The sequence below is a fragment of the Pituophis catenifer genome, unplaced genomic scaffold (genome assembly GCF_029215685.1).
Source record: "Pituophis catenifer annectens isolate HBS135680 unplaced genomic scaffold, rPitCat1.0.hap2 SCAF_1, whole genome shotgun sequence".
NCBI lineage: Eukaryota > Metazoa > Chordata > Lepidosauria > Squamata > Colubridae > Pituophis > Pituophis catenifer.
The window spans coordinates 271,197,913-271,342,091 of NW_027256881.1; the positions used below are offsets into that span (position 1 = coordinate 271,197,913).

Consider the following 144,179-nt stretch of genomic DNA (forward strand, 5'->3'; position numbering starts at 1 on the left):
AAAAGGAAAAAAGTCTATTATTGGTAATAATAGAAGTTAAATTATTTAACAGTGGATTGAACCAACAGCCACAGAAATCAAAAAGTTGTTTGTCTAATCTGAAGCCTTTTGAAAATATACTCCTAATGTAGTCTATATTCCATATAGCAGCATTTACTTTTCAATGAAAAGACACATTTTTGGTACATTTTTTTTTGGGTGTGCGTGTGGGGCATGCAAGATTTGTAATGAGCTTATTAAAAATACAACACTGTTAAATGTCTATTGCACATTGATTTAAAAAAAATATATCAAAACTTAGGCATTTATTTTACGCTGATCTATTTGTTGAGAATAGCTGTGCCTAGCATCTTAGAACTGCTGGTAGGATATCAGTAGCTATGGAAACACTGCTAGGTGATTTATATATTTCCAAATGTCTAAATTTCTGGCATAGTAGAAGAATGTGTATGTTTATGTGTCTCTCTCTCTGTGTGTGTATTCTTTGATGTGCATATTTATCAGTATTAAAATGCAACTGCTTGTGGTGACTGAAGGCAAAAGAACCTGCATTAAATATTAATGAGGTTTATATTTATATATTTTAAAAATCCAGCAATCTTTCATATCAACACTTAAAATGCAAAAAAAAAAAAAAAAGTTTTCCCATGTCCTACCATCTGCCATTCTCACCCCCCCCCACCTTGCCCAGAAAATATTTGCTATTTGTAGCAGTCACTGTTTTGGAAAACAAATCTGCCAAGCAATTGGAACCATGGGAAAGGGTGGGGGGAATAGAAATGAGTGAAGGCCCTGCTGTTGGTTTGCCTTCCAAAAGGCTATTGAGGATCACAAACGTTAATAGGCTTGTTGGGAGCCTAATTTGTTAATGACTACAATAACTCAGTAGGAGATAGATCAAATGAACATAGGAACCAATCCAGAACTGAAGCTTTGCGGAATGTTTTTTTTTTTTTTAATTGTTATTCTTATTTCCAACCCAATGGAATGTTGGAAATAATTTATAGAAAGCAGGGTTGTACTCTCTCTCTCTTCAGCATAATGCTTCTCCCTCCCCCCCCAAAAAAAAATGAATAGAATGGGATCAAATTTTCAATGGGGAAAGAAGCCAGCAAAAGAGAACTCAAGTCTGAAAATGGACTGGTCCAAGCCAAGAGCTATAGAAGAAAAAAAAAAAAATCTGGAAGGAAATTGCCTAATGCAACCTTACAGAAAAGGCAGTTAGGCAGTCGCTCATAATGTTGCTGCCGACTCGGTTTTAAGCCTACACTATACACTGTCCAGAATCATATTTTGTGATATAGGCAGATATGTAAATACAATGAATTCTCTTTTCTCCTTTGTCATATGATATGGAACAAATCAATGGCCATCTGTCTTGTGTTCCCAATGCACAAATAGATACGAATAACATAGATTCGATGTTGGTAATAGGAATTGAGGAGAAAAAACCCAGAGGTGCAAAATATTACTTAATTTTGGAGGAAAAAATGCAGATTTCTATAATCCTGTTGGTAAAGGGGTTTTAAAAAGTTGCAGAACCATGCTCTATGTGCTTTTAAATCTTTTTTTTTAATGAATATTGTCCTTTAATAGGATATTGTTCTTTACAACCTACTCAACACTTGTGCTATGTAGATAAGTTCTCATGCATTTCTATTGTGGTTCTTATTCTTTCTGATGAAGGAGAGCTTGCTTCAGAATGATGCTCTTACAACAGCTAGTAAGGAAAGTGGCGAAAGCGGGGGTGAAATCTAAAATTTGTTACTACCGGTTCTGTGGGCATGGCTTGGTGGGTGCGGGGTAATGTGACTGGTGGGCGTGGCCAACTTTTTTTTTTTTTAACTTTTAAAAACATTTTTTCTACAACCTTAAGAGTTGCAGAAAAAAAATGCTTTTAGAAGCCTCTGATGATCAGGCAAGTCAGCTGGAATCGCCAGAGGCTTTTAAAGGCATTTTTTTTTCCTACAACCTCTTCAGCTGAAGAGGTTGCAGAAAAAAAATGCTTTTAGAAGCTTCTGATGATCCCAGCTGAGCCGCACGATCATGAGAGGCTTTTTTTTAAAACTTTTAAAAGCATTCTCCGAACCACCTGCTACCATTGCCATTGCTACTGGATTGGGTAATCCGGTCCGAACCGGGAGCATTTCACCCCTGGGCGAAAGGATGTCTTACTGGATCTTTCTGAAGACACCTTGGTTTCCAAATTTCAAAATTATTCTAAAGGCAAGGCATAAAGATTGAACTTTTCACCTCCGGTGAGGAAAAGTGAACAGCCAGGTGAAGAAATGAAGAAAGTAGTGAAGAAAATAGACATAAGAAAAAGAAGCAACAATACTAGTAGTTTGAAAGTAAGATAGGAAACAAAAAGGAAGAAAACTTCAAAGAAGTTGTAAAATGATTCCTCAACATACGTGACAGCTTCAAAGTGGATATGGAAACAAGCTCTGAACTCTAGTAGCTCACCAGACATTTTGTAATTCTATTCCATCTTTTATGCAACTGCATAAGTAAATGCATTTTCTGAACTTTGCTGCCCAGCAGATAAGATCTGATTTTATCCATTTTAGGCATACATTTATTTATCTACTTTCTACTGTCATGAGTTCCAAGAGAAACCATTAGCACATCATGAGATATGCATGAATATACAACCCAATTATATAGTAAAATTATATGGTAAAATTTGTATCTTTTTTCTGAATTATAAAATATAGTTTGCAACTAAAACATCATTGAAGTATATTAGGAAAATATGCATACAAAATGCTTGAATTATTGAAATGTGCATATAAAAACGTATTAGAGGAGAACCAATAAAATTCCCATATTGGAATAATGCACATAAAATGCATGTCTACTGTTAAGAATCCCTAAAAAGAAAACAGAGTACTCTTTGCAAGTCGTAATGAAGTTTTTTTCCACTTCTTTTCACTTTACCCAACTAAACATTCCTCATAGTTTAATGGAACTTCTTAATGGAAAAATGGATGAATGAACTTGTAAGATTAAAAAAAAAAAAAGGCTGGATGCCTATGATCAACATGATCCCACCTAAAATAAAAATAAGGCCTTGTATTTCAAGATGGTACCATTGTATGATACAACTATGTTCTAGAGTTTTCTTCAAAAGAAGTATAGGAAGTCAAAGATGAAGAAATCTTTACTTTCACCATCAATACAGTTTGAAACTTGGGAAAAACATGCTGTAATATGGATAAGAAACAAGTAAGAGATTCACAATAGTAATACTGAAAATAGTGATTGCTTAATAGATTGATGTGGTTATAATTGAGATAATTTTTTTTAAAATGAAATATGTAAAATTAAAATGAAGTCCAGCCTACCTTGAATTCCTTCTATTCTTAACTCCCACTAGTTTCTTGATCATTAGTAGTTCAGATTCTTGTAGAGAGCTTAAGTTTATAACACATCTTTATACACATTTGAACTCCCTGGATCTCCTTATTTCTCTGGTGCTTGGCATTAATTATATTAATAGGTTTAAACATGCTTAATTGCACTAGGTTATGATACATCAGTATTAAAGCAACATCCTTCCACAATTGTTTTGTTTTAATTTTACCAGTGTGCAAGTCATGTTCTCCTGGTTTTATGTTATTTTACTCATGATCTTTAGTTTTACCAATTTTTCATTTCTTTTACCACTTAAAAAGAAATGTCAATGAAATTCCTGGAATTTTCCTGTGCTTATGTATGTGGGGGTACATAAATTAAAACCTCACCCTGAGTCTCCAGAAAAAGTCAGAAGGGAAGGAAAAAGTGCCTAAAAGGCAAACATAAATAACCTGTTCCTCAAAATGTTTCAAAAAGAAAAAAAAAGGACAATTCCCAGCCAAATAATATTACATAAATAACAGTGGTTAAGTAAAATGTCTGCATTTTAAATTTAGAAAAACAATATGTAATTTGTTTAAAAAAAAGATTTTGCCGAAGTCAGAATATCTAGATATAAATTAAGCATGCTGAGAAAGATAAAACAAAAAGCAGAAACCCAGAAATGAATGCATAAGATATTTCAAAGCCCTGTCACATCAAACACTTATTACTGTTTGGAGTTCTTTTTTAACAATATTTTTGCCTATTATGCTATTATGCCGCCCCACCCAAAAAGGAAAGAAAGAAATGTAAACCAAAATGCTAATAAGTATGAAGGGCTAATGGCAGATTTATTAACTTGTTTTTGTTTTTAGATTTCTCCCTACATTTAGAAATCTGCTGGGAAACACAATCAGATGGCTGACAGCAATCCTTCTGCAACTGTCACCTTCAGCTATTTTCTCTGTTATTCTTCAGCCAAAGTGCAACATGTTTTCAGCCTTCTTTTATAAACAATTTAATGTGGAGCTCGTGCATTTTCTCCTTGGAGACATAGGTGTCCCTGATGCAGCTATAGCTTGTAGATCTCTTTTGCGCATCTTTTGAGAAGTGTTTATTGGAATTAAAATGAAAACAAAACCAGGTCATAATGAAGTATCATGGAAGGAGTCATATAGCTGACCTTAGCTGATCTTGAAAAAGCTAAGCAGGCTCAGAAGGAGTTAGTAATTACGTGGAAGACAACCAGCAAATTCTAGGATGCTAGTATCCACTGGGACTGGGATTTTTCAAACAACAATAAATTAAAACCAAACCCAGATCCCAGATCCCAGAGGATACAATAAAAAGTCATCTCTATTTTGTTGCCTAAAGTATTACATATATATTTTCATGTTTTGCTTTTTCTTTCTTTTAATCCTTAATTAATATCTCACTTTGGGAACTTCTGGTCTTCCCTTCTACATATAACTAAAGAGAAATAGAAAATTCTTTAATAAAACTCACTCCAGATATTGATCAACTATGTAATTATATACAAAGCTTATATATCATATAAAGCTTATAATCAATACATTAAATGAAAGAGAAATAAGGAGCATTACTTTTTACTGCATTACTTTTTGTTTTTTTCTATTTCATTTTTTAAAAAGGTATCATAGATGTTCCTTATTAGAAAAGAAAAAAAAATATTATTGGGCCTTCTGTGATCTTGAAATATTTAAATAATAATGCATTATACAGAATTTTTGTAACAAGAATAAAAGTGAAGATTGTATAAACCTTTCAGAATTCACATCACTTCCTGTTGAAGGAATTTATATTTTTAATCATGTCAAAGAATTCCTGCTTTAAAAAAAAAGCAGAGATATAATTCAAATAATGCTTTTTTCTTTTCTATTTTTTTTCATTATAATGTTATGTGGATCAATTTTATTGAAGGATACAATCTGGGTCGGTCACGGGGACCAATCATTATGTCTTCCGAGCTTTCAGGCTCATGCTGCAGCCCATTCTCAAGGAACTTCTGTCTGGCAGAGAAAAAAAGTTAAGAAAAAAAGAGGAAAGAAGGGATCCTTGAGAATTTCCACATTGCTTCCCAATAGGTAAAGAAATAATTCCATTTATAATAAATGTTAGGATTACACTATCAAATTTTAAAGGGAAAATTAAAGGGAATTTGGGAAATCAATTTAATTTCCCAAAGTTAAAGGGAAAATCTAATTCATCCTGATCATCTTGCAAAAATTTAATCTACAACATGTCGAAGTCTTTGTCAGTATCCAATGAAACAACCATGTTTACTAAAACAAATTTAAAAATGTATTAAAGCACATTTAATACATTTTTACAAACACTAACAAATTTGGATTATTGAATGAATGACCTAGAATCCTGTTTTGATAAATCAATGGGCTAAGATCCTAAAGAATGTTAAATTAGTATTATATCATCTTAAGATACAATTCAAGAAAAGAATGTTGAATTTACTGGACATCTTAAAAGATGTAATACAAGACTATTATGCTTGAAGTGTTGAAAGTGACTCCAGCTCATATATTTTGGCTTACTCTATATTTATAGATTGCTTTAATATTAATAAAATTGAAAACAAACTCTTAGGAAAATAAAGATTAAATATGTAAATGCAATGTAAATTACATTGTGCATGGTTTGAATCCATCACATTTTGGCAGGGTTGAGAGGTCTTGTTACTGTTTGGCAGAGAAATTTGCTAGTGTCTGCTACTTCTAGGGTATAGCCGATATGTCACTTATTTAATTTCTGTTGTTTTGAGAACTTCTGTGGCAAACGTTTAACATTCTTCTCGTTCAACCTATTTGCAAAGAATATTAGTAGTCCATGTCAGCTTTATCAGATGCAACAGAAGGAAGACTTAGAGTAATGTTTTTGCTTTGATTAATAGATTTTCTATGACAAAAAATTAGCAAATCAGTTGAGCTTATTACTTCAGCTCCTCCTCCTTTTTTCTCTCCCCCTCCACATTCTTCTTCAATTACATCACAGTTTTCTTCCAAATAACTCAAAACTATCATTTTTCTTCACCACCTAAAACCAACCACAGTCATTATACTTGTGGACCCCTCTACTAACATTGATGAAAATAAGAGGTACGGTTCTAAACACATTGCTGAAGAACTGCTGTAGTTCTTAGCAGGGGTGGTATTCACTTACTTTTCCTACTGATTCACAAATTAACCCCATCCACGCATGCACCCGGCCTTCCCCACATGTACTTTGCTGGCACACGCGCCTTCCACACTTGTGCACAGCCTCAAAAATGTGCCTAAATAGGATGGCATAGAGCTGGGGTGGGTGAGCGGTTTCCGCTACCGGTTCAGCTGAACCGGTCTGAACCGGCTGAATACCACCTGTGGTTCTTAGCATAAAATTAACATTAAGATATTTAAGGTTTCTTAAGTATAGGTGTTAACAAAAGAGATAAAAACATTATTCTAAAATTCTTTCCTGAACAAAATAGAGAAGAAACAGTACATGTATAGATTAACCATTACCTATCAAAGTCTTACATACCCATTAAACTAACTGCCTCCTATGTTAAGATATGTCAATAGCTTGATAATGAACCTCACATATTGTGGAAGATTCCAGCTGCAATCCTCAAAACCTCATATTTCCTGTTAAATGATCAAGAAATTAGCAATCTGAGAACAAGTGAATTGAATATACAATACAGTGCAAATATATATATAGTCTGACTTTCTGTATTCAAATGTCTAAGTATGCAAAATGAAAAGGAATTAAAAAAATACATATATCTTGAAATTTCCTGCATGGCAGGGCCCCTTCTTTGATGAGTCAGAAAGAAAATTACAAATATTGCACTGCATGTTATCAAGACAGAACAGCTATTTTAATCAGAATAGTAAGACCTTGGTGGAAATTTGTAACTGAGCAAACCAGGAAATTACTATTACCTCAAAGAAGGCTTTATCTGAAATATTTCAAAAAAGTTGCCCTCAACTGTTTAGTGAAGTGTAGAATAAAAACCACTCACCTCTACATTCAACAGTAATGTAACATCATAACAATATTCCTTGAAAATAGAAGCAAAATTTCAAGTAAATTAATGGGTCCCTTTATCACAGTTGCTTGTAAAATGCCGATAAACACATTTTTGCAGGCCTGCACCTACTTGTTACATACTGTAACAAGTATGTAACAGTATGTAACATACTGTATATCTAACAAAAATAAATCCAGAAAGAATATTAAATCCTCCTTTGGGCCCTTCTGAAGAAAAGCTTGACAGCATGCCACTTCTTATAACTACAGTTCCTATGGACCTGTGCAAAAAGGATAATCTGCTTCAATGAGTTACTTCACACAAGAACCTATTTCCCCTCAACAATCTAGTTGTCTCTGATTCTGCCTCAGTTTACTTTTCCAATAAGCAAGCAAGTTGGAAGAGCATTTAAAAGCAATTTATTAGAGTATTCTAATAAAGTGGAGTCTCCCTACAAAAAGGGGGAACCTGGAGAAATGGATTACATTTATTTTGATAGTTAGCACAACAAAGAACTTCAAAGCTAAAGTTGATTACTTTAGAAATGGTCATCTGCTCAATGACATCACTAAAGCATCCAATAATATGTGATGATAGCCATAGAAAAGAGCCTTGTATTCTGAATAAAAATAAAAGAAACATTTGCAAAGGAAAAACATCAATATAGGTATGGGTAAGATACCTTCTCAGCACTTCTCAAGGTTGAGCTGGACCATGTCCTTTGTTCATGGAGACTTAGAACAGCTAAAAATAAAACTTATTTACAATGATTTCCTGCCAGTCCTGGTTTCCAAAAGAGAGGCTTTTCTTGAATGTTAAGGCTTATGGGAAATTAGTAGCAATACAATTGAAAAGGCAAATTTAAAATACAAGAAAATCCATGTTAGTTAGCTAGTGCAACAGTTCTACAAAAACCATGTTTCAAATATTACAAAGTCCATCCTGTGTGGCCCTCAATATTGAAACAGAGCTCCTGGGCTGCCTTACTTTATGCTGTTTTATTTTTCTGGTTAAAAGCATATGTTCCAACTCTATATGGAACAGTGTCAGAAGACTCTTTGGTCTAAGCTCCGACTGAAGCTTCAACTGAAGACAAACAATGGAGAGAGAGAGAGAGGGAGGGAGAAAGGGGGAGAGAGAATGGGGGAAAGAGAGAGAGGGAGGAGGGAAGGAAGGAGGCGGGGAGAGAGAAGGAGGGAGAGAGAGAGAGAAAGTTTTGTCTCCTCTAAAATATATTAATATCCCTGGCCAATGAACTTCTACTCACTGGATTTCATCAGATAAATTCTTAAGCAGCCTACCCAACTTGCAAGTAAATATTCCACAAAGAGGAGATGACATCACTGTTTCCAGCAAACAGAAAAAAGAGGGGCTTGACCTGAACGTGTGCCTACTTCACATATAGAATAATGCAATGGAAATAACTGAACTCTTGAACTCTTTTCTGGAAAGATCCACAAATCAACCTTCACGTGAACATGAATATTTATTTGCAAGCTACAGAACAAACTAATCATTACAAATCAGCAGAGCACAATATATATATATATATATATATATATATATATATATATATATATATATATATATATATATATATATATATATATATATATAAATTGGTACTACCTCACCTATGCTATAGTCACTTAAAATTTATCCTGCATCTCTATTGTTTTGCTATGAATAAACTCCCGGTGTTTTAAAATTCTAATATTTTGGTTAGACATAATAAAGTTCTTAAAACTTTAGAAAAGTAAAAAGAAATTTCTGCAAACTAACATCCTAATATAATAGGTATATGTGTGTATACACACACCACACATGCACACACACTCAGAAAGATTAATATTAAAGCAAAGCTTAGGTTTACTTTTTTTTCTAGAAGTTGCAGACGTTCCACTTCTATCTCATTCTCATGTTTTTGCTTTTCTTTAAAAAAAATATTCCTTTTGAGTTGAACTCATAACTCTTGTTGCTGCTGTATGATATTACAAATTATTTTCCAGAGCTTGGCACTCTCCAAACTGTCTATGTTGCTTTATGCAAGAAAAAATTCCCCATGAAACTCCCCTTTCAAGATAGCTGCTGCACTGTAACAGTTTCTTTTTTCTTTTACCGACAATCTGCTGATTTCACTGCTAAAGCTGTTTCTTTGGCAGTTCTGCTTCCTGATTTTGAATTGGAACCCAAGATAACTTTTGGACGATCATGCACCCAGTGGAGAAAGGGGGTCTTGAAGGTTCCAATTCTTTCTTGAAGTGATTGAAAAGTCACTAGGCATGTCCAAAAGTTTTATTTTCTAAGTGTGTCAGAATTTTAGCACGGCAACATTCAGGGTGGTGGTGAAAAGACATTAGACTCTCACCACTGGATTCTGTATTTTTTGAATTTGCAAAGTATCTGGAGTTTATTTCTATTCTATTCTCCTTATAATTTTGGATTGCAATAAAGAGGAATTGTGTGTGCACGCGTGCATGTATGTGTGTGTTTTGTTCCCTGATTAAGGTCCACCAATTAAAATGGCTGAACAGTGGCTGAAAGAAGAGTGGGAAAATATGCAGCTTTTAGCTGAATTTCTCTTACAAAAACTTGATCAAACTTTAGTATTTATTGAAAGAATCATAGAATCTGAAGCATTACCTTTGGATAAAGATACACAAAAGGACTTTGATTCAGTTTCAGATCAAAGAGAAGAATCAGTGAATTGGATTTCATTTGTTATTCTGAAATTTAATTTTGTATACTTCTCCAATGTTATAACCTAAGCTTCCTTTCCCCTATGAAGAAATTCCTTTCCCCTATGAAGAAATTCCTTTCCTCTAGGAACATGGAGGGAGACTGGATAAATGTATTACAATTAACTAGTAACTACTTCTGCTTCCACTCTGACTTGAAGATAGACCTTTTCTGGAGACAGAATTTACTACATTTAATTAAACAACAATTGACAAGAGAAGATATTAAGAAATAAACATGGATTTTTGATCCAGGACAATCTATTTATAACTTTTGGAATGATCCAAAAGTTAAGATGCCATTGTGCATTTTCTATGAGTGAATTACAATAACAGTTTGTTAACAGAGAGTTTTGTTCTGTTTTACTATTATTGTTTTTCCTGTTAACTACTTTGTGACTAATATAACATATAGAAGAGAGATCAACAAATTGTTAATATATTAATCAGTATTCAACTAGAGGGATAATATGTGTATAATGTGTTTTTTGATGCATCTTTTTTAATGTTCTGTGTTTTGTGTTTTTTTCTTTTATGTCTTCTTGGATTTTCATTTAGTTTTCTATTTTGAATTTTAACTTTATTCTGAATAAAATAAAAAATATACAAAAAAAATCCCCATGAAGACTTTAATTTTTGATTTTTGATTTATAGAATTACTTCTTTATTTATGGGATTTTTATACATTCTCAGTCACATGACTCTGGACAGGGTACGACAGTATGAACATAAAAATTAAAAACAATAATCCAAAATACCTTTTCCATCGATCAAAAACCCAAATTCACTATCTATTATGGAAGTTATTATATTACAATATAATGATAATTGTTAAATAATTAAAATACAATTTTATTTTAACCCATTAAAGTACATGTGCCCCTTGAAGCAGTCACATTTTTCTTCAATTCACAGAGACTGCTGAAAAAGATAGCTTGGGTTAATGAATAACAGAGAGGTGCTATGAAACATTAAGTCACATTTAATATGTGTGTGAAGCAGAACTGATTACACCTTCCCACAATGGAGAAAATTGCTACTTGTTATAGTAGACATGCCCCTAAAATACTTAGGTTTCCAAAAGGCAAGCATAAATCTATCTATTAGAAGCAAAATAACATATAATTATTCCTACCTAAAATATGTGTTTGGAATAAAAAATTGTTTTTTTATTGCCAAAGTTTTTTTTTAGTGGTATGATTTTCCTGGTGTATTATTATGTTTTCTTCAAATGAAAGAAACCCAGACTGAAGCATATTGATTGCAGTGTAATATCTATTACCCAGCTAAATGGTTGCATTGCATAGAAGTTAGAAACTCAGTAAACAAAGCTTTTGTCCATGTCTCCATATCATATCATTGTACATATCTTTGCTGCATTTTATTTGTTTATTTGAAATGGCGAATAGTTCACAATGCTCAAGGGTAGTGTTTGCTGTCTTTTAATTAGAAGTGGCCTGTAAGACAAAATGCATAAACATACAGAGTGCTTAGTGCCACACAACTTTCAAGAGGCACAAAAATTAAATATAACATGTTTAATGGTTTACGTCTCTTCCCATCATACACATAATAAAACATAACATGTTTTATGGGTCTTAGCTTTTCCCATCATCAAGATAGTAAAACGAAGTGACTGTATAAATAGCAGATTAGATGAAAGTCTAATCACAACAAATGCACTTTATTTAGGAACTTTGCTGTTTAAAATAAGGAGCTTCAAAGGTACAACCACCCTGAGATGAGCTGCGCTTTGTTACATGTTAAATATGTCAATTCTGGCTACCTAAGCAAACATTAGGCAAGACTTTATCAAGGCAATACAACTAATGGAAAAATTGGAGATAGTGACTATATAATATAATACTTCTTAATTTTAAGTAAGTCTAAACTAGAGCTTAGTTGAATGCATATTTTGGATTTCAAGTTTAATCAACTCAAAACAATAAGATTCCATAGTAAGAGTAGTTCTCTTGACATTATTTTTAAAGTGTATTTTCCTACACACTTTTATTTGTGTATTAGATGCACCTTCATGCAATATAATGAATACAGATTTATAAAATTCATACTCTAGTCATGTATCAAAATTAACTTTCTCCACAAGTTACAGACCCACTTTTAAGGAGTCTTTGGTGGATATTTTTTTTTTCTTCTGTCAGCTAGTGATGCTATCACATTTACCATTGTACATAAATGGTGAGGAGGTAGAGAGGTGGTAGTTTTAAATTTCTGGGCATTTATATCTCGAAGGACCTCTCATGGACTATGAACGTTAACATGCTTGTGAAGAAGGCGCAGAAGAGGCTGTACTTCCTGAGAATGCTCAGGAAGATAAATCTATCTCAGCATCTACTTCTGTCCTACTATCGCAGCACCATTGAGAGCGTCCTGACATACGGCATTCTTGCATGGTATGGAACAGCTTGGTAACGGACAAAAAAGCTCTACAGAGAATCATTAAAACTGCCCAGAATATCATCGGGCTCCAGCTACCAGCCCTGGATGACATATTCGAATCTCACTGTTTGAGGAAGTTGCATAACGTTCTCAGACTCTTCCCATCCTGCTTACAATCTTTTTGGACTGTTGCCTTCTGGCAGAAGATACAGAACAATTAAAACTCGGACCACACATTTTCTAAATAGTTTTTATCCCAGAGCTATAATTGCACTCAACAATGAACATAAAGAGCCACCATCAGTGAGCTGTCGGACAGCATTACTTGGTCTGTTGTATGTATGTTTGGGTGGTTTAGGGGTGGGGATCTTTTTTTTTTTTAATTTATATGCCGCTTTTCTCCGGAGACTCAGGGCGGCTTACAATGTGTTAAGCAATAGCCTTCATACTTTTGTATATTTTATACAAAATCAGCTTATTGCCCCCACAAACTGGGTCCTCATTTTACCTACCTTAGAAAGGATGGAAGACTGAGTCAACTTTGAGCCTGGTGAGAATTGAACTCACAGTAATTGCAGGCAACTGGAAGCTAAATACTACCTTTAACAGTAGCATTAGTCTGCTGCGCCACTCAGGCTCCTGTGGTGGCGTAGGGGGGTGTTTGGGGATTGTCATGTATGTTGGATCTGGTCTTTGGGTGTTAAGTGAATTTCATTGTATGGGTATACTGTGTATACACGTACAATGACAATAAAGTTGTTTGTTGTTGTTGTTGTTGTATTATCATCATCATCATCATCATCATCATCATCATCATCATCATACCCACAACCTTTGTGGCTTAGCAGCCAGGCTGGGAGGGAGAGGGGAACCAGGCTGTGTGAGAGATGGGTTGGCATTCATGCATAGCTTCGCTCACACAAGAGAGAAGAGAAGCCTTTGGGGTTCAGTTTCACACTCCTTCAGGGTTCTCTGCACCAAAAGCTTTTGCAAAGGGATGGAAAGCCTGAACCAGTCTGAGATCGCTCCCCTGAAGTCTTTTGTCTGTTTGCAAAAGCTTTTGGTGTGGAGAAGGTAAGCCTTTGGGGGCAGGGTCTTGTGCTCCTTCAGACTCAATGACGCTGCCCAATGCTCTAAAAGCAGATTGGGTATCTTCCTCAGGCAGCCTCGGTGAGTCAGTGAAGTTGAGCAGGGTGTGTGTGCATCCTATTCAGCCTCTGCTCTCACCCCTCTGCTTTTAGAACATCGGGAGCAGGCAGCTTGGCAGCCTGGCTGGGGGGGTGGAGGGGAAATGGACCACATGAGTGATGGGCATGCTCAGAGTTCCACTCACACAAGAGAGAAGAGAAATCTTGGATTGCCGCTCATGCAAGTGGGGCTATGCACAAGCACCGGCCCACTTCTCATGTGGCCCGGTTCTGAATAGACCATGGCCAGGTAGTGGGCTGTAGGGATTGGGGACCCCTGCTTTAGGAGGGGGGGAAAGCAAACATAGAGGAGTCCACTAATTTCAATCCTTAAAACACTCTGTACACCCTAAATAATAACAGCACCATTTGCAAGCATAATGCTCTGATGGGATAGAGTTCACAATTGGGTCAACAAATTCTTTGTCTTTCTCTTTCATCAGATTTATCTCTCATAAATCACATTTGAGAGATCCACCCATCTCTCAAATGTGTTTCTGAATGGTGTACAACCACAAACAAAAAATGTAAAATCAATTGAATACAAATATAAATAAAATCATAGGACAATGGACCAGCATCATATACACTGTATAGCTAGGTCCCATCGGATGCTACAACATTAGCGGACAGGACTTAAGTAGGCCCCCTTGATGGGCCTCATGGAACAGGAAGATGTCATTAAAGGGAGGGTGTTAATGTTTAGTTTTGCCAGTACAGTGGAGAGGCTTTTTAACTTTGATTGTATAAAATATATTCTCAGCACAATTAAGGACACATTTTTATACTATACAAAACCTTGTCAATCTGGTGTTATGAAAACTGACTGAAACAAACCAGATCTAATCTTATACTTATGCACATCTGTTCTTTGAATACTTACAAGAGTGAATAATCTTTATGGAATAATAATCTTTATGGAAATCATATAATAAATGGGATGGCATTAAAATTTATGCTATAATAAATCTGGTAGTTTTTCAACAACTACAAGCCCCACCTCTCCTCTTTATTTATTTATTAGATTTCTTTGCCATCTATCTTGCCTAGAGGCCACTCTGGGCAGATTACAAACATTGCATCCTCTTGCAGTGTATCCCATGTGAAAACTTCAGGTCAACATTACCCTGAATGATATAGATATATAATAAGTTCTTTTCCTGAACTACTTTTTCTACCATTTTCTACCAAATCTGTCTAATATAATCAAGAACTTTGTTGCTGAACTGGTTCACTAATTGGTTGATGACAATTGTAATCCAAAATAGCAGATAGGGTCCAAGTTATAAAAGGTTGTCCTAGATACTTTCCAACTCATATCTACAACAGGTCCTGCTATCTACTATTTCTATTGTAGACATCTTTTTTTCTCCTTTTTTCCTTAAAAATTAAAGCATTATCTGTCTTTATTTAAAGAATTGAATGCTTTTGTTCCTACCACAATATCCTGCTTTAGAAATTCTTTTGTTTTATATCTTTCTATTGTGATGCAACTAAAATAGATAATACTTGCATTCTTTACAACTAAATATATAAACTGTCGTCCTCATTAAGTTTTCCTAAAGCTAAAATTTTGAGCTTCCCCGAAAGTCATTATCCTACTAAATCCTTGTCTTCTCATTCCCTTTATGCCAAGAACATAAACTGGAAGGAGGTACCTTATGCTAACATGTTTTGGAGATAATTGATTGATAATGATAACCATATACAATCATTTTAAACACAAGTAAAATAATACCCAAGAAAATGTGTGTGCATATGTTTTATTAGCCTGCAATTGTACCAATATATTTAATTCTTTAAGGAGTTTTTTTGATAGAAAGACAAACATTCTTTCTTTGGATTTGTCAGAAATTAATTTCTTTTCTCCAAAGACAGATATTTTAATTATGAACTACTGGTAAAAGAAATTTCTTGTTAAACATTCTCACAAGGTATCATAGTGACATAGCTTTTTCCCAAATCATTTTGAAGCATATAAGTTTGAGGAGTGTCTTGTTCCTTTTAGAACTTCCTTCAGATAAATGCTGTATAGTGGGATTGCAGAGAAATGAATACTGATTTACATGTTCTGTTCTGATATTATTTTAGGATCTGAAGTCATCTGGGGAGTTTATGCATCAGAAAACCTTCTGATAAAAACCATTCATAAACATCATCCATATATATGGAAATAACCACTACGAGGCAAATAAATTATATACTGTACTTACACAATGCTCAGTATACCCAGTCAAATGACATCTTCTTTGGTTTTCATATCTTTAAGTCAGCATGATCATTTGTAGGAGATAATTTCTGAAAAGAATGAAGCAATAAATGCTCTGAATGCAAATTTAGATAATCCTAGATTGGCTTTAAATTGCACAATAGAATCATTTTTACCTGAAAATAAAATCCACCAAGCAAGAATCCTGTTTATCCCTCATTAATTTTGGTGATGGTTGAATATTTATTAGAATGCAGTTTGGGATTTAAAGAAAATTACATGATAATCTTCACTGCTAAAATACGTGGTGCATTATTTTACAAAGCTCCAGGTTTTTCCTCCCCACCCCCAAGTGTTGCTGTGTTGAGTATCAGACTACAATTGACTGCTTTCGATAAATGAAACCAATGAAATAGTCCAGTGTTATTAATGAGAAACCCATTTAAGGCATTCTTATTAGTTTTTAGCTCAATGCTACTATAGCTATAACTATATGTATGGTCTCTCTCTCTCTTTCTCTCTCTCTCTCTCTCTCTCTCTCTCTCTCTCTCTCTCACACACACACACACACACACATCTATCTATCTATCTATCTATCTATCTATCTATCTATCTATCTATCTATCTATAAATGCGATACATTCCAGGCATTTAATTACTTCAATTGTTACTCAAGGTATTGCTTGGAATGACCATTAAAGTTAATCAGTAGATAATCAAATATCTCTTTTTCTATTAATGAAAAAAAAAAAAAACAAATACTTCAACTTACCAGTTCTGAGTTATGTTGTTTAAGAAGTGAAAGGAGATGATGTGATGCTTTTCTCTGCTTTTCATGGGAAAATGAATCTAGCATTCTATCTCTATCTCATAAAGTCTATTTTTAGCATGTAAAAAACCATTAGGCTGCTTCTAGATATGGTCATTTGAGAGCATACATTCTGAAATCTATTGAATTGTTATTTATGAATAAATAGGAGTCCTTAAGTATGTCAAACGAATTCAACATATTATCTACAGAGGATGATATAAAAATTATTTCTTCTGATTCCCTCATGATCAAGTAAACAAAACAAACCTCTTTCCAGAATATGGATTTATTGACAACAAATTATCATAGTAGTCATTATTTCCTAACAATAGCACTATTGTTACTGGACGGTGATTGAATAGTTGTCCTCAGAAGAACCCTTTGAGTTCTATTACAGCTGAGTGCAAGATTCTAGTTGTATAGGATAGGAAGTTATGAAAGTAGTAGAATTGTCGGAGATTAGTTTCCTAGTGCCTTGGAAGAGGGTAGATTTCTCCCACCACCATCAATTTTAATAATGAATTTGTTCTCAATTGCTAATTTAAAACTTCAAGGAAAGAGAAAATGAAGTAGGCAAAATGAGTAAAAAAACAAAGATAGATAGATAGATAGATAGATAGATAGATAGATAGATAGATAGATAGAAAGAAAGAATGTGGCCAGAGAAAAGTGAAACATGTGAAATGATTCCAATTTTAACAAATACTGAAAAAATTCGTAAGGGAGAATATTGATTTTCACTTCTTTATATTTATGATTCATTTCCCTAATTTTAAAAAAATTGTATAATAAAATATTTTAAAAGTAGCCATATATTGGAGGAAATTGTTTAAAAATAGTGATAATCACATATGCAGAAGCAAACTGATGTAAAAAAAAAACATAAATATGATACAGAAAGAAGAGATGAAATGTCAACTTGAAACACTTTACAGAAAGTAGACAGAAAGCCTTAATTAAAGTCAATTAAAATCTTTAGTGGGATCTGCTTTGTATAAATTAAAAATATTCTCCCTTCCTAAAGTAAAGAATTTTTATACAGACATTTTACTTTATATATCAGTTCACTTTCATATTAAAGTGAAGATTTTTGTATCAGATTAGATTTTAAACAGTTATTTATGGTGTCTGAATATAAGTTTCCATGCTGACATCTAATGAGAACACAATAGATAAAACTTCTATTGTTAAATAAAGAACCAGTTTTTTTAAAAAAAATCAAAATAATATTAAAGATCACAAAATATTGGTTTTCTATCCATATCAATATTGAAGGGAATAATTCTAGCCCCTGCATGTTCAGAAAGTATTTTTTTTTAATTTATCACCATGTAAAACAAAGCAAGAGATTCTAAATGATGTCTAAGCAATGATTATCCAGAACAATTTCAAATTTCATCTCTACCCCTCTTACAAGCAACTGAACAATCAATATTATGCTCTATTGTGCAAGTATAAAGCACATGCACTTCCTTTATTTTTTATATATCTATTGAGTAAAATAATATAAAAACCAAAGCCTATAATATGCCATTGGTATTCAAAATAAATTGTATCATTGCAGAAAAACAAAAGTAGATTTAAAAAAAAAAATAGATTGTCAGAGGCCATTAGGAAGGGATAGCCATTGATACAACACACAGGGATGTTAAAAAAGATAAATTGTTGACTTATAACCTGAAGCTATGTGATGATTTTACCTGATGGTGACATATTGGAATTATACTTGATAAATATTTTCTTCTAATGAATGAGATCAAATATATGGGCCAACAATTAGTGGAAATTAAGTCAACTTTATTAAAATAGTTTTTCCAACCTTTATGTAAAGCTGAAGAATAAATACTTGAATAGTAGAATATTCTTTCTTGATGCTATCAACAATTGGAAGTGCTTCTAAATTTATCTTCATAATGCCAACACTCTTTCTTCAAATTCTTCCTCAAACTCTTCTGTTATGAAGCCTTCGCCATAATATTTCACTTAACTGCAACTAAGCTTAAATATATAGAATGAAGTAATTGCTTGAATGTCACATAGTATCTATGGTGGAGAGGTTCCTTGGGGGCATAAATGAAGAATCCTAGCATATAATTCCAAAAGGGCTTCTCAAGACATAGAGATCATGCCAGCTACCTCCTAAAACCTCCTAAAACAGGCATATCTAGTATTGATGCTGCCATGCAAGAAAAGAAAATCTGAAGTTAGCGAAAGACAAGTACATGTGGGAATATGGAATGTATAAAGCATAAACATGGAAAGGTTATATACATTGATAGATTAAGTGAATTGGCTACAAATTCACATTTTAAAAATTAGCAAATTGAAATTGACAGGTTTACTACTTAGTAAAGACAAACTGTTTAATAAAAATTATTTTATATAAAAAAAGAAGAAATTGACAGGTTTACTATTTAGGACACAAATAACAAAGAAGGAACAAAGTATATGAAGATTCTCAGTCATCTAAGTAATGGTTGTCTCAAAGATGCTTTTTTAAGAGGCAACTTGACTTTCTGGTTTTTCTTTGAAGATGTTTCACTTCTCATTCAAAAAGCTTCTTCAGCTCTGAAGTTGCCTCTTGAAAAAGCACCTTTAGGACAATGTTGTTGTCGTTTTCATAGTGAGAAGACTATAGCAAATACAGTCTTGGGTACAATGATCAATGATCAAATAATATTAATTAGAATTCATTGATAGCCCTTTAATATGAACATTATCCAAATTTATGCTCCTACCACTGATGCAGAAAAGAAAGTTGATTAGCTTTATAGAGTAGTCAAGTTTAATCTGAAATTGACAAAAATGCAAGCAAGAGGTGTTGCTTGTTGGTAGAGATTGGAATGCTGAAGCTGGAAATGTCAAGGAGGAAAGTGCAATTGGTCTGTAGGGCCTAGGAAGCATGAAGCAAGAAAAAAATCTTATCAATTTCTGCCAATCCAATTATTTCTTCATTGCTAACACAGAATTCCAATAACAAAAACCATTTCTACAGACAGGGAACACAGCCATCAGATCGATCTTGTTCTAGAAGTTGTGGATACTCCAACACTAGAAGTCAGTGGACATTCTCAGTCATCCAGGTCATGGTTGTCCCAAATATGCTTTTTCAAAGAATGCAAATGACCAGCTGTCTGTAAGGAGTATAAATCCTTCCATTCTCCACCATCCAGCCAGAGCTGAAGAAACTTCTTGGATGAGAAGTGAAACATCTTCAAAGAAAAACCAGAAACTCCAGTTGCCTCTTGAAAAAACACCTTTGGTCCATGACTAAAAGTTTCTAAGAAAAGATTGGACAACCATTTGTCTGAAATGGCATAGGGTTTCCTGCCTGACTGGGGGTTGGACTAGAAGACCTCCAAAGTCTCTTCCAACTTTGTTATTCTATTATTCTGTTTTTATTGGTACAAGGAAGTAAAAGAACTGAATTACAGATAGTCCACAACGTACAACCATTCATTTAACAAGTTTAAAGGTACGATAGCCTTAGTAAAAGTGAATTACAACTATAGCACAACTCCTATGGTGCGGCATGATCTCAGTTTAGATGCTTGGCAACTGGCTTGCGTTTATGACTAGTTATGTGGTATACTGCTTCTGAAGAAGTGAAAGTTGAACTCTGAAGAATTAGGATAGAAAAACGTTGAAACTTTTGAACTTTGATATTTTAGAAAATACTTGAGAATACTATGGATAGCCAGGGAAATGAACTCCTCAAAGCAGAATTCTAACCTGAGGCTAAGAATGATTTTGGATACAATATTCAAAGACTTGGGTCTCTGGAGACATCTATAATTCTGCAAAAATTGAAAACAGGGGAAAAAAGGATGACCAGCATCAAAATAGATGAACTCAAATACACCAATGAGGATTGCACTATTGGAAGATATGAAACTTGGGGATACATCATCCTGGAGAGTATCTATCTATGTGGTCACTAATAATCAACACTGGCATGATGTCATATAGTCAATTAATGCAATTAACACAATTCCATTTCTTCAAGCTTTGAATCTTTTACTGAAACAGATTGTACAGTTTTATTCTCCATAGATAGAGTAGAAAGCAAAAGCCATGGGGATGCAAAACCAGAACTAGGTTTTTTTTCTCCCAAACAATTATAATGATTGATCTCTTAGTAACAAATACATTTTTTCATATAATTTCTTTTACTCTGGCTTTATCTATGTCACAGATATGTCACTTTTATCCACACTTAGCTTCTATTCTTCTAACTTTTTAAAACAAAGCTTTTTGTATAGGGCACATTCTAAATCATATGCCTATGCCTATACATACACAGACACACAGATATAGAAACACACACACGTTTGTGTGTGTGTATGTGTGTGTATACATATACATACATATACACACACACACACACACACACACACACACACACACACACATATATATATATATATATATATATATATATATATATATATATATATATATTTTCTGAGGTTTTCGTGGATGTTTGTATGTAGGTCTTTGGTTATTCGGGTTTTCTCCCGTGTAAAATTGGAGGTGTCTTGGCAACGTTTTGACGAAGTCTCATTCGTCATCTTCAGGCTGGTGTTTTCGGCTTCGTGCTCCTAGGAGCAATGTGTGTGATCGCAGCTGTTGTGTGTGAAACAGCTGCATGTGAAATGTGTGTGAAACAGCTGCAATGTGTGTGAAACAGCTGTGATCACACACTTACTCCTAGAAGCACGAAGCTGAAAACACCAGCCTGAAGATGACGAATGAGACTTTGTCGAAACGTTGCCAAGACACCTCTAATTTTACGCGGGAGAAAACCCGAATAACCAAAGACACACACACACACACACACACACACACACACACATACACACATAATCCATAAGTGGAAGTTGGGTTTTTTGTATGTGTGTATCTATATAATATATACATACACACATACTGTATGTATGTATTTGTGTACATATTATAAAGAATAATATGGATAATTCTTTGGCCTAGATCCTAAATAATAGCAAGAATAGATCAAAGGAAGTATTTCATAGAGCTCTTAAATCATATGGCAAGTTACCCAATTTATCAAGAAGATAAATGACAATTCTCCTGAGATAAGTGACTGAAATATATCAGAAGAGTGAATTGAGATGCATCTTGGGATATATACTTTGTGGGTTCATTTGAACTGCCAATAAAAACATGTCACTGTTTTTGGCAAAGGCAGACTTGTAAAAAGTTTGCCTTAACCCAACAGGCCACATTTCTTTAGCTGCTGTTGTCACAGAGAAGCTTAAGATGATCAATCAAGTAAAAGAACTGGAAATTAAATAATCAAAAAAGGAACTGGAAAGAAATGCTGAATGCTATACTTGTCTTTACTTTGAATAAAACATTTTAATAAAGGTATGAAAGGTTTACAGTGCTTTTATCTCATATGTGTTACAAGACACAAGTCCCATCAATTAAGCATGAGTCATCAAGCATTTCCCTTGGGAAATCAAGACCCAATAACATCTAGGCTTGGTGCAAGAAGACCAAGCTTTACAGGTGATAATAAGTAAAAACATTCAGTTAAGACAGCCTAACTTTTGGAAGTTATGATGAGTTGGAAGAAAAAGAAGAAAGGAAGATGTAGGAATTCAAAAAATGTGTGACAACATTCTGTTTCAGAAAAACTGTTATAATGTCAAGGTTAACCAGGTCAGGAAATTGATACTACAGGAAAAATTAGAATTATTGATATAGTCACAAAAGCTTGGCAATGTTTCTCTTTCTCTCTCTATTATACTGAACTAAGAAAAGAGAGTCAAATCTTGAATTTCTTTCCTATCTCTTCCTACTTCCCTGGGCTAGGTTCATCATCCTAACAGCTGCATAACATCTTCAAGGTGATCTCTACAATGCTTTATACAGAAAAAGCTTCTATTTCTGGGAATTTTCATATGAGAAAGGAATCTGCTCATATGAAAAAATGAAATTCTCATAAACAACCCATTTAATTTAACTAGGTTGTTTGTATGAGTTAAGTTTCATGAAAGTCTTGGATTTCATAAAATGTGTGTTCAAGTTTTAATACACACACTTTAAGCACATTTATGAGAAAAGGATTCCAGAATAGAGATGACTTCAGAATTTTGAACACGTTGGACTTTCTTAACAGTGGCTTTTGTTCTTATTGACTGAGGTGTATCGTGCAAGGGGATCATATACAATTAAGTAGGATACTTTCCTATTTATTATCTCTAATGATATACATGCTCTCCATTTAAATCAGATAATTAAGAGAGTAAAGCAAATTACTGTTTTAAAATTAAGTCCCCCAAAATGTTTTGTGAGCGCAAGTTCTCTTTCAACACTTCTGGGATGGCAGTAGGACTGGTCTCTGATGTGCAAAAAGAGAGATTGGGGGCAGGGATTCAATATCCTCTCTATTGTTTTGAAGGGTGCAACATATCAAAGATAAAAAATGTTGTAGGGGGAAGCAACAAAGCATGGTGTTTTACAACATCACTTCCATTGGAGTTACAATAAAACCCAAAGTCAGACCTTGGGAAGTACGCCATACATTGATTTGTTTTTGAAGTTTTGATGGTCAATGGGATGCTGTGTAATCTTTCTTAAACCCTGCAATAAAAAGTATAGATGGTTTGCAGAAGATCGAGCCATTTGCTCTGACATAGAAGTGATGGATTGCTTGCACAGATCATGCCTCCATTATTGGTGATACCCACTTTTTTAGTTTCGAATAAACATGTAAGGAATTCAACAGTATACTACTAGAAAGAAGAACAGAGTAAAAGAAAGAAGAACAAACAAATGGACTAAATGTTCTTGAATTTTTATTCCAGAAAATATTTAAACAGAAGTTCAGTAGTTGAGGTTGTTTGTTTGAATAATTTTTATGTCATATGTCATCCATGTAATACTAATGATTCAGGTATTAATTCCAGCAGTACAATTTTAGACTGCTGGAGACAAGAAATGGGGAAAGGGAAACTACATGCAGTCATGGATTGCTGATCCATCTTAGTGGCTACAAAAGTCAATACTCAACAAATGCGTTATCAAAAAGTTCACTTTTGAAATTTACTCAAAATATTTACTGTAGTAAATTTACTACAGAATAAATCAGGGACACAGTGGTTCAGTGGCTAAGACACTGAGCTTGTCAATCGAAAGATCAGCAGTTCAGCGGTTTGAATCCCTAGTACTGCGTAATGGGGTGACCTCCCATTACTTGTCCCAGCTTCTGCCAACCTAGTAGTCCGAAAGCATGTAAAAAATGCAAGTAGAAAAATAGGGACCACTTTTGGTGGGAAGGTAACAGTGTTCTGTGCACCTTTGCCATTTAGTCATGCCAGCCACATGACCATGGAGATGTTTCCAGACAGCACTGGCTCTCAGCTTTGAAACGGAGATGAGCACCGCCCCCTAGAGTTGGGAACAACTAGCACGTATGTGCGAGGGGAACCTTTACCTTTACCTTTACAGAATATTATTTTAAGAATTATATAAAATATTCTAGCTTGTTGGATAAATGTACTCTTGATCTGACACTACCACTATAGTTGTTATGGTTAGTCATACCATCAGCTAGATGTTTAGGCTGTATCTGGCAATTTTGTCCACCTATCAAGTCCTTCCCGAGGAACTGTGATGGGCAGATATTTTTATTTAATAATATTAAAGGTATTGGTTGCAGGTTGTAAACTACTCCAAGTAAAGCTGCTTTTTACAATCGACTGATGATGATTTTGTCAATGTATTCAAATGGTGATCTAGATGTTTGAAACTTCATTTAAGGTCCCTATTACTGTTCATACTATCTTTTCTTTCTTTTTCCATAATCATTCTACTTTTATTTGCTGTTCTTCAAACTTGGGATTTTCAAAATAATTATATATAACTGTTTTACAAATAGTTGTTATATAATCAATATTTTAAGATGTATGTAATATAATAAATATTTTATAAATAGCATCTATTTTAAAGGTTAGTATCATTAGGCACAACAACAATAAAAACCACGAGAGCTACATTTTTGGCAATAATATAATATATTAGAATATAATAAAATAGAATGGAGTGGAATGGAATGGAGTGCAGTGCAGTGCAGTGCAGTGAAGTGTAATAGAGCAGAGTAGAGTCAAATAATATATTGATAACTAGCTATTGGAGACATATACTATTTCTATTTGCTATAAAAATAAATGAAAAAAAGAAGATGAGAAGCCTACTCTACTGAATATAGACCAATAAAGGAGAATATTTGTAACTCACAGTTGAAATGAAGGGTCCTTAGTATTCTCTGATCTTGGTTGTTTTCTTGCAGATGTTTTATTACCCAAAGTAGGTAACATCATCAGTGCCAGTCAACTAGCATTGATGATTTTATCTAGTTTGTAATGAAATATCTGCAAGAAAACAACCAAGCTCAAAGAGGACCCCTCACTGAATATATAATCTGAGGTCTCAATTGAGTTAACATTTTGTATTATTTATCTCAAAGCAAGAGGAGGCAGGATACATTCAGTGATTTCTGATGTCAGGAATATCTAACATGGAATGCAATTTTTTAAAAAAATAATGACACAAAATGTTCCTGAAGCTATATGAAACCAGAACTGGAAAAGAAATACTGCACCATAATAAATAATAAATAGGCTAATAATCAGTCATCCATTGGCTCTAGAAAGACATTACAGGGAAAACAATAGAACCAGCCCAAGTTCCAAAAACAATCTTTATAAAGAAAGAGCCAAAACAGAACAAAAGAACATCACTATTTGTCATCTACAGCTGATAACTCAAACTAGTCAAACATATTATTAATAAGGTACACTCATATAGGAGAATGACATTGTATTTTCTCAGGCTCAGGGTGGCAGGCCCACACTCACATATACACAAGCTCCCAATTTGAAGCAGATTCTCAAAAGCAACAAGAAATAACAGGGTAACGATGCTAACATGAGGAACAAACCCTGCAACAAATCCAAATATTGCCGTTGCCTCCATATTTATACGTATAATACCCCACAACTTCAGACATAAAATTGGAAACATCTTTACATGTGAAATAAGTTATCATCTGCCAGCAGACAAAACCATACACAAAGGAAGAGCAAAGTAATATCTGATATTACTGGGAGTGTTTAAATTCCCAGATTACTCCATCATAAGTAGTCCTTGATTTAAAACCATGGTTGAGACTGGAATTTCCATTGCTAAGCAAGGCAGTTAAGTGAGTTTGTGCCAGTGGTGGGTTGCCCCCGGTTTGCACCAGTTCTATAAAACCAGTAGTAAAACCGGCAGGAGGCTCTGTCCACTGACCCCCATGTCATCAAAACGCTTCTGCACATGCGCAGAAGAGCGTGCAAGCGAGCAAAGCAAGTGAGCGCGTGTGGCCCTGCTGTGAACCAGAGTAAAGGTAAGTAGAACCCACCCCTGGTTTGTGCTCAATTTTGTGATCTTTTTTTGTGTTATGATTGTGAATCACTGCAGTTGTTAAGTGAATCATGTGGTCATTAAGTAAATCCAGCTTCCCACATTGACTTTGTTTGTCAGCAGCTAGCTGGGAAGGTTGCAAATGGTGATCATATGACCGTGGGATGCTACAACCATTGTAAATCAATACCAATTGCCAAGCATCCAATTGGGTGGGGATGCTGCAGAGGTCGTAAGAGGACTAATTGTAAGTCACTTTTTCAGTGTTTTTGTAACTTCAATGGTTACTAAATGACTGGTTGTAAGTCAAGGACTAAATGTCCAGTTCTCAACATGTGGGGCAGTAGTGGGATTCCAATTTTTTTACTACTGGATCTGTGGGCATGGCTTGGTGGGCATGGCATGGTTTGGTGGCCATGGCTTGGTGGCCGTGGCAGGGGAAGGATACTGTAAAATCTCCATTCCATCCCCACTCCAGGGGAAGATTACTGCAAAATCCCCATTTCCTCCTGATCAGCTGGGACTCGGGAGACAGAGAATAGATGGGGACGGGGCCAGTCAGAGATGGTATTTATCGGTTCTCTGAACTACTCAAAATTTCCACTACCAGTTCTCCAGAACTGGTCAGAACCTGTTAAATACCACCACTGATATGGGGGGAAGGGGGAATATTACCATCACAACTAAGTGAGAGATTGCTGACCTCACATACATCAAAAGTTTTTTGAGACTTTTTGTAGTCTCAACAAACACAATTGTTAATTAATAAACTCAATGTATTCCTCAGACATAAATAATCTGCATTTACATAAATGCATGCCTTGTGCTTCCCTCCATTTCATCCTAATCTAAATCTTATTTCAGTTTACCCATTTCATTTGAAGTGAGCTGTACCGCAAAAAAATAAATCCCTTAGACTGAAAGTTGCTGCAAAACTCCTGATTTTTAAAAAAACAATATTCTCCCTCCCTTCCTCCCTCCCTTCCTTTCTTTCCTCCTTCTTTCCTCTTTCAGTGTAAAATATTAACAGATGCATTAAGGTTTTTTGCAACTTAGAAAGATTCCAATCAATCAGACAGATAAATGCATATACAGGGAACTAAACCACTGAAAAAAAATGAAAACATTAATAATAGTTAGATTATGAATGAATAAAATCCTAATCGATAATAAGAGTGTGATTAAGGATTAGTAGACATTCTTGATCTCACAGGCATTAATCATTCTAAATAATATAACTCATATATTACTTGAGCATCAATTGTGTAGCATACAAAGATATTGTTATAGCCAGCTGGGATCCACATCTCAGAACAAAATGTTTTATGTGCAGTTAGAACTCAAATATCTCATATAAAATGGCCTTTTGGTCAATTGAGAACTGTCTAACTAGTTCTGATTGAGGTAAATTGTGTGGGTGATGAAGATATATGATCTGAAATTTTGTTTTTAGCCATACTGTTATGTATGATTTTATTTAACTTTTCTATTTTGCTATGGCCTTATGGTTAATCAATAAAGTGCTACTGCTACCAGTATCTCAAAATGAGTTTTGGGTTTCAATGGAACAGCAATTTGAAATTTGTAGCAGTAGATCTGAACATACTTAATGGTTTGAAGTGTTTAATCATCTCAAATGTTATCTTCCTTGCACTTAAATCCATAATACTTGGATGTGCAAACTAAAATGAAAGATGAACTGATGGTCAAGAAATGAAACCAGGAGACTGATTTTAATCTTAAATTTAGCATGTACAAGAGATTTTAAAAAAAAAAAGCTGAATAACACCTGAATACAACTGAGAAAGGACAAAGCTGGAAAAATTTGAAAAGCATATCTCAGTACTAAGCAAATATCTTCTTCAATTCAGATTAAAGTGTAAATCAAAGTGCACTTTAAGCAAGCAACTTTAGTTGTTGTTTTTTTCCAAGAGAATAGCTTATTTAATTAGACATGAAAGATGTAACAGGGTTACTAGCAGGGGTGGGTTCTACTTACCTTTACTAGCAGTTTGCATTGTGCCCACGCACGCTCTTCTGTGCATGCGCAGAAGCTTCTGCGCATGTGCAGATCGCCTATGATGACATCCAGGTCAGTGGGCAGAGCCTCCCACCAGTTTTACTACTGGTTCTTGCGAACCAGTCTGAACCGGAGACAACCCACCACTGGTTACTAGCAACAGAGCATTGCTCATGTAATCTCAGTAATCTCTTCATTTTCCTCTCATAATCTGGCTATAAATTAGTCTTCTGGAATAATAATTAAATGAGTCAGGAATAGTTTTAATGTTATAAAAAGTAACATACCATGTTCATCACATAAAGGAACAGAGATCACTTTTGTTGTTTTACGTAGTATTTACAGCATCGGTTCCTACCATTGCTAAATCATCAATAGTTATCACATTATTTGCAGGACAACCTTTTCTCAGGTGTTCTCCCTGTCCTTTTAATCCAGAAAGGGAAGCATGCTGCAGATCCTGTTAGTCAAAGAATGTCATTTCATGGAACAAAGAAGAGGGCCTTTTCAATTGTTGCCTCTACCTTATGGAATATGGGTCACCTTGAGATTAGATTGGTATTAACCATGCCAATTTTTAGAAGTGACCATTAAGACCTGATTAGGTTTTCAGGCTTGGGGGCTAGAGGGTTACTGGAAGACACTGATGTATTATGTGGTTTAATCAGCCTTAGTCTCTTGGTTGATTAATGTGTTGCTACGTTTTACACAAGGTTTTGTGTTGTTTTTACCCACTGTAAATTGTCCAGAGTCACTATGTGAGATGGGTGGCTTCATAAATTGAATAAATAAACTTACATTTGTGGGCCTATGTCAAGATATAAGAAATCCAATCTCCCACTACATATGATGTTCAATGCAATGAGGTTTACGTCAGCCTTCATACTTTGTATATTTATACAAAGTCAGCTTATTGCCCCCACAGTCTGGGTCCTCATTTTACCTACCTTAGAAAGGATGGAAGGCTGAGTCAACCTTGAGCCTGGTGAGATTTGAACTTTATACGTTTACATGTTTTCATTATAATCTACATAAAAATATAAACAAGAGCAACTCATAATAAAAATTAAAAGCCAGGGCACAGGATGGTGTTCTCAATTATGCCTTTTTCCTTGCTTGTTGTTACAATGTTAAGTACCATGTAGAGTATGCCTAGAAGGGCGAATGTCATTCCTGTTCCAGGATCAGCTGGAAATATGGAAGAACTGTTGATGATGTCCCATCTAATTGATACTAAATCTTAGCAACAACATAAATGGACCTTCTTCGGCATGCTTTGTTCCCAATCTGTCTCTTCAGCTTATGGAAAGAGAAAAAAACAACCTATCAACCAATCCAAGATAGATAGGTAGATGTTAGATAGAAGTGAGACACATAGACAGATATTCCCTTAGTTTAGCTATGAACAAATCTACAAGTTCAGAGAAATGTTAAAAAGAACAGAATTCCTATATTACATTAGGCCATTTGGGATTCATTCTCTTTTATCTAATGAGCATGCCAAATGTAGACAACAAGCATGGCCAATGGCAAGGAACTGAAGTTGTCATCCAAAATATCTGGAAGACATGAAGTTATTTATGCCTGTTCTACACAACTTTGCTTCCCATTTCACATCCTTTTTACATATGGATATTGGCCTAATATTAGTTAGCCAAATGTTTATTGAAAGAGGTAGTGAAAAGCAATAACCTGGCAAGACATGAAGTAGCTATTTGAATCAGTCCTTTAATGACAAATTGATGAGCAATAGACTGACACAGTGAGAAATAGCTTGATCCTGCACAATAACAATCTAATTCTAGGCTTTGAATGAGGAGTTGATGACAATAGCTGAGACAATACAACAAAGCTAGCTAAATGTGTTATAAATGGGCAATTGCTGAGTAATAATCTCAGCATGCAGCAGAACAGACAGGCGGTATATTGAATCACGAACAATTAGCAATAGCAAAATCAGAATCTATGAAAATTGCTGATGGAATGCTACAAATTACTGCAAAATTTAGCTCCTAAATGTCTGGATGGTTTACCAAGTTGGAGCCACACATCTTGGTTAGAATGCAATATTCTAACTGTATTCTGCTGATTGCCAGAAATTCAATTCTCACTGGCTCAAGGTTCACTCAGCCTTCCATCCTTTCAAGGTCGGTAAACTGAGGACCCAGATTGTTGGGGGCAATATGCTGATTCTTTAAACTGCTTAGAGAGAGCCGTGAAGCACTATGAAGTGGTATATAAGTCTAAGTGGTATTGCTGTTGCTATTTTGGAGAATCATAAAATAAAATAAAATAAAAAATCAGATCTTCCCACAAGAAAATAAACAGCATAATTTATCTGTTTATAGGTATATATAAAGTGTAGTTACATGTGTGAATTTTAATAGATTTTAAAAGTGTTTGGTCTCCGTTGATTAAAATAATAAATATATTATATTAATACTATTCCTCATTGTTAGAGATTTTATGTGTAAATGAACTGATTTTTTTTCAAAATCATTGTGTTAAATAAGTGGTATCAGGACGTCCAAAAATATCAAACTAAAGTGCTGGGGATATTGATCAAGTGTACTTAAAAGTACGATACTGGCTAGATGATGCAAATAAAGGTCCAGATATTTCTAAATATATCAGGTTATATCTATATATCTATTCATTTATATTTTTATCTATATAATTTATATCTACATCTACAGTTATCTAACATCAGCAGAGTTTATGTATTTATAAGAAAATAACTTTTTGAAGTGAAACAAATATACAAATAAATCAATTTTTCGATGTATTTTTCATGACAGAGAACATGTCACAACATTTGCTAAAATATCATTTAATCTATTCTGAAAAATACCAAGCCACAGAAATGAAAATCTGAACCCTCCTAAAGTCAAATCAGCCATGAGGCACCACAAATTTAGCATTGCTAACACTGAAGTAAACATTTCACATTCATAATAGATGTTGAAATGTTCAGTATTAAACATATCCACACTTGAGTGACAGATCACTGAATTCAAAATGGGACTGTTAATTTTTAGCTCTACCTCATGCCAACTGATCTTTCTGTTGACAGGACCAATTTTCTTGTGCTGACTTTAATACCTATAGGGAATGTCTCTTTCCCATTCTGAAGTTTTGAAACTAGAAACTCAGATTTTCTGAGGAGCTTTTTTGGCCTCAATCAGGAACTAAGAGTGTATTCATCTTTTAATAGTAATGCTGGAGGCTACATTTCAAGAAGAAAACAAGATCCGATGAAATCAGGGTAGAGTCTAGGACAAAAGCAAACAAAGCAAATGCTGTGAGATGGTTATTTGATTGTATTTAATTCAAATTGAATCAGAATTAAAATCTCATTAAATTAAATGTAAATTAATTAATTAAAATTACTTCCCATCTACTGCATTCATTAATGTAATAGCTTTCTCTCATATTTTAGTGGATGGATGGATGGATGGCACTGGCACTGGCACATTTTGGAGGTGCTCCAAGAGCTTTCAAGGGATTTGAGATTTTAAAATAAAGTACTGGAGTCTAAGTTGTGAAACTCTGCTTTTGCCCTGGTGAACATTGTGGTGTATCTGTTTTATAACACTCTGGGACAATGTATGGTTCAAATGAGTACCTGATTTCTTTTGAAACTGCATGGGAAGGGAAGGAAGACAAGGAGAAAAAATATATGGAGGGAAAAAAATAAGCATCTGCATCAAGAAGACATCAGAAATCTGCTTCCAGCTAGTAGAATATTCTTGGTCAAGGACAATGTAACACTGGTCAAAAGAGAAAATGACAGGAACAGCTGACAACACACTGTGCCTGTGATGTGCATTGGCACAATCACTCTTGAACAAACAGTAAGAGATTTTATTAAAGCACGGAATCACAGCTGGGTCACTGAGTAGCTTTCCCTCTCTCTGATTATGAAAGAGCTTCCTTGCTTGCTGCTTGGCTGCCTATTAATTACTTGAAGTACTATTATGAGTGGAAAGTGATAGTAGGTTTTTTTTAATGTTGCTGTTGCTCTATTTGATAATCTCCTGATTCTACTTCAGCATTCCATATTTAGAAATGTACCTCACCACTATCACCTACCACCCACCAATAATATTTATTGGATTTATTTTATTTACATCTCTTGATGTTCTTTACAACTTACACCGTATTATTTTACTTTAAGTGACTTCTACATTTACTTCTACACTATTCTTAGGAATAATGTACAAATGTTGCAGTCCGCCTGTGAATTTTATGGATGTTATGGATGTCTATTCTTCTCCAATTTAAAAAAAAAAGTGTTTTGTCTTCTCCTCTTCTTCTTAGCTGCTCTCTGCAAGTTTCTGCAGTACTTGGGAAATCAACTGGATCAGCAATTTGTTCGAACCAGGAATAACAATGCCTTGGTAAAACCTCGCTTGGAATATTGCATCAAGTTTTGGTCGCCACCATCTAAAAAAGAGGTTGAGACTCTAGAAACAGTGCAGAGAAAAGTAACAAGAATATTAGGAGAATAGAAGCTAAAACATGAAGAACATTTGCAGGAACTGGATATGTCTGGTTTAATGAAAAGAAGAACTAGGGATAACATGATAGCAATATCTAAGGGGCTGCCACAAAAGGGTCATCCTATTCTCTAAAGCACCTGGGAGTGGGGCAAGAAGAAATGGATGGGAACCAATTAAGTTTAGGATTGTAAACTTGGGAATATTTGTGGATTTCCTATGACCTATGGAAGGTACAATTTGGTTTCATTAAATTTCAAATGTGTTCCATTTATCACTGAAGGAATTGGGTCTGTACATTTCCAGACCTTTGTGGATTAATACTGTGAATTGGGTGAGAACTGCATCAGAAAATGCAGATGCTGACCCTTAAATCTAACACTACCTGTGACTCTCAACATGTTAGTGAGCTACGCTGGCTTCATCTGCTGGGTATTATATTGTGGAAAAGACAGTTTTGAAATCATGTGGCTCTATGGAATCTTTGGGCTCATTATTTTTTTTAAAGAAATGTGCTTTATTCTTGATAAATAAAAAAAAAAGGAACCTGTGGAAATTGTGCATTGAAATATATTTTATTCATTCCCATTTAACAAATAGTCAAATAGTTAATAGCTTGGTGGTATATATAAGAAGCAGTTTTGGTGATTGCAAAGTGGATAACTATTTGAATAATAAAAGCATTTCTTATAACAAGAAAATATTCCCCATTCTAGACTTCCTTTTCAGGAAGAATATTTTTACAATAACACTAAGAAACATCATCTGATTTTGATGTGTCTGACATTGCTAATTTTTCTGTTTGATGTGTTTATGCTAATTTTCTGTTTATAAAACAAACAAACAAATTAATGGCTGCTTGTAGCATCCATATTCGGAGAACAGTAGTGGGGTGACAAAATAGAGAATGTGTATCTGTTCTCTACATATTGTTTCTTGGCAAATTTATCCTCAAGTGGTATAAGATATGAAGAAAAGATAGAAGATAAATTGAGAAGTCATTATGCAAATGTTTCTATTTATTAACAAGTATCAACATAGACTTCATGACAAAATTAAAATTAATAGACATTCTTGCTGTATTGACCTAATATCCTATGTAACCCCTTGGAAAAAAAATTGAACTTTGATGTTATATATGTTGACGACAGCAAGACTACTCTATGCACAGAAATGGAAGGACATTTAGATTTGTTGTTAAAGAAATGGCTACTTTAAACTATTATGTAAAAGTAAAAAAATGAGGTTTGATGTTAATGCCTTATTCTATTGCAGCAAAGGGAGTCGGAAGTCAATCCTTTTTCTTTCTATTCCTGGAATTTTGATATAGAAAGAAGTATCAACTTTCTAGATCTTTTTGAGGTCAAAACTTTAAGTACATCTATTAAATTTATTTAGAGGTATTGTATTTATGCTAAATGAAAATACTTCAATGTATACACTTACTTCATTATACACTTACTAATGTCTAGAAGCTCAATTTGCCTAATATTATAGCTGGAAGAATTTATTTATTTAAAACATTTATACAGCCAGGATCTTATAACCAACTTTGCACGGCTCCCAATCACATGTTAAAACAACATGCAAACCAGTGGTGAAATCCAATTTTTTTTAACTACCAGTTCTTTTTTTTTTTTTTTGACAAAAATTTTATTTTTTTATAAAAAACAAATAAAAAACCATCTTCAATGTAAATACAAACAGTGTGTCGGTTGGTTACAAGTCCTTTGTGCATCTTCACTCTATTCATATATATCCACGTATTATTATCCTCATTAATCATATGTTTAACTATGATTGTTTCTTCCCTCTTTTCATACAGAATAATCTAAGATTTAAATTAATTTGTATTATGCCCTTCATTCTCCTAAATCATTCCAATAACAGTACTCTTTATATTGTATTTTATATAATTCTACATTTCTTGCATTGGAAAAAATCTCTACCATATTTCATTTCCATGTCTTTTTATCTAACCATTGGTAAAATAAATCCCATATCTTATAATAATCAATACCAATTGCCAAGCATCCAATTGGGTGGGGATGCTGCAGAGGTCATAAGAGGACTAATTGTAACTCACTTTTTCAGTGTTTTTGTAACTTCAATGGTTACTAAATGACTGGATGTAAGTCAAGGACTAAATGTCCAGTTCTCAACATGTGGGGCAGTGGTGGGATTCCAATTTTTTTACTATCAATTCTGTGGGCATGGCTTGGTAGGCGTGGTGTGGCTTGGTGGGCGTGGTGTGGCTTGGTGGGCATGGCTTGATGGGTGTGCCAGGGGAAGGATACTGCAAAATCCCCATTCCCTCCCCACTCCTGGGGGAAGAATATTGCAAAATCTCCATTCCTACCCCACTCTGGGGCCAGCCAGAGGTGGTATTGCCAGTTCTCCAAACTACTCAAAATTTCCGCTGCCGGTTCTCCGAACTGCTCAAAATTTCCACTACCGGTTCTCCAGAACCTATCAGAACCTGCTGGATTTCACCCCGATGCAAACCCATATTAAATCTATAAAACTATACACATTAAAAACAAATATCTGGCACCAAATTAAACTTCTGATGTGCAGTCAGTGCAGTCATGTGCAGAATTTATACAATTTAAGGAAATAGCTGAATGTTCAAAGCAAATACCTTTCTTCTATTTCCTAAATGCTTTCTTAATTTTCTTGTGGCTATGCATGTTCAGATGACCTTTTTTTTTTAAAAAAAAAAAAAATCAATTTCTCTGCATTGAGTCTTCCCAGCAATTTGATCAGCACAACCTTGGTCCAATATGTATTTAGAAGATGAAATCTCTTGCACCACATTTTTTCACAGGATACTGCCAGCTTCAATCAGTGCAATATCTCAGATGCATTGCAAACAAATTCTTAATGGACTTAGAAAGTCCTTTAAACTTGATGGGGTTAATTAATTATAGATAGAATGGGGGGAGAGAGCTGTAAATTGTGTTCCTGTATTAGAATAGAGCATAACATATATTGACGTTCAGTGTCTCATAATCAGAACTCTCCCTTGTGGTTTTTTCTTGGCCCAGAATTTGACTTAGTAGCGTTCTCTTCCTCCCACCTCCCCAAATGCTTTGTGTGGAAATGAAGTCTGCAGTCACATGGGAATGATGTGGTGTTTATTGCAAGTCTTCATTATAAGAGCCAATTTTGCATCTCCTATTAAAATTTTTAAATGAAAAGTAAGATTCAAAATTACACATCATAAAAAAAAAAGTGTATGCAAAAGCAGTCTTCTTTTGCCAAGGCATGAAAATGCTGCAAATTGATTTGAGTCTAGTTTTTTTTTATCAATAATATTTCTGAATGAAAGTCATAGGAAAGACAACAATTAGTCTTAACACATTCTCCCTCTTTGCCCTCTTTAATATCACCAAAACTGCTTCTCATGCAATCCATCTAGCTGTCAAAGAACAATTTGTCAAATGAGAAGGAATAAAACATTTGTTGGTACATGATTTCCACATGTTTTTTTTTAATTATTTTACAAAAACAAAGCAAATGTCTTTTTTTAAAAAAATAAAATAATTATAGCTCAATTACATGCTGAGGATCACAAGCTGCTTTATATTTATGGGCCACCTGCATTTTGTGATGTAGCGATAATGAAGGATTGATCCAAAAAGGTCTGGAAGACAACAGATTCCCATTCTTGTTTCCCATATTGAATGCATCTTATTTGAAATTTAATGAAATCAAATTGTATCCACCATAGAAAATCCAAAGCATTCCTAAGTTTACAACCCTAAACCAACCTTTCTCCTTTCCTGATGGAATTCTGACATACTGTTCACTCCATTTTTCTTTCTTTTCTTTCCAATCCAATTAATCTTCCCTTTTGCTGCAAGAGATTTGCAGGGAGGTATACAAGGAGAAACAAGGAAGAAGAGAGGACAGAACATTCTGTAATTGAAGAAGAATGAAATTATACTGTATATGAAATGCATTTTATATGAAACAGCTAAGAAATGATATTCTTAAGCAATTATAATATTTAAGTTTTAATTCTGATTCTCAATTATGGACAAAAACAATTGTCAAAAACTTTTGGGGCTTAAATTTCAGAATCTGTCTCTAGTTCTCAAGTACATGACATCTGGCCTTAAAATGCTTTCAAGCAGAAAAACTGTATAGACTTCAGTTCGTCTTATTAATTTGCCCAGTGCATTAGGAAACATCTAGATTTACCTGTCTGGGGACAAGTATGAGAAGTATGTTTTTTTTTCTGGTTAAAAGAACAATATATTTAATTTACTGCCTGATTTGAGTTTCTTAGTTAAAGCCAAAAAACTGTGACTAGAAACTCCATTGCCCAAACTCAGTCTGGAATTCCCATGTAGCATCCCTTGATAAATGTCAAGGCCTAACATGATTTGTTGCCTCAGATATTTGCATGAAAACAGAACTGGATTTTCCTGTTGCTGTTATTGTTGTTTGAAATCTCTTGTACTTTGAGAAATGAAGTATTGAGACCTTCATTCACTGCAATAAGCCTGCATTTTTCAGATTTATTATCACTGCTGCCCATCTTGTTCCAAATATGTCAACAACAATAACCACTTCAATAGGCAATAGTTGTTGGCAATAGTTATTGGCGATAGACTCCCCACAAATATGGAAATAGTGCTGCTCTAATGCCAGCCTGATCCTAATAACTATTCAGATTTTACCACCTCATGAACAATGTTCTTTCTGTAAAACATTAGCTAATTGACCACAATCAGTTGTTTGTTTTAGCCACAAAAAAGTACTATAATCCATGGGCCATTAATCAGCTTGCTTTGTGATCACATATTCTACTTTTCTATTTAGGAAATGAATGTCACTAAACAGAAAGTACAAAATGTAATTATGGCTGGGAAAACAGGATCTATTGAAAATGAATGCTATTTTAATATTGACTGATTAGTGGTAAGAAAATATTTCCCATATCTTTTTCTGAGTCATAACTTCTTATATCACTTTTATATATCTGTCACTACAGAATTATCATAAGCAAAGGAAGGCAAGATTGGGTTCCATATGGTGAGCTTAATTATTATTTGACTTCTTAATTGTTCTGTGGTGACTGGTAATATTTTGTACAATGGAAGAGGCTCAGCGGTAACTGCAGGTGTTGATTTTATCAGTTTCAGATAATATATTGCATATTTACCACAATTTCTGCACTGAATTTGTGCATCATATTATAAAAACAACACAAGCAAGAATGATTTTTTTAAAAAAAATGAAGCTAAAATGCTTCTTCCATGCATAGAAATCACCATACTCTGTTAAATAACCGTATGATGGGGTTTAGAGCTGTGGTTGGAATGCAGTGGAACCACTGTGCAGTGGTTGGAATGCAGTACTGCAGTCTACTTTTGCTGACTGTTAGCTGCCTGCAATTTGGCAGATTGAATCTCACCAGACTCAGCCTTCCATCCTTCCGAGGTCGGTAAAATGAGGACCCGGATTATTGGGAGCAATATGCTGATTCTGTAAACCACTTAGAGAGGGCTGTAAAGCAGCGTGAAGCAGTATATAAGTCTAAATGCTATTGCTATTTCTTAGGATGTGGCCACAGTTGTTTCCTTGCTGGAAAAATAAACTTGTGAAGTGACTTATAAAATCTAGATAAAAAGAAATGACAATATTCATACCATGGCAGTGATGTACCTTTGGAAGGGACAAGCTATTAAAGCACAATTTTGATTCTGTCATAGAAAGATGCCTTATACCAAATGATATCACTTGTACAACTCCGTTATTACAGACTAGAGGAACATATTGTCATGTGTTGAAGTGTTTCTTTAACTCCCCAAAAACATATTTGGAGAATTATGAGATACTCCTGATTCTGCAGAAGAACAGAATGGTTGATATTTTGATGTGAAGAAGAGAAGTATTAGGATGGGTAGGCATCTTGAACCACAGCATTTATAATGGGAGGACTCATTTCAACTCCAAAATCTAGAAGGCTCTATAAGGGAAGGTAGCTACAGTAGACAGTTATTCCTATCAGTTTCCTCATGCATAAATATCAAAGTATTTTGGAATACCTGACAGACTTAGATATCATACTCTTAGATATTCTTCATAGATTTTTTTAATATGAGTATGAGTGAAGAGAACAAAAGGGGCAATGGTAGAATCTTCTGTGATAAAAAGAGGAATAACTTGGTCTGCTGCTAATCTTCCTTACAGTCTGACAGTGGTTAGATAACAGTAACAGAGTTGGAAGGGACCTTGGAAGTCATCTGGTCCAACTGCCTGCTCATGCAAGAGACCTATACTAAGGATTCGAAGTGCCAAACTGCCTACCTTTCTGATCGACAATTATCCAATTCCCATTTCTCTAACTAAAGCATAAGGCAATATACATTAGGACATAGAATATACAAAAAATGTTTACTATGATTTTTATGGGCAAACAAAATAGCACAATTAGATACATGAGAGTAAAAATATCTTATTTGTCTATTCTTTGTTTCCAAAGTTTCAGACAGGGATTTTTTCCAGTTCTGTACAGATATGTCAAGAATTAAATCTGAAATATTTTGATTGAAAAAAACAACAACCCTCTATGTTTTATTTTCCCACTGAACTTCAGCTGCAGCTTCTTCTCTTCCACAGATTCTCTCGTGCACAAACAGGACATCACCACTAAATAAAAACCAGACTATTCATTCAAAATAGAGCACTTAGCAATTAGGTACATGCTTCCTACAAAAATCTAATTGAGTATTGTAAGTATGTATATGAACTAATGGTGAATGATAAAACTATTGCTAATGGTAAGTGTATAAAAGTATCGTACCACAAACTGCTTTGAAATTGAATCTGGGCATTTTCATTTCAAAAGTCAGTGGCTAGAATGGAATAATAGGTATTGGTATTTTTCCTTTAAATAGCTTTCAATAAGAGAAAAGATGTTCCTGAGTAATTGCACCATTGAAAGTTACATAGACACAATGGTAAGAACTGTGAAGGCATCTGCATTTGAAAACGAAGAAACAAATAAGAACAGGATGGTTTGCATTGACAATTAAATATATGGACAACATAGATTAATTAGAAATTAGAAAAAATATGCAAAAAAGTATCAATATACTATATTATGAGACTTTGCAATAGGGCATTATTTTTCTTTTTTCTAATTTAAAAAGAAGTTTCTAGACAAAAGCATATAACATGAATATTATCTTATGAATATAGTAGCGGAATTTACAGAATTCAGTAAGAAATTCAGAGTGCCATTCTGAATCATCTATTGCATGCCCTGTTAGCAATGGCCTCTTAAGTGAAAATAATTACCGTATAAGACGCACCTTAGTTTTTGGGCTGAAAAATAAGAAAAAAGCTGATTGGCAGGTGGATTGGCCTCTCGGAATACCCCCAATCAGCTGTTCCCAGAGGTGAATTTTAGCAACAGGTTCTTTTATTTATTTTTATTTTTTATTTTATTAGTCCAATTTATATGCCGCCCTTCTCCATAGACTCAGGGCGACTTACAATGCATTATAGCAATAGCCTGCATACTTTTTTGTATATACCTGCTTATTAGGGCTTTCGGCCCCCCCCTAAGCAGTGTTGTTCTATACAAAGTTGGCTTATTGCCCCCACAATCCAGGTCCTCAATTTACCTATCTTGAAAGGATGGAAGGCTGAGTCAACCTTGAGCCTGGTGAGATTCGAACTTGCACTAATTGCAGGCAGCTGACAGCTAAGTGCTAGCACTTAACAGCACTTTAGTCCGCTGCACCACCGAGGCTCTTTGCACCACCGAGGCTCTCCTTGGTTGTGAGCTCTGTGCCTTGCTTTTATTTATTTTATTTTGTTTTGCTTTTTTTTCTGCCTCAAACTTCTGAAACTCTGTTTCAGAAAAAGCTTTCTTTCCTGCCTCTGAAAACCTCCAAAACAGAGCTTGAGAAAAAAAGCCTCTGAAGTTCTGTTTGGGGGCTTCTTTTCTGAAGCTTCATTTCTGATACTTTTTTCAGCCTCTGAAACCTCTGTTTGAGAAGCTGGGCAGGGCTACATTCAGAGTATAAAACGCACCCAGATTTTACCCTCTTTTTTGGGGGGGGGGGAAAGGTGCATCTTATACTCCAAAAAATACGGTAAAATTCTAAAATAAAACAAAACTTTAAAGATTTAAAAAAAATATCCAAAGAAGGACAAATGATAAATGGATATAATGTACTGTTTCTTGGTTACTGGAAACTTATTTTTATGCAAGCTATATAATAGTTATTAGAGCAATAGATAATGTGTTTCTCTCCATATAAACATCAGATTATGTATACTGAATAGGCAGCCTATGCATCATGTTTATTGCAGAGTAGTTAAATGCCCATATAAATATATCATCTTTTTTCCAACATTTGAGAGATAATGCTATGCAGTGAAGAAGCACATCTTTGTATTTTCTGTTCTGATAATCCCAAATTTGATACCTTGATGCACTATGTTAAAGGCTTATTTGCGCTCTATTGTGCAAATATATAAGTGGTTAAAATGTTGGACTGGGAGACCAAATTCAAGTTTACCTTACGGAAACTCAATGGGTGATTTTAGAGCAGTCCCTCTATGTCACTTCACCTATCTTATCTCATAGGGTCACTGTAAGGTAAAAGGAAGTGAGATCTATATGTAAACCTCCCAGAGCTTCAAGATGAAAAGTGGGATATAAATCTGATAAATAAATAGAAAGACGTGCTATGGTGGAGAAGTTGGTATAGGATGGTCTCACAAACAATCCACTGGAATCCTTTTCTGTCAAGGTAATGATGATTTAAAGCTGATCACCCCTTTAAGACTGAGGATGAGTCAGCAGGGTTATTGGCCTTTAAGAAGCTGCCTATATAAGGGAGGCCATTAGAGGGCGTCTCTCTCTCTCTCTCTCCTCATGTATCATTCTCCTCACCATGTGTGTATCACCATTGTAGTTCTCTGTGTAGAGTTGAAGAAGAATGATTGCTTGCTGGCTTTGCTTAGCACGTGTGGATAATCTCAAAATAATAGTCATGCTTTAAACACTCTGACATTTTCCACATTGTTTATTTTACCCTATGGAGAAGTCACATCCACCTCAGCCTTATAGAAGATGGTAACATTGCTTTAGATATTTACTGTGCTAAGTTGTTGGTGCATTTTTACAGCAGTCTGGTACAGCCACGTTGTTTCCTCAGCAGCCGAAACAAGTGATGTTGTGAAAAGTCAGACCAAGCCATATCCTTCTGTATTGAAAGGCAAGAGGCTTAATAAAAAAGGAATAAAGAGGAGCATCAAGTCACCATGACAACTGATGTTTCTTGGCAGGCAAGGCACCAAGCCAGTGATTGGAAACTGACACTCATTAACACTGTTCTAGCTGTGCAGGGTTCATTTGTTTGTGAAATTTTCTGGGTGTCTGTCACAGACAAGACAGAATTAAGAAATAAATAAGTCAACATATTTAAGATTTTTAATATTTATGATGTTTTGCTATAGCAAATATCCAAGTCAAAGCAAGGCACATTTTTTTTTACCACTGATCTTTCCTTCTCTTTTCTGTAATAATAGCATTAGTTCCAACTTTTTTCAAAAGTATCCCCTCCCTCTATACACCTAACAAGAAAGTGGTGAGAAAGGGAGAAAAAGGGGACTTGGGAGAAGAAAAATAGAAGGGATCTCTTGTTGCTATGGTAATAAAGGCAGCTTATATTTTGATTTTTTTTTTTTATTGCTGTATGCAGATACTCCTCATTGAATGCTATTGGATGCAGAAATCCTATAGTAGAAGACCTCCATGCAATTTGTACTTAAGAAAAACATTCTAAAATTATCTCCTTGAATGAAGTACATAATTTTCAAGGAATGAGATCTAAGTGATCAAATGGAAGAGTTATAATCAACTCAAACAGAAGTTCCCTAGTTCCATTTCTAGTGTTACAAAAGGCTCAGGCAATTAAAACAAAATCTCTTTCAAGGTTCCTAGAAAGCTGCTGATAGCACAACAGGCTATACTAGATAAATATTCAAATTGCATATTATTGTGTTATATAAAGATTTCTAAATTAGTAAAGACAATAACCTAAATAACACTTCAGATGTGTTTTATTATAAAACAATCTCCCCTGAAAGGAGATGAGCTGCCAAGATGGGTGCTGATTTAAGCTACTTTTTCACTCTTAACAAAATTTGGTAAGTTTGGTATTTTATCTGAACTGCAAAACTCAGAATGACTCTTCGAGATACTGAAAAAATGTTGTCATTTACTTGGCCAAATACAATGCTCCTAAATAAGTCCCATCATAAATTTATTCTGAGGCAAAGGAAACTGAGAGTGCAATGAGTGAAGGAAAGTAGATCATTTTATCATTATAATTGTGAAAATAATTTGCCTTTTTTTTTTCTTTGCCAGAATATTTTCCAACTGAAATTTAATCTAATTTTCTGTACATTTTAAACTGGAGTTATTTTTTTTGGTATCTAGCAGTGATTTGTAATTCAACCTTCCCCAAACTCCAGACAATTAATGTTTACATTGAATAGACTGAACGATACTGTGCAATTATTATTCTCAGAAAGAGGGCTGAGAAGATATTTGCAGACACTCACATCCTGGACATAAACTGTGTCGACTCCTCTGCTTGGGCATTGGTGATAGGGCAATTTAACAATGCAGATAAGTCCTTGGTCATGGAAAGGAAATAAAAGTTATAGCCCTTCTGCTAACTATATCTATTGTCCCTGGGAATCAGTAAGCCAAATGGGTCAGGGGTGGGATCCTACCCACAGTTTGCAGAAAATTGAATTTCCGTGTTGCTGAGAGCAAGGAAAGCAGCTGAGGAGCGGCAATCCAGCTGCCTGCAATCACTGCAGGTTCGAATCTCGCCAGGCTCAAGGTTGACTCAGCCTTCCATCCTTTCTAAGGTAGGTAAATTGAGGACCCAGTTGTGGGGGCAATAAGCTGACTTTGTATAAATATACAAAAAGGATGAAGGCTATTGCTTAGCACATTGTAAGCTGCCCTGAGTCTCTGGAGAAGGGCGGCATATAAATCATTTTTTTTAAAAAAAACCACTCTGCTGCCCTGATCAGCTGGGCTTCGGAAGCAGAAATAAAGGTGAGTATAACACAGGGGCAGATGGGCGGGCCCACTTCAAAGAAAGAGAGAACCGGTTTGCTCACGGCTGAAAGTTAGAGCTACCGGTTCGCCCGAATTGGTCCGAACCAGTAGAATCCCACCACTGAAGTGGGTACTAAAAGCTAGTGTATGCAGTGTTGATTTGTATCAATAACTCCCTTCATCTGGAACCAAAGCTTTAGAAACTTTTATTTGTTGCAGGATCAGCGCTTTAGGGCCTGCCATTAAACAATGAAAGATCAGAAATGAAAAGGAAGTCCAGTGCATAGGGGAGCTTGCCGGTTGGGAAGTGGAAGAGAATGGAGTATTATTATGTGTTGCACCTGTCACAAACACACAACAAAAGGAAAGAACTTTGATCATGCCATATAGAGAGTAGTAAGATGCCCTTGAAGAAACTATGCCAACGACTGTGACAAAACATTCTTTAAACCCAGAAAACAAAAGAAGCATCAAAAAGAAAGTCAAGCTGGCTTCGCCTCAACTCTTTGGTGTCCAGAAGGGAGGAAAACAAAGCTTGGGTTTTTACACTGGTCTATGACCATAAATAAAGATTTTATTTGATTTGACAGTCAGACTTTGAACATTAAGCTGATGTCAAAAGAGTTCCAGTATTTCTTGTAGAGTCTGTTTTTTGACCTGGACTACTTTGAAGAGCTGGCATGGAGTCACGGCTGCCAATTTGACTTGTTTGTCTCTTCTGTGAATGACCCTGCCAGCAGGCATGGTGCCATCTCATTATATCTCCAAAAAAAAAAAAAATCCTTTTCCACTGCAGTAGTACAAATAGGGCTGTGATTGTGATCATTTTCTCTTCTATGGTAATAATACACTCAAGAGTCCAGTGTTTTCAACACTTAGCTAGACAACTGAACTTGCTTCTTTCTGGGAGCTTCCATGCCATCTGCCTTTTGGCTTATAGATTTAACTTTATAGTTGTAAATAAATTGTTAAGTTATGTTATAAAAGCATTTGAGAGATTTCAGGTACTGTTATGCTCACTGGGCTTATCTCTTTTTTTACATGCCTGGCTTGTTTCATTATGAATGCTTGAAGATATATCAACATTGCTAAGTGAGTTAAGAGTCACCTAAAGGTATAGATGTCCTTCCTGGTTTCTAAAATGATGAAAAAGAAAAGTGGCTCTGGTGATAAAACTTCAGATTTTATCAGATATGGCCAGAGGCCACAAGTATGCCTTTTCCTCCTTCTGCAAGAGTTAGATATGTCCATTGGCCACTCACTGAGGTGAACAGAAAATCAGTAGTGCTTCCTTTCTTGATTTCTTCACCCACACTGCAATGCCATTGATAGGGTGAGTTCATTGAGACTGGAAATGAAATAGCTGAGTTCATGTGATATTTGGGTCTTGGTACAAGAAATGTATATCCAATATTCACATTGCCATGAATCAAGAGCTCTGTCGGAATATGTGTGTTTTTCTGTTTAGCATTCACATCATGAGAAGACATCTCCCAAATGCAGAAAACAACATAGTAGAATGTACCAAAAGGTGCTTTTTAAAGAGGCAACTGGACTTTCTGGTTTTTCTTTGAAGATGTTTTGCTTCTCATCCAAGAAGCTTCTTCTAGTCAGAGTCCAGAGTCCAGTTACCTCTTGAAAAAGCATCTTTGGGACAACCAGGACCTGGATGACTGAGAATCTCCATAGACAACATAGCAAAATGTTTGCTTCATTTCAGAGGAGAGGTGCCAACTCAAGGGCTTTTTCCAAGACAGATTCAGTTCCATACAACATATTAAATATGATTACTGAAGTAGTCCATCTTTTACATTTGCATCCTTTATTAAATCAGACAAATAACAAAACTGTATATACTGTACATTAAAATACTCAAGAGCCCAAGATTTTATATGAATTTAAATCAACTAACAACAGCCTTGGGGACGTGGTGGCTCAGTGGCTAAACACTAAGTTTGTTGATTGAAAGGTTGGCAGTTCAGCAGTTTGAATCCCTAGTGCCACGTAATGGGGTGAGCTCCCATTACCTGTCTCAGCTTCTGCCAACCTAGCAGTTCAAAAGCACATTAAAAATGCAAGTAGAATAATAGGGACTACCTTTGGTGGGAAGGTAACAGCGTTCCATGTGCCTTTGGCGTTTAGTCATGCCAGCCACATGACCACAGAGACATCTTCGGAGAGCGCTGGCTCTTCGACTTAGAAATGGAGATGAGTACTGCCCCCTAGAGTTGGAAACAACTAGCACATATGTGTGAGAGGAACCTTTACCTTTATTTTAACAGCCTACCCAAGCTCCTAATCAACTTATTAAATTGTGCCAATATAGGCAATAGTTGTTTAATTGATTTGGATAAATGTTTTATGTAAACTCACAAAGAGTGTAGGTTTTTTTTTTTAATATCTATCTCTCCTTTCCAAGATCTTATGATATTCTTTGTGATCCTTTCCATTCATTGCAATAGTTCTGTGCCATTTTTAGCTTCTACTATTGGATGCCAGATTTTTCTCTCTGTATATTTTCCAGGTAAATGTCAGCATTCTTTCATGTCAAATCCAAAATTGAAACAGAATTGAACCTCGTACATAGTAAATGTTTTGAAAAAATCACAGAGTGTAGAATTATTTGGGAAGTTTTATCTTTAAATCTATTTATCTTTAAATATCTGCTAGCAGTGATTTATAGTTTTATTTTTCTCAGCTGAAGGTTTTGCTTCCATTTTTAATATCAAGGTACCTTAATAGATAACACAGGCATTTCTATATTCCTTTATTTTGTGTTTCATATGTACTCAAATATCAGGAACATTAATGTACCTTGCTAATGTGATTTTGTTTAAGATTACAGTTCTTGGATCACAACTGATGTGATTATATTTACCTTTTTAAAATAGTTTTATGTTCACTATTGTAAAACACCCAGATTAGCTCCATGACAAGATGGTGGCTAAACAAACAAACAAACAAACAAACATCAATTTAGTAATAGTATAAAAGATGAAAGGCCAACCATAAAAGCCTACAGGAAGGATCAGGGTAATGGTTCTAGCCATTAGTAGCTTCTGTTATATTTTTAATAGGCATTAAATTTAATTACCATGAATTATGTAAATGGAAGCAACACACAATGGTACAAACATTTTTATGAAAACAAATACCTCTAAATATTTATCAGAAAGGAAGATGAGATTGAAAAAGTCAGATTCTGCTGAAAGTGAGTAGTTTCTGCCTCACTACAAGTAAGGATTCCAAAATGAGTTGTATCCATGGACTGCCAAGTTTTTTTTTTTTTTTTTTATTTGATTTATATGCCGCCCTTCTCCGAAGACTCAGGGCGGCTTACAATGTGCTCAGCAATAGCTTTCATCCTTTTGTATATTTATACAAAGTCAGCTTATTGCCCCCACAAACTGGGTCCTCATTTCACCTACCTTAGAAAGGATGGAAGACTGAGTCAACTCAAGCCTTCCATCCTTTCTAAAAATACTCAAGTATTTTTATCTTCTCCTGTACTGAAGACTTTTGACCTCTACAAGTCAAGCTCCTAAAAAAATTATAAAAAGAATTCAGAAAAGCCAGTCAAGCCAATGACATTTACCCATCTCTCCCAAATCATGCTGATTAGCTATCTTCAGAGATACCTAAAAATTCAACAACAATGTCTTCTTAATTGTAGATGTTCCTCCTGCTTGGGAAACTTTAATTCTTTTTATAACACTCTTTTTTTTTTGTTGTTGTTGTTCAGGTACCTCTTCTCCTGGACATATTTATTTTCTTCCTTTTTCTTACCTTATTTCAATTATGTCTTAATTATCTTAATTTTCTTACTATTTCTGCCTGAAGATGGAAAAAAATGCATGCAAATTTGAGTGTCTGTATGTATGAGACTACTTTGAAAAACAAGCTTGCAATAGCCAAATGTGCCTCCTCAAAGCATTAAAGTAGCTTCAGAGGATGTGGAATTGCTGTGAGATTGTAGCCAAAAGATACTCCACTACCATGAATTGCTTCTGCAGCACCAGATAAACTCTAGTGAATGCCACTGTTTATCACAAATTGCCAGCCCCAAATCACTGAAAACAACATGAGATCAAAATTGTCCCCTGAGTTCATAGCATATGGCTTTATACGAGGAAGCATGGTGGTTGAGAGGATTTGAGTAACAAATAAGAGGAAAGGAACCATTCCCTTTCTCTTTCAGAGAGAGAGAGAGAGAGAGAGAGAGAGAGAGAGAGAGAGAGAGAGAGAGAGAGAGAGAGAGAGAGGAGGAGGAGGAGGAGGAGGAGGAGGAGGAGGAGGAGGAGGAGGAGGAGGAGGAGGAGGAGGAGATGGGGAGGAGGAAATATGTAGCATCCAAGAACTGGGTCTGCAAGGTGCTCTATGTCACACATCCTGATTATCTGAGGGATAGCTTACCTCCAGTGATATCTACTCCAGCTGTATGATTGATGGTTCCAGACAACATATGCAGCTTGGAGCCTAGTGATTTAATTGAGCTATTGGTATTTGTTGCACCTAGATTGTATATGTCCTACTGTCCTAGGGAACAGCATGCCCCATAATCTGTGTGTCTCCCATGCTAATGTTTTAGAAGTCTTTTAAAAATTGGCTATTCTCCCATGCCCTGGGTTAGGGTGTCTGCCAGTTTGACACAATAGTGTATCTGTTTGTGGAATTGCTTTTTCAGGATACTCTTGTTTGTTTTAATTGCTTTTGCCATTGTTAATGCATATGCCACTTTAAGTCTTATGGATTTGGGTAGCTTTCTAAATTTAACAAATCACATAAATAATAGAAATGGATTAATTGGGAAAACTCTTTTAACAAACATGGTATACCCTCAGCATACTATTCCCAGTGTCTGTTTGTGTGTGTGTGTTCTGTGAAAAAGTATTTGCTTTTTTTAGGATTTTTTTAAAATTTACTATTACTATTTCTAAATTACTATCATTTTTGCTACTACACTGAATGTTATCAAGCTTCACATAGATCGTACTGATAGATAAATGGAACCGAGTGAACATTTCCATTTATTTCATAAGCAAAGTCATTCAACATATAAAATGCAAGGGTGAAAATGTCATCACCCCTTTAGTTCAATCAAGTAAATTAAAGGAATAATTAAAACCAGTAGTATGAAGCATGCATTAAATACTTGGGGATGATTTGGGTCATCCCTATTCTGTATGAATACCATAAACATTAATACCACTCATCCCACTGAAATTCTCGCCATACATATTCCAGAGGCATGTCACACCCCAGTCAAAATAAATGAATGTAGTCTTGTGTAAATGTGTCCTTGAAACCTGGAAGATATTAGATCTCCAGCTTCACCAGTCTGAAGTCAAAATTTTGTTTTGAAATGGAATTTTCCCAAGAATAGTTGTGCTGGTGAAATCATAACAAAAGTACAGTATGGAATTGTTCAGGAACTCATAAAGGACATGAAAACTATCTCTAGGATTCTGCAGTTTATCTTGCCCTGGCTAAAATCAATATTAGTGAATTCCGCTATGACAGATGTACTTGGTAAAATGGGATTCATGGGAGAATAGCAAGATGAAAATGTTTATTCAATAAGAGCATAGATGATTTATCATCCTTGCCAAAAAGTAGCTGGATCATCCTTAAGACACCTGGAGTAATGTCCTGTGGAAAGATGAAATGGAAACTCTCAGTCTATGTGCATGTTGATACGTCTGATGAAAACCTAATACTGCATTTACGATTAGCACATGCTTCATGCATGGAGATGATAATGTTAAGATTTCAGGATGTTTTCTGGTCTTAGGATCTGGGCAGCTTGCCATCATGGAAGGAAATAATACTTTTGTTTTTTATCAGAGAATTTTATAAGAGAAGAACAGATATCTCCCTCAGGTGAATCTGAAGCATGTAGCAATATAATGATCTGAAGCATACAAGTCACAAAGCATGCATGAAGTTGCAATGTTCTGTAAGTCAAAATCCAGGCCTAAACTCCATAGAAAATGTTCATATTTTTGAATTGAAGCAGATCACAAAGTTGAATGGACCAAACTTTCCACACAACAATATGATGGTTTGATAACCCATTACAAGAAACATTTAATTATAATTATTGCAGCTAAAGTACGTTATTGGATATAACGTAGCCATTTCTTGTTCTCACTTACACATTATTTGTGTAAGAGAGAAAGTGAATTAGTGAGGTTTTTAATTCAGAAACTAAACAATAATAGTTGTAAACCTATATGTGTTATTGCCTGTCTTCTAGATAAATAAGAAGAGATGCCACTGGAGAAAAGATATTATAAAGGCATCATGACAGAGCAACCATCAAGGTTAAAGAAGTTTTCATCTGCAAATTTGTCTAGAATTGATAGAGCAGTTCTAGAGAAATGTGCTGGGTCCATCTATTCAACAGGTTGCTTCTTAGGAAAGGTATTGCAAAGAAATTGCTAGCAATTATATTCAATCTCATTCAAGGAAGTCATGTATGCTGGAGAAAACACTTTCATCCTTGTGAACACTTTAGTAGACCAGTAAAACAAAAAAGTGGTAATCCTATAGACACCCACAAGTACAATCTGTTATTGTGGATACCCTAAATGCTTTAGAAAGTTTGTGGTATTTTTTTAATTGTATCTTGAAATGAAGCAAATCTATGGGCATGGGAAAGAGTTGGCTCACATCTTTAGACAGGCATATTGTACATCACTCCAATATTTGAAATATTGGGTTAGGTTCAAGTTGTGGTAAATCCCTGGCATGGAAAGTTCAGCATGATAAATGAGGCTAGCTTCACCAAGCCCCAAAGATGGCACTAAAACACTAAAATGGTGGAAGTGGACAAGAGTGCTAGAATTTGGAGCCACACCTTGTACTGCTTTCAAACCTTGCATTAGCTATAGCTAATAAATTTGTTGATCATATTTTCCATCATTCTTAAAAAACTGGCTAAGGGTTTTGTTGTTTACAACCCCTTTATACCCTCACTACATTTTATGCTGTCAGACAAAATACATTTGCATGCTGTGTTGATTGGAGAAAAACCCGTAGATCAATTTCCACCTTATTTATTTTACATTCTACTGCATTACCTTGGAAGACTCGTTTGATTACTTGCTACATTATTTATTTATTTTTTTAAAAAAATCTTAAATGGTGTTTTAAATGTGTATTCAAGCAAATTGGCAGAAGAATGAAGCAAAACATAAATGAAAACACCTTTTGATCTGTGCAGGAAATTAACGATTAAGAACATCTATAAGCAAGGATGTTCTTGCTTGTAGGGATAGCTCATGATGCATGCCAGGGAACAAATGATTGTTTCTTTTATTATTCCCCAATTTTATGAACCCTTGTCCACAAAACATTTTAAATAAAAGAGCAAACTAACCTCATGCTTTCATCATTGATCAGCGTAAATGATTTCAGTGTAAATTGAGGTATATATTCACATGTAGCAAATATTACTAAATATCAGGTGAGAACAGTAGAGCATGATATAACAAAGTATTACATTTTGCGAGTCTTCCTGCTAATTTTAGAACCTTGCAGCTGTATCATTATCTTCATCATCATCATCATCAATCACATTTTTTTAATTAAGTAAGCAACTTAAAGTTTTCTACAGTTTAAGCTTTCTACCCAATATTCTTCTTAAAACATTTATTACCTACAACAGGGCTGAGCTGTAATCTTTTGTATGTGGCCATGTAGTGGATTACAAAAGCTGAAATACAGGCTCAAATTTGCACTGAACCGTGAAACTCTCTGGTTGATCTTGAGACAATCTTTTGCTCCATGTTAATCTCTGCTCCTAACCTCTGCATTGCCTCTAGAGCTTCATCATTTGAAATGCATTAGCATCTTGCTAAAAAAAATATTATACTAAAAATATTATGAGGCCAAGAAAGGTTCATTCTAATTGTTATTCATCACCTTAATATAATCTGTTCAAAATTTAAGACTCTTGACTTTGCATTTCTAAATGTTTCTCTCCATTTCAACAACAAAAGTTTTCTTTAAAAAAAACTGAGATAAATTTCCCTGCCAACGAGAGGCATAACAATAATAAAGTGCAATTATTTGATACATTTTTCATTGTATTGAAATTAATGCTATTATAAAGGTGCTTCAAATTTATGAATTAGCATGGTTCTGTTTGCATTCTAAATATGCAGACTATATTTTTGCAGATTCACATAAAACTATTCAAGCATATACACAATATGCTTAGTTTTTTGCCTATGCAGTAAACATTATACCTTTAGATGCTAAGAGACAGCTCCAAGGGACATATTCATTATAGGAGCACAGTTTCTATACTTCCATAATATAAAAAAAATCTTAAAATTCCTATGCATTCATATCATATAGACAACATCAATTTGAAGGGTTACAGAAGTCACAAGATCATTCTTTGTTTCTTGAAGCTACAAAGTCATTTGTGGACAGATGAGCAGGATATTAGTGGATGAGAGTAGCTTTGGAAATGAAATTCAGATATTTGTTCTGGGAGAAATTTTAACTGCCCCCTCCCCTCCACAAAATGCCACTTCAAAAATAAACATGAACATTTCCTTCCTATAGAAGACTGCAGATCAACAAACACAAGGAACATATCCCTGTTGCCCCTGTTAAGATTTCTTCTCTGCACATCATGACAACACATCAATAAAGCTGTCTAGGCACCCAGACTTTTTTTCTAGCAACTATAAATCCCAGTCACTCTAATTTAGTTTTACTGGAAGTTTGCTTTCGATTAAGAGCTGTGTTTCAAACAGCTGTGTATCTGAAGAAAGGAAAAGCTATAGGCAAAAGTGCTCAAAGGGATTAAGGGCTTCCATTGTGCTTTGTTACAAACGCTTTTCTAACACTAGTAGATTTGTCAGTCTTAAGTATATCAGGCCAGTCGATTCAAAAGGCAAGCACATCCAAGGTCTTTTTAAGGGATTATGCATTATGTTTCCTTGACAAACTTCTGTTGGTTGGAAATTCTCAAGGAAGCTTTGATAATATAAAATTGGCAAAATATTTCAAACTATACATGGTTTGGATACGTGAAGTGTTACCTTTACCAAAACATTCTGGTTTTGGCAAGAAAATGAATTCTTCCCTGCCTGCGAGACAAGGCTGAGATGGCAGCAGCAAGAAATTATGGTTGATCATTCTTGCAAAAGGCAATTAGAAAGCACACTCTGGTCTGCTGTGAGCACCAATTTGTCTTTTGTACTTGGGGAAATTACCATCAGGAGGGCTCTTCATGAGAAGCGTTTACTTCTTCGGAGTAAAGCTATACTTCAAACAACTATTCTGAAGTCTTCCCAGGATCATTTTCAAATTCATTTCTTTTTTTTAAGTTAATCACACAACAGTTCAGAGCGTAATTATTTCCAAGGAAAAACATCTTAATCCCCAGATTTGTTCTGATTGATAGTTCTCAGAACTGAAATAAGACAAGTGGTGACAAAGATCCAAAAATCTATTTGTTCCCCAAATATATTGTCAATACAATTGAGTTTTCACAGGTCTTCTTGAGCCAATTTACAGGTAAAGATGAAGAAGTCAAAATAGTTCTGAAATATATATATTGGTCTGGGAATGGTTCTAACTGTACGTTATTCAAGTACAATGGTAAGTGTATACTCCAATAGAGACAGTTAATTCCTTTTTTCATCTCTACAACAGTCCAATGAGACAGACCAGGCTAAGAAACCAGTATTATATAGGTCAGTATTAACTTTTATTGTAACAGAATCTTGGAAGTATGAATGTGCTTCTTCCATCCTTCACTTTATCTTTCTATGAACAAGGAAGGGGTTTGTCTGAACTCAAGCCCATCTTGTCTGACCATTGCTAATGGCTCTTCTTCCTGCCCTATGAAACCATTCCCTCCATCATCTATAACCTATTTCAATTATAACAGATCAGGATTCTCAACTATGGACTTTTGCTGCAGGGTGCAGATGTTAGACTTCCCAAAAGATATTGGACATGTGATAGCATTACAGAGGGAAGAAAGTTAGCTGTCGCCAATATTATATTGATGTGATACTAAGGAAGGTTTAAATAGCTCATGGAATGATTTGTAGTTGCATATTATAATATATAGTTTAGAGCTTCCATGTTGGAGAGCATAACTGACAGTTCTCTCATCACATTTGTTTGTTAAATATTAAGATACTATAGCTACACAACTAAGGTACTTCATCTTCCCCACTTTCTATAGAGAACACATTTTGTGGAAATGAACAGTTCTTTTACACTTGCCAACTTCACTTCATTAGCATCACATTCAGAGATCCTGGCATCATCAGAGCTTTTATAAGCTGGCAGTATCTCAGTACATGCAAGAATAACTGAAACAAATTGAAATTGAAACAAAATTCAGGTAGTATTTACAATCTGTGTAGAAATGCTTTCAAGATCAGGGATGGATTGTCTCCTTAAACAGATTGACTGGATGCTCAAGGGAAATGTCCCCAACTGATGTCCACCTACTTTGAATGCTACATTCCACAAGACCCTTTGCTCTATTTCCATTGCCATATGTCTACCTTATTGCAATGCTGTAGGTAGAATCATTCTGAAAGAACAGTAGACATATTCAAAAATGCTGAGGCTAATTGCCATAGTCTTTGTGGCTGTTTAGTCATAGGTAGCATAATTTAAATACCCAACTGACTATCAGAAGAAGGCTGACACTTATGTCTTGATTGTGAGCTTCCTAGATGAATCTACTTGCCCACTACTGACAAAAGCTTCTGAACCAGATGGGCCTCCAGCCAGTTCAGCAGGATTTCCCTTATTTTCATGTCCTTCTGAACTCTGAACTTCATGAAATTCTGAACTCTGCTGATTCCCACAATACTGTTTTATGTCTAATGGATATTTACCCATATAGTAGGGCTGTACTATTATCTTTCTCATCTTTCCTATTACATTGTACTATTGGTATGTTATAATTATATTACTTTGTTGTTTGTATGTACACCGAGAGTTTATGCACTGGAGTCAAATTCCTTGTGTTTCCAATCATACTTGGCCAATAAAGAATATTCTAGTCTATGTTCTATTCTATCACCTACTGAATTTGCCATATACTTAACATTCCAGATAATGAAGAAGAAAAGAATAAATTTATTCCATTTTCTTGCCCCTTCCACCCTCCCAGAATTTCAGCATCATATAGAAAGCAATTCATTTAAAAAGAGATCTAAGTGCTTACAGCCTCTAGGTGGTACTAAATATGTAAACCTGTTGGATGTTTCACGCACCTCAGTTGGCTAATTACCCATGAAAACCCAGTCAATATATGGCTATTTTCTGAAAATCACAATTATAAGAAAGAAAAGGTAGCTGTAGCTTACCAACCACAGTTGGGACCAGTAGCTCCATTGCTAAATGACATGGTTGTCAAGTGAGACATCACATGACTGTGATAGACTTACAACCTTATTTCTGCAGTAATTAAGTGAGTCACAATCATTAAGCGAGACATGAACATAACAACTTGGAACATTACTACTGGATTCTCAATTGATTTAAGTTCCCAGAAGCCAATTGTGAAGTAGGCAAATGGCAATCACATGACTCCAGAACACTTCAATGGTTGTAAATACCCACCAGTTGTAAAGCACTTGAATCGCAATCACATGATTATGAGAGCAATAAGAGCAAGGACTGGGTATCAAGTTATTTTTTCAGCACTGTCATAACTTCAAACAGCTGCTCAATAGAACAGTCATTAAGCAAGGACTACCAGTATAGTTCACCAGAGCTCTCATTCTTGCGATTTTGGCACCATGAAACTATCAAGATTGTAAATCAAGCTACATTTCTCTGGGCCTGGTGGCTCAGCAGACTGAAAGCATTGTGATTAACACTAGCTGTCTGCAATTACTATAAGTTCAAATCTCACCAGGCTCAAGGTTGACTCAGCCTTCCATCCTTTCTAAGGTAGGTAAATTGAGGACCCGGTTTGTGGGGGCAATAAGCTGACTGTATAAATATACAAAAAGTATGAAGGCTATTGCTTAATGCATTGTAAGCCGCCCTGAGTCTCCAGAGAAGGGCGGCATATAAATCAAATTAAAATAAATTAAATTAAAATAAAATAAAATAAAATAAAATAAATAAATTAAACCTCTATTTTCTTTCTCTACATTTCTCTTAAACTTCTATCGTCTTCTTTGCCCCATTCACTCTGAAGCACCATTCTTTAATCCTATTAAACTCATTCAGCTCATGCGGTGACTTGTTTCAATAGCTGACATTTTGCTTCTAGGCCATTTTTCTATGATCTTCCTCAAGGTTGGCCTTCTTGCCTGCTCAGCTGGCACTGGCTGCCTTTACTGATTCTTCTTATAACAGAGAGACTAGTAGTGGTTTTGACCTATAAGCAACAGAAATCAGAAGTGTAGGGCTGTGTAGTATATGGCTGTGAAAATCAGTTCTTTTTTATGATTGCTTGCCAGAAATAGTAAATGCTTTTTTTGTTTCTAAGTAAAATCTTATTTTGTTTCTAAGAAACAAAACACTTTAATCTTGTCTTTGTCACCCATTTTCTTTTTTAATGCTGTTATGTATCATAAGCAAATCAAATAAGCTTAACCATTTGTAACTGCAGAGAGTCCTTTACAATTAGGACTAACTTTCTCAGAGCAAGTTTATTCATCATTTGGGATTCTGGGGCATAAAAAAATCTGCTATTGAATTCCTTGACAGGGTCTTGCTGAGAGATATTTATTTAAATCCCCTTCATGGATTACTACCTTGTCATGGCAACATCACCAGACGGTCAACACAGAAATCAGATTGACTATGTGCTCTGCAGCCAAAGATGGAGAAGCTCTATACAGTCAGTAAAAACAAGACCAGGAGCTGACTTGGCTCAGATCATGAGTTTCTCATTGCAAAATTTAGGCTTAAATTGAAGAAAGTAGGGAAAAGCACTAGGTCATTCAGGTATGAACTAAATCATATCCCTGATGAATATATAGTAGAGGTGACTAATAGATTTAAGGAATTAGATCTGATAGACAGAGTGCCTGAAGAACTATGGATGGAGGTTCGCAACATTATACAAGAGGTAGCAACTAAAACCATCCCAAAGAAAAAGAAATGTGAGAAAGCAAAATGGCTGTCTGAGGAAGCTTTGCAAATAGCTGAGGAAAAAAGGGAAGTGAAAGGCAAGGGAGAAAGAGAAAGATACACCCAATTGAATGCAGAATTCCAGAGAATAGCTAGAAGAGATAAGAATACCTTCTTAAATGAACAGTGCAAAGAAATAAAAGAAAACAATAGAATAGGGAGGATCAGAGATCTCTTCAAGAAAATTGGAGATATGAAGGGAACGTTTCATGCAAAGATGGGCATGATAAAGGACCAAAATGGCAGGGACCTAACAGAGGCAGAAGAGATTAAGAAGAGGTTACAAAATTATACAGAAGAACTATAGAATAATGAGTTTAACATTCCTGATAACCACAATGGGATGGTCACTGACCTCGAGCCAGACATCCTGGAATGCGAAGTCAAATGGGCCTTAGGAAATCTGAGTAACAACAAAGCTAGTGGAGGTGACAGTATTCCAGCTGAGCTATTCAAAATCTTAAAAGACAATGCAGTAAAAGTGCTACACTCAATTTGCCAGCAAATTTGGAAAACTCAACAGTGGCCACAGGATTGGAAAAGGTCAGTTTACATTCCAATTCCAAAGAAAAGCAATGCCAGAGAATGTTTTTTTTTTCTTTTTGTTTTGTAATTTTTTTTTATTTTTTTAAGACAAACAAACATATGATACATTTTTTCTGAATAGAGTATTGACCGAGTCAAAATTCATACAAAGAATGTTCAAACTATCACACCATTGCACTCATTTCACATGCTAGTAACGTTATGCTTAAAATCCTACAAGCTAGGCTCCAGCAGTAAGTGGATCGAGAACTATTAGAAGTACAGGCAGGATTTCGAAAAAGCAGAGGAATTAGAGATCAAATTGCCAACATACGCTGGATCATGGAGAAAGCTAAGGAGTTCCAGAAAAACATCTACTTCTGCTTCATTGACTATGCTAAAGCCTTTGATTGTGTAGATCACAACAAATTGTGGCAAGTTCTTAAAGAGATGGGAGTACCAGACCATCTTATTTGTCTCTTAAGAAACCTATATGTGGGTCAAGAAGCAACAGTGAGAACTGTACATGGAACCACTGATTGTTCAAAATTGGAAAAGGAGTCCAGCAAAGGCTGTATACTGTCACCCTGCCTATTTAACTTATATGCAGAGCAGATTATGAGAAAGGCAGGTCTAGATGAATCAAAAGTTGTAATTAAGATTGCTGGGAGAAATATCAACAACCTCAGATATGCAGATTATACCACTCTCATGGCAGAAAGCAAAGAGGAACTAAAGAGCCTCTGCATGCGGGTGAAGAAGGAGAGTGCAAAAGTTGGCTTGAAACTCAATATTAAGAAAATTAAGATCATGGCATCTGGACCTCTCAATTCCTGGCAAATAGATGGGGAAGAAATGGAGGTAGTGACAGATTTTATTTTCCTGGGCTCCAAGATCACCACAGATGGGGACTGCAGCCAAGAAATTAAAAGACACTTGCTCCTGGGGAGGAAAGCTATGGCAAATCTAGATAGCTTACTAAAAAGCATCACCCTGCCAACAAAGTTGTGTATAGTCAAGGCTATGGTTTTCCCAGTTGCAATGTATGGTTGTGAAAGTTGGATCATAAGGAAGGCTGAGTGCCAAAGAATTGAGGCCTTTGAACTATGGTGCTGGAGAAGATTCCTGCGAGTCCCTTGGACTGCAAGGCAATCAAACAGGTCAGTCCTAAAGGAAATCAACCCTGACTGCTCTTTAGAAGGCCAGATTCTGAAGATGAAGCTCAAATACTTTGGCCACCTAATGAGAAGAAAGGACTCACTAGAGAAGAACCTAATGCTGGGAACGATTGAGGGCAAAAGAAGAATGGGACGATAGAGAATGAGGTGGCTGGATGGAGTCACTGAAGCAGTAGGTGTGAGCTTAAATGGACTCCAGAGGGTGGTAGAGGACAGAAAGGCCTGAAGGAAAGTTGTCCATTCGGGTCGCAATGGGTCGGACATGACTTCGCAACTAACAACAACAAAATTTATTTAAATTTTATTTAAAATTATTTATTTAAAATTTAAACTTGAGGCTGTTATGCTGTTACGAAAACCACAGATTCTCCCCAAAGTGCTACACTTTGATTATATATGATCCATCTTGTTGTTGTATCTTTGCCTGAACTTTGTCAGCTTCAACTGAACAACTCTGTTAAATTTAGGTAAGCCCCCACAAAGGCTACTAGCCTCATAAATATAGTGCTATAGTTAGGACAGTTGACAGCATGAATAACTCTCTGCTGCCTGTTTTCTAAAGCATCTGTCATTACCTGAGAAATATATCCAAACCAATATGTTATGCATAGGGATACAGCTGATGCTTTAGTCATCTTTTCACTGTTTATTATAATTTTTAAAAAAGTGAAAACAGGCCTTGGGCATATATCAAAACAGACTTTTCGGTAAAAAAAAAAAAGAAATGTATAGCATTGCATTCTAATTTCTATCATGCTGATATATTTTCATAGATGAAATATTTTAAAATTAAACTCATTCCTTTCTTTGTAATTTCTCTCTCTCTCATTCTCATTATATGTGTGTGTGTGTCTCCACCTGACACACACACCCCGCCACCAGACACACAATCAAGCCATGCAAGTTAAACAACAATTATTCTAAGCAGCTTTAAAAGAAACACTATGAGATTATGGCCAGATTCACTTAGTATATAGCTAAAATAGAAGACATAACAACAGACTATGTATCTCTTCTCGAAGGGTGGGTAAGCTGTGGCTTATATAAGCCACTAAACTACAGTTTCAGTCTCCATTAACCTTTTCAGTAGCAGGGAATTAGAATTTGACAATATAATTTGCTTATGTTTTTATTTCTGTTCACCACCCAGAGTTTCTGTGTGTAATGGGCTGTTGTATAAAGTTGTTAATCAATCAGTTATGGATGCTATAGATTGTCAGACTCAATGTATTCTAAAGTGTCACTAAATGATAACATATTGTTGTTAACTTCAGTAGTTATTCAACATAAAAAGATGAACCTGATACGAAGTTACAGGAACCCTCTGAGAAAGTGAAATAAATTAATGAATATTATTGGTCAGTCACACATCTGTTAAAAAGAACATTGTGCCATTTTTAACATTTGTAAGCACTCCGCAAAGATTTTTACTTTTATGAAAAAACCCTCATTGTTGGCAATAAACAATGGAAAACTGTTTTAAAAACTGATGGAACTTATGGCAGAAATGAGTGATCTTTTATGCTTTATTTTCAGAAAGATACTGCAATTATACTTTCCCTTGACTTCATGCACGTACTGTATGTCTAACATATATTTAATTATTATGACTTTTTCTTCTTTTTTTCCTCCTTCCACTCCAGTTCTCACCAAAAAAACTAGAATAAAATTGTGTTCTGGTTTAAAACAACTCTTACAAATTCACTCTTATTCTAGAGGCAAGCTTGCAGATATTCTTGCAATGGATACCAGTTTTCTATGTGAGCATTCACAGGGAAAGCAGCTTTAAAAGAACAACTATTTCACAGAGATCTATGTAAGAAAAAAATGACTGCAAGGATTCTTTTATTTTCCCTGAAACTTATAGAGAGAACCATAAATCTAACCAATAACAGTAGCAATAAAATCTGTAGTAATTTGAACCACTAGTCCATTGGTGGGCTTAGATAGCCCAATGTATTATTTTACAATTCCTTATTGACTGCATAGAATACAGTTATATTCATTGGTGAGATTACTCCAAGATTTGCATTATTATCATGACTTATATGATGGAATAAAGAATACTTTGTGTACACAATAAACAATGAGTTTCAAATGATTTTTTCTCCCTAAGGAGAATATAACAACACCATCTGTCTGGCTAGTAGCAAAACCAAACCAGAGCCAAGACAGCCCAGAGGAATACATTTTCTTTCATAGCTCCATTTTAGTTTATTCAAGAATGCAGATCTATAGCAATCTAATTATATTTTCCCTCTTAAGTCCCAAAGGCTTATTCTCCTTGCCTCTATGAGGGATTAAATTTGTTATAAGTGCCAAGTGCCCAATGACAGGCTCATTCAGCCAGTGCTTGACTCTTGTAGAATATTCATAAGGGAAGCTTGATATATAATTCCTCTTCTCTGTTTTGTCCAAATTGTGCCATCCAAGTCATCATTAAAAAGAAATAACTAAGGCAAGGGCTGTTTTTGGCTGTTCCTTGATTGCATTAGATCCCTTCTTATAATCTGAGTGTTATAGCAGTCCATGCTGACAGCTACATTTCATAACCAGCCAACAGTCCAATATATCTCACTGATATCAGATTTGGTTAGCCTGGTCACTTCTTCACAGCCCGGTTTTTTTTTTTGTTGTTTTTTTTTAAACTTCCAGGCAGCAGACATAATATGGTAACCTCAACATTTGGTGTATTATCAAAATTTACCCACAAAAGCCAATGATTATCCTGGAAGCTTTTTGACTGCACAAGAACTTCCTGAGATTTTATCCTGTTCTTGTAGTGCTCTATCTTTTATTTCTTCTCTCTCTGAAGATAATGTAAAATAATTGTGCATGTGTGTATGTGTCTAATAAAGTTTCCCCCCATGCTATTACTCTGCTAAACACCTAATCCCTACAGCTCTAATGCCTAAAGATATTTACCCGGTTGTAGGCCAGTATTAGGGGGATGCAGTGGCTCATGGCTAAGATGCTGAGCTTGTCAATCGAAAGGTTAGGAGTTCAGCGGTTCAAATCCCTAGTGCCAGATAACGGGGTGAGCTCCCGTTCCTTTTCCCAGCTTCTGCCAACCTAGCAGTTCGAAAGCACGTAAAAAATGCAAGTAGAAAAATAGGGACCACCTTTGGTGGGAAGGTAACAGCGTTCTGTGCGCTTTGGGCATTTAGTCATGCTGGCCACATGACCACAGAGACGTCTTCGGACAGCACTGGGTCTTCAGCTTTGAAATGGAAATTAGCACCGCCCCCTAGAGTTGGGAATGACTAGCACATATGTTCAAGAGGAACCTTTACCTTTAGGGCTGTATTGCTATTATCCTTATCATCTTTCTCATCTTCTCACCTTCTCATCTTTCCTACTACCTTCTCCTATTGGTATCCTATGATTTACTGTATCCCTTGTTTGTATCTTATGATTTATCATTGTATCTGATTTATAATCTATGACTTACCACTTTGTTGTTTGTATGTACATTGAGAGTTTATGCATTGGAGATAAATTCCTTGTGTGTCCAATCACACTTGACCAATAAAGAATATTCTTATCTTCCTATATAATAAACTTAACAATTGAACACAGAGAACAGAACACACACGTAGCCACATGCTCTATCATCTTAAAAAACTTGGTAATTTGTTCATTTATTTATTTAAATTAAAGTAAGGTGAAATAAGACTTGTGTTAAAATGTGAAATCATCTGTTGGATTTTGGATTATCATAATATATGAGCACAAACATTGTGTGTTTTTTAAACACAAGTTTAGTGTTACATGTGAGTAACCAAGCAATTGTGGAGAGATATTCTTCATTAGTTCCAACAGTAAAGGATGTCCCTGCATCTCTATGCTGCTTCTCTAACAAGCCACAGGATGTATCATTTTCTCTTTTGATCTTTCAAATCATTACATTACTGTCTTAAGTTACCTTTTCAGTATTGCATCTCCATTTAACAAAGTACTTGCCATTTTTGCTTGTAAATTTTTCTTTGGCTAACTCTTCATTCTAAAAAATTTTATATCTAACCATTGTAAGGTATCACAGATGAACATTTATGAAGCAAACATCCCTCCACTAACTGTAACATATTATTGTTGCAACGTTTTGCAGCTTGCTGCACTCATTTCATATACTCTTCTTTTGTGCAATATAAATTATTGGGTGCATCTGATCTTTCTTTTCCAATCATTTGTATAGTTAAATTAATTTTTTAAAAATCTTAGAAAACGGGGAAAGTCATAAGGAATAAAAACTTATAAAAAAGCTTATAAAGAACAATTCAGATTTAAAATCCAGTATCTTTTTTGAGTGAATATTGTTGTTTGCACTGTGATATGCTCTATAAATGCCTAAATCAGCATTGTCCTTCTAGCAAGTATTCTGCATAGCATTTGAAAACTCTTCTGTTCTGTTTGTCTTTCAGGAAGACAATGACCTGCTTTGAAGTTCTTGATTATCTCCCTCACAAAGAAAGCAAGCCCAAAATTAAGGAATGACTGTGTTACGAAAAAAAAAACAAAACAAAACAATGAACGACTAAGGATATGTAAAACTAGACAATTTCCAGAGATCAAACTGTATTTATTAGCTTGTGGGTTTCTTTTTTTTTTCCTTTTGTGCATTAAAAATATTAAACATGTAGAAAAATAATATCATTATTTCCAAATGATGACAAATTATTTCTAATAAATAAAAATAATTAAACACTATAGGAATGCTGTTGATCTTCTCTACCACAGAATATCTTCAATGGGACAGTGCATAAGTCACATACTTGTTTTTAAGGCATATTTTGGAGAGTGGGTTTGAGGATAAATTAAGGGATATTTGGTAGAAATTAAAAATATCCAGGGCAGTATGAGTGATTCAGTTAGCCATCTCTCCAGAAAAATCTATTGTCCTTCCGAAGTTTCTGGAATATGTTCTCATGTAATACATTAAATTTCTAAATGAGAAGCCATTTCAGCGTATGATTACAGCAATAGCAATGCCAACAATATTTCATAAATATAGCCATGTCAACCTTAATATTTGGTACAGCAAGACACTTCTCACAGTGGTAGAAATTGGGAGACATATCAGAAGTAGTTACCCAGCTATTCATTTTAAAAATCCAGCTGTTTCTCTCTTTTGGACAACTTGTCTGTGCATGCCTTGCAACCTATTTAAAGACCTCCTAAATAAAGACATTTCATTAAAAGTGGAGGAAGGGAAAATTTCAACCATAAGGATTGATAAAATAAAATTTAGCTGCCAGTTCAGCTGGGTCCTGCTTATGGAATTGAGATGTCTGGTATCCAAAAATCAGCATGTCCTGGTTTACTCCTGGATCATAACCTTGAATCCAAGCTAAGTTAATTACATTTGGATTTCATGATTCTTCTGTGCTGTCCTTAGATCCATCAATCCATCTACATGTACGTACAAAAAGTTGCCATGTTGCCATCAACAGGGGTGTGTGTGTGTGTGTGTTTGGGGCTTACTTCAGAATTAATAAATAGAATTGCATTATTAAAAGCTATTGCCAACACTAGGTAATAGCAAGAGTGTTATTAGGAGCAAAGCTTTTAAAATTGTACTTATTTATTAACACTTAAATCTCCAGTATTTTCTCAGTACCCACCTTGACATTGTAGTTCTCAACCTAATTTCAAGATTCTGGTGTTAATATTTAATCCTAAATCAAGAGTTGGCAACTACAGTCTGCTCAGTGTAATTTCAATAGTTTCTACAAGCAAACAATTTAGATTTGTGACAAGACTTGTACCTTCCCAAGAATCTGATTAATAGAAAAGGAGGACATGCAAGAAGATAACAATAGCACTTAGACTTATTTACCACTCCATAGGGCTTTACAACACTCTCTAAGTGGCTTATAAATATTAGCATATTGTCCCCCAAAATCTGGCTCCTTGTTTTACTGACTTGGAAGGATGGAAGGCTGAGTCAACCTTGAGTCATGTCATGTGATCAAAATTCAGATGCTTGGCAATTGGTTCATATTTACGACGGTTGCAATGTCCCATGGTCATGTGATCATCTTTTGCAACATTCTGATAAACAAAGTCACTTGTAACTAACTTAACAACTGCAGTGATTCACTTAACAACTGTGGCAAGAAAGATCGTAAAATGGGGCAAAATTCACTTAGCAACTGTTTTACTTAGCAGCAGAAATTTGTGATTCAACTGTTGTCATAAATCAAAGAGTACCTGTACTCTTAAATTACTGAGAATAATACCCTAGTCAATTTAAATGTTGCCGGGTTCTTGTTACACAACTGTTTTGAATTATTAGAAATATTCAGTATGGTTTCCTGCCATTCCCAGTTATAGCACAATATCACTAGTTCCATAATATTAAGGCATTTCATCTGCTTTTCCTCTACATGAGTTTTACAAGAACCAATGGATGGAAACTAATCAAGGAGAGAAGCAACCTAGAACTAAGGAGAAATTTCCTAACAGTGAAAACAATCGACCAGTGGAATGGCTTGCCTTCAAAAGTTGTGGGTGCCCCATCACTGAAAGCTTTCAAGAAGATACTGGACAGCCACTTGTCTGAAATTATAAAGACTCTCCTGTTTGAGCAGAGGGTTGGACTAGATGACCTCCAAGGTCACTTCCAACTCTGTTATTCTCTGTTTTATGTTCTATTTCCTAATCATGAAGTTACATAGTCTTTTACTACATTTTATACACAGATTTGAGATATAGATGTAAAAGATGCACTTAAGCAAAAACAATTATTTCAACAGAAGTTATGGATCTTGTAAGACTTCCTAATTATTCATTATGTATTTCTGGATACTCTTACTCACTTACTCAAAACCTAATTAGTATGTAGCCTGCTTAATGTCTTATTTGATTCCATATGTGGTTATTTTGCTCTTTTTTATGATTATCCATCAACTCAAACAGCTGATAAAGCACAATTCTCAAGAAGCTTATGAAAGGTCTGAAGTAATGGGTATGCTTTAAAAAACTAATTTAGCTTAGTCATTTGTATATCATTAGAAAAAGTTAGAGGAAAGTACATTTAATAACAAAAATTTAATCATAAAGCAAACTGAATTCACAAGGCATGCAAATTTGAAGGGTATTGTTCAGCAAAGAAAAATTCAAGGGAGGAGAAGTATTTCTGGCCATGTACCGCCAAGGAAGGGAAAATAAGCTTAAAAGCTCAATTCTATGGATTTTTATTCAGAAGAATGATTTCTGTGTATAGTAGATAGGAAGATTCTAGAGCAGATCATAAAAAGATTGATCTGAAACTACTTGCCAACCAATGAGACAATTACTTGAATGCAGCATGAATGCATCAAGAATCAATCTAGCTAAACAAATCATAAAAGCTTTTTTTTTTAATCTAACATTTTACTTAAATAGTGGGAATGCTATAAATGTAGTATGCTTTACAGCAGTTATATAGACATGAAGAAATTGGATCCTTCTAGAAATTTGATTGCCTCCCATGTTGTTCCACAAGCTGTTAAAAACCGAATGATTTCAGAAAGCCTTGAAGGATGAAATTAACTAACCAGTAACTGGTGGGTTTGGATGGGTTAGGGGCTTTGAATTTGAACACAGAAATAAAATTCAAAACTACTATGATAAGCATAAGACATGCTATGGTTACTGTCAACAGTAACAGAAGAAAATTAACATTAAAAAGTGCAAAGTTTTTCATTTAGAAAAAAAATGTTTAAGATGGGAGCACACACACACACACACACACACACACACGTTTGTGTGTATGTGTGTGTCTCCCATCTTAAACATTTATGTGTGTGTATGTACCGCAGTGGCACAGTGGTTAGAATGCAGTACTGCAGGCTATTTCTGCTGACCACCAGATGCCAGCATCTGGTGGTCAGGGAGAGGCAGAGAGCAGGGAGACAGAGGAACAGGAGGAGCCTGTTCCTAGTGCATGCATGCAAAGAGCTTCCAGAAGGCAAGAGCAGCAGAAGCAAAAAGGACAACTCAGGAGTAAGGCCAGAAGATGATTGGCCACTCCCATAAGGCTTAAAAGAGCAGCAACGAGCCGTTGGGTTCTTTGTGGAAAAGCAACATTGATTCCAGTGCTTCCTGTCAGCGTCTCTTGAACTTTGTGGAGGTTTTGCCAAGAAAAGCCTTTGGCAGGTTGCCAAAGACATCAAAGGTTGGTGATAAGGCTGTAGGACTGGTTATGAATAATTTGTGAATGAATTAATTCTCAGCTGTTTTAATAAAATAAGTTTGTTCAGGACTGAATTGTGTTTGGTAATCACTACATGGGCCTCAGTCACAACAATGTCTAAGTGCTATGTGTGTGTGTGTGTGTATATACACACACACACACACACACACACACACACACGGGGACGCGTGGCTAAGACACTGAGCTTGTCGATCAAAAGGTTGGCAGTTCAGCGGTTTGAATCCCTAGTGCTGCGTAACAGGGTGAGTTCCTGTTATTTGTCCCAGCTTCTGCCAACCTAGCAGTTCGAAAGCACATAAAAAATGCAAGTAGAAAAATAGGAACCACCTTTGGTGGGAAGGTAACTGCGTTCCGTGCACCTTTGGCTTTTAGTCATACTGGCCACATGACCACGGAGATGTCTTCAGATAGTGCTGGCTCTTCGGCTTTGAAACGGAGATGAGCACCACCCTCTAGAGTCGGGAACGACTAGCACATTTGTGAGAGGGGAACCTTTAACTTTATACATATACATATATTCTTCAATATTACTTGAAAACAATATTGTCATCATCTTGCAATTGTGCTTGATTCTATGGACCAGCAGAGCATTGTGACTCAAAAGGGGAAAATTCAGTTTGGGCTCCATTAACAGAAATATAATTTCAAAATTGAGAGTAGTATTTTTTTTTCCGGCTTTGTACAGTTCCTACCTTGAGTACTATGTCCAGGTCTGTACTCTTAAATAAAAAAGAAGGTTAAGAACAGTTATATCTTATTCCAAAAGTGCAGGTATAAGGGAATAATAGATTTAAGTTACAGGAAGACAGATTCTGATTTAATATTAAGGGGGGGGGAGCCTCAGACAGCAGAGCATTGGAATCAATTACTCAGAGAGATTGTGGGATCATACACAGTCATCTGTCTGCAAAACTTTAATTTGGATTTCTACAGCAAACAAGGTGGTATTCAATGGCCTTTTCCAGCTCTATGTTTCATTTGTTAAACTATATTGCCAGCATTGCTTGATACTAACAGGATTAATGTGGCAAAGATATCCTTTAAAAAAAACAACCACCACCAAATGGAATACAGTTTTTTTAAAAAAATAAAATCCAGGTTGAAATACATTCTATGTATCAAAAATAATAACTACACAGCTACAATATGATTTGTGCAAAATTTGTTAATCTCCAAATTGCCAAACCAACCTCCAGTGTTCTCCGCAAAATACCTTCCTATACTGTCATTGCCTTATTACCAAAGAAATATAGCCCGTAACATATAGAATTCTCTCTACTACTAAAAGTTTGCCTTTGAAACCAAGTCTTCAATGGAAACTCAATGTCAATGAGTTCAAAAGAGGGCTACCAAGATGGAATCTAAATCCTATGAGGAATAATTAAAAGAACTCTATATTTAGCCTGCGGAAAAGACTGAGGAGAGGAGGAATATGTGACAGCAGTGTTCAGATATTTAAAGGATGTTCATACAAAGGAAGGAGTTAAGTTGTTTTCTGTTGCCCTAGTAGACAGGACCTGAACAAATGTGCTGAAATTAAAGAAAATATAGATTCAATTTAGATATTAGGGGAACTTTCCTGATGGTAAAGGTTTTTCACTCAGTGATATAGTCATCTTGTGTGTGATATATTATTATTGTTCATTGGGGTAGTCAAGTAGAGATCGGATAACTATCTGCCTCAAATTCTTTAGCACATTCTGTATTGAGCAAAGAGTTGGACCGGATGACCTCTGAGATCACTTCCAAATTTATTCCGAACAGTATCCTTTGATGAAATTCTGCTGCCCTTTTTTTTTCTTAGTAGCTTTTCATTCAGTTTGATGAAAGAGAATTTGCTCTGAAAATGATTTCAATGGACACAATCCCTCCCCCCCCCATGTATTTATTTATTCACAATTTGGGTAAAAGATGTGTAATTATTTTCTGTATTTCAATGCACAATATTATTTCCAATAGTCATCTTCCTGTCATGCCAATACTTCAATTAATATTAATAGGTTTTAAGAGATGTTGGAACACTTACCATTCTTCTGAAGAAATTTAGATAAATCATCCACCCAATTTTTATCACCACAACTTGGATGCTGCTTTTCTAAAAGTTGTCTGTGCCAATACTTCTAGTTCAGACCAAATACACAATTCAGAAAGGAGGAAAAAGCTGGTATGTACAGAGACTCCTCTTAGTGTAATTCTTTGAACAGTATTTAAGACACAACCATTCTGATCCTACTGAAGGAGAACAAATCCGTTCTGTATTATGCAGAATACAATGTTATGCCCAACCCAGATGAAGAAAAGCTAATAGTTTTTCCATTCTAATTAGAACAAGTTTAATTTATTGTCTCATCAATCTGAAGCATCTGAAGTTATGAAATTAATCTGAGATGATAGGAATCTCACTACAATTGGACATCAATAAATGAACCAGGTGAACAAAGTTAGAGTTTAGGGGAGCTTAATAGTGTGCATATGCATGCTGCATATAAATATATTGATAAAATTATGCCAGGGGACACAAAAATGCCTTCCTTTCATCAAAGATCAAACTCAGTGGTTACTCTCCAGCATTAGTATTAAATGGAAAGCATAGGAGAAAACTTTGAAGAAGGGCAATTTTCAGAAACCCAACAATCTATAGCTTCAAAGGAAAACTAAAGTTCGCTTTTCAAGGATTTTCCAGGGTACATAAAAAAAAAAAAAAGAAGAAGAAGAAAGAAATAGAAAATATCTAACATGCAAGCACCGCCTGATCTTCAGAATGCTATTAGAGTCTGCAGGCTTCTCTGATAGAAAATACACAAGAAATCTTTGAAGGGGGCAGTTTTCAATCACCCAACAATCTGCAACATCAAAGGCAATATTAAAGTTCTCTTCTAAAGTGCTGCCAAAGATGGAAGATACTTTTTTAAAAAGTTTAAAGTATCTAACACTGAAGCACAGTTTCAGATTACTACTGAAGTTTGCAGGCCTTGGAAACGAAGAAAAATACCAAACCTATCTGAACTTATGAAGGGACAGAGTACTCACACAGAAGGCTCTATAAGACTAGAACTTGGGCTGTAATTGCATTTCTGCAGATACTTTTCCAACCAAGTGAAATGAAATATATCTGTCAGCCTAGCAGGGAATGTGCCACATTTTGATTCCTGGTTCATTCTAATATTTTCCTTTTCCTTTGAGCTACTCATTTGCCTTATGCATATTTACATAATATAACATGGGCTGTAATCAGCTAGTGGAGTTTACAATTTTTGAAGACAGCTGGGAGCCTCTCCCTGCCCATTTAATGCTTGCTAAGGTGTTGGTGATCACCAAAGCCTTCTGCAAACTTAAAGGGTACTTTGTCCCAGGTTGTTTCATTTCTGTCCCATGATTTGACTAGATCATCTGTTTCCTTTATGATGCTCTGTAACTAATTTGTCATTACCTTCTCTACAATTTTTCTTAAGGTTGGAGACCAAGAATATCTATTAAATATATTCAGGTCAATAAACCGCTTCTTCAGAAGATGATGCACTACTGTCCCCTTCAAGGCAGATAGCAATTGTAATGGCATATGAGAAATACTTTGGGAAACAAGGTAAAGAGATGTTGCCTAGAAAATGGTCAAATGAAAGAAAGTATAATCTGCACCTGGATAGTTGGCAGAGCAACAGGCTCAGAAGGGATCTTTCCTAGTTTCCTGAGCTGTAAAGGAGACTGTGGGAGAATTGTACTTTCAGATTTAATTGTATCGATTTTTATTTTGGCTTGCAAGATTCAGTTAATATAGCTTTATAATAAGTTAATGTAGCTTTATAATACATAGGATTCATTTAACTAGTTGTATTTTCTCTTTGGTCCAGGGGTGAAATCCAGCAGGTTCTGACAGGTTCTGGAGAACCAGTAGCGGAAATTTTGAGTAGTTCGGAGAACTGGCAAATACCACCTCTGGCTGGTCCCACGGTGGGGTGGGAATGGAGATTTTGCAATATCCTTCCCCAGGAGTGGGGAGGGAATAGGGATTTTGCAGAATCCTTCCCCTGAAGTGGGGTGGGAATGGAGATTTTGCAGTATCCTTCCCCTGAAGTGGGGTGGGAATGGAAATTTTGCAGTATTCTTCCCCTGGAGTGGGGTGGGAATGGAGATTTTGCAATATCCTTCCCCCTGAAGTGGGGTGGGAATGGAGATTTTGCAGTATCCTTCCCCTGCCACGCCCACCAAGCCAAGCCACACCCACCAAGCCACGCCCACAGAACTGGTAGTAAAAAAAATTGGATTTCTCCACTGGGTCAAATGTTATTTATTTATTTATTTATTTATTTTATATTGGATTTCTATACCGCCCTTCTCCCTGAGGACTCAGGGCGGTGTACAGCCAGATTAAAAAACATGCAGAACAAATATTAAAAACAATTAAAAGATATATAAATTTGGCCCAATTAAAACTCATTACCAATTAAAAACGTTTAAAACATTTAAAAAACAGTTAAAAATTTCATCTTAAGCCAGCCCGGCTTGTTTAAATAAATGGGTTTTAAGGGCGCGACGGAAGGCACTGAGGTCTTGGATTCTCTGTATCTCTGGGGGGAGCTGATTCCAGAGGGTAGGTGCCCCCACAGAGAAGGCTCTCCCCCTGGGGGTCACCAGCCTACATTGTCTGGCTAATGGCACCCCGAGGAGGCCTTCTCTGTGGGAGCGCACGGGTCGATGGGAGGTCGTTGGTAGCAGCAGGCGGTCTCGAAGATAGCTAGGCCCTATGCCATGGAGCGCTTTAAAGGTGATAACCAACACCTTGAAGCGCACCCGGAAGACAACTGGGAGCCAGTGCAGCTCGCGCAGGAGCGGTGTTACATGGGAGCGCCATGCTGCTCCCGTCACTACCCGCGCTGCTGCGTTCTGGACCAGCTGGAGCCTCCGGGTGCTCCTCAAGGGGAGCCCCATGTAGAGAGCGTTGCAATAGTCAAGGCGAGAGGTGACGAGGGCGTGAGTGACTGTGCACAGGGAATCCCGATCAAGAAAGGGCCGCAACTGGCGAATCAGGCGAACCTGACAAAAGGTCCCCCTGGTTACAGCCGTCAGATGTTCCTCCAAGGACAGCTGCATATCCAGGAGGACTCCCAGATTGCGAGCCCTCTCTGTGGGGGCCAATGACTCGCCCCCAATAGTCAGTGATGGAGTCAACTGACTATATCGGGATGCCGGGAGCCACAGCCACTCAGTCTTGGAAGGGTTGAGCTTGAGCCTGTTCCTCCCCATCCAGATCCGTACAGCCTCCAGGCACTGGGACATCACTTCAAGGGCATCGTTGGGGTGGCCTGGGGTGGAGATGTACAGCTGGGTGTCATCAGCGTACTGGTGGTATCTCACCCCAAAGCCACGGATGATCTCACCCAGCGGCTTCACATAAATGTTGAACAGGAGAGGCGAGAGGACCGATCCCTGCGGCACTCCACAAATGAGAGGCCTCGAGGTCGACCTCTGCCCCCCTGCCAACACAAACTGCGACCGGTCGGAGAGAAAGGAGGAGAACCACCGCAACACGGTGCCTCCCACCCCCAACTCTTCCAGCCGGTGCAGCATGATACCATGGTCGATGGTATCAAAAGCCGCTGAGAGGTCTAACAGGACCAGAACAGAGGAACAACCCCTGTCCCGAGCCCTCCAGAGATCATCAACCAACGCGACCAATGCCGTTTCTGTGCTGTGCCCAGACCTGAAACCCGACTGGAACGGATCTAGATAAGATGTTTCTTATATTTTATTAGACATCTTTCTTTGCCTCCAAAGCCTGGGGTTGTCTATTCTTCCACTCTGAGAAATACGTAAGGGTGAAATTCCCTCATGATGACTTATCTTCACAATTCATTTAAATCCAGAAAGCCAGATCTGAAGATTATAGGAAGCTGTTTGTACATAAGTAGAACATTCACCCTCATCTCTTGGCCACCTTGTAACTAACAAAGTACCAAAGCATCACTCTCCTGCCATGTGAGTTTGTTAAAATTACCTTTTCTTTGAAAGAAATTCAAAGCAAATTCTTGAAAAGCAAATTCTCTTTCATCAGGCTGAATGAGAATTGCCATTCTCAAATGCTATGAGAATTCCCAATGACAAGATGCAGAGAATTGAAAAATAGATAAGATAGTTAATTCTGTACTGCAATTAATCTCAGAGACTCCCAGAATAATGTTATAATATGATTTCACAAAGATGCAATTTCTTAGGTTGTTCTGAATATTTTATTAATCTTAATTATGCAAATAATTTTACCAAAGACTAGATAGAATGAGAGCACCAAACTTGATATTACAAAAAAAATTCAGAATTACGCAAAACACTTTAAGGACAAAATGAGGCATACTGTGGTTGTTAGATTGTTTGTTTCAAGGCTGGAGTTATTATCTTTATGAAATTGGAGCGGTTCCTTCTGATAGCAGAACATTTCCATTGAGGTCAGAATGATCATTCCAAAGTTGAAACAGGACATGAATAATTAGAAATATTTCTGTCCTTCATTTAACAGCTGTATTCATACTTTCTTGGCTAAATTTACTTAAACAAAACCTAAATTGGATTTTAGTTAGCACATGCATATACAATTTAAGAGAGCAAATATTCAGAAAGCAATGCTTAATACGATCGGGAAAACATTATTCACGATACGATCAGAATTTTTTAAAAATGAAGACTGGAATTAAATTATAATAGGGAATGGAGAAGTAGCGAGAACTAATTCTGGAAAGGTCAGAGGCAAGCAACCTGACTGCTTTTATTTATTCTTTCGAGCGTTTTAACAGTTGTGACATTGTTTTCAATTCTTGATTGGATGCTGCCCAATATGCTGCTCCACTAAGATGGACATTCATATAAATTTGTTAAACAAATACATATGCAACCAAAACAATCAAGAATTTTTTTTTTTATCAGATAAACTTTTTCCTTGCTAATTTTTTCAGGTAGGATACCCAGTAGGAACATGTCTGGTTTAAATTCAATACATTGATGTATCATTTCCTCCAACCAAGTCTTAAATTTAATCCAATAGTTTTTAGCTTCTGGACATGTCCACCAGATATGATAAGTTGATGACACTTCCAACATTTAGCTGATTTTTCTTTAAACATTTTTTGCTAATTTCTTAGGTGGCATATGCCATCTATAAAACATTTTATCTGATAATACATGTAATAACAGCTACAAGGATTGTCTATGTACAAAATTGGAAAGCTGAGAAAATACCTTTGGAAGAAGAAGTAATAAAAAAAATCTTAGATTGTGCAGAAATGAATAGATTAACTTTGATGATTAAAGATAGAGAAGACTCAGAATATTTTAAAATATGGAATGATTTTTATTATTGGTTGGAGAAGAGATATAAATGATTAATTATATAAGTATGTAAAAATATGTGATGAGTTGAATATTATGTTAATGACGAATTGATATTGTGGACTGGGTAAGGATCAAGATAGAAGTAATGACAACTATACAGAAAAAGAAAGAACTTTGGAAGATAACACCGAGATGTCACAGGGAAGAGAAAACTGACGTATTAAATGTTTGTTCGTTTAAAAAATAAAAAACTTTAAAAAAAATATTTATTTTTTTTTAAAAAAAGGGTAAATAGTTATAACCAGAGCCGAAGTGGCACAGTGGTTAGAGTGCAGTATTGCAGCTACTTCAGCTGATTGCTAGCTGTAGTTTGGCAGTTCAAATCTCACCGGCTCAAGGTTGACTCAGCCTTCCATTCTTCCGAGGTGGGTAAAATGAGGACCCAGATTGTTGGGGGCAATATGCTAACTCTGTAAACCGCTTAGAGAGGTCTGTAAACCACTATGAAGCGGTATATAAGTCTAAGTGCTATTGCTATAACTGGATCTGTATCACTAAGGCTGGAAATCTTTTCAGAATGTAGAGTAAAAATGTTGTATGAATAAATTATCTGTATCATATATCAAACACTCAGACTACATCATATGATACACAGTAATGAACCCATTGATGGGGATCATCTGTCAAAATGAGACTGTGCCTTGGATAGAAGTAAGAAAGTACAGTTTCTATCTAATTTCCCAAGGTAAAGTATGTTGCTCCTCATTTTTGTTAAGCTGTGAGGCGATATGTTTGTTCCTGTGCCTTTGCTCTAGAGTAAACTTGGCAAGTAAACTGAAGTCCACACATCTTAAAGTTGCCAAGTTTGAAAAACACTTCTTTAGAACATTCAGGACATCTCTATTTCCATTTCCCTCCTCCCGTTCCACCTTCACAAATCCAGCTGAAAGATTGTGTTGAGTTGCATAGTGCCTTTTCAATGGCATCTTCTGTGAAATTGACATGTAGTAGATCATTGTGAGTAGTTGTGGTACAATTGGGAAATAAGGGGCATGAGCCATTGTTGTTTACAAAGACTGAACTGAAGAATGTGTTGAAGAGGTTGGCCTTAATGGTTTCATCATTACAGTCTTTCCCGTTTGGTCCTTTTAGTGATGGGATGGATCTTGAGTATTTAAGTTTGCTGTTTACGAAATTGTAGAAGGCCTGGGTGGATTTAGTTCATATTAGGTTTTCCTCTTGTTTGCTGAGGTAATTGATGCATTCTGCCTTTATAGGCAAGCACTGTCTTCCAGATTTTATTATCAGTTATATACTGTAAGATGATCCACCACTACCTAAACAAATATTCCTTTAACTACTCATTCCCAAACTCAGCTATCATCATTTCTTAAGCTATGTAATCTATTCCTGGTCTTTGAAATCATCTACTTCAGTTAGGATCTGACCATTAGTTGTCTAGGTTGATGATATCTGCCTTGAATCATGATGTCTGTTTATTCAGTTTTAATGAATAAAATTCAGTTTTCAGACTATATCAGAATTGGAGCAGAATCTTGCTTGACAAAGGCCCCCGGTAGATAATACTAAAATGCTAAAAATGTGTATCAGCTTATGTTTAAAATTACATTATTGATAACGAAAACAATTTATCCTATTTTTTGCATATCACTAAATTGAGATGTTTGAGGATTATAGTTGAAAGACAACACTAATTTCAATCTTATCCTGCAATATTTTAACATGTCTTTTAGTAAGTTTTTCTTTTTAAAAATATGTTGTTCTTTAAGAAATGGTAACCTTCCCATTGCTGATTTCATGGAAGTATGAGTCAGATCCTACATACCAGAGGAGGAAAAAAGAGGAAGAAGATGGTATGTGTGTGTCTGTGTGTGTGTAGGTATGTTTGTTTGTTTTTGTTTTGTTACCATCTGTTCCTAAGTTCCTAACCAAACTAACAAACCACACTATTGATTTCTGCACTCTATTTTAGGCACGGAAATATTTTGATAGAATGTAATTATGTTATTCACTTAAAGTGCACTTTGGGAATCTCCTTTTCTTCCTAGCTGGCCACATAATTTTAGAATATTGCATTGTTGAGTTCTTACCGCAGTTTGGCGTTGCTACAGGCAACAGGATCCAGCTCTCTGATCCAGGCACTTCAGCAATATGAAATATAATGGATTTTTAAATAATGCTTTCTCCTTGAAGAAACACCAAGCCATGGTTATTTTTTTTAAAAATCTGAACTTTGACATAACTAGAAGACAGGTCAACATTCAAGTCTATGTTCTGCTTCCTGGGAATGCTGAATCTCAGAACTAGGAAAAAAATGGTTAATATTTGCTCTGCTAAAAAGGACAATGTTTTGGGGTCAAAAGAGCAGGACTTATAGGAATGTCTTTTTCTGCTGAACTGCGTAGTGCTGCATACCTTCCCATAACTCCCAAGTCTGTAAATAGGAGACAGCAGATCAACAATTAATCAAAAATGAAGCTTGTAATGTTTCGAGACTGAAAAATCAGTCTCCAATCAGTCTCCAATTCAAACAGTTGAACTTAGGGAAATTTTAAGCAGTTGAAAAGTTGAGGAAAATGTAGTGCAAGAAATAGAAACATAAGCTTGGAGAAACATTTTCTAAGCATCAACAATTTCAGGACATCTCTAATCAGATTCCTATCCTCTCATTTTAAAATGTCTGAGATATAAAATGTTTTCTAAAGATTTAAATCCATCCCAAATAGTATAAATTTCAAGGGGGAAGCATACTCTCAGAGGAAAAGGTAAGAATACATGTGATCACATTTCTGTGCCTGACAACAATACGAGCTGAAGTGAGAGTAATTCTGGTGTAGTTGCATAGGAGAGCTTTATCTGAGTGAGACAACAGCAGCCACATTTATTTATTTTCTTACATATAGTGTTAATAGTGTTTTATCCTTTGTTGCAGAGGGAGAGAATTCACCACTTAGAATCAGTTTTGACTGAAGTTTTAACTTCAGGATTTGCTTAATTAGAAATGCATTTGATATGAGTATGTTAATATGAAGATGAGTTCTACTTTATAAATACCATATGGAAGACCCAGATTGAGTACTTAGCAATGCCCTTTGTTTCTTCTGCCCTTTCCATTGCCCCCACATTAGTAATAAATATCAGTATTAGTGCAGGATTGTTTACAGATTTTTTAATAGTTTAGTTAATACATATTTTGTGTGTTTGTGTGTGTATATCAGGAGTGCTATTCAGCAGGTTCTGACAGGTTCTGGAGAACTGGTAGCCGAAATTTTTAATAGTTTGGAGAACTGGCAAATACCACCTCTGGCTGGCCCCAGAATGGGGTGGGAATGGAGATTTTGCAATATCCTTCCTCCAGGAGTGGGGAAGGACTGGGGATTTTGCAGTATCCTTCCCTGCCACACCCTCCAAGCCACGCCCACCAAGCCATGCCCACCAAGCCACAGCCACAGAACCGGTAGTAAAAAAAATTGAATTCCACCACTGGTGTGTGTGTGTGTGTGTGTGTGTGTGTGTGTGTGTGCAATTATTTTATATTTGTCTAAAATCTTACATTGCAGATGGTTTCAATGTTATTCTGTAAGTCACCATGAGTCTGTTTGGAATTAGTGGCATACAACTCCAATAAATAAAGAGTCTAGGAGGTAACATGTTGATAAGGGAAGACAAATAACTTTTTTTTTTTTAATTTGATTTATATGCCGCCCTTCTCCGGAGACTCAGGGCGGCTTACAATGCGTTAAGCAATAGCCTTCATACTTTTGTATATTTATACAAAGTCAGCTTATTGCCCCCACAAACTGGGTCCTCATTTAACCTACCTTAGAAAGGATGGAAGGCTGAGTCAACCTTGAGCCTGGTAAGATTCGAACCTGCAGTAATTGCAGACAGCTGTGTTAATAACAGGGTGCTTTAGACCACTGTACTACCAAGGCTCTTTAATTAAATTTAAAGGCTCTTAATTTAAAGTCCCTTTAGCAGAACACTAGGATTGTGATTCTCAAATCATTGTGACAGGTCTGCAAATGAATAATAAATGTGCATTAAAATGTCATCTCCAGATATCTGTCTCCTATGGAGTATGTCATTTCTACCTTAGCTACCTCATCATTGCTGTATGATATCTCGGCTTAAGCCTCTACAGAGTGTGACTTTTTCAGACTTAGAAACAAAGTAGTTATTAACTAGTGTCTTCTGGAGAACTGCCTAAGATGAATAACTAACAAAGCCTGAGGTGGGGAAAAAAAGTTATTTTTTTCTTTTTCTTTTTTCTAATAAATTCAGCACAGAGTCTTATACATCATTTTGAAATAACTTGTAAAATATTCATGCTCAAATTGTACAGATGGTTTCAAAACACAGACACAAATATAGATATATAGATATAAATATAGATACAGATGATATAGATATATATGATTTTTGTTGCATTTCTGGAGCCTTTTAATCAAATAGTCCACTCATTCATCTATGAATCACAGCAAAGATATTTTTCAAGGATGATTTTGTGACTCAACCCTTTTCTGTGGTGGTTGTTTTTCAGGCCAAAAAAGAGAAAAAAATCACTATTTCATTTCTTGACCAATAGCACATATTGTAAAAGAACATTTCACATTTCCATTCTTTGCAAAAAAAAAGTGTTTCTTTACATAAAGGACTATTAAACTTATTCTTTAAAGTATAACGGTGACTTACATAAGTGGCTTCCAGGAAGAACACCTGTGGATCAATACATAGCAAACAATCTACTATGACTATCAAAATTATAAAGCTTTTGTTACAAATGAAAGTTTACTTCTACTTATCTGATGCAGGAGCTTTACAAGTGGAGAATATCTTTTGATTTATGGCCATCAATGTCCTACAGTCAGTATATGTAAAAATTCAGATTTATCTAGCTTGGAAGTTTTAGATTTATTACAAATGAATCAGCAGCTCCTCCTCGGCTCCCCCACCCACAAGATGAAAATAAAAGATGAGATGTTTTTGATGTATGGCATTGTTATCTTTTTCATAGCATTTTGTTTGAAGATGTTGCTGAAACAATACTGAACATCAGAAAAAAGAAACAGACGACCTATGCAACATCTTACATCAAAATGAGTACCTACACAACTTTATCAAAAAGTGCCTGACCACTCAACGCACTACAGCACAACTACCACAAGCTATGAAAACAATAACACATAAAAACATATGAGAAAAAACCAACAGACTGTGGAAGCTACATGGTATCACTGTAGCATAGATCAATTAAAGTCCTCCAAATCATCCTAAGTAAACCAAAAGAGCCAGTAGCCCAAGGGAAGAAACATAAGTCATCTGCAATATACAATGTAAGGACTCTAACAATCACTATGTAGGACAAACAGACAGAAGATTAGCTGGGGCATCCATCAGACCCAACTAGCAGTCAGACAACACATGGACTGACTTAACCATAATTTCAACTGAGAAATTGTGAGCGTCCTAGATCAAGCAAAGTCCAGAAACACCAGGATTAATACCAGACCAACAATCAAGAAGTGAACAATACCATAAGCAAGGAACTACCAACTCTAGCACACAGTAAACAACAACCTAATGAAGGAGTTACCAAGAAGAAAACAACACCCCCATCAACACTGACAGAACAAGCTGCCATATATAGACAATGAGAAAACCCCGATCCCTTCTAGCATTGAAGATGTCACCTAGTTGGCTAATAAAATGTCTGCAAGAAAATAACCAAGCTGAGAGATCACTAAGGACTCCACAATTTCTCTGTTTCCATCTTCCCATTGAGTCGCCACAGTTTGGGAAGAGTGAGTAGTGAGGTCACTCCATCAAATGATGGAAAAATGCACACACACTAGAAAAGAAAAACAGAGCCAGTAGCAGCCACTTTATCTTTCACAATATAAAAAGCATACTCCCTAGGAGGAGAAAGACATTCTGGGGACTAAGTAAAAAAAAACTAAAAATCTCTTTCACAGAGAAAGAATCAAGGCATTATTTGCAATTTCTATCTCAATTTGGGAAGTTCTTGATGAATCTAGAGGTGAAATAAATTTGGGGGTCCTCCATCTCCAAAAGGATCCCAAACTACAAAATAGATATGTGCATGTTCACAAACCTCTCCCCAATCCTTATAAGAAAATGGCACAATAGGGATGGTGATATGGAATGGAACCGGAATTTTGTGACTGACAATTCAATAAGATGTGAACACATTAGAAATAGGGTGGGGTTTTTTTTGTGGTTTTTGTCGTTTTTGTCTGCAGGAGCACTCAGAACCCCATGGAGGAGGATTGTGGTGTAACCAGTGTTATGCTAGTTTACACTGGCTCACAAGATCTGTTTACTGACTTTTCTGGTCACAAAGAAAGATGCCCCTTTTGTGCTTGAAAGAATATGAGCCAGGGAAGGGAAGAGAGAAATTGTACTGTTGCACTAAGCAGTGACCTAATGCTGTATATGTGTGTGATTGTTCTGCCTCCAATAAAGAATAAAACAAATGACCCACTAAAGGGCATACCAAATGTTAATTTTCTCTACTCGTACTAAACAATGTGCACAGGCTCTACAGAATATACCTTAATGTATTCCCTCAGTAAACTATTGTTCATCCATTCAATCATTGATGAAGCAAATTAAGTTTCTGTTACTTTCTTGTACACCGAGCAGAAAATCAAAAAGCAAAGCTAAATGCTTTTCAGTAATTACAATTATCTAACTTCTGCATCTTTCTATTTGATTTTTTTCCCCATGTATATTACCAAAGGCATCTTTTTGACATTTGCTACTTTCAGACACATTTACAAGCAAACAGCAAATAACATCTAAAGCATGACTGAAACATTAACAATTCCATTTGCAAAAGAATGTCTATGCATTATTTTGAAATTATGAAAATGTTACTCCAGTTCTCTTTTATGCTATATGTAGTTTTCATACAAATTGTACTACACACACACACTGCAAGATCCTAAATAATGAAACCTCCATTGATGAACTTGTTGTCTCACAAAGATCAAATGTTCTATTCTTCCAAGAAATAAAGTTTAGTTTGATTTTTTTTTTTTTTGGAAAATCAAAGTAGACACCATTTTGTTTCTCTCAAATTTGGCAGACCATGTCCATTCACAACGTCCTAATGTGCCTGTGCATTTTATATTGTTCGGTTGAAAATTAAAATCTGAAAGCTTTTTTAAAAAATATGTTTATCTTTCCATTATTTCTGTGGATCAGGTTGCCCTGAGTGACCAGTGTCACAGGAAAAAACATTTATCTTTCCATTATAGGAAAAAAAGAAAAAAAGAAAAAGAAATGCAAGGCTATAGCTCATTTAGAAATACAGAATAACAGAGTTGGAAGAGACCTTGTAGTCATCTAGTCCAATCCCCTGCTCAAGCAGGAGACTCTATATCAGTGATGGCTAACCTTTTTGCCATCGCGTGCCAAAAGCGGGGAGAGCGTGTGGGGGGGTCATGCATGGTTGTGCCCACACCCATAATTCTATGCACCCAGCCCTATGTGTGTGTGACCCCCCCCATGCACTCTCTCTGCTTTTGGCACAAGATGGCATGGTGGACCCGGTAGGCTCATTTTTCGCCCTCCCCAGGCTCCAGAGGTTTTCTTGGAAACTGGGGAGGGCAAAAACAGCCTTCCCCACCCCCTAGAGGCCCTCTGGAGGCCAGAAATGGCCTGTTTGCTGATGTCTGGTGGGCCCAAAAGGCCACAAAATCAGCTGGCTGGCGCGTGCAGTCGTGCCAGAGCTGAGCTCGCGTGCCCACTGATATGGCTCCATGTGCCACCTGTGACACGCGTGCCATAAGTTCGCCATCACAGCTCTATACCATTTGTGACAAGTGGCTATACAGTCTTTTCTTGAAAGCCTCCAGTGTTGAAGCACCCACAATTTCTGAAGGCAAGTTGTTCCATTAGTTGATTGTTTTCACTGTCTGAAAATTTTCACCTTATTTCTATGTTGAATCTCTCCTTCATCAATTTCTATCCATTGTTCTTTGTCCAGTCTTTGGGTGTTTTGGAAAATAGGTTGTCCCCTTCCTCTCTGTGACAGCCCCTCAAATATTGGAATAGCGTTATCAAGTTATCCTTGGTCCTTCTCTTCACTAGACTGGCCATGCCCAGTTCTTACAACCGTTCTTCATATGTTTTAGCCTCCAGGCCCATAATCATCTTTGTTGCTCTTCTCTGCATTCTTTCTAGAGTCTCAACAAATTTTTTATAGCATGGTGACTGAGTGCAGTATTTTAGCTGTGGCCTTACGAAGGCTTTATAGAACAGTACTAGTACCTCAACATGATCTTGATTCAATCCTCCTGTTAATGCAATTTAGGATCGCACTGTTGTGACCGAGGCCAAATAGTGATTACCAAACACAATTCAGTCCTGAATAAACTTATTTTATTAAAACAGCTGATAATTAATTCATTCTTAACTTGGTCCAAAACAAATTCTTCATAACCAGTCTGTCGGCCTTATCACCAACTTTTAATGTCTTTGGCAACCTGCCAAAGGCTTTTCTTGGCAAAAACCTCACAAAATTCAAGAGACGCTGACAAGAAGCACTGGAATCAACATTGCTTTTCTACAAAGAACCCAACGGCTCGTTGCTGCTCTTTTAAGCCTTATGGGAGTGGCCAATCATCTTCTGGCCTTACTCCTGAGTTGTCCTTTTTGCTTCTGTTCCTCATGCCTTCTGGCAGCTCTTTGCATGTATGCACTAGGAACAGGCTCCTCCTGTTCCTCTGCTTCTCTGCTGTCCGCCTCTGGAGGCTCTGGAGTCTGCACATCGCTCCCAGATGGCCTTGGCACCATCTCTGCCTCTGATGCAGAGCCCTTGTCTGGGCCTTCCCCTGACTCCAGGACTGGCCCATTGTCCTCCCCAGCCTCCTCACTGTCCGACTCCACTGCCAGGTCCACAGGCTGCTGGTGGACCACAACATGCACTGGCTTTTTTGGCTGCTGGTACACCCTGCTGATTCATATTTAATTGATTGTCCACTAGGACTCCAAGATCCTTTTCACAGTTATTATTATTAAGCCAGATTTCACCTAATCTGTAGGTGTATTTTTGTTTTTTGTTGCCTAAGTGTAAATCTTTACTTGTTTCTATGTTGAATTTCATTTTGTTAGATAGGGCCCAGTCTGTCGAGCTTCATCTCTATCTTGAGCCTATTATCTAGCGTGTTGGCTATTCCTGCCAGCTTAGTATCATCTGCAAATTTGATAATATCTAGTCATTTATGAAGATATTGAAGAATACTGGGCCTAAGATGAATATATCTGTTTATTGTTAGCCTTCATTCTATGAAAGGAAGGAAGGGGCATTAAATATGCAAATATGACATAAAGACAAGATTGAAAATCACAATTGCCTATCTTTTTTGGTCCATTGACTAATATCAAACAGAAAACAACTTTGTCAGACTTTCTTCTGCTTGTGCCTATATGACAGAACCGTATCATGTCCTTACAATCTTTTTTCTTTTTTTGCTTGATACAAATCTGGAAATGGAACTTATTGCCACTAGACAGAGGAAGCAATGGTCTTGCTTCTTTTCATGTGTGCCCGTATGTATATATGTGAATACACACATACCATTTATACATATGGAAATTTGTCTCTTTCTCCTATTGTCAGCATACACTGCAGTTCCTCAAATAGCTTTATAAAAGCTGCTGGGCATGTTGGAGCATTTTGTAGTATTATGTGAGCATTCCCAGAAAGCATGACCGGATGAGCTAATTCTATTTTATTGTAAGGCTACATTAACATAATCTTGCAAGTCTGAAAGTGCAAATCTCCTGTCGTCTCCTTTCTTGCCTGAAAAGCTAATGAGAGTCACTATTGAGCCTTTTCTCAGCCCATTATGCAGCTGTAGGCTATGCTCTCTCTTATCTGACTGTTCCCTAAGCAACGTTTCCCCCTCCTCTCCCAAAGTAATCCCTTCATAACATTACATTATACATTACATTACATTCTTGTGGCTGTTCACCGCCCTGAGTCCTTCGGGAGTAGGGCGGTATAGAAATTTAATAAAATAAATAAATAAATAAATAAATAAATAAATAAATAAATAAATAAATAAATAAATAAATATGGCAATAGTATTCCAGTAGTAATTAGTAAGGTAAAGGTAAAGGCTTCCTTTGCACATATGTGCTAGTCGTTCCCGACACTAGAGGATGGTGCTCATTTCCATTTCAAAGCCGAAGAGCCAACACTGTCCGAAGACGTCTCTGTGGTCATGTGGCCAGCATGACTAAATGCTAAAGGCACACGGAACACTGTTACCTTCCCACCAAAGATGATCCCTATTTTTCTACTTGCATTTTTTATATGCTTTTGAACTGCTAGGTTGGCAGAAGCTGGGACAAGTAATGGGAGCTTACCCCATTACGCGGCACTATGGATTCGAACCGCTGAACTGCCAATCTTTTGATCGACAAGCTCAGTGTCTTAGCCACTGAGCTACCGCGTCCTTAGTTGTAATTAGTGGTATAACACTATTGTACTAGCATTCCTCTTGATCTGCAAGTCAGATCTTGGGTGAACTATGGAAAATCACTGCATAGTGAATAAAAGATTTAAACAACCAAACAGTAAAATAAACAGTGAAAGTAATGAACCATCCATCACGGATCCAACTGCAAACATCACAATACAATCCTCACAAATGCGCACATAAACGAAGAGTGCCAAAACTTCAATATAAAATGATATTTGGAACATGTTTTAAAACAGAATATTCACAATCTGGGATCCATTTAGGAGACTATTATCACCATTTGATAATATGGTGGGAGTTCAGCAAGATAAATTTTGTTTCTGAATATTCATGGGCTATTTCATCTGAAATCTTCAATCTTCACAAACTCTGTTTCTGGAAAAATTAAGTGCATTTATTTCTGCTTAAAATACAGATGTTATAAATCACTAGCTGGGACTAACCTAGGTCGATAGGATCTTCCTTATATAAAATTGCCCCATCAGAAGTCAGTGAACTCACCAAAAATATTATTGCTGTTTTATATAAGCTGTTTCTAATATATTTTGACTATGACAATATACAGTGACCAAAGAGGCAAAGCAACATACCATTCCTTAAATCTAAAAGTTTTCATTTCAAACTTGAGGAAGGTGCATATTGCATAAATAATATATCCAAAAGATTGCCATTTTTGTTGATTAATTCCACATACTGAATTCTATAAGTAGACTGGGGGAAAAAAAAGGCACCGTGAGTGAATTACTCTGAGTCTCAACTCTGTGAGTTTTTCCCATTGAAAGAAAGCAGAAAAACATGTTTTGTGGCTAGTCAGAAATAACATTTTCTCTGCTACCATGCTACTCTGTTACTGCCACTTTATCTGTGACAGTGATACATACAGTACATCTCAAAGAATTCAGAGAGGGTTATTATTTCAATGCAGCACCTGAAATAAGATGAAATTCTCCAGGAAGGAAAACAAGACAGTTTCATCTCCCCAGTTTCTTCAGTGACTTTCACTGAAAACTCATTACATTGGAGTAAATGTCTCTAGCAGATATCACCCCATTTTCACTTACTGTTAAACTTTTTTTTCCCAAGCTTTTTGTTGGAAATCTAGATTTATAGTCTTCAATTGTAGAAAACTATCAGAAGTCCGGAAGACTGCTTCAATAATTTCCCTTGTATGCTTGAAAATGGGATGGCCCTTTGATTGAAACAATGAATGACTGCCTAAATCAGTGATGGTGAACCTTTTCGGCACTGAGTCCTCAAACCAGAATGTGTGTGCATGCACGTGCGTGCGCCGGAGTGCCAGAAATCCAAATGTGCATGTCAGCCAGCTGGTCTTCAGGTTTCTGCCATGCACATGCACGCCGGCCAGCTGGTCTTGCGTGTGCCAGAGCATCGGAAACCCGAAGACCAGCTGCTGGTGTTCTCATGCCTGGTTTTGGGGTGTTTTTTGGGCCATTTTCAGGCTGTTTTTGGTCCAAAAAACGGCCCCAAAACAACCTGTTTTCAGGCCATTTTCAGGCCATTTTCCAGCACTTTGGAAAGCAGAAGAACAGCTGGTGATAGTGCACATGCCCACAGAGAAGGCTCTGCTTGCCACCTCTGGCACGTGTGCCATAGGTTCGCCATTATGGGCCTAAACTATGTTCTTAGGACCTGACTTTTTAATTAAAGTCTTTGGATTTTGAAGAGGGCCTTCCTTTTCTTAAGATAAGTGGCTCTGGTATTTTCAAAAATGGGGCCACTCATCCTTGGAAAGGACCTTCAATCCTTTCCAAGGGATACCACCAGTGGTGGTATTTATCCCTGTTCAGACCGGTTCGGATGAACCATTAGTGGCAAGCCAGCACTATGTTTAACCATGTTTTCTAAGCTGCGTGCATGCGTGCAAGCCATGCGCACAAGCAAAGCACATGCATGAAAGGACGTGCACATGCGCAGAAGGCTCATAAGCGAGCAAAATGAGCATGTGTGCACCCACACTCACATTTTTGGTGCACGGCGAACCAGTGGTAAAATTATTTGAAACCCACCTCTGGATACCACTATCACATGCATGGAAATTAAATAGATATGATGACTGACAATTTAATTAACACCTAATAGCCAAATTGTGTTACAGATAGTCCTTGACATATGATTGTGATGGAGCCTGCCCATTACGATTATTAGGTCATGATGCTCATAAAATTGGTTAGTCACTTGACTAATCTGATTTTACAATTTTTTTGTGGTGGTCATTAAGCAAATATGACAATTATCTATGGGGATTCTCAGTGATCCAGGTCATGATTGTCCCAAAGGTGCTTTTTCAAAAGGCAACTGGACTTTCTGGTTTGAAGACATTTTTCTTCTTCAGAGCTGAAGAATCTTCTTAGATGAGAAGGGTCTTCAAAGAAAAACCAGAAAGTCCAGTTGCTTCTTGAAAAAGCACCTTTGGGACAAACAAATTATAATGGTTGGCTATGGGGACAGTTTGGCAAAACCCAGAAGTAAATGCCAGTTTTCAGTAAAACCTTCATAAAATGCTATTATGTGCACTGCACATGAACACTGTAAATATGATCCTGTTACTGAGCTCCCAAAATTTGGTCATGTGATCACAGAGGAAGCTCGACCATTGGAACTTTGAATTGGGGTCATAAGTCCTGTTTTTTTGGGGGGGGTTGGTTTTAAATCAAGGATTATCTGTATACTAAAGCTTGTGTGTCAGATATACCCATTCCTGGACCAGGAGACCTTGATCACAATCTCTCTTACCTTGATCACTTCCTGGTTGGAGTAGTGCAGCGTCCTCTACCTAGGGCTGCCCTTGAAAACAATTCAGCAATTACATTTGGTCCAGAATGCAGTCACACATGCTGTCTTGAGTACCCCTCAATTTTACACCATTTTCATGTGAGCTGCACTGGCCTCCAATATTTTTCCAGGTTCAATTCAGGTTGTTGGCTATCACTTTAAAGCCTTGTACGTCATAGGACCAGATTATTTACACCTCTCTTGGTATCTGCCCATTCCATCAGGTCAGGTGGACCATCAGGCATGCTCAAGGTCTCTTTTGTTAAAGAGATCTGGAAATACATTTCTTTTCAAAAGCAGCTCCTTCTCTGTGGGATTCAGCAGGCCCTCACAAAGTTGACTCTTCTCTTCTCCCAAGTGGAGTGAATCAAGTGTCCAGTGATAGTTATTATCAAGGAGAGTTGCTTGAATGTATTGGGTACTGTTTCTTTTTTAATATTGGCTACTTATTTAACATGTTTTTATTGTTGTTGGTATTACGGTAGTCCTCAGAGTTATTGTATATAAGATGGTTTGAGAATGAAGACAAATACCATATTCTGGTAAAAGAAAAGTTTCCTGAGGAGAACTTTTCTGAAAGCACAAGTTTGAAAGTTTGGAAGAGTTGGTCCTGGTGACCAACCCAAATTGGATCCTACAAGACGGTTTACTCTCTAAATTTTCCAAATGAACCAGTAAATCAACCCTAACTCTTAAATTTTATAAATCCATCCATCCATCCATACATACATCCATCCATCCATACATACATACATACATGCATACATCCTAATCAAAAGGCCATTACTATGGATCTTTTACACTGGTTCTTTTAAAATATTATAATACTATTAGTGCTATTTTAATAGATTTTCATTGTAACCTATATGTGTGTCCTCTTAAAAGAAAGCCTGCTAAATTTGATAAGTCTCATTATCTTCTCGGTGTAGATTGCTTCATGCATTAATCTTTATTAACATTTGAGATTTTTTTTTAAAAAAAGTTGCTTTGATAAAAACATTAAAACAGCAATATTTTAAATGAACAAATAGTGTGAATATAATAATAAAAATTCACAGGAAATGTTTCCACTTTATGCATAAGCCATACAGGTTTTTGTTTTTTTTACAGTGAACCAATATGCACCCTGACATACTGCCTCCAGTGCCATTTGATATTTTCTGATGTATCTTCAAGACTAAAGTGCCAAAAGCTATAGAGCTAAAGCATAAATTTCTGTAATCACCAGTATTGAACAAGGCATTCTAAATGAAAATTCTGCAGATGGTTCAATAAAAAGCAAATTAATACCACAGAAAACAACACACTTAATAGTATTCCAACATCACCTGAATTATAATAAGAGAGACTTGAATAATATATATATATATATAAATTGTCAGAGCATCAGTTGGAATGCATTTTTTCCTAATGGTCCTTATTCTGCATTATATGAAAAAGAATAAAATGTTAGAATGAATAAGGAGCAAAAGGAATTTTTTTAAAGAACTAGTTATTGTAATTATTGTTTTAAATTTCCCTTCTGAGAAGTCTGCTTCACTTTTATTTATTTCTTAAAACCTCTTAAGCCTGATAATTTGGTTGGCTACGTCTAATTTCACTTATGTTTTGTATGCTAATTTCTGCCCCCCACAGAGTTTTAGGGAAAAAAACCCCTATTTTCTTGTGTATCATTTTCATACGCTCTATTTATATTGTCTGCCTAAATCTTCATAATTCCAGCTCAAAACAGATGCTCTTATTAATCAGTAAGATTGTGATGTTTAGAAGAAAACATGAAAGGGGTTTTTAATCTTAACTAAAAAAGAATCACCTGAAAGTGAAACTATATTAAAAGTCAAGACCTTTTGGAATGTAATTAGAAGCAGGAATCAAAGAGAAGATAATTATGTAATTAAAATTGCAATGGTATGTTCATTCCAGGAAACAAGTTTCATTTAAAACATTAAAGCTCACTTCTGAGTAAACATAAAAAGGCATATACAGGCTGTGGTGTATTAAAATTCTCAGCAGCTCTATCCAACATGGCCAATGATGGGGAAAGAAGAAAAGTGTAGCCCATTGGAATCATTCACACAATGATGTATAAATCCTTCCATCCTCTACCAATCAGTCAGAACTGAAGAAGCTTCTTTGATGAGAAGTGAAGTGTCTTCAAGGGAAAACAAAGTCCAATTTACTTTTGGAAAAAAAGAAAACTTTGGGACAATGATGTATCATAATTCTCACATTCAGTAATTGCACAGGATAGGGCCAAACAGTTAACTTGAAAATGTTTGTAATTTTTGACGATGATGAGTAAGAATGTAAACAAGAAGAAGTCAGATAGTACTTGACTTACAGCCATTCATTTAATAATTGTTCAAAGTTACAACAGTCTTGAAAAGAATGATTTATGACTGTCCTTGTATTTATAATCATTGCAGCATCCCCCTGGTCACAATTTGGGCACTTGGCAACCATGTATTTCTGATTGCAGCCTCTGGGGATCACTTGATCACTGTTTGCAACCTTCCAACAAGCAAGATAATAGGGAAGCCATACTTGTTTAACAATCATATGATTTGCTAATGACCATGACAAAAAAAAAAGCAATCAAATTAGATATGACTTGCTTAATGACCGCATAGCTTAGCAATGGAAATTCTCTTTCCAATTGTAGTTGGTGGAAAGTTGAGAATTATATATAGTAAAAAATGTTGTCTCACCACTTGACTCATTTGTGCATGATGAAGTTCAAGATACTGGAATCCAGCACCACAGGTACCCCTAAAAATGCATAATCAGTTTGCTGGGTAATTAGATATACCCACAAACAATATGCATCTTTATATCTATGCATGAACCCTTTATCCATTTTGTAGATTCATTAGCTATATGTATAGTAGTAGTTTACTGGCCCTTATAAAACAGATGTACTCAAGATACTGGCAAACTCATAAAGTTTGGCACTCCTGCTACTAAAAGAAGAGAGGGGGGGAGGTAGGGAGGGAGAGAGGGAGGGATGGATTGATGGATGGATGGATGGATGGATGGATGGATAGATAGATAGATAGATAGATAGATAGATAGATAGATAGATAGATAGATAGATAGATAGAGTGAGTGAGTGAGTGAGTGAGTGAGTGAGTGAGTGAGTGAGTGAGTGAGTGAGCACATTTTCTAGTTTGGAAGGAATGGTTTCAAGTTACAGAAATTGATTAGTTTGAAAGCCAATCTCTTTATTAGCATCTAAACCAGAGCCATTTCTTACCATGTGTATGTATCTAATCCTTTTGACATTCAGATGCCATCAGGATTTGTATCATAGAATTAGAATCAGATATAAAATGCAAATATTTAAACCATGATAATTGCAGACCTCTGGATGACAAACAATCACAGTGTATAACAAAGACATGGTGATGCGTAAAGGATATTCCTTGATTTCATTTTACAAAGGAAGGGAAAGACAACTTAATCTGGACATAACATCCTTCACAGCAGTATCAAAATAACATTTTAACCTTTCCTTAAGGTAAATAGGATGAACTTTAGCTACTAAAGTAGAACATTCAGTTGATAGAGAATAAATCCCCCCAGGACAACTTTTTCAGTACTTAATTATATTAATAAATTAAACTCATATGCTCCTGAATAATGCTGACTCATGGCAATTTTAATAAAATAAAGTAAAATATCAATTGTAAGAAAAACCAAACTAAACTAAACAAAACAAATCTAAATAAAACCTCCAAAATAAGAAGGGGGGGGAGAATTACAGGTAACAAATGAAAAATTTATTCCACACCAAAATGCATCTCAAAAATTAAATCTATAAAAATAGGAAATAAGTCATAATAAAGAGCAAATTATGATAATTAAAGTTCACATCCCAAATACTCTTTGAAAGATGAGTAATGGGTTTCTAGAATCCCGTTACCCAAGGGCCCAGTCTAATTTCTAGACAGTCTTCTTTAATGAGTAGGTATTGGTTGAAATAGACATCCCTAGAGGTTTCCTGATGCCAAGTCAACTGAGATGTGTTGCTCACAATCTCAGAAGAACGGGCTTTAGTAAGGAATTTGCTACTATCTGTACCAAGGACCCATTTGGCAGCAAGCTTGGATTATATTTAAGATCTCTTGGTTAAGTGACTGAACATTAGAAACAGATATAATCATAATCATAAGTTTCTTTGTCAAGCTAAGATAACAGGTAAAAGTATAAACATAATTCAAATATATGAAAAGAGTAAGTAAAAAGGAATATTAGGACAGGGATGGTAGGCACGCTGGTGCACTTATGCATGCCCCTTACAGACCTCTTAGGAATGGGGTGAAGTCAACAGTAGACAGTTTAAGGTTAAAGTTTTGGGGGTTTGGGGAAGAAACTATGGAGTCTTTAATGTTAATAAAATATTAACTTTAATATTCTAGTATTGTGAAATGGGCTGAACATCATCAGGTTAATGATATTTCCCCAATGATGTATCCACAATTGAAAGACCTCTCCCCCATCAACTGTGTCTGTCATGCCCCACCCCTGCCCCACCATATAATTTGTGTATACACTGCTGTTATTCTCTGGCCCCATCTAGTGGTCGGGGCCAAATACCAATCTGTATTAGTTGGAAGCTGACCCAGCCCTTTAAGAATCATCAGTCCATCAACGCTCACTCAAAAACAAGTGCATCCTGGGAAGCCAGACTCCATTTCCTTTAGCATTCAGAGGAAACAGAAGAATCATGAAGAATCCAGCCTAATCTGTGGCACACATTCATCTGAGAACAAAAATCCCATACACACAGCATTGCTGGTGAGATTTAGATTTATCTGTATTTGATCATTGTTATGCTCACCAGCAACTCAACACTGCTTATTTTGTATTTTGGTTCTTATTATATGTATTTCTATTTTTCCCAGGTTCACCTTTAATAAAGCATCCAGATCCACATACATGGCCTGTTTTATTGGAGGCTAGGTAAGTTTGGCTGCATATCAAGCTGCACACAGAGAAGTGTGTAGCAAGGACAGAATATGTCAACTATGATAAGAAAAGAAGAGTGCTAGTCTCCAAGGTGGAGGCCTTGTATCTTCAGATCTTTCTACTCTTCAATAATGCAGAGCTTGGAGGAAAAAAATACTTTGGCTGTGAAACACATAAAAGGCTTAAGTGCAGGCTTAGATTTCACAATCTGTCATGGTGAGACTACTTATTAATGGTTATAACTTGTGACTGTAGTTCTACAGTTTTACACATAATTGAGTATAAACAGTCACATTGGATAATATACTTTTGTTTAGTCTTACCATTTTTACTGAGAACAAGGTCTCATCAATTGCAACAGAACATGCTTCCAAACAGACAATACTATCTCTAGAAGCAAATTCTATCCAAAGTGGGTTTTAAAAAAATATTTTTCATTTTTGTAATTTATTTTGTAACTTCAAACTTTTAAATGGTTCAGTCACTAGGAAGACAGATAAGCAAGCAATAATAAAAAGAGCCACATGGCAGCACCATAAGGAGTGTGGGTGGAAAGATTAAAACTGCAGCATTATTTCTTGTCTAACGCATGTCTTTTCATTGCACCTCCCAGATTCTCCTTCCATCCCTTCACTCTAATATTTCTGTGTAAATCACCCACGTGATCTTCAATAGGGCAATCTTGAAGAAGTACAGTTGATAAATGAAGCCTCTCGCTTGCTAGTGGACAGTAACATAATGCCAGTAACTGCATGCTAAATCTTATCTGTGTTTGAGAGAAAGTGAGCGACATTACTCTTTTATTCCTCTTTTTCTGATGCTTTGCTTGAGAAGAAACAGCAATGTCCACCTGTTAAACCACATATAAGTAAAGAAATCAAAGAATGTACAAAAAAATTTCTGAGTCAGATCAAAAATAATTTTCAGCCAGTCTTTGTTTCCATAGGGAACCAACCAGAGAAAACTTAAAAGCAGCAAGAAGCCGATATTATTTCATTGCTTGGGATTCAATATGCTCAAGGGTAGCGTATCCAATTCTGGAGGTGTCCATTTGTCATCCTAAATAACCATTGATAGCTTTGTGTGATATCAGTACCATTCTTACCAAACCCCCCTCCCATGTATTTTTTCTTGATACAGGATTTAATCTTTTAAAAGAAGGTGCATCATGAAGGGAAAGTTTCTACTCCACTTAGTTCCAGATGGCTTCAAACTTGATTTGAAGACTAAGGTTATTGGTCACCAGTTGATCGTCTATTCTTCTATGCTAGCACAGTTGGCTGCCAGCCAACAAGAGAGTAAACAGCATGTCAACTGTAATCTAGAGCAGCAGTTGGTGGCCCAGCAGGTGGCATGAGAAAGGGGAACTGCCTGCACAAGGAGAAGGCCGGTGCATACATGCTTACCAGGCCACCGTTCACACAAGTTGAGCTGCGTGTGTATGTCAGCCAGCCATTTGTGTAAATCAGCCTGTGCATGTGCATGTGCGCCAGCCAGCCAAGTTGAGCTGTGCGTGTGTGCACATGCACCAGCCAGCCACTTGTGCAGACCGGTTCTCAACAGGCCACAGCCTGGTAGTAGGCCACGGCCTAGAGGTTGGGAATCCCTGGTCTAGAGATCTGCAAACTCAGATACAACTTTTCAAAAGATTCAAAAGAATCTTTTTCACCAGTATCTTAAGATGGCAAGTGTACATGTAGTCTCAGGCTTGGCACAGGTCAAGACCAAAGTATATGATAAAAAGATAGGAGACAAAGTGAGGTGGAATCCAGAGTTCAAAGCATGACATAACAAGGTAAACATGATGGCCTAAAAGTTGTTCTCAGTTATTTCTCTCAAGAGTGAGGCCAATAAATAAATAACAGCTGAGGGATATTATTCATTTACTCTACTGCTTGGATAGTATATCTGATCTGTGGAACTCTGCTGCTGTGCCCTTACAACACTATCAGTGCTTGGGATTCAGTGGGTGAACTTCAGAACCTATTTGCGGAAAAGATCTTGGAGGTTTTCTGGATCTGCCTCAGCCAGAGTAGAATTCCTGATTTCAACAGTGATCAAATCATTGACTCCAGGACTATTATCCCTAGAAGGCTTTTACTCTACTATCTCCCTTCAAGACAACAGGATGAGCTCATAAAGCAGTAATGAAAACATTCTTCTTAACTTCCCAGCAGCTCCTTCCATCATCAATGAAGCTATCCTTTATAAGCACTTGCAGAGATGTGCCATGGAAGAAGGATTATTGACTTTAACAGGAGTTATGTACACTCATGATATTGAAAAAAACCAGAATTCATTTATCTTTTAAGATCTGATTATGTTATTATATTTTATTAATTGCACCAAAGAAGCCTTCAGTAAATCGTGACCAGAGATCTTCCATTTGAGTTTAGCACAGCCCTCAAATCAACAGAGAGAAGAAATAGTTATACCGGTAAATAATTCATAAAATAGGATGCTTGCTTTTATTTTTTTTTATTGAATTTTACCTAAATAAAACACCTCACTTTGGACTTCAAGTAATGATTTGTAAGCAAACCTTGTGGACTGGAATGGAAATAATAAAAGTGATGTTTGCTAATAATTCCCTGTCATTTGTATTATTTCCATAGAAACACTCCAGCCAGTTTAGGATTAACAGCATTTTGGAAAACAAAATTAACTAGAGAAAGTACTAAGTTGTTTTTTTTTTTTTTTTTAATGGATGGAAATTATACATTATTTAAATTGTGCAGATAAGAAAATGAAAAACACACACCCCTCCTCGGGGGAAGAAAGCTTTTTTTTTTTTTTTGCTATTATTCAGAATAATTCTTCTGTTATGAGATTGAAGTTAGTTTTCATAATAGATCAGAGGGTCCCAACAGCCAGGCCACAGACCGGTACTGGTTCACAGCTTGTTAGGAACCAGGCCATGGAAAGGGCAGGTGAGCACATTAACCTTCATTTGCACATGCATGGGATCTAGGTTGCACATGTGAAACACACACACTCATCCTACTGCCATCACTGCTGCTGATGCTCCATGAAGCCAGAAAGATTGGGGATCACTGTAACCGATAATTCCTAGATGCTACGAAACAGCCTTTGATGCCTAATGGCCAAAGGCATGTGGGGGAGAGGAGCTATGGTGCCATTCATGATTACATAAACAACCCCTGACCCTTCTACAAACATTTGCGAATGCTATCTTGACTTTGATGTCTTATACCACCCAAAGACACCTGTTACAATAGAAGCTGTCCTGTTCATTAGTAATAGGATATGGTAGTCATTGTATTTGAACTAACAAAATATTCTACATGAGGAAAAACTATCATTGCCAGCTCTGACGGACAAAATCTTTAATATACTCAGACTACTTGCGGAAACACAATCTGCTTCTACACAATCTGATTAAAATCAAGAAAGGTTCATTCTGTGACCAGCATTCATGCTTGTCAGATCTCTGTGCATCTGTACCTTAAACTATTCCGTAGAATTCCAGGTAGAACTTGATATACAGGATAAAAGAATGGCCGTGCCATTTCTGTGGCTGTTCTAGAGACATATTTAGTATTTTAATAACACTGTGCATTTATATTCATTTCATTAATTGCAAAATGGATATTCCAGTATAAATTTAATAAATATACATCTCAATGTTGTAAATTTATTAATATTGTATATGTAAAAAAGGGGGACATGGTGGCTCAGTGGCTAAGACACTGAGCTTGTCGATTGAAAGGTTGGCAGTTCAGCGGTTCGAATCCCTAGCGCTGAGTAACGGGGTGAGCTCCCGTTACTTGTCCCAGCTTCTGCCAGCCTAGCAGTTCGAAAGCACGTAAAAAATGCAAGTAGAAAAATAGGAACCACCTTTGGTGGGAAGGTAACAGCATTCCGTACACCTCTGGCATTTAGTCATGCCGGCTACATGACCACGGAGACATCTTCAGACAGCACTGGTTCTTCAGCTTTGAAACCAAGATGAGCACTGCCCCCTAGAGTCAGGAATGACTAGCATATATGTGCAAGGGAAACCTTTACCTTTACCTTAATGTTTTGATGGATGTGCTGGAGGGGAATTACAAGTTTCTTAGCAAGCAAAAGGGTGTATTTGCTGAAGTAACTTCATTTGGGGTTGATCATATAATTAGTAGATTATAAGCATTGCTTAATTCCTGCAAGATTTGCCAATTCCCCCGTAATAATCTGATAAGCAATCATATTTCTGGCATTTACTCCTGGTGCCCTTTACTCCAAACTAATACTATGAAGTTTATATAATTTAGCTGCTCTATATGCAATACATCTATGGTAGTAGAGACAGTCTTTGACTTACACTGACAAATGGGACAAACATTTCTGTCATCAAGCAATGTGATTCTAAAGCATGAATACATTGCTTATATGACAGCACTAACCGTCCTAATGTCATGGTTTCAAGTAAGGCAAATTTCCAATTTGCCTTACTTTCCAAATAATAATAATAATAATAATAATAATAATAATAATAATAATAATAATAATAATAAGAAGAAGAAGAAGAAGGAGAAGGAGAAGGAGAAGGAGAAGGAGAAGGAGAAGGAGAAGGAGAAGGAGAAGGAGAAGGAGAAGGAGAAGGAGAAGGAGAAGGAGAAGGAGAAGAAGAGAAAGAAGAAGAAGAAGAAGAAGAAGAAGAAGAAGAAGAAGAAGAAGAAGAAGAAGAAGAAGAAGAAGAAGAAGAAGAAGAAGAAGAAGAAGAAGAAAGGAGAAGAAGAAGAAAGGAGAAGAAGGAGAAGAAGAAGGAGGAGAAGAAGGAGGAGGAGAAGAAGAAGAAGTAGTAGTTTGGATATGAGTACAGCAAAAACCACTGGGAACATCAGGTTGAGAAAGTTTTAGAGAAAAAGAAATCGTGTGTTGTCCCGATTGTAATTGGAGCCCTTGGAGCAATACCCAAAGGGCTACCCCGCTATTTAGAAATTCTAAATTTGCCGGACTTGAACATTTTGACTCTACGAAAAACCACTCTACTCGGAACAGCTTACATCCTCCGACAATACCTTAACTGTTCCTAGGTCCTTGGTTGGGACTTGAGCTGCTGAGCTATTAACCAGCCTCAAAGGCTGTGAATCTCACTAAAGATTAATTAATAATAATAATAATAATAATAATAATAATAATAATAATAATAATAATACCCCGGATATCACAATTGTGGAGAAGAAAAAAATGTGGATCGTCGGCATTGCCATACCTGGTGACAGCAGAATTGACGAGAAACAACTTGAAAAAGTCACCAGATATCAGGACTTGAGAATAGAACTGCAGAGACTCTGGCATAAACCAGTGCAGGTGGTCTCAGTGGTACTCGGCACACTGGGTGCTGTGTCTAAAGACCTAGGCAAACACTTAAAAACAATTGGCGCTGACAAGATCACCATTGGTCAGCTGCAGAAGGCCACCTTACTGGGATCTGCTTGCATAATCCGCCGATACATCACATAGCCCTAAACGCTTGGGAAGTGCTCGACTAGTGATTTGTGATACGAAATCCAGCATGGTTATTTCGTTTGCTGTGTATACTGTCATTTTTGTGTAAATAATAATAATAATAATAATAATAATAATAATAATAATAATAATAATAATAATAATAATAATAATAATAGCACTGTATTTCAGTTTCTCTGAAGCCCAGTTCCCCTGTGCTACAAGTTTAATTCTGTGGAGGATCTTGAGAGGCCTCTGTTTGAAAGTCATACTAACTCTGTTCAAGTCTAGTCTGTGAGGAGTCTATGATTTCATGAGGTTCAAAGACACTTCTCCATGGGATCAACAAAAGGCTGGCAAGAAATGGGAAAGTTCTAAGGCAGCTGACTGTCTCTGCAGTTCTCCTGAGTGACTTTGATGTAGAAGAAAGAGAGAAAGAAAAGTTGAATTTTCCTTTAGGAGACTTCCACTTTCTATGCTAAAGTGTTGCTAATGCAGGTAGTGCTACTTGGGAAAAATGGGAGACAAAAATGGGGGACAAAGGACCTGGTCAAGACTAACAAAAAAAGATTCAGAAAGAGAAAAAAAATGAGGAACAGGTTGGGTCTCGTAACCTAGTTGGCTTAATGGCTTGATGATTTTAAGAAGGGTTTTCAACCTCCTTTCTGCTATCAAAAGAGATTCCAAGAAAAGTCAATGAATCATTGAAAAGAATATATCTATTGGTTCTACAAAAGAATCACCGTGGAAAAGTTATAGCTATGGAAGCATTACCTTATCCATTTGCTACATATAACACTGATTTACTTAGCCCAGCAATCAGCAGTGCTGAAAGAATGGAAGCGAATGTCTGCACAGCCTTACTTTTGAAAGATCACACCTGGGTCCCTTTAATAAGGTTTTTATTCTTTGTTGCAACCAGAATAGGCTCCATACAGTCACATAACGGACTATCAAAAAACACCCTACTTATCTTCAGACTGGGGTCCATTTTCCAATGCCTGACAATTTTTTTCTAGTGTATGAGTATATCAATTTTAATACAGAAGCAACTCTTTCTGCAATTGGTGTTTGGGATACTGTACTATGGCTTGACCATAGTATTGCCATTAGGGTAACAGAGCCAGCACAGGGGTACAATTTAGAGAAAGGGAACAAATTAGGTAACGAATCTCCTCCATCACCAGCAGTAAATTCTCATGAAGATGCCAAGTAGCATGTTAAACTAGCTGTTTTTTTTAATCCAGCAGAGATGTGAATCTTACTCCATGCAGAAATATTTTTTTCTCTAAACTTCAGAATCCACAGAAAGTAGTCACCAAGTGCCTAAATATAACTATAAACACTCCTTTTCTAATAGCAATGAATTTATGAAAAATGCAAACCACCATATGAAACTGCCTTACATAAACATCAACTGTCAGATTTAAGGCGGAGGTCATTTCCAGCTTTATCGGTGCAAGAATTTATTCACCTTTTATTACTGGAGAGGCAAAAAAAAAAAAAAATACCGGATTTTTTAAAAAAGTGCTTTATACCTTAGTAACAATTTTAAAATGTTGGAAGTATCAAAATGACACTTCTATGTCTCAAAGAATGCATATATTAAGAAGCTGGAAGAGAAGCAATAAAGACATTAGCTGTGTGCAGCATCTTATACTACATTTCTCTGACAGTTAGGCATACAGACTCTTAGCTTTATAGAAATTTGTGCAATAAAAACTAAAGCTAATTTTCAAAAGCTTCTAGCTATTAATCCTAGACTAATCCTAGGAACTACTTAAATATGTGTCAGTTTAAAGTTTAGTACTGGTTTATAAAACCCTAGCAAGACAACACCTGGAATACTGAAACCAATTTTGGTCACCATACTACAAAAAAGAGGGTGAGACATTGGAAAAAGTTCAGAGAAGAGCAACTAAGATGATCAAAGGCCTGGAAACTAAAACACATGAAAAATGGCTGCAGGATTTGGCTAGTCTAAAGAAAAGAAGAATTAGGGGTGACATGATAACGGTATTCCAGTACTTGAAAGGCTGCCACAAAGAGGAGGGGGTGAAATTATTTTCCATAGCACCAGAAGCAAGGCAAGAAACAATGGTTGGAAACTAATCAAAGAGAGAGAAGCAATGTGGAATTAAAGAGAAACTTCCTAACAGTGAGGACAATTAACCAGTGGAACAGCTTGCCTCCAGAAATTGTGGGCGCTCCATCACTGGATGTTTTTAAGAAGAGTCTAGACCAGGGGTCAGCAACCCGCAGCTCTGGAGCCACAGGTGGCTTTCATCCCTCTGCTGAGGCTCCCTGTTGCTGGTCGGCTCCACAATTGATAGAGCTTTCGATTAGGACAGGTAGAGGAAAAAGGATGCCACACTAGGAGGAGACTATGGTGGGGGAACTGGACTTCCGGTCAGCAGAGGAAAAAGGATGCTGTGCTAGGAGGAGACACTATGGTGGGGGAACCGGACTTCTGGTCAGCAGAGGAAAAAGGATGCCACGCTAGGAGGAGATTATGATGGAACCGGACTTCCAGTTGGTTCCAGAATTGAATGGGGGCTTCCAGTTAGGACCTTTGTGGCACTTTGAGTGTTTAAGGTTGCCAATCCCTGGTCTAGACAGTGATTTATTTGAACTAGTATAGGTTCTCCTGCTTGAGCAGGGGCCTGGACTTGAAGACCTCCAAGATCCCTTCCAGCTCATTCATTCTATTCTATTTTTTTTTTAATGTTTTTCCTAGTCAGATATAACAACAGAGAGCCTACAACATCTCTGGGACTTTTTTGGATGGCATTCTGAGCTTAGATCTTAGAACCATCCTTTCATGGGATGAATAAAATGTATAATCAACTTGTCATATATTTCTTTTCAAAAGAAATTACATGGAACAGAATCAATACTGACACAAATGACAAGGTAATTTAGAGTTTACTAGTATATGTGTGGGTATAAATGCATTTTTATTGAAAAAAGCTACACAAAATGCATGCACTGGGAAAATTAATCCTACATACAGTTTTTGTTTTATACACACACATACACATACATATATGTGTACATGTATGTGTCATACTTGTGACAACTAGACTATCTGCATATCCCTTACCTATTCACATTTACTGATTTATTAAACCAGTAAAGGCCACATTTAGTGATTTATTAAACCATATTATAATTTGGATTAGCATATTGTCCCCGCCTGGACTACTGTAATGCTCTCTACATGGGGCTCCCCTTGAGGAGCACCCGGAGGCTCCAATTGGTCCAGAATGCGGCCGCGTGGGTGGTTATGGATGCGACATGGCGCTCCCATGTAATACTTCTCCTGCGCGACCTGCACTGGCTCCCGGTGGTCTTCCGGGTGCGCTTCAAGGTATTGGTTACCACCTTTAGAGCGCTTCATGGCTTAGAACCTGGGTACCTACGAGACCGCCTTCTGCCACCGGTAGCCTCACACCGGCCAGTACGCTCCCACAGAGAAGGGCTCCTCAGGGTGCTGTCGGTCAAACAGTGTCGACTGGCAACCCCCAGGGGGAGAGTCTTCTCTGTGGCTCTCCCTGCACCTGCCCTTTGGAACGAGCTCCCCCCGGAGATACGGAAGATCCCAGTTTTACACACTTTCCGCCGTGCCCTCAAGACTTTTTTATTCCAACAAGCTGGGCTGGCCTAACTCTTTTTAATTGCTTAATTTTAATTTGCTTTTAAAAATGGGGTGTTTTAATTAGTATGGGCCAAATTTGTTTAATATGTTTTAAATTGTTTTTAAACTTTATATTATATGTGTTTTATCTTTGGCTGTTCACCACCCTGAGTCCTTTGGGAGAAGGGCGGTATATAAATCCAAATAAACATAAACATATTGTTAAAATATGGAAATTGAATCAGATTTAGGACATAGTACAGAGCCATAAATGCCATGTCTCTATGAAACCCTATTATCATGTTGGCAACCAATCTGATTGCCTTCCATCTACAGACAGAAGGCCCCATTGTAGAATTATTCTTCAGTGACCTCATTTGTGCAATTTAGAGAGGGAAGAGGCTGCTTAGCATTCCTTGTGCATTCATAGTTACACATGAATACATTGACTGAACAGGTTACTTATTTATGAATATAGTTTATGTGGCACAAATCAAGAGAGTTAATTCTACATTAGTGAAAACAGGACTTATAACCAAATACTATGTAACTGTACATTTAAACACAGAGCGAGACATTCAATATATGCATAAATGTGTGTGTGCATCAGTGGTGGGATTCAATTTTTTTTACTACCGGTTCTGTGGGCGTGGCTTGCTGGGCATGGCATGACTTGGTGGGCGTGGCTTGGTGAGCATGGCAGGGGAAGGATACTGTAAAATCTCCATTCCCTTCCCACTCCAGGGGAAGGTTACTGCAAAATCCCCCATTTCCTCCCGATCAGCTGATACTTGGGAGGCAGAGAATAGATGGGGGCGGGGCCAGTCAGAGGTGGTATTTACCGGTTCTCCGAACTAAAAATTTCCGCTACTGGTTCTCCAGAACTGGTCAGAACCTGCTGAATACCACTTCTGGTGTGCGTGTGTATATGTGTCTTTGTTCTCAGGAAAAAGAAGCACCACAAAAGAATATAGAGATACTTAGCTTTTTTTTAATTTGATAGCCTATTCAATTTCCACAAACCATTTGCAATATAAATATATTAAATTACAGTATATTAATACAGTATATTGTATAGTATATTAATACACTAAAGCAGAAACTCATTCATATAGTAGAGAAGATAAATTAACCTGTTTCATAACAGTACAGTAATGAACTGTTAGTATACTTTTTGTGGTAGCTGAGTGTGTATGTTCTTGTTTTCACAGTAAATTAGGATTAAGTGCAAATAATTATGCTTCCATGTCAATTCTAATTTTTTTAAAAAATACTCATATATTATCTGTCTATCTATCACCTGCTCATTCTTAGTCAAGCCAGCCTGCAATGGTTTTAGTTGCAGCGAAATGTCTGCTTTAAAGAATGGTTGTCTTCATATGTGTTTCAAAGCTGTTCTGCGTTGAGAGAACAGTAGTCTAATTGAACACTGTCAGAGTAGATAATTAATCATTATCATATTTAGCCCTTGGCATTATAATAAGCTGTGTGAGGCTGGCCAAGAGAAATCATGAATGTATGAAGTCTGCATGGAAAACAGCGTACTAATCTTTCTGCCCAATAGGAAACTCATAGGAACTGACAGGAAAAGTAAGCAACCAACATGCTTAGCATCGTGAGAGCTGTGATGGGTATTTACTTTGCAAACCATGGTAGTCATTTACTGCTTAATGCAGAGGAATAAGCCAATGCTAATGGCTGTCACTAATTAGCTTTTTAAAGAGTCCAGTGTGAATTCTAATTCAAAATGATTGTTCCAAAGTTGGAAGATTTGACCAGACCATACTTGAAATGCATGAAGAACACAAAGAAAACTAATATAGCATTACTTGTTTGATTTCTGTTGGAATTCAGTAAGGATTAAAGCTGAAGGCTGTGATTGATGGCTGTTCCAAATTATAATTATTTATATACTGGGTATCTTTAGCAAGATATCTTGTGAGGAACCTGCTTTAGGATATATTTACCCTAATCCACGCAAAAAGTCATTTTGTAAACATGCCAGTAAATTTTGAGCCATGATAAATTGTCTGTTCTCATAGTAATGAGATTGAATAACACTGCGACATCTATTGTTGCAAATGTGTGTGTGTGTATTACACAGTATATATATATATATATATACACAGTGCACATACACACTCACACATTAAAGATAAGCTTTTCAGATGTGCAAATTAAAAGTATTTAGCAAGGATATAGACATCTCCAAAGTATATATAAGATGTTTCAGGTTAAGAGTTATTTATGTATTTAGTTATTTATATCTCACCTTTATTTTTTATTTTTATTTTTGCAAATAATTCAAGGTGGTGAACATATCCAACATACCTTCCTCATGAGGTGAATTCTAAGAGTATCGACTTCAATTCAGTATCTTTTAATGACAGTATCATGAGATGATCATCATAGCCACATATCACGTTCCAGATAGCCGGCATTTTTCAATTGTTGCAAAAGGGCAGGGATGAAGGTAGGAAAAGTGAAAAGGACACACAGAGAATGTAACACAAGGAACAACTAATACCCATTTCAACATTTCTATGTTTTCTAGTTTAGGTTCCTTTTTCTCAGCCTTTCAGATGTGGATAGATTTACTGTTTCAGTAAGTTTCATTTAAGTTCTTGAATAAGAGCATCAGAATTTAATCACTGTTGACAATTGACCATGAAACCTTTCCTCAATGCCACCACTTTTCTTTTTTATGTTGGCTGTAGTGATAAATTCTGCTTCATATTCTGTGTCCATAGCTTTGTACTAAGAGTAGATACTATTACATAATTGGAAACTTAAGCAAATTAAGATGCTAAAATGGATTAAGGATGCTTGCTCATCTCAGTTATTATTCAATTTACCATAAATATGTGGTGGATGTTTTCTCCTTGGAAGCACTGAAATCAGGTCATACCTGATGTATTTTCTAAGGACATTGTTTCCCACAGGGTTACCATAAAAAAACTGTCAAAGTTAAAACATTGAGTTTACCAAACATAAATATACCAATTATTGTTCGCTTAATGCTTCATTAATACTTACTTTCTAGAGGCACATTCAGAGCAGGAAATGTTGTCTCATACTGATGATTTGATGGCTTAACCATAACAAGCTACCAGATTCTGGATTCATGACAATCCTTTGTTCCTTGTTTTAGCTATGTGACATAAATAATTGCTTATAGCTTCCATTTACCTGCTTCTTTAATTCCTAAATCAACTCCAACACTTGACTCAAAGGTCTGTAATTAAATGCCTCAGTGAAAAGCCATTATAGCATTGCTGACTAAAGTTGAATTTTTCAAGGTTTATATCAATGCAGTGTAAACTTATTTCTTTAGATCTGTTTTAATATATGGCAGCTTGAAAGGTTGTATAGAAAGTGTGGAGGTACAAAATCTTTTACCAGGATTAGAGACAAGGAAAAGGGAGAGAGAGAGAAAAGAAACTACTGTGAGAAATTGGAGTTTATGTAGTCCTCTCACACTTCTATTGATTGTTGGATACATTATTACTTAAACATTGCAGCATAACACTAATATGTAAAAAGTTGATAAGAGTCTTTAAGTGTTGAAAAATTGGAACTATGAAAGGAAGCCGTGACATTTTCTATGGCTCTCTACTCAGACATATTTATCTAGAGGGCAGGAAAGAAAAAATATTAACCACATTCATAGAATTTGTAAATTGTAGATCTGACCTTGAGAAAGGATAAGGATAAGGGGGGCATTATTCAATTGTTAAAAAGGAATAAAAGATAATTCAATTCTGGAAAATGAAAAGCATGAGAAAGAAACACAAAATAACTCCACTTGATTGGGTGTGTGTGTGTAACGAGATAGATTCTACTGTGATAGAGTGTCCTGACATTAATCCCACTTCCCTTTCTTGACCCTGTCTTAAAGGGCTGAGGTTATCATAGACTGTGCTCATACAGCACATTTTATCTTTAAAGACCATGTGCTAAATTTGGGTACTTTTAAAAAAGCCAATACCAACACAGAAAATGAAATAATTCAGTAACCATGCTAATCACATTATTCAACACAGTCCTGGCACTGCGAAAACCCACGGGAATCCTAGATCCTGTTTTGTGTAAGAATTCAAATGAATTGGATCCAGAGCTATGCAGAGTTGGGAACTTTGCCTTTTGTGTTCCTGACAATAGGCCAGCCTAGAATTGTATTAATCTGAATGCAGTGACCTTGGCATTTCAAATCTCACCAGTAAACATGGATGGGACCTGGGAGGACTGATTCTGTTGCCCCAACACTTTCAAAGGTTGAAATCCTGAAGGGGATTGTAATGCATTCAAACACTAATATGATAATAGGATGTTGTATTGAATTGCATGGGACCTTGCATCCTGCCTGTCAATAAAACAGAGAACCGATCTGGTTCCTTTCCAATGAAACAAAAAGCACCTTGATGGTACCAGAAGATATGAGCAAGTGAGCAGGTGATACTAAATTATACTAAAAGTGCATCCGCTTATGTTACTGCCTGCACATTTTACAAAAATGCATTAAATTAAAATCAAATAAATAAAAATAGAAAATATTTTCTATTACATTTTGTTGCTTGCCATAATTTTCTCAAATTAACTACCATTGGGACAGCTCAAACTGAATGTGATTTTGACTGATTTTGATTTGCACTGAAACAGGTATATATATATATATATATATATATATATATATATATATATATATATATATATATATATATATATATATATATATTCTGAGGTTTTCGTGGGTGTTTGTATGTAGGTCTTTGGTTATTCGGGTTTCCTCCCGTGTAAAATTGGAGGTGTCTTGGCAACGTTTCGACGAAGTCTCATTCGTCATCTTCAGGCTGGTGTTTTCGGCTTCGTGCTTCTAGGAGCAATGTGTGATCACAGCTGTTTCTTCCTTTTAACTGCCAGTGGGGGTGTAAACTGATTGGGTGGGACCTTGGCTGTGTTCTGATTGGGTGTAGGTGTGTTCTGATTGGTTGGGGGCTTGGCTGTGCTCTGATTGGATGGGGGGTTGGCTGTGCTCTGATTGGATGGGGGTGTGTTCTGTTTGGGTGGGGGCTTGGTTGTGCTCGGGTTAGTCTGAGTTGCAGGGGGATTTGAGCTGGTGAACTGCGTTGCTGTTGTTTGGCTTCGCATTCGTGGTCGTGCCACATCTTCATGGTGGGTGTCAGTTTGCTTCATGTATGGATTGGAGGGTTTTAAAGTGGTTAATGATGCAGCTGTGGTCTGGCTTCTGGTTTGTGGTCGTGCCTCATCATCAGTGTGGGTTTGAGTTTGCTTTTTGCATGGATGTGTGGTGGTGACATCCTGTGTGGTTTTCGTGAGTGTGGGTCTGGTGTCATTCTTTGTGTTAGGGACTCATTTGTCAATAAGGGTGGGTTTCCAAATGGCTGGTAGACGGGAGGTATCATCTCGTTTATTCATGCTGTGTGGGCGTTTTTCTATCTTGATGGCTTCTCTAATTATTCTGTTGTTAAAGTGTTCAGTTTTGGTGATATTTCTGGTCTTTTTAAAATCAATTTCATGTCCTGTGGCTTTAAGGTGTTGGACCAGGAAAGAAGTTGATTCCTCTTTTCTGACTGAGTTCTTGTGTTCTTCAATGTGTGCACTTATTCTTCTGTTGGTTTGTCCGATGTATGTGGTGGGGCAGGCAGTGCATGGGAGTATATGAAATCCCATGGACCGGTCCCATGGTGCATGGTCCCATGCACCATGCACATGGGAGTATATGAAATCCCATGCACATGAATATATGAAATCCCATGCACTGCCTGCCCCACCACATACATCGGACAAATCAACAAAAGAATAAGTGCACGAACGCGAAGCCAAACAACAGCAATGCAGCTCACCAGCTCAAATCCCCCTGCAACTCAGACTAACCCGAGCACAACCAAGCCCCACCCAAACAGAACACCCCCCCATCCAATCAGAGCACAGCCAAACCCCCACCCAATCAGATCACAACTCCACCCAATCAGATCACAGCCAAGCTCCCACCAATCAGTTCACACCCCCACTGGCAGTTAAAAGGAAGAAACAGCTACGATCACACATTGCTCCTAGAAGCACGAAGCCGAAAACACCAGCCTTAAGATGACGAATGAGACTTTGTTGAAACCTCGCCAAGACACTTCCAATTTTACGCAGGAGAAAATCCGAATAACCAAAGACATATATATATATATATATGTATATATATATACAGATGTTAAAATCAAGGTCCTGCAACTGCCTTATTATATATGCCTGATTCTACAGCAGGTTCAGAGGTGGGTTTCAGCAGGTTCTGACCAGTTCTGGAGAACCAGTAGCGGAAATTTTGAGTAGTTCGGAGAACTGGTAGTAAACATTCTGACTGTCCCCGCCCCCATCTATTCTCTGCCTCCCAAGTCCCAACTTATCAGGAGGAAATGGGGATTTTGCAGTTACCTTCCCCTGGATTGGGGAGGGAATGGAGATTTTACAGTAGCCTTCCCCTGCCACGCCCACCAAGCCATGCCCACCAAGCCATGCCACGCCCACCAAGTCACACCAACAGAACCGGTAGTAAACATTTTTGAAACCCACCACTGAGCAGGTTGTATTGTCATAAAAGAAGAATGATATGTTCATATTTTCCTCCCGTAGAAGCTGAAATAGCAGTAACATTCATGGGACTGAAGGATACGTTTATGTAGTGTAGCCAAGTGCAAACTCATTTCCTCCCAGCCTTTGAGCAGGAAGGCAGTGGCCTCATTTGGCTGTGTCATTCATTTTCTCCAAATACACCATGCCTTATATTTTTCTTTCCAGTAACACAACATGCTGCAACTATAACAGTATTTCTGGCGGAAAGCATTAAATGACCTGTGACAAATAAAAAAGGGTTGCCATGAAATCCTTACAACAATAAAAACCTACCACGGTCTAAAACAATTAACTTTGATTTTGAACAGCACAAGAGGGGGAGAGAAAAAGAGACTTTGCCAATTTGTTTAAAAACACGTCTGTTCCCAATGTTTGTCAAACAGGAGAAAACTAATCTCTCCAAGGGCACCGTGTACAAATACAGGATTGAAATTCATGGCTGACGCTCACTGCAGCTTCCTTGTCCTTGAACCCTGCCAGTTGGAATGATAAAAAACTGTTAACCAAAGATAGTGGATCAAAAGTGAAACTCAACATAGTCCACAAGATTTGCATATTGCTGATCTGGTTCTTGAGTCAAACCATCAGAGTCACAAAAGTAATGAGTTCTGAGATGAAGCCTCAGTTGCAGTGAAGCTGCAATTTTAGTTAGTTTTTCTCTGTCACCCAGATTTTGTGTATAGACTTACATATAACCCCTTGACAGATAAGTGACAGGACTATGCTAGTTTCTGCTGCTCCAGAATCAAATAAAGCCTGCAGGCCTGTAAACATCTTCTGTCAAGGATTGATACTTTGCTGCTAGAATCGAGTAACACGCTGAAGTATGGAGAAAATGTATAACAGAAAAATGTAAACGCTGCCCACTTACTTGAGATGATTATGTATGATGGCTTTGGTTGCGACAGCTTTGTCCTTGAGATTTCAATGCAAGGAAAAATGAATTCATGGCAAAAGGGTAATAGAAAGTACTTTCAGGAATAAATATTGCAAAATATTTAGGGATAAGCTCACAGGTGGCACCTTAGTTCCAATACACCATTTTTGCCACACACACATATAACTCCCCCCCCCCACACACACACCATGGAAATTTCCAATTGTTTCATTTGAACATGTTTTCCTGACACTATCGACAAATATAGCTATAGCCACATCTCTTTCTAACATTAAAAATTAATGTACTTTCTGATCTTTCTAGAAGAGGGGTGTCAAACTCGATTTCATTGAGGGCTACATCAGGGTTGTGTTTGACCTCTCTGCCAGTGAAAACGGGCTCTCTGCCAGTGGCCACACACGGCGCACCCAAGCTCTGTTTTCAGCTGGGACAGCCTCTTACAACCTTCTACCCGCAAAATTGGAGCTTGAGAGGGCTGCATGCGGCCCTCGGGAGCTCCATTTTCACTGGCAGAGGCACTGGGAGCCGGTCCTTCACTGTTTCCAGGGCGGCCCCATAGGCCAAATCTAAGCACACCATGGGCCAGCCCCAGCCCCCAGGCCTTGAGTTTGACACCCCTGTTCTAGAACTCAATTAATGTAATATCCAGGTAATTATAACTACAATTCTATATTTATTTCCCAAGCAGTAAGTCAACTGTCTTGCTTGTAATTAGACACAAATAATCCTCGATTTACGACCACATCCATTGTTAAGCAAGATGTTGCTAACTGAGTTGTGCCTGATTTTACACCCTTTTTTTGCCATGGTTGGTGGGTGAATCACTGCAGTTATTGAATGAATCATGTGGTTAAGTGAATCCTATGTCCCCGATTGATTTCATGTGACTCCAAGACTCTGCAAACATTGTAAACAAATGCCAATTGCCAAGCACCCAAATGTTGATTGTGTGACTATGGAGATGCTGTGACAATCAAAAGTGTAAGTTACTTTTTTTTCAGTGTTGCTCTAGCTTTGAATGGTTGCTAAATAAATGGTTGTAAGTTGAGGACTACCTGTATGCATAACACTGTAAGTGCAAAAAAGCAGGATGAAACAATACTTGAAAAAGTCAGTATTATGACTTTTGGTTGCCATCTGTATTTTTTGGCCCCAGTTCTATTCTTGAAGAGGTAAAGTAAAATTTAACAAGCAGAAGTTATTCCATAATTTGTGTTTGTGGTATAAAAGGTTCATCTATTAATCTTTGGCTGTCATCAAAGGCTTATAGTATTTGCATTTAATACATGATATATCACAAAGGTTTATCAGAAACTAAAGAAACAAAAACACATTCATAGGATAGATAGATAGATAGATAGATAGATAGATAGATAGATAGATAGATAGATAGATAGATAGATAGAAAGATAGTGTTGTGACCCAGGCCCAAGTATTAGTATTAAATACAAACAGTTCAAAAACAAAAAGACTTTATTAGAACAGCTGAGAATTAACTCATTCTCAGCATAGTCCAAACTAAATTACAGCAAATTCTTCAAAATACCATTCCTCAGTTTAACACTGACCTTGGGATAATTAGGCAAACTGCCAAAGGCTTTTTTTGGCAAAAGTTCAGAAGCAGAAGACGCTGACAAGAAATGAATACAGTGAAACAAGAAGCAATTCTCTCAACGTTGTTTTCTGGCAAAGAGGCCAATAGCTGTTGCTGGTCTTTTGAGCCTTATGGGAGGGGCCAATCATCTCTTGGCCCTACTCCCGAGTCATCCTCTCTGCTTTATCTGCTCCTGCCTTCTGGCAGCTCTTCTCATATATGCACTAGGAACAGGCTCCTCCTGTTCCTCTGCCTCTCTACTATCAGCCTCTGGAGGCTCCAAAGTCCCCACATCAGTCTCCGATGGCCCTGGCCCCATCTCTGCCTCCAATGCAGAGCCCTCATCTGGGCCTTACCCAGCCTCTAGGACTGGCCAGGGCTGGGTTCTAACCGGCTTTATTACTGATTCTCTTTGTGTGCGCACTTTGCGTGCGATTGCCTCTTCGGTTGCGCGCTTTACGCATGATCGCCACGCGCATGCTCAGTTCGCTCGCAGGCACACCAAACGAGCACTTCGTGCAAGCACGTTGCGAAGTTGCCCAGCTGACATGCGGCAATCCACTCTGCCGCACCTCTCAGCTGGGCGAAAAAAGAAGAAATAAAAGGTCAGAATAACGCAGGGGCGGGCGGGAGGGCCCATCTCCCGAAGACAGAGAACCGGTTCGGTGACTTCATATCATCACCTCTACCAGCTCTCGTGAACTGGGCCGAACCGGGAGGAATCCACCACTGGGACTGGCCCATGTTCTTCCTCAGCCTCATCGCTGTCCGACTGCACTGCCAACTCCGCAAGCTGCTGGCAAACCACAACAGACAGACAGAGAGATAGATGATAGATAGATAGATAGATAGATAGATAGATAGATAGATAGATAGATAGATAGATAGATAAATAGATAGATGATAGATAGATAGATAGATAGATAGATAGATAGATAGATAGGTAGGTAGCTAGCTTGGTAGATAGATTATATGAAATGCATTGTTTAATTCATAGATGAAAATACAAATGATAGATTTTGTCTGTAACATTTTCTACATCCAGTGGATTTCTATAGTCTCGCCTGAGGCCAGCCACAGGACTTAGAAGTTTTACCAAAACAATGAGAATGGTGTTGTACAGCAATGTCCATCTCTTCTGTATGTGCATATACAGGAAAGTCAGGAAAGGAGAATATTGGATTTAAGATGAATAAACAGTATTACAGGCAAACTCTGCCCACTGCCAGGAATTCGATCCTGACCGGTTCAAGATTGACTCAGCCTTCCATCCTTCCGAGGTCGGTAAAATGAGGGACCCAGATTGTCCCTCAATCTGGGGACAGATTGGGGACAATAGGCTGACTCTGTAAACCATTTAGGGCTGTAAAGCAATGTGAAATGGTATATAAGTCTAGGTTCTATTGCTATAAATCCACCCCATCATGATTCACATGCAAAAGGGGTGGAAATATTATTTGATGCAACATTCCCGTACCCCCTCATTGGACACCTGTGCCTCTTGCTTTGCAGACACCTCTCAATTAATCCTGACTGTATGCTGGTTTTAACAAATGAAGGATGGGGGGAAATCGTTCAATTCTGTTTCAATGCAAATCTGTCTAATTCAAACGTAAACTGAAATAAAACTTTTCTTCAAATTAGAGGTTCTCTTTACTTTCCCATATATTTTTAAAAGTATACACAAAAAAGCAAGTAATATGATACTAAAATGTGTCCTATAAAGAAAGCAACATACACAGACACGTTGTTTCAGGAATGTGTGTGTGTGTGTTGTATAATTGTAAAGATTCACTGATTGTGAAAAAGTGTATACAATGTGAATTTTGGGGGAAATACCATTATTTTCAAAAATAGCATACATATAAATGTATGCTTTCTAAAAAAAAAATGCAAAGAGAGAGATGAGGAGGGAAAAATAAGGTCAACCAAATGAGAAACAGAGGAAAACCCAGATTTACAGATTTTTTTTCAATGCTGTAACAGAAATGTTGAAACAAATAACTGAAAAACATTTGATATGCAGTCCACTGCTTTCCTAGTAGAAAAAAAAGAAAGCCAATTGCCTACTGAAAAATCTTTACTTCCTTGTTGTGCTCCCATAAAATAGAAATATAACCACCATTGTAAATTTGTTCTATAGGCCTAACCTCTTGAACAACAATGTAAAACAGAGAAAATGACTTTCACAGATTGGGCTATTAAATGTGTTCCAGGAATGATCATCTAAAATCTTGCAATCCTGGGTTTCAGCTACTTGCTTGTGCATTAAATTGACTCTCAAGATGAATAAAGCCACTATGATTCGAATGCAGATACGACTCTGGCTCAGCATCCCCCTTACGGTGTCAGGAGATGCTTCGACAAAGGGGTAGATATATAATGTGTGCTTGGAAAGCATAAATTCCCTGAAAGGATCTCGGAAAATAATTATCAGTCAAGACTTTAATCATCACAGAAAGCTAATTTGGAGAATATCCTAAAACTATCCTGTAATAGTTCTAATTTAAAGCATCCACAGAATACATTTCTTTCTTCCTTCGAAGACAATTGAGCCATTCCTCAACCTGGTTTATCTCTGGTTTATTTCTGGTAGTTCAGAAAGAGAAGACTGGGGGAAAGCGGGGGCAGGGAGGAGGAAATAATAAAGTAGCAACCATGATAATAGTAGAATCATTGAAGAGTTAGTCTTGCTTACTAGGCATAAAACTGGGACAAGAGAAACAATTTTCCATTTGGAAACTGTTTAATTTCACATGTTACCCTTTGGAAGTCCCCAAAGGAACATACACTTTGTCTGATTTCCATATCAATTTAACATTTTTCAAAAGGCTATATTAAAATTCCTGACAGTTAGAACAATTAATCAGTGGAACAACTTGCCTCCAGAAGTTGTGAATGCTCCAACACTGGAAGTTTTTAAGAAGAGATTGAATAATCATTGGTCTGAAGTGGTGTAGGGTTTCCTGCCTAGACAGGGGGTTGGACTAGAAGACCTCCAAGGTCCCTTCCAACTCTGTTATTCTGTTAAAATATGTATTCACTTTTTGTATATTTTCCTCAATTCATGCTTTCAGGCATTGTTTTGCCCAATCTGACTTTTTTTTTTAATTTGATTTATATGCCACCCTTCTCCAGAGACTCAGGGCAGCTTACAATGCGTTAAGCAATAGCCTTCATTCTTTTGTATATTTTACACAAAGTCAGCTTATTGCCCCCACAATCTGGGTCCTCATTTTACCTACCTTAGAAAGGATGGAAGGCTGAGTCAACCTTGAGCCTGCATATATATGCAAATTCTCTGCTTACCCCCAATTCCTTTTTACTACCAAAAGCAAAACGTTCCCTTAGAGTTTTAAAAATCTATATTTATCCATGAATTCATCAAAAATCAATTTTAAATTATTGCATTTTATAAATAAAAAATAGAAATACTACATAAATAGTTTAAATCTTTTTAAGAAGAAATATGTGGGTATATAAACTGACTTAAATAATAATATATTCCAATGTAAGTACCATATTTTCCGGCGTATAAGGCGACTTTTTAACCCAGGAAAATCATCTCAAAAGTCGGGGGTCGTCTTATACGCCGGGTACCCGAATCTGAGTTGCTGGCGCTGACCGATGACACTTTGGGAGCGCCGGCAACATTGAGGGGAAGCTGTACTCCAAATTAGTTCCAACCTACAAGAGGTGCCAGGCAGTGTGCGGCCCACGAGAAAGGAACGCGTCCCCACTCTACCCCAGAATTCGGGTCACCTTCCTTTCTTTCCCAGCAGTCCACGGTGAAAGCGGCGCCGCGGTCAACCTGGGCCAGCGCCTTGCACACCTGGCTCTGCGTCTCCATTATGAGAAGCTCCATGCGACTTCGCATGTCTCCGCCCCAGTCGCGCAGCTCTTGCAATCCGCTCACCGGAGGAGCATGAAGTGCTCGCACCGCCTTGCCAGATCTTCCTCGTCCTCCTTTCCCCATGGCTTTTCCGGTTGTAATTGCTGCTGCTGCTGCCACCGAGGTTGCTCCTTCATGTCTGCCTGCCGCACCAGACCCAGCCCGGCCAGCACCTCCGTGACTCCGGCAGTCCAAGCGGATCGGCAACCGGGCTTGCAGGCGAAGGGTGGGAGTGCGCAGCGCACTTTCCTGGCTTGGCGCCGATCCAGACGGCTGCAGAAGGAACTGGGCACCGGCTGTCATGTCTTTTCTGCTGTGCGGGATTCAGCACCTGGGCTCCCGGGGTTTAAGCCTCTGGGCCGGCCCGCGCTGCTCCAGGATGTTCGCTTCGGGCTCCTTGGAATCGCTGCTGGGCAGTTCTTCCCGTTGGGGCGATGGTGGGTGGCAGCGATCGGCGTCGCTTGGACTGCAGGAGCCACGGCGAACTCCTTCCCCACGAGGTATTGGTCTGCATTTCACCGCCTCTTCCAGGCTCGCAGCCACCCACCATCACCCCAACGGGAAGAACCGCCCGGCAGCGATTCCAAGGAGCCCGAAGCGAACATCCTGGAGCAGCGCTAAGTTACCTTCCGGGGTGGAGGGGTGTGTGTGGAAGAATAGGTGAAGCTAAAACGGCTTTCTCGTTCATCCCGGTGTTGGGAGAAGCGGCTTGAGGGGCGCCTGAGCTTTTAAGATTTTAACCTGGGCTAATCGGGTGGGGGAAAGAAGTGCTCTAGTCTGCAAACGAGGCAGTGTCTTGGGTTTAAAGGGTGGGGGGGGGCAGAGAAACTTTCAAGGCAGTTTTCTCTCAGCCAGAGGTAGAATCTGAATGGGAGAATATGGGCGTCGCTGCATGGATTGCATTATTTCGCTCATTTCTGGAAATATCCCTGCGCCCCTTTTCGCCTCCCGGAATTATGTGGCTCCCACCCACCCCACCCCACAACAGATCTGCGCGAGAGGCCAGAAAACTGTGGGTTTCGTGTGTGTGTGTATGTAACAAAAGGTGCAGATGTCTTTCCCCCCCATTTCTTTCCGGCTGCAGCCTTTCTTCTGAATGGGGTCGGGTTGGATACGCCGCGAAAGAGATCGGCTTGGGGGAAAAAAAACCGGTCTGCCGCCTTTACCACTACCTCCCCTCTCCACAAACACACACTTTTTGTTGTTGTTTGTTGCTGATAACATTCCCCCTCTCCCCCCCCCAATTCCACGGGTTCAAAGCCACCGAGAGAGAGAGAAAGAGAGAGGGAAAGAAAGAAAAAAAGAGTTTTGATTCTGCCGGCTTATCGCGAAGGCATTGGAACAAGCAGCCTAAAATTAGAAGGCGTGTAAAGTCGCGGCTTAACGTTGCCGCAACGAGACTTTGGTGCCTGTTTGTGTGGACGGTGTCCATGCTCGCCATGTCCTCTGTATCGAGACCTCTTTTAAAGCTCCTTTTTGATAAACCCCCCTTGTGCCTCTTCTCCGGGTTTCTTGGTAACTGGGATCCGCTACACGTGCAAAACGGAGTCCCGAAATGGCTCTCCCGAGGTTGCCCGCTCTCACCATTACTGCAGCCATCCGGATCGGCGCCAAGCCAGGAAAGTGCGCTGCGCACTCCCACCCTTCGCCTTGAGCCCGGGTGCTGATCCGCTTGGACTGCGGGAGCCACGGCGGTGCTGGCCGGGCTGGGTCTGGTGCGGCGGGCGGAGATGAAGGAGCAGCCTCGGCGGCAGCAGCAGCAGTAATTACAACCGGAAAAGCCATGGGGAAAGGAGGACGAGGAAGATCTGGCAAGGCGGTGCGAGCACTTCATGGCTCCTCCGGTGAGCGGATTGCGAGAGCTGCGCGACTGGGGCGGAGACATGCAAAGTCGCATGGAGCTTCTCATAATGGAGACGCAGAGCCAGGTGTGCAAGGTGCTGGCCCAGGTCGACTGCGGCGCCGCTTTCACCGTGGACCTCCTTGGAATCGCCTTGGAATGCTGGAACCAGCTGGTTGCTGCGCGGAGCAACAGGGGAAGTCGGAGCATCGGTAATACCCCCCTAGATGCCTGGGAGAAGCTCCGCTCAGCAGCCAACTGTTTCCAGCATTCAGCAGCATGCAGCCTTGACTAGATCGGCACAGCTTTCTGTCAATGTTGTCGGAGCTCCCGTAGCGTCATCAGTCAGTGCCAGCAACTCAGATTCATGAAGCTGTGCGGATCTCGACAAGGCTGCATGGGTGAAGGAAAAAAACCTGGTACAAAATAGCCCTCTTGCCACTATACGTAGCGTAGCCCATTACCCTTCTCTACAGTACAGCAACAATACATACAGTACAGCAACAGTACATACAGTATAGTATACAAATATAACAGTCAAGACCCCATCATGGCTCCACCAGCAAGAAGAAAGAAATATGAAGCCAGTTTTAAACTTAAAGTTGTAAACTTTGCCATGGAACATAATAACTGTGCTGCTGCAAGACAATATGGAGTAACAGAAAAGATGGTTTGGGACTGGAAAGCAAATGTAAAAGTGTTAAAGAGTATGCCAAGGGGTAAGTGTGCATTAAGAAGAGGTACCCCACATTGGCCAGAACTCGAAAAACATGTAGCAGACATGGTGAATGAGCATCGCCAAAACGGTTATGTATTGACACGAAATAAAATACGTTTGTTTGCACTTCAGTGGGCCAAATCTAACCCAGATCACAGCAACAGATTTAAGACCACTGTATCCTGGTGTACTAGATTCTTGGAAAGGCATAAGCATTTGAATTAAAATTACCATATTGAAATCAAATCTGATGTTTTTTAATTTTTATTTGGTGTGCGTTGGAAGAGGGGTAGTCTTATACGGCGAGTATAGCCCAAACCCTATATTTTAACAGGAAAAGTAGGGGGTCGTCTTATACGCCCAGTCGTCTTATACGCCGGAAAATACGGTAAGGTTGATTGTGTTTAGTACATAAGATTTTTGCATACTCTGGAGATTTCACCCCTTACCTTTCTTTCTTCCTTTCTATTTGTTTTTGCTTTATTTCTGGGAATAAATTATGTTTAAAGATACTGGGATATTCAGAATTAAATGGTGGAAAACAGAATAGAAATGGAATTGAGAAGTGTTCATTTGTTTTTCAATTTATTTGTTATTATTTAATTAATATCCTTTCTTTATTATTATTTTTACAAATAACTGAAGGCAGCAAACATATTCAACACATCTTCTTCCTTCTATTTTTCCTACAACAACAACCCTGTGAGGGTGAGTTGGGCTGAGAGACAGTGATGGTCCAAAGTCAACCAGTTTGCTTTCATGGCTAAGGCAGGACTTGAACTTGTGGTCTTCTGCTTTCTAGTCTATTTAACCACTAGACCAAACTGGCTCTAAATGGCTGCCTATCTTGTCATAAGAACACTAAGGCAGCTAACAGCATACAAAAACATTGTTCAAATAGTATTCAAATAGTTGTAAATGCAGCCAAGAAAAAGACATATATCACAATAAGTTCAATCAGAACCACATGGGTCCCACTAAATACCTAATCTCCTAGCCTATGATGTTTCACAGTACTTCCAAAATAGTTGAAGTGATGGCTCTTCCCCCAAGCACTGAACTAGGATGAGGGTTGAGCTGTGAGAATATTTGTTCAGGCACTCGAGAATATTTGTTCAGGCACCTCAGAGAAAAGTTTTTTTTTTTTTAAAGCGATGTTTTTATGGATTGTTGCAAACTGCCTAGAGCATTGTATGGATAGGCAGCCATATAAATAAATAAATGAAGGAAACCACAGAGGAGGTTTGCAGTGTATTTATTCCCATGCTAATACTACTTCCTGTAGCCTATACATTATCAATATATTTTTAGCATTTTGAATATTGCAAGAGCAATTAAGAAATTTGTACACCCCACAGACATTCTATGGGTACATCCAACTCAAATACTTTCAACATCCTAGTTGCAGTTATAGTTGAGCCTAGATGAATATGTACTAGTGCACATTAGTGAGCCGCGGTGGCGCAACGGTTAGAGTGCAGTACTGCAGGCTACTTCTGCTTATCACCGGCTGCTAGCAGTTTGGCAGATCGAATCTCACCAGACTCAAGGCTGACTCAGCCTTTCATCCTTCCAAAGTGGGTAAAATGAGGACCCAGATTGTAAAACTGCTTAGACAGGGCTGTAAAGCACTGTGAAGCAGTATAGAAGTCTAACTAGGTGGCTCAGATACTCAGGACCTGGGCCTGCGGCTGATGCTGTGCAACACCAGGTCTGTGGTAAATAAGGCCCCCCTCATTCACGATCTTATTCAGGAGGGGGGAGCGGACTTGGCAGGTATCACGGAGACCTGGTTGGGACCGGAGGGAGGGGTCCCTCTGGTTGAGATGTGCCCACCAGGTTTCAGAGCATTCCATCAGCCGAGAGCCCAGGGGCGGGGGGGGGGGTGGCGGTTATTATTAAAGAAGGTCTTGGTCCAAGGGAGACCACTGTGCCTCAGATTGCCAGATGTGAGTCCCTCTTTGTGAGATGGGGTCATGGGGTTCAGATGGGCTTGCTGCTTATGTACCTGGCTCCCTGCCGCGTGGCAGTGGCCCTGCTTGAGCTACTCGACATGATAGCTACGGTGGCAGTTGATACACCCAGGCTTATGGTCATGGGTGATTTCAACTTGCTGTTGAAACGTCTGGGATGGCTCGGGAGTTCATGGCTTCCATGACGGCCATGGACCTGACCCAGTTAGTTCATGGTCCCACTCACGGGGGGGGGACACACTCTGGATTTGATTTTTGTCTCTGGCCAGTGGTCAAGTGATCTTGTTATCTGATGGATCCTGATGGATCCTGATAGGTTCCAGATGGAGCTTGGGCCATTTCCTGAGGATCTGGCACACGACTCAGCCGAGGACCTGGTGGCTGCCTGGGATCGGGCGGCTGGTGGGGCCTTGGATCGAGTCGTGCCTTTGTGGCCTCTGACCCGGTGCCGATCCCTTGCGGCTCCTTGGTTTACCGAGGAGCTGAGGGAGATGAAGCACTGGAAAAGACGCCTGGAGAGCGGTTGGAGGGCCAGTCTCGCTGAATCTGACCGAACATTGGTAAGGTCGCATATTAAGACCTACCTAGTGGCGATAAAAGCGGCAAAGTTTAATTACTTTTCCACTCTTATTGCGTCATCAGAGAATCGTCCGGCCACCCTGTTTAGGGTAACCCACTCCCTGCTTCACCTGGGAGCGTGGGAGGACCCCCTGGAAGGCAGGGCTGAGGATTTTGGACAATATCTGTATGACAAAATCACTCAGATCCGGGGGGAGTTGGACTCTGACTGGGTAGATTCGGGCAGGGTGACGAGGAATAGTCTTGAGAATGTTATCTGGGAAGAGTTTGACTCTGTGACCCCTGATGACGTGGACAGGATTCTGGGGAGACTTAGTGCGGCCACATGTTTACTGGACCCGTGTCCCTCCTGGTTAGTACTGGCTTCCCGGGAGGTTACATGAGGCTGGCTCCAGGGAATTATTAATGCTTCACTGAGTGAGGGTTACTTCCCCATGGCCTTGAAAGAGGCGGTGGTTAGGCCTCTCCTCAAGAAGTCTTCCCTGGATCTGGCAGTATTAGCCAACTATCATCCTGTCTCCAACCTTTGCTTTGTGGCGAAGGTTGTTGAGAGTGTGGTCGCACAACAGTTTCCACAGTGCCTGGAGGAAATGTCTTATCTAGATCCGTTCCAGTCGGGTTTCAGGCCCGGGCACAGCACGGAAACAGCATTGGTCGCATTGGTAGATAATCTCTGGAGGGCTCGGGACAGAGGTTGCTCCTCTGTTCTGGCCCTGTTAGACCTCTCAGTGGCTTTTCATACCATTGACCATGGTATCATGCTGCACCGGTTGGAAGAGTTGGGGATGGGGGGCACCGTGCTACGGTGGTTCTCCTCCTTTCTCTGCGACGGTCACAGTTTGTGTTGGCAGGGGGGCAAAGGTCAACCTCGAGACTTCTCATATGTGGAGTGCCTCAGGGGTCGGTCCTCTTGCCCCTTCTGTTCAACATTTATGTGAAGCCGCTGGGTGAGATCATCCAGCTTCACCATCAACTACGAGAAGAGTCAGCTGCGGCCATCGACCCATATCCTGCATCTGGGGGCGGTGATAGACTCGGTACGAGGACAGGTCTTCCTGTCTCCAGAAAGGGTCCAGAGCATTCGGGTCCTGATTCAGCAAGTACTGACAAAGAGGAAAGTACGTCTGCTGCACCTTTCATGCCTGCTGGGAAAGATGGTCTCCTGTTTCGGCATCATACCGTGGGCACGCAGACACTCGCGGTCCCGCCAATGGTTCCTTCTTCCATTCCAGCGGACGGGCAAAGCCAGCTCGATTCAGGAGGTGACCCTCCCATCTCAAGTCCGCCGGTCCCTCGGTTGGTGGATGTCCCCGTTGCTTCTCAAAGGCCGCGACTTTCTAGATCCGGACAGATTGACTCTCACCACAGATGCAAGCCTCCGGGGATGGGGGGCTCACCTCAGCTCCCAAGTGGTACAGGGGCAGTGGTCACGGAGCGAGCGGCAGTGCAGCATCAACTTGTTGGAGCTCCGAGCGATCAGGCTGGCCCTAGTACAATTTCAATCCACAGTGCAAGGCCATCACGTCCTCATCCTGACAGACAACATCTCGGCCAAAGCTCATGTGAACCGAGAAGGGGGCACGAGGTCCCAAGCGCTGATGTTCGAGTCCGAGGCCCTATTCACCTGGGTGGAGAAGCACCTGCTGTCGATAAAGGTGGACCACATCGCGGGGTCGACGAATGTCACAGCAGACTGGCTCAGCCGGGAACAGCTAGATCTGGTGGAGTGGCAACTACACCCCAGCCTGTTCCAGGATATAGCGACAAGGTTCAGGACGCCGGTGGTAGACCTCTTCGCGTCCCCAGCCAACACTCAGCTACCTCGGTTCATGTCCCGTTACACAACGCCACAGGCAGAGGATCAGGATGCTCTCCGCTGCAGGTGGCCCAGGGGTCTGCTATACGCCTTCCCGCCGATCCCTCTACTTCCTCGCGTCATCCGGAAGTTACTGGTCGAAAGAGCCGACCTACTCTTGGTCGCGCCAAACTGGCCCCGAAGAATGTGGTACACCAACCTAGTAGCTCTTTCAGTAGAGCAACCGTGGATGATCCCACCACACAAGGTTGTACTGTGCCAGGGGGCAGTCACTCACCCAGAGCCTCAGTGGCTTCAATTGGCCGTCTGGCACTTGAAAGGGTCATCCTAAAGAAGGACAGACTGTCAGACGGAGTCGTCAACACCATCCAGGCGGCCAGACGACCCTCTACGACTCGCATATACGAGACCTCTTGGCGCGCCTTCTGCTGCTGGTGTTCCCAACATCATACGGACCCCACAGCAGCGGCGGTGCAGGACGTCCTAGAATTCTTGCAGACTGGACTGGACAAGGGACTGACTCCGGCCACCCTAAGACGTCAGGCAGCAGCTCTGTCCACCGTCATTTCGTGTCCACCGTACCAAGCACTGTCGCACCACCCGCGTATCAAAGGTTTTCTGCACGGCGCCACGAACCTCAGGCCCCCTACAGTACACCGTTATCCATCGTGGGACCTCCCTCTGGTGCTGAAGGCCCTGATGTCACCCCCATTCGAACCATTAAACTCGGTCGCCCTCAAGTATTTATCATTTAAGGTGACCTCTGATTGGCTGGGGGTGTGTTCTGATAGGGTGGGGGCTTGGCTGTGCTCAGGTTGGTCTGAGTTGCAGGGGGATTTGAACTCATGACCTGCGTTGCTGTTCTTTGGCTCCGTTTTTGTGGTCATGCCACATCTTCATGGAGTGTGTCAGTTTGCTTCATGTATGGATTGGAGGGGTTTAATCAGATAGGATCCTAACCAAAGCTGAAACCAATGTCCTTTCCAAAGGATTTAACTTTGCAGTTGCTCCCAAACACATCCCCACTGAAACCATTATATGCGGAGTTGAAACCAGCCTGACCAATATCAACCCCGATGACACTAACAGAATCAGACTCGAAATCACCAACATCCTCTGCACCAGCAAACCACCGAAGAGCAACTTACCCAAAGAAGAACAGACAGCACTACTCAACTTGAAAGAAGACACCAGCATAATAATCCTAATAGCAGATAAAGGCAACGTTACCGTGATTATGAACACATCTGACTACCATACCAAATTATCCAACCTACTCCAAGACTCCACATACAAAACCCCTAAACACAGATCCCACCACCTACTTGGAAAAAACCACTAGATCCAAAATAAAAACCTCCCCCAGCAGCGAAGAGATCCAGCAAAGAATCATTCCTAGAGAGAAATCATCCAGATGCCCTAAGCTCTATGGTCTCCCCAAGATACACAAAGAAGAAACCCCACTTAGACCCATAGTCAGCTCCATAGGCTCACCTCTACAAAACCTAGCCAAATTTCTTGCCAAACAACTACAGCCCTATGCAGAATCCATCACCTCACATGTAAAAAACTCAACTACCACCAAAACTGAACACTTTAACAACAGAATAATCAGAGAAGCCATCGAGATAAAAAAACATCCCCACAGCATGAATAAAAGAGATGATACCTCCTGCCTACCAGCCATTTGGAAACCCGCCCTTATTGACAATATAATCCCAAACACAAAGAATAACACCAGACCCACACTCATGAAAACCACACAGGACGTCACCTCCACACATCCACACAAAAAGCAAGCCCAAACCCACACCAATGATGAGGCATGACCACAAACCAGAAGCCAGACCACAGCTGCATCATTAACCACTTTAAACTCCTCCAATCCATACATGAAGCAAACTGACACCCACCATGAAGATGTGGCATGACCACGAACGCGGAGCCAAAGAACAGCAACGCAGGTCACGAGTTCAAATCCCCCTGCAACTCAGACCAACCTGAGCACAGCCAAGCCCCCACCCTATCAGAACACACCCCCAGCCAATCAGAGCACAGGCAACCCCCCACCCAATCAGAGCACAGCCAAGCCCCCTCCCAATCAGAACACACCTCCATCCAATCAGAACACAGCCATGCTCCCACCAAATCATACCCCCACTGGCAGTTGAAAAGAAGAAACAACCATGATCACACATTGCTCCTAGAAGCACAAGGCTGAAGACACTAGTCTGAAGATGATGAATGAGACTTCGTCAAAACGTCGCCAAGATACTTCCAATTTTATGCGGGACAAAATCCGAATAACCAAAGACCTACATACAAATACCCACGAAAACCCCAGAAAACAAATATATGTACACACACACACACACACATACATACATACATACACACACACACACACACACATATATATAAAGTATTTTTTTTATCGAGACATCTAGTCTACCCCAACATGTCGGAGGGGGCATTCCCATGGCTAGCTGATGAGAGCTAAATAGCTTGAAATAGATCTATTCTCCCTTTATTTCTTTATCAGCAAAATATAAATTATATTTTGTATTTAATTTATACAAAATTTATACTATACGAAAACAAATATATATATATACACACACACACACACACACTTTTTGTCAGATTTTTATATTCTTTTGGATTAGAGTTGACAACAGTTGATATTGTTAACTGAATTAAGGGTGTAAAATTTTCATTAAAAAAATTATAGATGGCAAAATAAGGTTCACTAGATTTTTTTTAGTCAAGAAAAGACATACCTCTGAATGCAGCTGTGGCGGTAATGCAAAATAATGACAATAGAGGTAATTTTGAAGAAATGTGAGACCCAAGGTGATCATACTAGGTTTATGTGGAAGTTTGATCCCTCATTTGTTGAGTTTGGTTTGGATCCAAAATTGATGGTGAAGTGCTAAAACTACTGGGTGTTATTTGCAGAGCTGTTCTAACTAATGAGGCAATAAAACCATCAAACTGTAGGCAGCCTTTACGTACAAAACATAAATCAATAAATTCAAAATCAAAATAATTATTTCAAAGAAACAGCATAGATTTAAAATGGAAACAGATGTTCAGTAGTTCACAAATAAACATTAGTTCTTTATGGGCTTCTTATAAAAGAGCACTTCGGGTTGTTAAGACTAAAAAAAAATCATATACTGTTGCCATGACATTAGTGAAAGCCTGAATTAAAGATGTGTGCTTGGAAATATTGGATGAATCCATGGCAAAGAAGGCAGCTGAAAAATCACTGCAGACACTGTAGCGCAAGATAATCCAGAACTGGCTAACAACAGGGAAAACCAATTCACGGAACAAATAAAACTAACATAGTATTTTTCATTACAAGTGGACAAATGCATAGATATTGCTAACCTAACAATTTTTTTAGCATATGTGGGATTTGAACATGATGATTGTAGGGTTAAAAATAACTTTTTCCTGGTTCATTGCCAGCAAACACAACTAGTTTTGAATTGCATAAAAATATGAAGGATTACCTTTGTCAACAAATGTGGTTTGGAGCTTTCAATTTTATGTAGGAGTATGTTCCGATGGCACAGCTGCAGTGACAGGAAAACATTCGGGAATAGGTACCCAGATTAAGGAAATTGTGACAGAATGCAAATCAACACATTTCCTCCTTAATTGGGAAAGTCTTGCTATGACAAAGAAAAAAGTCAGCTGAAGTAAACAGTGTGTTTAGTGATATAATTGTGAATTATGTAAAGTTAAGTGCATTAAATTTGAGATTATTTTCCTTATTATGTGATAACTTGGAAGTTGATCATAAACTATCTACTGCAGTGATGGCTAACCTTTTCCAGACCGAGTGCCCAAAGTGCGCATGTACCTGAACCCCCAAAATGCAATGTGTGCCTGGCCCCCGCACATGCACCCCACCCCTGTGCATGTGCACGCGGGCCCCCTGCGCATGGGCCCATATGCTCCTTGTTCCCCGTGCATGCGTAGCAGAGACCCAAAGACCAACTGGCCGGTGGGAGGCATGCACTCATGTGCAGCAGAGCTGAAGTGGGGCGACGGCTTGTGTACCATCAGAATGGGCGATGCGTGCCACCTCTGGCAGGTGTGCCATAGGTTCACCATCATGAATCTATTGCATGCTCAGGTACAATGGAGAGAAATATTTATTTTTGATTTACAGAACAAACTCAATGTTTCTGAAAGATAAGAAACCAATTTGGCCCCAGTTTTTTGAAGATGTAAATTGGACATCCATTTTGGATAAAAGTTAAAAATGAACTTGCTGAAGTTGCTTTAAAAATATCTTCTGTTCCTGTCAACATACCTCTGCAGGTTTAGTTTCTCTATAATGGATATACTTGCATATACTTTATTTGCTGCTATTCATTAGATTTTTACCTAAACTAGATAAATTACCAAGTGAGAAGTAAGCTTTTGTTTGCGTTAAAAACTTTAAATATTTACATTTATTATGTTTGTTCAAAGCGTGCAATATGGGGAATTGCTATTTCACTCACAACTTTTTCTTTAGTTCCATTTTTTGTTAATTCCTTGTTTCCTACATTATGTTTGTTAGAATAAACATACATTCTAATCTAATGAATCAAATAACAAAACTTTGTATCTAATCTGAAAAAAATTGAATCTAATAATAAAAATGTAGGACTTTTGTTTTGCGTGTATTTTCTTAAAAAAATATTTCTACTTGAACAATAATTTGCATTTATTGCATTTTATAACACAACTGCAATAAGACAGCATTTTTAAAAAAGGGTCCTTTACCACAAATAATTTGAGAAACATTCTTCTAGAAGACTGTTTGAATGCTAAATCCCTACAGTGCAGTGATGTTCTCTCCCTCAAATTCCACATATTCATTTTTTTAAAAAAAACATGATTGCTGTCAATGTCTTGCTTGCTAAAGGAGCATTCACACCTGATGGGCATAGCTGATGTTTTCCATTTGCCATAATAATAAAGTTACTGGGACACAGCAAAAAGCCAGCTGAAGAGGATGAGGTTATTGTGTGCATCTTCCATCCCTTGCTAACGGCACTCCGGGATCCAGTGCCTGTGCTATTCCAAATGAAATCCAGCTTCATGCAGATTGATATGGTCACCATGTCAGAACTAATTTTGCCTGGGCCTCCCATCTTCGCTCTGGATGGGTTTTTTTTCACAATGCCTGAGGAGTAATCTCTCTCACAGCTGTTAATAGTGGGCATTGGCTGTGACTGTGTTTGTGAATTTCTCTTAACTTTAATGCCTTCTGAAAGCACTGATGTGCCATATTCTTTAAGCAGGAGGCTTCTTTCACTGATCCATTACCAGGATGCTGCTAGATCGGAGCAGTGCTAAAAGATGATGTTGGGAATTATGCACGTTGCAGTTCCTCCTGTGAATAATAATCAGCTTGAGTTAGCTGCACAGTAAATAATAAAAAAATGCAGATTCATCTTTGCTATGTTGCTTCCTAAGTGACTTTTAGAAGCAGTTTGGCCTCTGCCTGAGTGCAGTCAAAGCTGTTATTCTTCATCTAGTGCAATAATGACAGAACATATGCATTGTAATGTGAGCTTACTACCTAGTTTTAGGCCAGCACAATTAGTTTGTCATCTGCTGTAGCCACAGCAGCAGCAGTTATAGCCTTGAGTTGTGAAAGGGGGGGAGGGGGGGTCAAGGGGAATAAATAAAGAAGATCATCTCATTCATATTTATCAGATGGCTTTGCATTGTTCAAAGCTTCCTCATGCAATTGACATTTTTGTATTGCTTTTCTTGGCTCACTAAGTGGCAGTCCAATTCAATCCAATCCAATCCATATGTAATTTAAAGAATAATGTGACCTCCACAAGGGGAAAAACCCATCCCAAGTATGTTTATTTATTGAAATACCCTTCCTTCCTTCCTTCCTAATGATATAAGGAAGGTGAATTTCAAAATTTTACCTAATATCTTAGCAACTGTGATTTTTCTTAAAAGATTGGTCACTCTAATGAATGAAAGACACAAACATCATCCCATGCTTTCTAACTCTGAGACACATTGCCATGACTAAAAAGCAGGGCGGGAAATTCAAGAATAGAGGAAGAAGTAGGAGGAGGAAGCATACTAAAAAGCAGAGACCCTGCCAAAAAAAATGTGTATAGTCAAGGCTATGGTTTTCCCAGTTGCAATGTATAGCTGTGAATGTTGGACCATAAGGAAGGCTGAATGCCAAAGAATTGAGGCCTTTGAACTATGGTGTTGGAGAAGATGCCTGCGAGTTCCTTGGACTACAAGGTGATCAAACCGGTCAGTCCTAGAGGAGATCAACCCTGACTGCTCTCTAGAAGGCCAGATCCTGAAGATGAAACTCAATACTTTGGCCACCTAATGAGAAGGAAGGACTCACTGGAGAAGAGCCTAATGCTGGGAACGATTGAGGGCAAAAGAAGAAGGGGATGATAGAGAATGGGGGTGCTGAATGGAGTGAGCTTAAATGGACTCTAGAGGATGGTAGAGAATAGGAAAGCCTGGAGGAACGTTGTCCATGGGGTTGCAATGGGTCGGACATGACTTCGCAACTAACAACAACAAAACATACAGGTAGTTATTGACTTACAACAGTTTGTTTAGTGGCCATTCAAAGTGACAATGACACTGAAAAAAGAGACTCATGACCGTTTTTCACACTTATGACCATTGTAGCATCTCCATAGTCATATGATTTACATTCGGGTGCTTGACAACTCGTATTTTTGATGGCTGCAGTGTCATGCAACCTTCCGACAAGCAAAGTCAGTGGGGAAACCAGATTCACTTAACAATCATGTTAGTAACTTAACAACTGCCATGATTCATTTAATAAATGTAGCAAGAAAAATCATAAAATGGGCCAAAACTCACTTAACAAATTTGTCACTTAGCAACATTGGGGCTAAATTGTAGTCAGGATTACCTGTATATTATTTTCTAAAACCCAAGATGACCATGAATAAACAAGGGGTGTGAGAAGAGGCTTTTCTTCTTGAAGTTATAGTAATATAAAAGTAACAGAAAGAAAAAAAAATATATAGATGTATGTACTGTATGCTAAGAATAAATGACAAATGGTTGCATCTAGTCCCCATATTATATACCTCTCTTTCTTCTAGCACTTTTTTTTTCTTTTGAAAAAAAGGGGCCTTTGCCTTATGTTATTGAAGTCGTTCCTTTTCTTGAAGGTAGCATGTGATTCAAATTAATAGAATAGAATAATACATGTTGCTTTCAGAATATGCCTAATCAGGAAAGGAGAGCAAATGCAGTTCCAGATTCATATCAAATGTTACCTTTTAAAGCTCTTATGTTACAAACCAAAGCAGAGTAATTCCCGCCCTTAGCACTCAATTGACTTGTATTCACAAATTCTCAATTGGTTTGTATTCACAAAGCAAAACAAAATAAGACAAACGTTATCCTCATATACACCCTCCCCAGAAGAGCTCAACCTAGTCTATAAAGCAGTTGCCTTACTTTTCTTAATAAAGGGGAAAAAGCACAGTTTTCAAACCTTGAGAAGCAGCCCACTTTGCTCAGTTTTATCTAGGTTATAAGGCACTGATTGCTGATTGAAATAAAATTAATGATGGATATTTTTAAACATGCCACTGGTACATTATGCAGGACAGAACTTTGTGTTTTCATTTCCCTACCATGAGATTAATGAGAGAGTTCATCTTGTCCATTCAGCCTGAAGAGGAGATATATAATTTCTTATCAAATGGATTATCAGCTTTTTTTTTCTTCCACATCTTCTGAAGCAATTAAATGCGCTAAAATACTTCTTGACCTGGAAATTTAGATTAATTTTATGCTTTTCTTGAAAAGGTGGCATTTTTTTTTGAAAAAGGCTTTGGTTGGGAACATGCATCGTCCATGTGTGTGCATTTATATCTCTCTGTGTGTATTCAGAGCTAAATGGCTATATTTCAGTAACAACTTTATTCAGTGCAGGGCTGGTAGGAAAGGTATGAGTTAAAAGAAAAGCTTGCACAATGAATATTTTCTGTCAGATCCTATCCTTAATGATGGGAAAATGGAAGGGGATAAACAGTGTGACAGAAAAGCTATTATAGAGGTTAGCAATCTATCTGGTGCCACAGTAGAATAGAGAAGATTATATTTGTGAGAATGAATATTTGTATTCTTCTACAAGGAAAGGAGGCAGAAGATGTGGCTGGCAATCTTCTCCTTGAATATTTCATAGTGAGTTTTTTCTCATTTCCTTTGTCACTGTAAATACATCATTATAATCTGTCCAAGTGAACAAAGGCCAATCAGCAATTTATATGTTTCCCAATCTGTGGGTTCAGGTTGAACTAATCAGGAAATATGGAAGACAGTTTAAGTTAGTTGCTTCAAGAAATAGTTACATTTGTCAACCAACATATGGTTGCCACCAGTGGTGGTTTCCTCCCGGTTCGGCCCAGTTCCGCCGAGCCGGTAGCGGTGACGATATGACATCACTGAACTGGTTCTGCCCCCCCCCCGCACCCCGCTCCCCGCCCTCCCCACCACCACCCCATGTTATTCTTACCTTTCATTTGGCCCCACCCTCTATCTATTGCTACCTCCTGAGTCCCAGCTGATGGGCTATAAGGAAAAACTGTTTAAACTCTTGCTGTGGGGCTTCAAAGGGCCATCCTACAGCTGATCAGTGGTAAAAGGGAGTTTGGTGATAGACCGGTGCCTGCAAAAATAAATGGGTAGACCAGTGACTGCAAAAATACATGAGTAGACTAGTGCCTGCCAAAATACATGAGTAGACCAGTGCCTGCAAAAATAAATGAGTAGACCACTGCCTGCAAAAATAAATGGGTAGACCGGTACAGCTCTGCAAGCAGTTAAAAGCCTGGTAGACCAGTACCTCTGCTAAATCCTAAAGAATTGTCATATGACCATCAAGCCACACCCACAAAATAAGCCACGCCCACAGAACCGGTAGTAAAAAAATTTGGAACCCACCCCTGGTTGTCATGGATTGTGTCTATTAGTAACATGTCTATCAGTAACACGGTTGTTAAGTGAATCTGGTTTGCTTGTTTTGACTTTGCTTGTCAGAAAGTCACAAAAGGGGATCACATGACCTTGGGACACTGCAGCCATCATAAATATGAGTCAGTTATCAAGCATCCAAATGTAAATCACATGACCATGGGGATGCTGCAATGGTCGTAAGTGTAAAAAATGGCCATAAGTCACTTTTTTCATGCTGTTTTAACTTCAAACAGTCACTAAATGAACTGCTGTAAATCGAGAACTACCTGTACTACTATACAGTTTCTCTACTACTTACATCCTAAGACTATCTTTGTACCTTTCAGCAAATGATGAAGTCTGTAATTGCTCTGACATCTGACAACTCTCTTACCTTTCTCGCTTCTTCTGAGTTCTTTATTACTATCACCTTTTCTTTATAAGCATTTGAAAAATGCCTATCTTCTACTTTTCAGTTATTCCTTTCTTAACTCTCTACCGCAAGGAACAGATCTGGATAAATTGCCAAATCTTTCTCTCCCACCTTTTGCTCTGAAAAAAGGCTCTGTGAAATTATTAAATGGCTTTCTGAGCAAAAGTGAATCCGTGATAACTTAACCTTTTCCCACTTTTTTGGGGAGACCTTTTTATAAAAATATCAGGGATTTTGCAAAGCAACCAAATTTAATTTGAAATTATGATTCAATTGGAAAATGGGTTCAGTCTGAGTTTAAGATTTGATTTAAAGATCTGAACTGAAGTGCATTGAGTAAACATTTAATGGATTTTTTAAATGACTGGAAGCTGTTCCATTTTATATGATGCAATAGATCAGTTCGGACATTCGATCTAAACAATTATTTGAAAAAAAAAATGGTTCAAATGAATCACCTTGGAACTGAATATTTAGTCTGATCTGCACTTCTTGTTTGTCCCAATGAGGCTAGGCCATGTATTATTTTGAAAGAACAGGAACAAATGATACAATCCTCTGCCTACCCTGACTATTGGGAAAGTAACTTCCACCTGGGTTTTCTGGTTCTGCATCATTGTGTTTCCCTTCTTTGATGATACACCAAGGATGGTGCCATCTGTTTGTTGCACTTCATTGTATCTTACACAAATGCTTCTATCGTAATTGACTGGTCTGTGCTCTGGTGGTGCCTTCAAGTTGCTATTTTGCATTGAACTACTTGCTATAAAAGACTGGATATTTCAGAAGTGAATCATACAATGCATTGTTGTTTTGCTTTGGTTTTAACTGGGAGAAATCCACAGGACCAAGTCCCTATTTCTACCTAAAGCAGCAAAATAACTGTTGTGCTGTAAACTGATGGTTAGTTGATTGTTTTCACCAGTTCTCAAAAGACCTGCTCATATAACAAAATAAATTGGTACTTGCTTTCCCAGCATGGGGGAAAAGAACCAGTGGCGAAATGTAAAATTTGTTACTAATGGTTCTGTAGGTGTGGCTTGGTGGTGGTGGGTGTAACATGACTGGGTGGGCGTGGCCAACCTTTTTTTTTTTTTACTTTTAAAACCATTTTTTCAGCCGAAGAGGTTGTAAAAAAATGCTTTTAAAAGACTCTGCTGATCCCAGCTGAGCCGCGTGATCATCAGAGGTTTTTTTTTTTTTTTACTTTTAAAAGCATTTTGAAGAGGTTGTAGAAAAAATGCTTTTTTAAAAAAAAAAAAAAAAGCCCCTCATGATCATGCAGCTCAGCTGGGCATGGGGGGTTGGGGGGCAGGGATGTTTGCTACCAGTTCTCCAAACCACCCGCTGCTATCGCTACCGGAACAGGCAATCCGGTCCGAACCAGGAGCATTTCACCCCTGGAAAGAACTATGGAAAACCATCAAGCATAGGACATATTAACCGTCTGGGCAGAATATCTGGCCATCACTAAGGTCAAAGTGGAAGTTTGGGTTGAAATCCAGGAAAGGATTTCTTAAACCAACTTATTTTGTAGCCACTTTATGCAGAGGAGACAAGCAGCTGTTGAATGAAGCACAGAAGCCCCCTTTGAATCATAATTATATAGAATATGATTATACTTGAAAACAACTGATTATCAGGAGTTGGCATTGCTTTAACAATTAGGTATCAGACTCACTGGAACAGTAAGTTTGAGAAACATAATGGACTTGCATAATTTAAGTTTTACATGTTAATTATATAATCAGAGAATATTTAGGCCATTAAGTCTAATTGTTGTGCAGGAAGTCAAAATAAAGCATCCACACCAGGTGGAATACATCCAATAAAAGAAAACCCTTCCCCTTCCTTTCCAGATAACTAGTTCTACTTTTGAAGTAATTTTACTATTGAAATGTTACTATTATTCTTTCCCCCTAGCATCAAGTTGGAATTTGCATTCCTGTAACTTCAATTCCACTTCCTCCCCAGAAAACCTCCCTCTTTTCAGAGATAGATGAAACTCAAAGATTGAGTTCATCTAATGCTTATGGACATTTTATTTTTACTTGGAGGATCGCCTGGTATGAATTCAGCTTAAACAGAAGAAATGTTCTTGTATACTTTGATGAAGTTTTCTGCCTTGCAACTCCCAGGATGCTCTATAGAATGCTTCATTCACAGGATCTGGTCTGCAATGTTAGAATAGAATAGAATAACAGAGTTGTAAGGGACCTTGGAGGTCTTCTAGTCCAACCCCCTGCTTAGGCAGGAAACCCTACACCACTTCAGACAAATGTTTAGCCAACATCTTCTTAAAAACTTCCAGTGTTGGAACATTCACAACTTCTGGAGGCAAGTTGTTCCACTGATTAATTGTTCTAACTGTCAGGAAATTTTTCCTTAGTTCTAAGTTGCTTCTCTCCTTGATTAGTTTCCACCCATTGCTTCTTGTCCTGCCCTCAGGTGCTTTGGAGAATAGCTTGGCTCCCTTTACTTTCTGGCAACCCCTGAGATATTGGAACACTGCTATCATGTCTCCCCTAGTCCTTCTTTTGTAGCCACTTTATGCAGAGGAGACAAGCAGCTGTTGAATGTAGCACAGAAGCCACCTTTGAGTCATAATTATATAGAGTATGATTATACTTGAAAACAACTGATTATCAGGAGTTGGTCTGTTGATCTAATGCTGTGATAAACAGAAGACTTTTAGAGATTGTTCAATGCACTTGCTATTATTTCCAAAAACTGAGTGTTCCTTGCAGCCACATTCATTTCAATTCATTAGGAGGAATATTCAAACCTCCACACAAATATATACAAATGCATGGGGGACAAGACATGGCCTATTGGGGTTGGAAGGGGAAAATATTAGAAATTTATTTTCTTCTATTTTTTATAAATAAACATTTATTAATTTTAACAAGAGTAAAAGCTCTGATGACAATTTGCTAAAAAAACCAAGCAGCTAAAAGCAAAAAGAGTGAGCCCTAATTGGTGGACACTCTCTATTCGTCTATTGGTTACATCATTCTGAGCTGATTCTTACATCATTAAGTGACAGCACTCTTGGAAGAAGGAGTGTCAAACTGGCGGCCCGAGGACCGGATGCAGTACATGCAGGCCACACTTATCTCAGCTCCACAAATGGGGAAAACATTGCAAAATGTCATGTGACAGCAATGTGACATGGCGAGTTTGACACCCATGCTTGGAAGGATCCAGATTAAAAGGCCCCTGAGCCATACCATGGTATAAACACCTGGAATCTGACAAGTCTGATGTTACTGAAATAAGCAAATTGTGATTTTAATGAACACTGGAAATTATTAGCAAGGGAAAGATTGGTGGCATGACAGACCTTATATCATAATGGCCAAGCAGAAAAATGCTTCTACTGGCAGATTGAGAAGTAAGTTATAAAATGTTGCCGTCTTCAATGCCAACTACCATATTTTTCGGAGTATAAGCCACACCGGAGTATAAGATGCAGCTTAGTTTTTGGGAGGAAAATAGGAAAAAGCAAATCTGACAACCAGGTATTCATCTGGCTAGCATCCTTAGTCTGATCAGCTTCAGCACATTAGTTTGCTGGTTTTGAGTGTGGGCGCCTTTTATGCCCTGCTTGGGGATAAAAAACAGCTTCTAAAGCACAGCTGAGAGGAAGCAGCAATGAGAAAAGCAGGCCAAGCACAGAGATCGCTTCACTCACTAGCACCTCGTTAGGGCTGAAAAAAAGCTTCAAAAAAGCTACATTTGGAGTATAAGACACACTCAAATTTTCAGTCTCTTTTGGGGGGGGAGTGTGTCTTATACTCCGAAAAATATGGTATTTTTTTTCTTCCTAGCATTTTCCTGCAAGTGCATAGTCTACTTTTTTCAGATCAATCAAGCATTGATCCATGTGGCTGAGACAGGAATTGACTGACCAGTTGTCACCCAAGCCTGACATCATGGGAGAGAGAGTGACTGCCCCAAAGTTACTATGGTTGAATCAATAGCTGAAAGGAAGGAGGCCCTAGTGGGGGAAGTCAAGAAGTCAAGAGACATTGCAGTTTTGACTCCATAGGTTGAAGGAAGCCTATAAGGTCAAACACTTAGATCTATATCAAGTTTTCCCAGAAGAAAATAGGCAATTTTGTGAGATTTTGGATACAGCTAAGTCAACAATAAATAAATATTTTGACATAAACATTAGAGCTGTTTTAATTATTTGATCCTGATATTTATCCTCTTTCATGGCTAAAGTGGGACTAGAACTTCTAATCATCTGGTTTCTAGTCAGGTGTATAAACCACGCTGGCTCTAAACTCCTTAACACCAACAAATAATGAGTGGAAAATGGGGCCTGCTTTTTTTTTTTTTAGAGTACATAGAGATTGCCACTAACTTAAAATGATATTTTCATATCTTATTGGTGCAATCAAGCCAGTGTATAATCACAGAAAAAATTTCAGGAATAAACTAATCTTATAAAAAGAAAAGAGTATTTTCCCCAAAGTACACAAAAGGAATATACAATTACAAAAAAACAATAGTGGAGAAAGGAGTCATTTATAAAAGCTAGATTCTAACAAAGGAATTCATACAAATCAAAAGTTAGATTCTAAGTATCTAAGATAGTGCCCTGCTTTTTCAGTCATCTAAACATAAATGATCACTAAAATGTCCAAATTACTTGGTCTCATCAAATCCTCTTCCTTGAAGGCATTGAGCCATCATGTTAAAATACAAGTTATTTTTATTTTTAAGCTCAGTTTATATTATTAATTTATAGAATTGTCAGGGTTTTTTTTTCTAGACTTCTGATGACATTTACTGTGTCCTTTGAAGGAAAGATCATTCTTTCAGCACAGACAATACACCTTTGCTAAATGAACTCAAAATGATAATGCATTCCAGAAAGATACTGCCTCCCTTCCCTATTATAGAATTACAGGAATGATAGTTTCCTTGTCTCAAATATATTGCTATAATTTAGAATCTAGCAGGGTTTCCTAAAAGCACATGAGGAATGTGACATGGCCTAAATTAGTAGCATCAAGGAACTGCTAAGACGAGATAATGCACAGAGCTTAAGTCAAAGCAGTGTATACCTTGAACTCTCAGTGCTTCTGCTTCTACTTTTCCCTGGTCACAAATCTCAAATGTCATAAATTAAGATATCTTCAGCCCAGCAGGTTAATGCGTCCCCATACAGGGTTTCTATTAACAGCTTGTTCTTAGCAGCTAATTCCAGGGAAACACTATCTGAGTGATAATCAAACTAACTGCTTGTATGCATGACATTTTACAGGAATAAATTACTACATGTTGGTTGTGTACAAGCTGCTATTCCTTCCAGGCTAGAAATCAGGAGACTGCTGTAGGCATGAAAAGCAGTTGAGTGACTTTGGCCCAGTTTCTTATCTCTCAGCCCAACCCATGTCACAAGGTGGCTGTTGTACGGAGAATATCAGGAAGAATTAAGAATGTTTACAACCTTGAGTTATTTATAAAAAAATAATAAAGATGGAATTAAAAAACTCTAAAATCAAAAACTTTATACCAGTGCTGGCTGGGGGATTCTGAGAGTTGAAGTCCACCCATCTTCAAGCTTCCAAGGTTGAGAAACACTGCTTCATACAGATAGTCCTGGTTTAGTGTTCACAACCAGAACCAGCAATTTGGTCATTCAGTGAAGGAAAACCTTGACTGTACTTACAATTTTACTTTGTTTTTCCTTTGCTTTACAGACCTGAAAAGGACTGATCGCAAAGTTATTTTTTTTTAATCTTTGTTGTAACTATGAATGGTTGCTAAATAACTCAGTTGCCAAATGAAAACTGCCTGTACCTTCCTTTTCCCCAGGAATCCAGTTTTCTAAGAATAAGCAAGGAGTTGCATGCAAGACAAGAATAATTAAACTATATCCAGAACTAGAAAAAGATTAGGAAGATATAATCCAGTTGATTTATAGAATTCCTCTGGGTAAGGCCTGCCCTAAAGTCTGTGTGTCCAATCTTTGCCTTAAGACTAGATGATTTTACATTACATGTTAAGTCACATAGAATAGTGATATGCAAACTGCCAGTATAAAAATGACACAATTTGTTGTTTCAGAATGTTGTTGTGAAACTATCATTACATTTGAATGCACTGATAACACATGCAATATGACATTTCTGTATGTCTACTTAAAAGATCTGTTTATGTGGAATTTGTCCCAAATGACGAACTGTTAGAGATAAATTAAAACTAAGTGGATATCCTCTTGAGGGACCCATTACATTATTACTTTTTCTTCCTCCATCCTCTTATCTTTGCTGTCCTCTCTCTACTAATGAAACAAGGAGAAAAATCCATTTATTCCCTTCTACATGCCACCTGGTAACAAAAAGGTGTCTCTAAAGCTTTTAACATTCTTTCTTCTATTGTTCTTTGTTTTAATTTAGTTTGATTTTAATATTTTTAATTGTTTTTACTCTATTATATGCAACTCACGGCAGCTGTCTATGAGATGGGTGGCTATATATTGGTTTAATAAATAAATGATAATTTTAAATGGGACTTTTTTTTCTCTTCATTGATGTGGTAGGGCACAGTGGGAATAGATCTTTTTTTTAGAATCTGGTTCCTAGGTTTTAAAGTATGTGTCAGGCAACTGTGCCCAACAAGCTGTCAATAATTTGGGAATATGGCAGCAAAAGGCACAAAGGCTCATTTGTTCTATTTTTCAAACACAGTTGAGTTCATTGCTGCTTGATAGAGTTGTGCACTTTTCAAAGCAATATGTTACTTTGCTGAGATTTTGACTTAAGAAGTCCTTCAAATTAAAGCCATGGAGCATTGACCTGCTCTTCTTCAAGGCACAGCAATCCAACATCTGGAAGCAGGATAACTTGTGCACATGCAGCACATGCAAAAATGTCATTCTTAGTGAGATATAGGGACAGAGATAGATTGGCCTTATCTCAACAATCCTTTGCCTCCATAAGTATAGATGTTGACTACCAACCAAAATGATGAAACTAATTCTCACAATTGCTTTTGTTCTGGGTATTAATGGAGCTCTCATAAAGCAGAATGGGCCAACTCACTGTGGCCATTTCACCCTGGCCAACTCACTGTGGCCATCTTGCCATGGCCATCTTGGCATTACCAACCCAACATGGTCATCTCGCTGCTGCCATCTCGCCACAGTCAACTCACCATGGGACAAGGTGGATGCAGTGACATGGCCACACTGGATTGGCCACAGTGAGATGGTTGCAGCCAGTTGCCATGGTGAATTATCCTAGACTTCATATAAAGCCCCAGACCAAGGATGTAGTTCATTAATTGTATAGAAAATCTCTCTCTCTTTCTTTTGAAAAATATAAAGCCGAACTTATATTTTCTGAGATTTTTCTTATATGCACAGTAACACAGAGACCAGGTCATCCACAATAATAGGCTTTGGGAACATAAAATAGTGTGCATTGCAAATAAACTGCAAAACTGGAAGCTCCTGACAAGGTATAACTTGCTCCAGTTCCAAAATCAATGTTAGATATGCTCTTAGCCTCTATTTACTCAGCACAAAGAGAATACTTTCTGTATTACAGATTGTATATCATACATGGTGTATTATCAGTACAAGGAAATGTCTCCGGGCAAATATATTCCATCTGAGGAACTACAAATCTCCAATAACTACAAATTCTGGCTCAAGAGTACTATTTCCATTAGCTTTTAATACAGAAGACCTTTCCCCTCGCTGCCATTCATATTTATCCTTCCTTCCTACTTGGTGTCAGAAGTCCATAAATAAATAGGCACATCTGTCCATAGCCACAAAGCTCAGATATTAGCAGATGGCTCAAACAGTTAGCGATATTAATTACACATGCTGTTAGCCTCTAGAAGAGGTGATGAGCAAAAGCCCCAAGGCTTTCAAATCTTCTTCAATCATAGACTCTTTGATAGGCATTTACAAACAAGGTGATTCCTGGATCTATTAATATCCTTGGTGAAATCTCTGACTGCAGCATCTTCAATTTTATAGAGGCAGATTGAAAAAGAAAAAGGAGGAGGAGGAGGAGGAGGAGGAGGAGGAGGAGGAGGAGGAGGAGGAGGAGGATTGTGATTACATTGTGTGTATATGTGTGTATGTATGCATGGGCATTCCTTCAAAATAATGCCCAAACCTGCCAAAAAATTTAAAAGACTTGCATTGTCATCTTCCTCCTCTGCCCATTTTTTCTTTATATTTATATTTTTAGTATTATGATGTTGTGTACATTTCAACTTCTCTGAAATAATGCAAAGTCCACAACTGTCTGAAAAAAAAAATACTTGAGTTGCGTTAAAATGGCTTGAGTTATAAAATGGCTTTATATGGATGTCCAGTTTTTACAAGTGGTATGCACAGCAGCAGAAATCTTTCAGCTAGAGTCAAATTAGATTTCTTTATCAATCTCAACAATGTCCTCCTAATTTTAATTACATTTTCCGCCTTTGTTGCCAAGGTTACAGTCTGACCTCAAGTCCAAAGATGAAAATAGATAAAAAAGCAAAATGATCAAACAAGAGAAAGGTGAATCAGATTGTAAATCCAGACCATTTACTGTTACATATTATATTTCATTTTGAATCAACCTATGAAATAAAATATATATGAAAAAATTAAAATGCTGTCACTTAGGCACTTTTAAGTGTTACATTAAAGCAAAAAATATTTGACTCCCCCCCCCCCCCATACATTGCAATTTTTAAAAAAGTACTGAATAGTTAAAGGGGCTCAGGGGCTTTAAAACCTTGGCAACTGAATTTTCTTTACCGAAAATTCTGGAAAATTCAATATTATGAATTAGATTCAAAAACATTTTCATCTTACATTAATTACATCATGAAATGCAGCACAAATTTAGATTTAAACTCTAATATATTTTCTAGCAGTAATTCTAACTGTAGCATCTCTCAAACCAAAGAAAACAGGCTTGTTAGATCTTAATGTATATTTTTAGTATAAATGTGAACTGATAACGGTGAAACGCTCCAAAGGTAGCTACTTCACTAGAAGTATAATTTAGGGGTGTCATCCCCACTACTAATAACATTTTATAATTATTTTTCATTACAAACCAAAAGTTGTTCATTGTTCTAATAGAAATATATGAATAACTTTACTCTGATAGATTTTTAAAAAAGTTTTGGCACCCTGTTAGTTTTGGCACCCTGTAACCTCTGTTTTTCCTTAAAGATTTTTGGGCCAATCAATTTCTCCTTCCTCTAATTCTTCCATTGTCACTTTTTGTGGTAAATAATTGTTTGCTATTTTTGTCCAAGCAGCAAGTTATGATTAAATTTGCATGATAAACCACAATTGGAATCTCATTTTCAGTTTTGAATTGCAGGGCAGATGCAAAAAATAGCTTGCCAATTAAAAAGAAATTTGCAACATATGGCTCTCATAAACAAGCAAAGAGACTGATAGGTAACAGTTTTCATGGTGATTTTTAAAAAAAATCAGACAATGCTCTCAGTATATTGTATTGTAACGACGTCCTATAATTCTGCTTCTGTAACAGAGGTTAGTGAATTTATTTTACACCCTTACTCTTCATAATAGTTGTGTCATATTACTGCTGTAATGTGAGAAAGTTTGCAGGTTGTTGTTATCATTACAACCTAGAAAATTTAAAATCCCACTCCCATATTTGTTGGGTCCATTAAATTATATATTATTATTATTATTATGGAAGAATTGGGGGTTCGTAATGAATGATTATTTATATTATTTAATGATTAATTAATGAATTTGTAGATGGCCAATTATAGACAATGATGTGGCTTTAAAGAACTGAAAACAGCATAAAATATAAAATAACTCCAGCAATAAAAATTAGTGTCCAGTCAAAGGAAATAATTTTCATCTGAAACTAAAGTAAAGTATGAAATTTCTAAAAAATTGAGAATCCTTTCCAAACTTTATTGGAAGAACTGTTATTCCAGAAGTCAGATAAAGAACAAACTTTAATATCCTGTCTTGGTAAATCACAGCTTTCTTGAAACCAAATGAAACTAGTTTCCTGTCATCTTAAAATGGCCTAAAAATGTATCCATCCCTTTTTATTCTTGGATGAGAACCAGCCAAGCCAGCTAGAAAAGTCTACATAAGGATGTACATTAGAAGAAGCTTCTTGTTGCCACTGAGATCTGAAGATAACAGAAGATTTGAAAGTACTAAATGACCTCACTCAGTGACGCAAACACTGTTTAATCATTAACAAATCAATTGTAGGCCCAAGTTCCTATAAATTAACATGGATACAGATAGTCCTCATTCAATGACCCAAAAGACCTACAACTGGTCCTCATAGTTGTGGCTTTTGCATGCTATCCCATGATAACATGACTGCAATTCAGGCACTTGTCAACCATCTAGCAATTAAGATGCTTGCAGCATCCTGATTGTCATTTGTAACCTCAACTGCCAGCTTCCAACAAGCAAAGTCAATGGGGAAGCCAGCAGGATAGCACTTAGACTTATAGACCATTTTACAGTGCTTTACAGCTCTCTCTAAGCAGTTTACAGAGTCAGCATATTGCCCCCAATAATCTGGATCCTCATTTTACTGACCTCAGAAAGATGGAAGGCTGAGTCAACCTTTGCCGGTGAGAATCGAACTGTCAAACTGGTGGCAGACAGCAATCAGCAGAAGGAGAAGTAGCCTGCAGTACTGCATTCTAACCACTGTGCCACTATGTCACACATAGGATGTCACATATGGTGATCCTGTGACATCATGTTGTGACTAATGACATGGGCTTCATATAGCAACATCAACTAGAACTGCTAAAACTGCCATACTAAGTTGGCATGACTATATGACATTTCACTTTATGACTGTGTTCTTAGAGACAGAGTTCCTGGTCCCAAATGTTGTCATTAATCAAAGACTATTTATAGTTAATTGATGAAGTAATAACATCAGAGTAGGCGGGTTTCATGTTTGTTTATAAATCAAAGTTGCTTTGAGAGCTTTTCATGGCTAGTATAAGTCAAAAAGCACGGTTACATAAAAATCATATAGAATAAGTTGCTAATGTTCCTTGCGTATATTACCTATACAAATTCTATTAAATAAATATCAGTATAATTCTAAAATCCAAAATACTCTTTTATGTTGTAATCTCATCAAATTGATAGGGAGGCCTAAAAAGGGATAAGAATGAAATTAGTAAACATTAGTGTGTTGTGTACTAATTTACTCAGGTTGGAAAATACCCAAAATATTTTATGGCACTTTTTGTTTTTAATTTCACCCAGAGCCCATTCTTTGATAGAAGACTGGATAAAACCACTCTCTATCACATCTTTATTTGTGGTGGTGTGATCCACACCTAATAGGATCACATTTTTATTTATTGCCCTTTATGCCTATAAACATATTTATGATGATCTAATATGTATATTTAGAAAAGTTTAATTTGAACGTCCATTTCCCCATGTCTTTTGCTTCTTAGTTTTTTCCCTGTGTACTGAATGTAAGAAACATTCTCAGTTCTTTGGTCTTGTTTTATTTTCTCAGAAATATGAAGTAGAACCATGATGGCGAACCTATGGCACGGGTGCCAGAGGTGGCACACAGCACCCTGTCTGTAGGCACATGAGCCGTCGCCCCAGTTCAACTCCACCTCACATGCGCTTCCCACTGGCCAGCTGGTCTTTGGGTCTCTGTGGCACATGCGCAGGGGGTGGGGCACATGAGGGGCTTTGTGTGCATGGATGGGGGTGGGGCATGTGCGGGCCATGTGTGCATGTGTGAGGGTGGGCACATGCACGGGGGCTGAGCACGCATTGTATTTTGGGGGTTTGAGCAAGTGTGCACGCATTCATGCACACTTTGGGCACTCGGTCCAGAAAAGATTACCCATCACTGAACTAGAAATTGGAACAACTCAAAACAAAAGAAAACTGGGATTGCAAATCAGGGACCATGATTGGAGAACCTATGGTTTGGAAGTTGGTGTGATTATGTCTGTTTGTGTGTAATGTAATTATATCAGTTAATGGCTTTTTTCTCTTGCTGTCTTTTTGGCAGAAAGATGATAACTCTAGTGACCTTAAAGGAAAGGGAAGGTGCCTTACAAATCATTTGTGCCCCCTCCCTCCATGAAGGCTCCGCTTTTGAAGAGAGAGAGGGGCTTGGAAGACAAGAATAATCTGTTGAGGCAGATTGCTATGAAGCCTAAATAAAATAGAAAGCCAATTTTAGTCTTCACAATGCTTCTCCAGTTTGAGGCAAGAAAAAAATAGGAAAAGATAATCAAACAATCAGAAACCATGAAAACAAATAACAGCATGATTTGTTCCATTTTTTAAATGCAGCATACGCAGTTGGCCCTGGATCTGTCCCTTAACTTTTTGTAACTGAAAAAGAGCAGGAGAGAGAGAAAACAGGAATTGTGAATGAACATAGATAGAGTCGAGAAAGAGGAATAATAAAGGTTTGATTATTGTCATGATATAAACTTCAGACATGATAGCTTGATATCACAGACTTAAAGCAGAAATAGAAAAGTATATGCATTTGTTCAAGGCAGCCACCCAATGTTCTTCTAATTTTCCCTTCTCATTGTAACTTCTCTCCTTGTCAACTCTTATGCCATTCCAGAAGGAATTGTCAATATTCTGGGGCATCTTAGTAAATGTAGAAGGAACTCCACTATATAAATGTACTTTTCATAACAACAGAAGTATTAGCATTGTCTTCTTCCATAGGTTTGTTTAGTTTAGTTTAGTTTAGTTTAGTTTAGTTTAGTTTAGTTTAGTTTAGTTTAGTTTAGTTTAGTTTAGTTTAGTTTAGTCCTTCAATCTTTCAAATTATTCTGCAAATTCTGGCATTTCTCCAAATTCTAGCAAGCTCAAAGCTTGAAAAAACCTTTGAGCCAAGAATGGCTAGGTAATGCATGATCAGGAAAAGTGGACTTAATTTTAATTGATTTTAAGATCATACAGGACTACCTTAACTTTCATATCTGTATTTTATAATACATAAATTAGTACTTAGATAATTGCTTTCTGCTGATGAATGAGCAAAATAAAAAATTCAGGATTAATATCTTACAATAAACACAGCATGACATTTAGTGCCTCTTGATGATGAGACCAGAAATAGATTGGTAGAAATTTCCCATGAAGTTAATAATATTTTTCTCCTTTTCTCCTTCCTTTTCCATTTTTAAAAACACTCAGCCTGAAGCTGAGGCATAGAAGAAAAGCAGATTCTGGACAAGATA

General features: G+C 37.6%; 1 pseudogene; it reads left to right on the forward strand.

The window, feature by feature from the left end:
- The first annotated feature begins 123,141 nt into the window (after positions 1–123,141).
- Positions 123,142–123,682, forward strand: LOC139311145 (ataxin-2 homolog; annotated as a pseudogene).
- The last annotated feature ends 20,497 nt before the right edge of the window (positions 123,683–144,179 follow it).